This window comes from Tasmannia lanceolata, unplaced genomic scaffold (assembly GCF_043159265.1).
Source record: "Tasmannia lanceolata isolate RefF3 unplaced genomic scaffold, GAP_Taslan_0.1 ptg000037l, whole genome shotgun sequence".
NCBI lineage: Eukaryota > Viridiplantae > Streptophyta > Magnoliopsida > Canellales > Winteraceae > Tasmannia > Tasmannia lanceolata.
The window spans coordinates 7,385,255-7,509,974 of NW_027518714.1; the positions used below are offsets into that span (position 1 = coordinate 7,385,255).

The window sequence follows — 124,720 nt, forward strand, 5'->3', positions numbered from 1 at the left end:
CTGACCTTGCCTAGAGAGAGAAAATCAGCTTCCACGTTTTGCTTTTCTTTTTTGTAAAGGATTTTGAAATCTCAAACTAATATTTCAAATATTGACCGTGAATGGTGAAGATGTTCTACCCAAGTTGGGCTATAAATTAGGATATCATCAAAGAATACTAGAAAATGCCTCCTTAAATAGGGTCGAAACACATTGTTCATCAGACTCTGGAATGTTAAAGGTGCATTTGTCAATCCGTATGGCATCGCCATAAACTCATAATGCTCGTCATGAGTCCGGTCATGAGTCTAGAAAGCTATTTTTCAAATATCAGGTTCATGCACCCTAATTTGGTGATATTCTGAGCGTAGATAAAGCTTGGTGAAGATTACGACCCCATGCAACTCATCCAGAAGTTCGTCTATAACAAGAATAGGATATTTATCCTTGACCGTGGTTTGGTTCAAGGCACGGTAACCAACACATAACCGCCAAGAACCATCTTTTTTCCCGCACCAACAAAACTAGCGAAGCGTATTGACTAATGGTGGCATGGATGATGCCTTCTTCTAACATTGTATAGAGTCGTGACAATATTCTCTATCTCATTTTTTTGGAATGTGAGGGTAGCGGTAAGGTTGAACCTAAACAGGCGAAGCCTCTGCTTTCAACATAATTTTATGGTGCTGTTTTCTTGGCAGTGGCAGACCATTCATTTATTTGAACACGTCAGAGAACTCTACGAGTAATGCCTCAATATCGGTATGTAATCTGTTCAGTTGGTTTGTCTCCATTATTTCATGGCTTGAAGCCGAGCCCCCATAGCACCTTCTTGACTACGTAGATTCTGTTTAACCCTGGACTGTTTCACACGGGGTGGGGAGTCAACTTCACCTGCCAACTCGTGGTTGGATCTTCTCCTACAACATGTGTGCCAGCCCTATAGCCTCATTCAATGCCTTTGGACGGAAGACTTGAACTTCACCTGCCAACTCGTCTTTGAGGCCTCTCAAAAAAGTCCCAACCAAAGCCTTCTCTGTCCATCCCTCAACCACATTGGACACAGCCTCTCAAATTCTTTCTGATAATCCCGAACTGAAGCTGTTTGGCGAAGTTTGCTGAGTGCTGCTGAATCAAAGTCTTTAAATTTTGTAAGGACAAATCTAACGCATAAGGCTAGTTTCAACTCCATATTCTTATGCCACTGGAGGGCTTCTTCTTCCATGTGGAATGAAGATGGAGGGACCTTCATTTCTCCATTAGTTTGATGGAATTGAAAAAATTGCAATGCGTTAAGCCCATCCCGTCCGTTCTTCAGATCCATTGTATTTAGGAAGTCTAACCGAGCAAAATTCTTTTGGACCGATCCGCCCGACTAACCTGATTTGGAACCTTCGTTGCTAGCCAGACTTGAATGTGGAAAATCCCCTTTGCTGCCCGAAGTTTCATCTTCCACAGCTTTCTGACAATGGCTTTCCGTCACCTTTGAAACCATCTCCACCAAGCCTCTCATGTATGCTTTTAATTTTTTTTTTCTTTCTTTCATTTTTGATCTGGTTTGTGTTTTTTTTTGTCATACCAAGATCAAACTTGGCTCTGATAGGCACCTCAAAGGAAAATAAGAGAAGAAAAAGTGATTTGTTTGGGAGAACCAGTCTCTCGTGCGGCTAACATAAATAAGCTAAGAAAACTTATCCCATTTCATGAAAGTTCGTGCTATATACTTTACTACAAGACCTCAACAGCTAGGACTCTGCCATCCAACCTAATAATAACAAGAGATAAGTACGATCAATAATAGCCAGCAACAAATCTGGCTATTTAAGACTCTTTATCTAAAGTAAATTCGAGCAAGAAGGCTGGTTATTCAGGACTTTTACTAGAATAGCAAACCTCCAACAGTAGCCAAACAGCTGGAACTTAACATATTCGGTATCTGATGACACTTGCAGGACCCGGAAGTCATGGTCTTCATGCCATCTCCCTCTTCAAAGGCATCAGTTCACCCGGCGCGGAAGCAAAATCAGAATAAGGTATTGTTCTTGCTGGCTACCGATCGAGCCCTTATGATTATTTGTTTTATTCAATATATGATGACACCCGGATTATTCACCCTTTTATTGATTCCCCCCAGTTCTTGACCAAACCGGTTCATTAATGATCACCACGCACTGCTATTTTTTGTCTCTTGGTATATATTGCATTTCTCGTGGAAGTAGTAGTAAGAAGCACACAGTTTGTTTGACTAGTTTCAAAATTCTAGGCAGGACTCCGTTTGAAAGAATTTGAGAAACTCAGATAGATTTTACTCGACCCAAACTTAATTCGAGTTCAAGTCAAATCTTAAGCTTTCAAACATTGAATTCGATATATAAGAACTGGATCTTCCATTTGTTCTTCCCTACTGTAGGTTTGAATAGTCTCGATGTTATGCACCTTGGAAATTAGTCCATGGCCTCAACCAATGAGCTTTCTGAATTCTTGGTAAGAGCATATCGTAGGGGACATTTGTTTATGATGGGTAGTTGGGGTGCTAATTACTTTTTTGATAGGTTCTTGCCTTTGTTTATATTAGCATTTAGTAAACTGACGTGTGATAGACTGCTTACAAGAGATGGTTTTCTTGGTCTCGGAGGTGATGGGGTGTATGCATCATTGAGAAGAAGGCGTAAATTGAATTCATTCAAATGCATTGATCAATTATCTTTTGTTTCTGCTCCAAGGCAATATTTCAAGTGTGAGTTGCTTAGAGCCCTCTGGAAAATTATTGGACAATCTATCTTAAGATATATAATTGAAGAGGGTTAAAAAACCACTATAGGGTTGATTTTCCTTGCAAGACAGCTTAATTTGGCTTGCCTCTATGACTCATATTCTCACTAGAGATAAGTTTGCAAGGAATAAGGTCCTATTGTCCTCTCTCAGAAGGGTTGATGGGTGATTAGTTGGAGGCTTCCAAGTGTCACATGGCTTCAATTTTTCCTCGGCAAGCTCATGCGGCACCCTAACTTACCATATGCTGCCAGCTTGGCACCCTAACTTACCATATGCTACCAGCTTGCTCCAGTGTAAGACCCTACATGCTTGAGTCTTGACACCTCGTCATTTCGTGCATGCTCATGAATTACAAGCCACTAGAGCCCACCTATGCTACTAACTTGCCCTTGTCATTCATAGCCTTTGAGCCCACATCTTGTGACCCTCTTGCATCGCATGTAATCCAACTGGAGGCAAGGCTAGGCCTAGACACGCTTTGCTCCGCCAACTCTTCTGACTCAGGCGCTCAAGGTAAATTCAATCCCAAATTCACTTAAAAAGGCCAAATTCATTTGATTTTTTATAAGCACACTAATCCTCCACTTAAATCTCCTAAACCCCTTTCTCGTATCGTATTGGCTACCCCTATGACCCACCACTTAAAACCCTTAAAACTCTTAAATGCACCTCCTCTTTTATCCTACTTACCAACACCATGGTCCACCACTCAAAGCCAACCACCTCTGTCTATATAAGCTTCATAAAACCCTCTTAACTATAGAATTGATGTTTGACAATATAGAGCACCCCCAGGTGCGTAAGGTTCATATCCTCCCCCTCTTGCCCTCCACTATTTTGTCTTCTTTCTCCTTCCTCTCTTCCCTCCCCTTTTCTTCTTTCTTTTCCTTCTCTTCTTCTTCCTCCTCTCACCCTCACAGCTAGGGTTATAGCCGCCCAATCTCTCCTCCCGTTCTTCCTTCTCTTCGTTCCTCTCTTCCCTCTCCTCTTCCTCTTTCTTTTCCTAATCTTCTTCTTCTCCTTCCTCATCCTCTCACCCTCATGTCTAATGTTATAGCCACCACATCTCTCCCCTTGATCTTCCTTTCTATTTGTCTCTCTTCTTTCTTTCACCCTCTCGACTGATTTGTAAGCCGCCTCATTTCTCCCTTCCCTTATTTGGATCTTACTTTCTACTCTCTTTCCATCTTTCTTTTCCTTGTCTGAGATCAGCCCTTCTTTCCCTCATTCTAGCTTTCTCTCATTCACCTCTTGGCTATTACTTGCAGCGGACAATCAAGCAATGAAACCGGCATGCCACTCCTACATACAGATCAATTCTATTCATTTTTTGCAGCATACTCCTAAAAAGGGAAAATCACAGAACAATGAATGTTTATAAAAAATACCATTAAAATCTGTTCCCACAACCCAAGATACATGTTAATATACATTCTACATTTAGAATGAAATAAATGAATTTAAATTTATCCTAGTGGGACAACATATGCAATGCACGGGCTGGAAATCCAAAAGTTTGATAAATGCATGGATAACAGAAAAAAGAGATAAATCATAAAGAAATAAAAAATAACAAAACTATAAAAAGAAATTATGCAAAATAATTTGAATGCCCATGAAAAAATGCTAGGGGCGATTAAAAATTGCCTAAAACCAGTGTAAAATAGGTGATAAAGAACAATCGACTGTAAATAATACACACCCGAAATGCCTTAGAAAACCCACTAACCCAGAGACAAACTTATAACAATCCAAAAACCCACATTCCCATTAGGGATTGAGATTTGTTCACCATTCTAAAATACGTGTTAAGAGTATGATTGCCTGATTGGGATTGGCTTGCATTAAAGGCAGTAAGTGCAGGGTAAGAGCCAAGGACAAAGAATGAGGGTAGAAGCCTTTGCTTGAAGAAACAACACCCCCCTTCTCTCCCTCTCCCCCTTGTAAAGAAAAAAAAAGAAAAACGAGAACATGCCCTCACCCAGTTAACGAATGGAATACAGAAAGTTCTAGAGTATGCGTGCAACAAAGAGCTCTGCGTAGTATTGACAAGATCATTGACCATATAGTTCCGAGCTCGGGAATGAGAGTGATTGTGGGTGAACTCGCAATCGTAGGTCAAGAGATAAAGAGGGTGGTAGGGTCTGAAGTGGGGAGGGAGTTGAGCAAGAGAAACACCGGATAAGTATCGAATTTGGAAATAGAATTTGGTTGGTTTAAGGGGGAAATAGGATTAAGCATTTCTTTTGTAGAACTCTTACCCTTAGATTTCTGTGAAAATCAGAGCATCCAAACAGTGTAAAATTAAATTTGAAGAAATCTATTATCTTCACAGAAGTTTTACCTGCATCCAAGGTCCAAACATCCCTAGAGTTTTGAACAATGCCTATTTTTTAGTACATATTAAATTAGAGCATTTTATTTGATATTGCTAAAAATGTTAAGAAAAAAGAAAATGAAAAACCAGTTGACAAATATGGATTACACACAATTTAATGAGCTCTAGTGTTGCAGACCTAATAGGCAATAGTGTGAGCTTTATGCAATATCCTAGATGTTCTTGCAAATTTGTTCCAAAGTTGACTTCACATTCACATTGATGTTTTCAGTTGTTGAGACTCTGATCTATTTGGCCTGCCAACATTGGCTAGTGATTAGTTTTATTCAACATTGGCAAGTGATTTTTCTTGATTTATTCCGAGTTTTTAGCATCCCTTTTCTTTTTCTTTTTCTTATGGCCAGCAACATTTGATTACGATGGCCCCTTCATTTCTTGCATTACCTATCATTAGAACATAACGGATGAATGCTAGTGTCATTGTTGATTTGACATGCATACTTTTAATTTTATTCTTTTCGCTTAATGCAAACTATCTGTTTCTCTCCTGAATTGATCTCCAATCTTTATCGTACTGAGCTATATGTCAGTGTGAATATTTTGATACTTGATGGTAGCATCTTAGAAAGTGCTAGCAACATTCCTGATCATTTATGTCATATTTACCGTACATTTTAGGTTGTTCCCCATGACATAATTGAAATTGATGAAGATGAAGATCCTGCTGACGTTGTGATCATTGGGGAGAAACATGCAAGCGGTAGCAAGAGTAAATCAACTATGGGATATAATAAGAATTGGCAAAAGCAAATAAAGGTATGACCGGCAATGACATGCTTACTGATGATTTTCCTTGCTCACAACTTATTTTCATTTGCAGGGTTTAATTCTATAACTATATTGGTTTTCCTAGGATGCTTTGGCCAAGGATCTTATGGATTCAAAAGCAGCAAAAGCCGATCCTGGGTTAGCAGCTGGTACGTCTCTGAATCTTCTCAAAAGTTTCGGGCCCGGCTCAGAGGATTTAAGCTATTTTGAGAAATACTATGATGATTATTCCGATTTGGCGGGCATGGTTAATAATTATGAGTTTAGTTTGGATGCTCAATTTGCTGCTGTGGACCTGCCTCCATGGGTGGAGGCTCCTATCCCTTGGCTGGAGAAGCCTTCAAATCAGAAGCCAAGTACACGAACTTCAGGTGCAAGCAGTTCAACAGTACCAATGCAGCCAAGTTCAAGCAAGCCATGTTCAAGCAATCAGAAAGAAGAGAATGAAGATGAACATCTAAAAAAATTCCAACAGTTTAAGCGATTTGATACGGTTTGCGATTATTCGGATCATTACTATACCAAAACACATCAGTCCAGCAGCAGAAATAACTTCCAAGGAGGTTCTCTCATAAAAAAGGTGACTTAGTTTTAAAATGAATTTCATGCATTTCCCTTTCTTTATTTTCAGTTAGACTAAGTACTTGTCCTAATATGTCTTTTGTAACAGTCATCAATCGCGTGGAGCTCAGGAGCCGGATCCACACACGTATTCCCAACACCTAACCCGTTCGGCAACAATTTGTACTCTACTCTCCCGTCGTCACTCCTTCCTCCACTCCAACCGCTGTTCTCTCCTCCAGTCCCACCTCCAGTCTCACCTCCAGTCCCACCTCCTGTCTTTCATTCTAAACAATGGACAAAGAAAATTCAGCAAGAGTGGAAGATCCTGGAGAAAGATTTGCCAGGTGATTATCTATCTTGTATTATTTAACTTGCTGCAAAACTTTACGAACTTGGGAATTATTACCTTAATCTTTCCCATTGGTTCCAACATAGACTCTCCAAGTGTATTTTCTAACTTCCAGTAGCAGCCATCTCGACTTTCCAAATGTTCTCTTTGCTTGAAAATTTGTTATTATTCTCACGCTGTTGATATCTGTTAATGAAAGGACATAACTTATAATCAAGCTTGACGAGTCTTTCTATTTCTTTCCACTTTGATAGAGGCGATATTTGTTAGAGTTTATGAAGAAAGGATGGATCTTCTGAGGGCTGTCATTGTTGGAGCAGCTGGAACTCCCTACCATGATGGTCTCTTCTTCTTTGACATTTCCTTTCCTTCCAACTACCCTAGCAAACCACCGGTATGTGATTGATGGTACAGCATAATTTATGTATTACAGAGTTCTCTATCGCATGATAAATGGAACGATTTGAGAATTGCTACTAAAATGTCATGCAGCTGGTATACTACCACTCTGGTGGCCTTCGTTTGAATCCAAACTTGTATGCATGTGGGAAGGTCTGTCTTAGTCTTTTGAATACTTGGCATGGAAGCGTAAATGAGACTTGGACCCCAACGAAATCGACAATGCTACAGGTCCTGGTTTCCATCCAAGCCCTAGTGCTGAATGCAAAACCCTATTTTAATGAGCCAGGATATGCAAGTACAGTGGGCACACTTACGGGGGAGAAGAGATCCCTGGTGTACAATGAGGATACATTTCTGCTATCCTGCAAGACTATGCTATACACACTACAGAGACCACCAAAGGTAAAATTGCAGCCCTATCAATATTTTGTAGCATTTTTTTCTGCGAATATGATGCCTTTTGAGCTTCAACATCGTGTGATGCCCCATGTACCCATGGTTATAAATTTCCACTGAAACCGATACAAAATGATTGAAATGTTTCCGTTTCCATCCCCACCGAAGTCGAGACTGAAATGACCGACATGCATAAATCAAAATGCAAGTGTAATAGCGGTATACTATATTGGTTTTTTTTAAGTGACGGTATACTATATATTACGTAATTTCATTTATATGAATTACATGGAAAATGTAGTGCATGTAATCATGTATTTATATACGTTAGATGTGAAATTTGGTATGTACTAAATTATCAGACTTGTCGTGCATGTCACTAGGTGTTCAATATATATATATATATATATATATATATATATTTTAAAGTAAGGTGTTCAATATTTTTAAACCATTATGGATAATTGTCTTGCTTACGTGATGGTTTCTAAGTGGGTATTTATATTTATTCTAGCATTGTACGAAGTTTTATCTTTAAATTCTATCATTAGCATATGTTTCCAACTGTTTCCTTGGTTTTTCAGGATTTCCACTAAAATTTCCAACTGAAATATAAACGTTTCTATTTCCGTGGGGACCGAAATCTAAAGTGAAACCAAAATTTAAAACCTTACACCTACATGAATTTCTTGATCACACAAGGCATTTGCAATTGAATTTTTTGCAGCATTTTGAGGACTTTGTTAAGGGACATTTCCGGCAACGTGCACAAGCTATTCTAGAGGCTTGTAATGCATATAAAGGTGGTGCTCAGGTTGGCTGTCTTGTCGGTGGTGGAGCTCAGGGTGGCACGAGTTGCTCCCCGAAATTTAAGAAATCGTTGGGCGAGCTCCTCCCAAAGCTCGTTGAGGCGTTTGCCAAAAATGGTGCTGGTTGTGGAAGTTTCTCAAACAGGAAGTGGTAAGCTGATGCCCAAATTTTGTTAAAGCTGGGTGCTCAAAATTTTGAAACATGAAGCTAAGGTGGAGATTTACTTAAGTTTTCTATTTAGGGCATGTTTGGCAACCATGAAAAGTTATTCCATGGAAAATTTGTTGCCCCAATTGTTAAAGAGGAGCTGACGAGGGACGGGGGAGAAACTTAAGAGGGGGCAGGAGCGGATATAGTATGAGAAATCCCTAAAAACAGTAAAAATAAAATAAAATCACACTACAATCTGGGTTTTACCCCTATTTTTCAGGGCTTTTCATGTTCTCCTCACTACCTCACTCCCACACTATCATCTCTCTCCCTCTGTGCCCATCTCTCACAACTAGAGTCTAGCCCCGCTATTTTTCTTTGGAATAATTTTTCATGATTGCCAGGCATGCCCTTAATGCTTGCATTTATCTTTCCCCTAATGTTGATTACATTTGACAAAGTTAAAATATATGGTTATTTACTCATAGCTTTATCATATGTATGTTGTAAATAGGATGTGTACACGGGATGGACATTGCCATGATTTTATAACTGTACATTCTGCTGTAGGTGCTATGCAAGTGTTTATATTGGTTTAAGCAGTTTATTTGAATCACCTCTTATTTTACGAGACATTGACTAATTTGAATTTGTATTAAGGCCCTGTTTGCTTTAGATTATGACAACCGATTGTGGAATCCCCAACCAATTATTGGACCGAAAATTGTGGTTTTTGGCTGCCACGCCCGCAAAATACTCTGGTTACATGTCGAATTTTGAAGTACAAGGTAATTACTTGGCTTGTCTCCTTGTTCGCCCAAGTAGCATACCAGCAAACTAATAGCAAAATTCTTCCCCCTTTGTTATTCACACCCGCTGCCACTACTCTACGAGGTTGACAACCAAACACTAACTACTATTATTTAGATGTTTAGATGATGGAACCTTGGATTGGTGTTGGACAATTTATTGGTGTCTAGATGATGGAAGCTTGGATTGGATACCAGTCCTAAACTGATATGATGTGCAACTGGGAAATTGCTATTTGGATCTCATATTTTCGAGATGTCATTTAAAATGGCTGTGCAGAGTACAAAAATAAACAAGTTCTTAATGCACTTTCTCAGCCTCGAAAGGAATTTTTGGAGGAGTAGAAAAGAAATAAAAATGGATAACTACTACTAAGTACCAATGACTTTGTGCAAGCATCTTGTAAAGGAGAGGAAATGTAAAGAAGAATGTGCCTTAGAATAGTTCTAAGAAACAATTTTACATAAGAGCTTCATTCCATGAGAAAAGTATCCGTCCAAACTTCAACATGGTGGGATAATTCATCCTCTACACACCAAGAGGAAGAGAAATTGTAGTGAGGATTGATGAAAGGGAATGATAAAAAGGATTATCTGTCATTGAACATCCATGAGACTTGTATGAATGTTGAATGAAAGGAAAGCAACATAGAAACTCTTCTCAGATTGAAAAATTATTATAGCTTATGCACTCATATTTCCTATTTTTTAGTGGAGTTTGGCAGTGATTTGCAATGAATTATCTGAAAGGAGTGGAGTCGCTCCAAGTGATTCTCTTCCACTAGTTTTACCTATTCTAACAGATAAATTGAGAAGGATTGAAGAACAAGCCTTAAATCGGTAGGGATCAGGGTCATCCTAGGTTGCTCGTTGGAGTCTCTAAGATCAACGGTTTTGATTGATTACACATGAGGGCTAGGCTGCATAGCCTGTTATGTTCTTGTGTGTTATAAGTAAATAGGCTATTGATATTGGCACTAACTACATGTTTCGATAATTCCCCCAACTCATCTTGTCAGATGTCAAAGATTATTACAGTTCCCAAAAAGCTCTCAGAAGCCATTTAACAAAGAAAAGACAGGCTGAGTTCGTGCAATTATTAAAACATGGTAGTGCCAGTAGTATCGGTAGCCTACAAAATACGTATATTTTTACCCATCTAGGCATTTCCCCATTTTTTTAAACAGTGTTTGGCCGACTCTATATCTGTTCACCTGAGGTTATTTTGATGAGTTTATCGACAAGCTCTCAGAAGCATTGCTGAGTTTACTGAAGAAGAAAAGATAGTATATACCACCCCAAATGTGAAAGCTACTTTACCATTATGGTTTCTTAAAACTCCCCCTTCACTCGACGTGCCAGGGTTTCCTTTAGATGCTCCATCGAAATTAAACTTAGAGAACCTTTGGTTTGTTCCTTGGCTTTGGAAGGATCTTTATATTGCTAAAGGCCCAAGTTTCCCATTTAGAGCAGTCGGATGTAAGAGAGGACTTAGCTAGTGAGTTAACCCAAGTCATGACATCTTTGATGATAATATTAATAGGTCTGCTCAAGCCTTTCATCCGTCTTCTGCACCTCTCTCCATATCTCCCAACATCTGAGGGACGGAATGCTCTTGGTAGCAAGGCCAAACATAGATGTTTTCTTCCTCTTAGCTAATTTGTACCATTGAAGAATCTGGCAGTTATAGGCTGATTTTGCATAAGGGGCTTTCAAAAAGCATAGCAAAGTACACCCCCCCCCCCCCCCCCCATGGTTCTAGCCAGGTCACTTCCAACAAAAAGATGGGAGTTATGACCAAGGTCCGAAATCTGAAATTTCGGATTTCGGTCAAGACCGAAACCGAAACGTCCGAAATTGGCGAAATGCACCAAATTTCGGCTGAAATTTCACCGAAATTTCAGGTAAAATATTAATATTTTAATCCTTTACCAAATTTCAGCCGAAATTACTGAATCTTAGGCCAAAATTTCAGTTTCAGTTTCAGTGAGGACCGGAATTAACCCCGAAACTGAAATTTAAAACCTTAGTTATGACCACTCTAATCGAGCATTTGACCGCGCCGCACTGAGTCTCCTAGGATTTGCTTTGGCCACATTTTGTCCCACGCCTACATTTAGCTGTGGCAATAGGGGTGTGATTTGGTAATACGCAAATTTGGCCACTATTCGTAGATAAAATAATTTCTTTCACCTTTGATATGGAAATTATTTGGGATGGAAGAACCAAATAATTCTCATTGGTGGAACAAAATATCTCTAATTTCCCCCCTCGAATAGATTGTTCTTTTTGATTTCCAAATGAATGTTGTTGTCTTGCCTTGGATGTAAGAGCTTTTGAAAACATAACAATGAATAGGAAACCTAATCCATATTGCGGCTGCTTTCATGTTTCACTACTAGATTGGCATTTTGCGGACAGCTGTTGAATGTTAGAACAGCCACACAGGCTCACTTTTCAGCATATTTTGTCTTATTCATTTAATCCCTCTAAAGCAAGGTTTTAAATTTCGGATTCGGACGAAATCTATCGAAATCAAATTAAGTAATATTTTAGCCCGTAAAGAATTTTGGCGAAATCCCTGAAGTTTCGGGATGTTATTAAATAATGAATAAATACTAGATTTTTTGGAGATATTCCTTAAATTTCAGCTCGAAATTTTGTTCACTGAAATTTTGAAATTTCGGCCGAAATTTTGTAATGTTTCGACTTTATCCAATTTCGGTTTCGGTCTTGAACAACTCAACTCAACTCAACAAAGCCTTTATCCCAAACTAGTTGGGGTCGGCTAAATGAATCATTTAGAAAAAAATTCATGAAGAAGGTCAAAGGAATTTATCCGGCTCTAATTTTCTATAGGATTCATTTCATAGAAGAGTGACAAAGTTTATGGCCGGCTGCCAACCAGACGCCAACCCTCATCCTTTATCCTGGCTTGGGACAGGCTGTAAAAAACACAGGCAGAGTCGGTTGACTGCTCTCACATGCAAGAGTCAGGCGCGGAATGCCTTTGTTCTATGGTCCCTACCAAATCCCTTTTGGGAATTGTAATAACCTTTGACAGTTGGTTAAATCATAAAAGACAAGGTGACTTGGTTTCCCATACAACCAAAATGGATCTGGGGTTAGAGGTTACTGGTTCGGTTCCACTCTTGGGTCCCCAACTCGGTTAGGGGCTGTGCCAATCCATTCAAACCTCATCATAATAACTCTGCAATTTGAGTAAGGGCGAATATAAATTCACACCCCCTATAGGATAATTCGCACCACTTGAAAGAAGGGATTGTGGCAGAGTTTAACGTTTTTTTCACGCTAAAGAGGTGCGAATTTATCATCGCCCTTTGAGAAAGCAGGGTGCGTGCTTTTCATCATCCCAACTCCTCCGCCACAAAACCCTGAGAAAGAATCGCGAGAGATTTGCATACAATTTCTACATTTTTGCCAACGTGGCCGTTTCGATATTTCCTCCACAACGAGGGTTACTTCCATTATAAGGACTCCTCTCGCTCGCTCTCTCTCTCTTAAAATTCCCATAAAAACAGACGAATTCCGTGAAAGGGTCTCTATCCCATGCACGCACAGCAATTCCGAGTACTCTCTCTCTATAAAATTTAGGTGCTTCAATGCTTTTATTCTCTAGGTCATTTTTCTTCATCCTATATCCTTCTATTCTTCTCTGCTATTTCCCTAATTTCGTGTGGAAATTTCCCTGCGAACTGCTTTTCCTTTGTCTTGATGGACCCACCGCCTAAATACGTCACTGGTAACTCCACGTAAGTGTCTTTCTCCCCCCCTCTCTCTCTCTCTCTCTCTGTGTTTTTTTTAGGGTTCGTGTCTGTTGTAACGGTTTGCTGTACGTGCTTCAGAGGGTCTTTGTTGCAGGACCCAGAAATGATGGTCTTCATGCCATCTCCTTCTTTAAACCCATCAATTCATCGTAAAAGGAAGCTTAATCCCACTAAGGTATTGTTCTTGCTAACTACTGAATGACCCCTTATGGTTAAATTTGTTTTAGCAGTTTTTTTTTGGAACTCTACCATATCCAACCTAATAACAAGCGATAAGTAGGATCAATAACAGTCCCTCCCATTTTTTGTCAACCATATACAGTCTCTTTGGTTGATTCCCACTAACACAACAAAGTTAGGTCTCCAACCATCTATTTAGCACCTCTGTTTGACCATCTGTTTGAGAATGGAAGACAATACTCATCTTCAACTTTGTTCCTTGCAACTTCAATTTTTTGTACCATTCAAAAAAGAAAAAAAGAAAAAAAAAACTAGGTCTTTGTCGGACACAAGAGTTTTTGGCATACCATGAAGTTTAGCAACGTTATCTACATAAGTTTGGGAAACTATTGCAGCAATATATGGGTGGGATGGAGGCACAAAGTGAGCATATTTGGATAGCCAATCCACTACCACCCTAATAGTAGTATACCCAAGAGATTTTGGCAAGACATCTATGAAATCCATAGTCACATCAGTCCAGATTTGAGTTGGAATGGCTATGGGCTGCAATAAGCCAGCTGGTGATGTTGTTTCATGCTTATTTCTCTGGCAATTCTCACATTCAACCACCCATTGACGAACATCATTTTTCATTCTCTTCCTATAAAACCCATAGCAAGTCTTCTCATAGTGCAGAATAACTAGCATGCCTATGATATTCCTTGAACAAGGGGTTGGGCCTGTAGCTCAATGGTTGATGCTTTGTATCTCAACCTTGAGGTCTCAGGTTCGATCCCGGCTTACCTGCTGAAAAAAAAAAAATTCCTTGAACAACTTTTCTCTCCACATAGATGTTGGAGTAAGAACCAGCCTCTTCTTGTACCGTAATTGCCTATCAGACCGGGTATAATGAGGAATGTCACCCAGTGTAGCTTGAAGTTCTTTGATAATTTATTGACTTCAGAGTCTTGCTCCCATTCAGCCCTTAGCTCAGCAAGAAGTTATACCACATGGTGAGAAATTATACATAATTGAGTGGCCTCCTCACCTTGCATAGAGAGAGCATCAGTTGACATGTTTTCCTTTCTCTTTTCTAAATGATTTTGAAATCATAACCCATTTTGAAATCTTTTTTTGCTGCTCAGTAGTCGTAGGTTTTTGGTTGAGAAGAAATTGCGAACTTTAGTGATCTGTTTTAATGGTGAATTTCTTTCCAATTAAATAAGGTCTCCACTTTTGAACGGCATGTAGGGCAACTATCATTTCTTTTTCGTAAGTGGATTTTGCCAAATTTCTCCCAGACACCGCCTTACTTGAAAGAGCAATGGGTCTCCTCTCCTGCATCAAAATTCGAAACAGCCCCTATTCCATTGCCGGATGCATCACATTCAATTAAAAGGGCTTCAAAAAATTGGGCGTAATTAATACTAGGGCTGAAGTCATGAAATATTCTAATCGAACAAAGGCTTGTCCGGCATTAGTGTCCCAGATGAACCCATCTTTTTCTAAGTAGCTTAGTCCATGATGCACAAATTTAGTCAATGGCACAAAATGACAGAGACGTTGAAGGCATGGTTTTAAATTTCCATCGAAACCGACACGAAACGACTGAAATGCTTCTGTTTCCATCCACACAGAAACCGAAACGACCGAAATGTATAAACCAAAATCGTAAGTGTAATAGTGGTATATTGTATCAGTATGTATTACACAATTAATTTTAAATAAATTACATGTGAAATGTGGTGCATGTATTATATATAAATATTGATATGAATTACATGTGAAAATTGGTATGCACGAAATTATTAGAGAGGCGCTACAGTGCATATTACTAGGTGTTCGATGTTCTTAAACCATTATGGATGGTTGTCTTGCTTATGTGATGGTTTCTAAGTGTGTATTTGAGCTTATTTTAGTATTTCTTGAAATTTAATCGTTAAATCCTATCATTTTTTTGAATGGTATCGTTAAATTCTATCATTTGCATATGTTTCCATATGTTTCAATGATTTTATAGGATTTCCACTGAAATTTCCAACCAAAACTGAAACATTTCCTTTTCCATGGAGGCCGAAACCGAAATTTAAAACCTTGGTTGAAGTTGCATTTGTTAATCCGAATGGCATCACCATGAACTCATAACACCCATCACCGTCACGAGTCCGGATCGCTGTTTTTGGAATATCAGGTTCGTGCACTCTGATTTGGTGATACCCTGAACGTAGATCAAGCTTGGTGAAGATTACAACCCCATACAACTCATCCAGAGGTGCGTTTATGACGGGAACATGATATTTATCCTTGACCGTAATTTGGTTCAAGGCACGGTAATAAACACGTGACTGCCAAGGACCATCTTTTTTTCGCTCCAACAAAACCGGCAAATCATAAGGACTTTTGGGTCAGATGATGCCTTCTAACATTGTCCTGTCAATATTCTCTATCTCATTTTCTGAATGTGAAGGTAATGTCATACCTGAACAGGCAAAGCCTCTGCTTTAAACACAATTTAATGTTCTTGTTTCTGTGGCGATGACAGACCATGCGGTTCCTTGAACATGTCAGAGAACTCCACAAGTTATGCTTCAATATCGAGATGTAATTTGTTCAGTTGGTTTATCCCCATTACTTCCATGGCTTGAAGCTGAGGCACCATGGCACCTGCCTGACCAGGCAGAAGCTGTTCAACCTTGGAGTGTTTCACAACACGAGCGGTTGTGTCTGGATTCCCATTAATTCATGATATCATCCTTCATGATGGAATTCCATAGACCGTCGTTTGAAATTCCACATAATTGAATCTAGAATCTCACGCCATTTAATTCCGAAAGCTACATCAAAGCCTTGAAACGTGAGCACGTGCAAATGCAACTCTGTTTTATAGGTTTCAATCTGCAGCTTCTTGCACAACCCAGCACTTTCTCCCATTCCACCATTATCAACGGTTACTGTAACTCATGATGCTTCGTTGACTACACACCCCAATCTCCAAGCAAGAATGTACAAAATTATGGGTATTACCGCTATCAACAAGAAAGATAACCACATGCTTACCAATTTGTCCTTTAAACCGCATGGTATGAGGAGTCGAAGTTCCCGTGATAGCTTGGAAGGAAATTTCTGGAGTTTCATGATGCTCTTCTTCGTGAGTTTCTTCTTCTTCCTTCTCACTATCAGAAACTTAAATAAAATGAAATTGGGAAAACTTGCACTTGTGAGCAAAAATAAAGCGTTCGTCACAATTGTAGCACAGTCCCTTAGAACATCTTTCTTTCATCTCACCTATTGTAAGCCTACGAGAATCCTTATCTTCTCCTCCAACATGCGTGCCAGCCCAATAGCCCTATTCAATGTCTTTGGACGGAAGACTTGAACTTCACCCGCCGACTCATCTTTGAGGCCTCCCACAGAAGTCCCGACCAAAGCCTTCTCAGTCCATTACTCAACCATATTGGACAACCTCTCAAATTCTTTCTGATATTACTGAATTGAAGCTGTTTGGCGAAGTTTGCTATGTGCCGAACCAAAGACTTCAAATTCTGTGGGGCCGAATCTAACGCACAAGGCAAGTTTCAACTCGTTCCACGTCATATTCTTATGAGTTTTCTCATACCATTGAAACAACTAGACGGTGTCTCCTTCCATGGGGAATGAAGATAGAAGGATCAGAATAATTGCTCAGCATGGTAAGCCCGTCCCGTTGGTTCCTCTGATCCATCATATTTAGGAAAGTCAAACCGAGTAAATTTCGTTTGAACCAATCTGCCCGACTTCGTTGCATCTGGACCTTCGTTACTATCCGGACCTGAATGTGGAAAAGCCCCTTTGTTTCCCGAAGTTTCATCTTTCACAACTTTCTGACTATGGCTTTCCATCACCTTGGAAACCATCTCCACCAAGTCCCTCATGAATGCTTCTAATTTTTTATTATTTCTTCCATTTTTGTCTGTTTGTATTTTTTTTTTTGTCCAAGATCAAGCTTGGCTCTGATACCAAGTGATAGGTACCCGCAGCATAAAATAAGAGAAGAAAAAGTGGTTCATTTGTGAGAACCAGTCCCTTAGACAGATCATATTAATAGGCTAAACAACTTATCCCATTTAATTAATGTTCAGGCTATATACTTTACTACAAGACCTCAACATCTAGGACTCTATCATCCAACCCAATAACAAGGTATAAGTACGATCAATAACCGTCAGCAACAAATCTGGCTATTCAAGACTCTTAATCTCAAGTAATTGCCAGCAACAAGGCTGATTATTCAGTACTCTTACTAGAATAGCAAACCTCCAATACTAGTTGAACAGCCTGAACTAAAACATATTCAATATCTTTCAGGACCCGGAAGTCATGGTATTCATGCCATCTCCCTCTTTAATGGCATCAATTCACCGGATGCGGAAGCAAAATCCGAATAAGGTATTTTTCTTTCTAGCTACCAAATGAGCCCTTATGATTATTGGTTTTATTCAATATCTGATGACACTCGGATTATTCACCCCTTTATTGATTCTCCCCATTGCTTGACCAAACTTGTTCATTAATGATCACCACCCCACTGCTGTTTTTTGTCTCTTGGTATATATTGTGTTTCTCGTGGAAGGAGTGATAAGAAGCATGTAGTTTGTTTGACTAGTTTCAAAATTCTAGGCACGACTATCTTTTTGATCGCCTCATCATTCACAACATTATCTTTCATCCGAGAAGGCTTCTTCTTTTCCTTCCACGTTTATGCCGAGCTATTACCCTAGGCAATAAATAGGTCTGTTCCCACTATCCAAGGATTTTCTTGGACCATCACAGAGAGAGGATAGGATTTGTGGGCAGTGGGCTACAAGGGAGGAGTGATGAGGGTGGGCTTTTAAACATTGAATTCGATATTAAGAAGATCTTCCATTTGTTCTTTGCTACTCTAGGATTGAATAGTCTCGACGTTATTCACCTTGGAAAATAGTCCATGGCCTTGACCAATGAGATTTATGAATTCTTGGTAAGAGCATATCGTAGGCGATATCTGTTTATGAGGGGTAGTTAGGGTGCTAATTACTTTTTTTGATAGCTTCTTGCCTCTGTTTATGTGCGATAGACTGCTTACAAAGAGATGGTTTTTTTGGTCTTTAAGGTCATGGGGTGTATGCATTATTGAGAAGAAGGCCTATATTGAATTCATTCAAATGCATTGATCGATTACCTTTTGTTTCTGCTCCGAGGCAAGATTTCAAGTGTGAGTTGCTTAGAGCCATGTGCCAAGGCAAGATTTCAAGTGTGAGTGTCTTAGAGCCATCTTGAAAATTACTGGACAATCTATCTTAAGATATATAATTAAAGAGGGCCAGAAAACCACTATAAGGTTGATTTTCCTTGCAAGGGCACTTAATTTGGCTTGCCTCCATGACTCCTATTCTCATTAGAGATAAGTTTGCAAGGTATAAGGTCCTGTCATCCTCCATGCTGCCAAGTGTCACGTGGCTTCAATTTTTCCTCAGCGAACTCATGCGGTGCCCTAACATACCATATGCTACCAGCTTGCCCCAGTGTAAGGCCCTACATGCCTCCTACATGCCTGAAACCTCTTATCATTTTGTGCATGCTTATGAATTACAAGCCACTAGAGCCCACCTATGCTACTAGCTTGCTTTCGTCGTGCATATCCTTTGAGCCTTGCATCACATGTAATCCAACTGGTGGCAAGGCTAGGTCTAGCCACACTTTGCTCCGCCAAGTCTTCTGACTTGCGCTAGGTCTTGGCGTCTAGCCATCACATGTTTATCCAGTTAGATGTAAGATTTCTATGCATTCCTTCATATTTCTAGTGAATATAAATGTTCCTTTTTCCGCATTATGGACACATATCGAGCTTTTAAGTTCTAACCTTGTAACTCCAAGACCTAAAATCAATGGATGGAAACCCTAAAAGGAATCAACCCTACCTCAAAAGTAAGAAATGAAAAGAAAAACACGAAAAGCAAATAAGAAGATGACGACAAAGATGAAGAGGTAAGGACAAAGAATGAGGGTAGAAGCCTTTGCTTGAAGCAGCCCTCATAAAAAACAAGAACATGCCAACACCCATTTAACGATGGGAATACAAAAAGTCCTAGAGTACCGCGGCAACAAAGAGCTTTGCGTAGTAGTGACATGATCAGTGACTATTGAGTCCCGAGATATGGAATGAGAGTGAGTGACAGTGAACTTGCAATCGTAGGTCAAGAGAGAAAGAGAGTGGTTGGGTCTCAAGTGGGGAGTTGAGCAAGAGAAACACCCGATAAGTACCGAATTTGGAAATAGAAATTTGATGATTTAAGAGGGGAAATTGGATTAAACATTTCTTTTGTAGATTTCTTACCATCTGAAATAGATTTATGTGAAAATCAAATCATCCAAACAACGTGAAATGAAATTTGCAGAAATCTATTTCCTCCGCAAAAGTTTTACCGGTATCTAACCACGCCCTAGATTTTTGAACAATGCCTATTTTTTAGTACATATTAAATTAGAGCATTTTATTTGATATTGCTAAATAGTTAAGAAAAAGAAAATGAAAAAACCAGTACACAAATGGGTTAAACACAATCTAATTAGCTCTAGTATCCACTGAGGCATTAGTGTGAATTTTATGCAATATATTAGACATCCGCATTTGTGGATGTTCGTGCAAATTTGTTCCAAAGTTGACTTCACATTCACATTGATGTAATCAGTTGTTGAGACTGATCTATTTGGTCTGCCAACATTGGCAAGTGATCATTATTATTCAACACTGGCAAGTGATTTTTCTTGATTTATCCTGAGTTTTTAGCATCCCTTTTTCTTTTTCTTACAAATGGCAAACTTTTGAAGTGTCTATTATGTGTTGACAGAAAGTGAAAAACATAGCAACATTTGATTACGGTGGCCCCTTCATTTCTGGTGTTGACAGAAAGTGAATAACATAGCAACATTTGATTACGGTGGCCATGACTTATCATTAGAACATAATGGATGAAGGCTAGTGTGATTGTTGATTTGACATGTATACTTTTAATTTTATTCTTTTTGCTTAATGCAAACTATCTGTTTTTCTCCTAAATTGATCTCCAATCTTTATCGTACTAATATATATATATATATATATATATATATATATATATATATATATATAGAGAGAGAGAGAGAGAGAGAGAGAGAGAGAGAGAGAGAGAGAGAGAGAGAGAGAGAGAGAGAGAGAGAGAGAGAGTATAAATATTTTGATATTTTATGGTAGTAACTTTAGCAAGTGCCAGCAAGATTCCTGATCATGCATGTCATGTTTCCCATTAATTGATTCGATCTGTTTAGGTTGTTCCCCATGACATAATTGAAATTGATGGAGATGGAGATCTTGCTAACATTGAGATCGTTGGGGAGAAACATACTAGCGGTAGCAAGAGTAAAGCAACAATGGGTTATAATACGAATTGGCAAAAGGAAATTAAGGTATGACCGGCAATGACATGTTTACTGATGATTTTCCTTGCTAACAACTTATGTGCTCTGCAGAGTTTAATTCTATAACTATATTGCTTTTCCTAGGATGCTTTGGCCAAGGATCTTATGGATTCAAAAGCAGATCCTGGGTTAGCAACTGGTGCATGTCTGAATCCTCTCAAAAGTTTCGGGCCTGGCTCAGAAGATTTCAGCTATTTTGATAAATACTATGATGATTATTCTGATTTATCGGGCATGGCTAATGATTATAAGTCAAGTTTGGATGCTCAATTTGATGCTGTAGACCTGCCTCCATGGGTGGAGGCTCCTTTCCCTTGGCTGGACAAGACTGTAAATCAGAAGCCAAGTACGCGAACTTCAGGTGCGAGCAGTTCAAGCAATCAAAAAGAAGAGAATGGAGACGAAATTCTGAAAAAATTCAGACAGTTTAAGCAATTTGATACGGTTTGTGATTATTCAGATCATTACTATACCAAAACACGTCAGTCCAGAAGTAATACCTTCCAAGGAAGTTCTCTTACAAAGAAGGTGACTGAGTTTTGAAATGAGTTTTATGCATTTCCATTTCTTTATTTTCAGTTAGACAAAGTACTTGTCCTAATATGTCTTTTGTAACAGTTACCAATCGAGTGGAGCTTAGGATCTGGACCCACCCATGCATTCCCAACACCTAACCCGTTTAAAACGAATTTGTACTCCACTCTCCCGTCACCACTCCCACCATTCTCTCCTCTGGCCCCACCATCGCTCCCATCATTCTCTCCTCTGGTCTCACCACCGCTCCCATCATTGCTCTCTCCTCTGGTCCCACCACCGTTCCCACCGTTGTTCTCTTCTCTGGTCCCACCACCGCCCCCATCGTGGCTCTCTCCTCTGGTCCCACCACCGCCCCCACCGTCGCTCTCTCCTCTGGTCCCACCTCCTCTCCCACCTCCTGCCCTGAATTCTAAACAATGTACAAAGAAAATTCAGCAAGAGTGGAAGATCCTGGAGAAAGATTTACCAGGTAATTGTCTGTGTTGTATTATTTTAACTTGTTGCAAAGCTTAACAAACATGGGAATTATTACCTTAATATTTCCAATTGGTTCCAACCTAGACTATTGGGTTGTCAAGCTGATCAGAGTGCATAAACTGGTTTGTAGTTAGTTAAAATAGAAATATTGAGTTAATGAATACCCGTATGGTGGCATAAAATCACGTGCAGATGGCTTCTTCTTCTTGTTTTTTTTGGAGGCCTGGTCCACGAACAAGCAATTTCTGCTCCGATCTATGCTTTATCCTACTTGAGTACTATCTCTAGTACTCATAACGAATATGTTTAGTTTGTGATCATGTCTGTTTGAAGCATGTTGTTAACTGTATTTTCTAACTACCGGAAGCAGCCATGTTGACTTTCCAATTGTTTTCTTTTCTTGGAAACCTGCTTTATTCGTATTTCTGAAGATTTTTTTAAACCTGGAATTTATCTTGGAACACGGGGCGGCACCTCAAATTTTATTAATAGGAAATAACCTTTTTATTGTTCCCATGCTGTTGATATCTGTTGATGAGAAGACATAACTTATAATGAAGCTTGTTCTCAGTCTTTCTATTTCTTTTATCTGTTGGTGAGAGGACATACCTTATAATAAATCTTGTCTCAGTCTTTCTTATTTTTCCACTTTGATAGAGTCGATATTTGTTAGAGTTTATGAAGAAAGGATGGATCTTATGAGGACTGTCATTGTTGGAGCGGCTGGAACTCCCTACCATGATGGCCTCTTCTTCTTTGACATTTCCTTTCCTTCAAACTATCCTCACCAACCGCCGGTATGTGTATAATTTATGTATTATTTGGTTCTCTATCTCATAATAAATGGGACAGTTTGAGAATTGCTACTAAAATGTCATGCAGCTGGTTAACTACCACTCTGGTGGCCTTCGTCTGAATCCAAACTTGTATGCAAATGGATATGTCTGCCTTAGTCTTTTGAATACCTGGTCTGGAAGAAAAGGCGAGAAGTGGGCCCCAACGAAATCGACAATGCTACAGGTCCTGGTTTCCATCCAAGCCCTAGTGCTGAATGCAAAGCCCTATTTTAATGAGCCAGGATATGCACGTACAGCGGGAACACCTACTGGGGAGAAGAAATCCCTGGCGTACAATGAGGAGACATTTCTGTTATCTTGCAAGACTATGCTATACACTCTACAGAGGCCACCAAAGGTAAAATTGCAGCCCCATCAACATTTTGTAGTATTTTTTCCTGTGCTTCTTGAACCTCATATGATGCCTTTTGAGCTTCAACAATTATTTGGAAACTTCATGATTCCCCCCGTTAGTATGAGGCCTTATCTACATGAATTTCTTGATCACCAATTGATATTCTTTGCAGCATTTCGAGGACTTTGTTGCGGGACATTTCCTCCAACGTGCACAAGCTATTCTAGAGGCTTGTAAGGCATACATGGATGGTGCTCAGGTTGGCTGTCTTGTTGGTGGTGGAGTTCAGGATGTAGACGAGGGTGACAAGAGTTGCTCCCCAAATTTTAAGAAGTCATTGGGCCAGCTCCTCCCAAAGCTCATTGAGGCATTTGCCAAAAATGGAGCTGATTGTCAGCAGTTTCTCAAACAGAAAGTGTTAAGCTGATGCGCAAATTGTGTTAAAGCTGGGTGTTCAAAATTTTGAACCATGGTAAGTTTTCTTTTTAGGGCAACCATGAAAATTATTCAATGGAATCTTCATTCGCCCAATTGTTAAAGAGGAGCTGAAAAGGAGGGAGGTGGAGAAACTTGAGAGAGCAGGAGTGGAGACAATGAGAAATTCTCTCACTAAAACAATAAAATAAAAAAGACTGAGAAATCCCTAAAAACAGAAAAAAATACCCTACTTCAACTTGGGTTTATTTCTCCTGTTTTTTCAGTGGCTTTTCATGCTCCCACCTGCTCATGACTCTCCCTCTGTACCCAGCTCTCACAACTAGCCCCACTAATATTACATGGAATAATTTTTCATGATTGCCCAACATGCCCTTAATGCTTTCATTTATCTTTCCCTTTTTGTTGATTGCATTGGACAAAGTATAAAGATATGGTTATTTACTCTTTACTTATCATATGCATATTGTAAATAGGTCGTGTGCATGGGATGGGCATTGCCATGATTTTTTTTAACTCTACAGGCTGTTGTAGGTACTTTGCCAACTGTTTATATTGGTTTAAGAGTATGTGAAGCCCCCTTTTATTTTATGAGATATTGACTGATCTGAATGTGTATATTAAAGCGTAGTAGAAGTCTCCTCTCCAACTAATGTTATATAGTAGAGTACATGCATGAATGCAATGCAATGTGTTCTCAACAGGTCTCTGTTTGTAGGGTGCAACTCAGGTCGTTTTTGGGAATTTGGCGTGAGCTTTTACCATAAAATCGAAATCGGGTCAGGTTCGGGTTGATTCTAATTCATTTTTTTTAGCAAAAGCTCAACCCGACCCGAACCAAGTTACACCCCTTGTGTGGCTTGCTTGCCATCATTACTCGTTAGACACTGAAACCTATTCAAATGAATATAGACAAAAGAGTGTTTCATCAATATATATTCTTTTTTCGGCAATTGGATCTCTTTAATGCTATTCTCGTATATGTTAGTAGATCCCTCTTCAATTATCTCAAATGCATTATTGTTGGGCATGGCATCTGTAAGTTATATTCCCCCATGCCTCTTAACAATCAGCCAAAGGATTCCTCCTTGAAAGACTCATCAGGCAGGAGAAGAATTCATCTTTTTAACTTGTGGGAGCTCGCCACAGTAGGTATAGATTTAGCACTCACTTGATAGATGTTTATATGATGGAACCTAGGATTAGATTACCTGTCCTAAACTGATATAATGTGTAACTGCGAAAGTGCTATTTGGATCCCACATTTGCCGGACATTATTTAAAAGGGATTTGCTAGCGTCCATCCCAGAAGGCATTTCACGGATGGTCTGTTGCATGTGAGAGCAGCCACCTCGTGAATGAAGACAAAATCTGCTGAAAAGTGAGCCTGTGTGGCTGCTCTCACATGCAACAGTCCATCCACCAAATGCCTTCTGTGATGTGATGGACGCTAGCAAATCCCTATTTAAAATGCTAATCTAGAGTACAAAAATAAAGTCCTTAATGCACTTTGTCAATCTCAAAAGGAATTTTTGGAGTAGAAAAAAAATTAAAAATGTAGTACAACTAAGTAACTATGGGACTTTGTGCAAGCATCTTATGACGGAGGAGAAGTGTAAAGAAAAATGTGCCATCGAACTCTAAGAAGACTTAAAATTGGAGCTTCATTTTCATGAGAAACGAAGACCCAAGGCTCAAATAGAGAAAAATGACTAGGAAGAACAAAATTTAACATGGAGGAGGGATAATTTATCCTCTACACCAAGAGGAAGAGAAAAGGTACTAAGGATTGATGAAAGGGCATGATAAAGAGATTATCTGTCATTGAACATCCATGAGATTTATGTGAATGTTATGACTGGAAATCAACATAGAAACACTTCTGTTATGTTAAAAAAAAGAAATTCCTCAGTGGGAAAGCTTCTTGTGTGTTATAAATAAATAAAAAAGGCTACTGATACAGGCACTACCATGTTTTGATAATTGCACAAACTGATCTTGACAGATGTCAAAGATTATTACAGTTTCCAAAATTGCTCTCAGAAGCCATTTAACAAAGAAAAGACAAGCTGAGTTTGTGCAATTTTTAATGCGTGGTAGTGCAAGTATTAGTAGCCTAAAAAATGCATATATTTTTGCCCATCTTCTGGGCATTTTCCCTTCTGAGTTTGTGCAATTATCAAAACATGGTACTTCTAGTATCAGTAGCCAAAAAAACATACATATATTTTTACCCGAGAAATTATAGAGTGGCCGACCATGAAGTCCGATCAAGGTGGCACGTCAAACGTACCACCCTTGATATTTAATCCAAGGATGGTACCGTTTTGAGGTTACTTGACGGTCGGACACCATGTAAAAACTCATTTTTACCCGACTTCTAGGCATTTCCCCATTCCTTTGAACATTGTTTTGCCTATTCGTATAATCTTTTTCACCTGAGGTCATTTCGTTATTTCGTAGAAGCGTCCCTCCTCTTATCTCCCAACAATAAATAAAGAAAGAAATAAATAGAAGAAGACAAAATTCTGGGCCTACGGAGTAAACGAAGACTTGTTAGTCTTGTTATCTTTGTATTATTTGGAGAATTTCCAAAGCTATTGACCTTGCTCCGTTTGGATGCCAGAATTATTTTGGTTCTTAGGACTTTTGTGGAACAAAAAACTTTCTGGGAGATTGGTGGAAAAAAAAACTCCCTGGAAGTATCTCGGTAAAATAAAAATCCCATGTTTGGTAGACCGGACTATGGTGGGAAAAAAAATTCCGGTAAAATAAAAATCCCATGCTTTGTTTGGTTGCTTGAACTGTTGGGAAGAAAAAAGTTCTTCTTTTGGTTCCTCGGATTTCGTGCAGGATTATTTTGGTTGCTGGGATTTTTTTTTCCAGCTTTGGGTTTCGTGCGGGGTTATTTTGGTTTGTGGGATTCTTTTTTGCCCAATATATAACTAGCAACCAAATGTGGGTTTCCTGCGGAAATTCTACAAAAGTCCCAAGAACCAAAATAATTCTGGGTAAAGGTAGGAGACAAAGGAGGGAACAAGCATTAATTAAAGAACGATATTATGATGAGTAGAGAGAGAGGGTAGAGAGAGAAAGAGAGACCACCATTTTCAAGACAAGATTTTGCTGTCACCAAGAAAAAGATGATGTGACCACTAAATATTCTCCCACATAAATAACGGAGCTACGATCAGAGAAAGAAAGACTCATGACTTCTCTTTAATATACCAAAATACCCCTACATCTCCTGTTAATATAAAATAAACCAAGCGAATGTCTACTAAGAGTCATCCATAGCAAGATTTCGTTATTGGTATGGTAGACTATCAAGAGGCTAGGATCATTCGATGAAACTGTGCAAACAAATCCAGACCATCCATTTAATGACTCACCTCTTGGATGATATGTTCTAAATCTACCATTCTAAGCAATCGATTATTCTTTCTTTCCTTTTCTTTCGTGAGGAGTAGGTGAGCTTTAAGTATTAATTCAAGTATAATTTTTAAGCCCATTTGAAGTGCTTTGTTCGTTTTTGTTTAATCCATCCCTTGGTTGAGTTTTTATTTTTATAATATTAGGGTACTTTATTTGATTACGGCAAGGCCAGCCGCACTCCTCTATTATTTTGTACCTTTTAGTTAGCTATGCAAGACTGTTTTAATAAAGTGAAGAGTGTGTAGATTGGGTTGCAACATTACATGATAAACCCAATAACAACCATTGTACCAGTATTACACACACACAGTAAATCTTATGAGACGATACATTCGCTCCTTTGTTTTGATTAGGGGTGCAACTTGGATCGGGCTCAACCCGAACCCGATAGGTTCAACCCGATTTTGGCTCGGGTTGGGTTGGCATTTTCCTGGGTTGGGTTGGAAAAAGCCAACCCGATTTAATTTCAGGTTGTGTTAGGGTTGAGGCCTTAGCAACCCGACCCGATCCGAACCCGACCTCAGTCCTCTAATTTTATCATGATTTTCTTAGGATTATGTTTTTTTTTTTTTGTATTTTTTTGTTTGTTCCTAGATGAACCTGAAACCGACCCGAACCGAACCCAACTCAACCTGACCCGATTTGGAGGCAGGTTGGGTTAGGGTTGACCATTCTCAACCCGAGGCTCGGGTTGGGTTGGGTTGGGTCGGGTTAGGGTTGAGGGAATGCTATCTCGGGTTGGGTTAGAATTGGCCTCAACCCAACCCTAGTTGCACCCCTAGTTTTGACATTAGCATTCTTCTCTTCTGTGACCTCACGCTAATACAATGAGGCACACCACTACGGTAAGTGGGTCCCACCTTAGGTTGATCAGAACCGTCCATTTCAAAGGCCTTTGTTTTGCATCAGCGCACAAAAAACCACAATCATACAGTAATAACGCCCAATATTGTGATAGTCCAAAACCATACAAGGCCATGTCTGGATACCTCATGATTTTGTATTTGGATTTGGATTTGAGTTTTGGATACAAAATACATCGATCATCCTCATGCTCATTTTATACAAGGGAGGGAGGGAGGGAGGAGGGATGTCTGGCTGCTGTTGCTAAAAGGTCGAGGAGCTGTGAGAGTGAAGGTATTTGCCACAAATATGGATTTTCAAAATGTCTTGCAGGACATACTAATAAAACAATTGAAAGTAGTGTTTAATAAAACAATCACCGGGTGGAATGAAGAGTGGCATTTATGTAATAAAACAATCACCATTGCTCTCTCTGCTGGTCCCACGACCGCCCCCATCCTCTCCCACCTCCTGCCCTGAATTCTAAACAATGTACAAAGATAATTCAGCAAGAGTGGAAGATCCTGGAGAAAGATTTACCAGGTGATTGTCTGTGTTATATTATTTTAACTTGTTGCAAAACTTCACGAACATGGGAATTATTACCTTAATATTTCCAATTGGTTCCAACCTAGACTATTGGGTTGTCAAGCTGCTCAGAGTGCATAAACTGGTTTGTAGTTAGTTAAAATAGAAATATTGAGTTAATGAATACATATGGCGGAATAAAATCACGTGGAGATGGCTTCTTCTTCTTGTTTTTTTTGGAGGCTTGGTGCACAGTTTTCCTAGATTTCTTTTCCTCATGCCACGTCAGATTTCCGGAAAACCTTTTCTTTTCCTTGCCCTGGAAAAACAAGTGAACAGAGCCAAAACAGAATTTTTGTAGTAGAAAAAGTTAAAAATGTAGTATAACTAAGTAACTATGGGACTTTGTGCAAGCTTCTTATGACGGATGAGAAATGTATAGAAAAATGTGCCACGGACTTGAAATAGGACATTTTCATGAGAAGAGAAGACCCGAGGCTCAAATAGAGAAAAATGACTAGGAAGAACAAAATTTAACATGGAGAGGGGATAATTTATCCTCTGCACCAAGAGGAAGAGAAAAGGTACTAAGGATTGATGAAAGGGCCTGATAAAGAGATTTATGTGAAAGTTGCGTGACTGGAAATCAACATAGAAACACTTCTGTTACGTTCGAAAAAAGAAATTCCTCAATGGGAAAGCTTCTTGTGTGTTATAAATAAAAAAAAAAAAAGGCTACTGATACTGGGCAGTACCATGTTTTGATAATTGCACAAACTGATCTTGACAGATGTCAAAGATTATTACAGTTTTCAAAATTGCTCTAAGAAGCCATTTAACAAAGAAAAGACAAGCTGAGTTTGTGCAGTTTTTAATGCGTGATAGTGCAAGTATTAGTAGCCTTAAAAATGCATATATTTTTACCCATCTTCTGGGCATTTCCCCTTCTGAGTTTGTGCAATTATCAAAACATGTATCTGTAGCCAAAAAATTATACATGTATTTTTACCCAACTTCTAGGCATTTCCCCATTCCTTTGAACATTGTTTTGCCTATTATCTTTTTCACCTGAGGTTATTTCGTTATTTCGTGGAAGCATCGCTCCTGTCTATCATCTCCAAACAATAAATACAGAAAAAAATAAATAGATGAAGACAAGGGGAAGGACGGTGTAAACGAAGACTTATAAGTCTTGTTATCTTTCTATTATTTGCCTTAAGTTTCAAAGTCAACACTCGTGTTTGCTAGCGTGGAGGATAATTTCCAAAGCTATTGACGTCTAAGAAAAAAAAGATAAGAGAAAGAAAGACTCTTGACTTCTCTTTAATATACCAAAATACCCCTACATTTCCTGTTAATATAAAATAAACCAACCGAATGTCTATTAATAGTCATCCATAGCAAGATTTCGTTAATGGCATTGTAGACTATGACAAAAGGCTAGGATCATTCGATGAAATTGTGCATACAAATCCAGACCATCCGTTCGTGAGGAGTGGGTGACCTTTGAGTGGTAATTCAAGTATAATTTGTGAACCCATTTGATGTGCTTTGTTGCCGTCCCTTGGTTGAGTTTTTATTTTTATAATATTAAGCTTCAACCTTATTTGATTACGGAAAAGATATCCACACTCCCTTGTTTTAATAACGGCACTCTTCTACTATTTTGTACTTCTTAGTTAGCTATGCAAGACTGTTTTAATAAAATGAAGAGTGGTTTGGATTGGCTCGCAAATAACATGATAAACCCAATCACGCCCATTGTACTAATAATACACACACACACACATTAAATCTTATGAGATGATGCATTCCCTCCCTTGTTTTGATATTTGCATTCTTCTCTTCCGTGACCTCACCCAAATACAATGAGGCACACCACTATGGTAACTGGGTGCCACCTTAGGTTGATCAAAACCATCCATTTCAAAGGCCTTGTTTTGCATCAGCGCACAAAAAACCATGATCATACAGTACTAATGCCCAATATTGTGACAGTCCAAAACTATATAAGGGCATGTTTGGACACCTCATGTTTTTGTATTTGGATTTGGATTTGAATTTTGGATACAAAATACATCAATCACCCTCATACTCATTTTGTAGAAGAGTGAAGGGAGGGAATAACATTTGGCTGCAGCAAGGTCGAGGAGCAACGAGGGTAAAGGTATTTGTCACAAATATGGATTTTCAAATAATTAATGTCTTGCAGAACGGATTTGAAAATCGGAATTTTTTTTTTTCATTGTTGCAGCCGATTTAGATTTGGATTTCTCACATTTGTATTTGAAAACCATCTCTCTTAATAAAACATCACCGGGCGGAAATGGTCTGAAGAGTGGCATTTTTGTAATAAAACAATCACGGGTGGAAAGGGTATGAAGAGTGGCATTTATGTAATAAAACAATCACCGGGCGGCATATTTACATTTGCTTCATTTAAAACTCACACATCCATATCCTCTCAAATTAAGCAATCGGTAAGCTCTGCTCTGTTCTTCACTACACAACCGAAATGGCCTCTGCAACTCCTCCTTCCCTTCCCTTCAAAAAATCTAGGGTTAGGGTTTCTTCCAAGTCCTTACTGAAACATCCACAGACTCTCCTCCTCTTTATCATTCTTCTCTCCACCATAACCTCCTCATCCTCTTCTCTCCATTACAGGGACCACTGTAATTCCATCGTTCCCGAACCCACCTCAAACGGACTAGAACCCATCCCGTTACAATTTCTAAACTTTCACGACGGATATTTCACCGGAGGCGAAAAAATTATGCCACAAGATCCTGAGTACTCATCCTATTTCCCAAAATCTACCATTTTCCGCACCAGAACTCTCCATAAAACTGAAACAAAAGGCGTTCTCAAAGTAGAAGCCAGATTAATCTTCAGCGTCGGACGAATATCAGGTAATTGGACGACCGTCCATCGCCGAGAGGCGAGGATTTATAAAAGAGGGAGAATAAATTTCGAATTGCGTGGATTCTGGTCAGAATCTACGGAGAATCTCTGTATGGTCGGATCGGGTTATAGTTTTTCTAAAGAAGGTAATCTCGTTGATCTTTCTGTTATTTTGAAGCTTAATTATCCGAATATTTCCAATATTTCGACTAGTTTGGTTACTGGCAAGTTAGAGAGTGTTGACGCGGTTGATAAACCGGGTTACTTTGATCCGATTCCGATTATAGCATTTTCTCAGAAAACATATAATTATACGCTTGTATCTCAACCTGAAAAGATGTGTTCTGGTATAAGTAGTCAGGAGAAATCTCTTGGTTTGGAACCTGGAATGAATAACATCTGTTCAATGCTTTATGGTGGTGGAAATAGTCAGTTTCAGTTGGAGTACAAGAGTAATTGTAGTGATACAGATTGTAGCCCCTTTAATAGGAGTAGTGGGTTTTTGCCTAGATTCATGTCTGTGGGTGGAATTCAGTGTTCTGATAAGGGAAAGTTGCGTCTGTATTTAGGGTTTTCTAATTCTAGCGCTTATAACAACATTCCTTTGATTCCTGAGACATCATTGGTTGGGGAGGGAATTTGGGATGAGGGGAAGAATCGGCTCTGTATGATCGCGTGTTCGTTGAGGAAACTTAACAATGATTTTGCAAACACTTCTGTTCGTGATTGCACTGTTGGGTTGAGCTTGAGATTCCCTAAGACCTTGTCGATCAGGGAGAGGAGTATTGCTGTTGGACGCATGTGGAGTAACCGAAAAACGAATGAATCAAATTATTTTGAGGAATTTGTTTTTCGGACTTCATATGAACGAACAACGGCTGTTTGGGGTCTGAATTATGAGTATACTCAAGTGGATCGCGTGAGGAAATTATGTGGAAAGAAGGATGTTGGAAAACCAGGGAGGAGATATCCTGATGGATTTTCTTATGGGGACATGGCGTTCGACTTGTCTGTGAAAAATAGTCCCGGAAATTTTGCTGGGGGTTATTTTAGCCCACTATCTTATGGCGATAAGATTTACGATAATGGTTTTGCCTCGATGGGGGGGGAGGTTTTAGAAATAGGATTCGAAAATTCTGTCTCGGTGTCTTCAATGCCGCCTTCTGTTGAAGTGCGGGATTCGAACCATAGCCTGTTGAATGTTAGCTATGCAATAAACTTTTGGTTTCCTGCTCATTTCAAATGGGGTGGGCTTCCTTCAAGCAAAATGTCCTATCCCCAAATACACATTTCAGCAGAAGGTGTCTATGATGCTGGAACTGGAATGCTGTGCATGGTAGGTTGTCGTCGTTTGGACTCTATCAGTAAAAAATCAAATGAAAATCTGGATTCTATGGACTGTGAAATTCTCATCAGTGTTCAGTTCCCTCCCTTGAATCGTAAGGATGGAGAGCGTCTCAAAGGCACCGTTAATAGTACAAGGAAACCATCAGATTTTCTTTACTTCGAGCCATTAGAGTTGTCTTCAAATGTTGCATACGGCTCTGAAATTAAGGAATCAATCTGGAGAATGGATTTGGAGATCACCATGGTTCTGATCTCTCTCACACTTGCATGCGTTTTCATTGGGGTACAGATCTTTTATGTGAAAAAGAACCAGGATGTTCTTCCCTCTATATCACTTGTCATGCTTGTTGTTCTTACACTAGGCCACATGATCCCTTTAGTTCTGAATTTTGAAGCCTTCTTCACGAACCGTAACAGGCAGAATCTTCTACTCTGGAGTGGTGGGTGGCTTGAGGCGAATGAAGTTGTAGTGAGAATCATTACAATGGTGGCTTTTCTAATGCAATTCCGTCTTCTCCAATTGACATGGTCTGCAAAAATAGCTGAGGGAAGCAAAAAGGGCTTGTGGGTTGCTGAGAAAAAGGCTCTCTATTTGTGTCTGCCATTGTATATTTTCGGGGGATTGATTGCTTGGTTTTTGCGGTGGAAGATGTTTGATGTTGTGCTAAGCAAGGCACGCTTCTTCGTTGGTTCACGGCATTCCATTTGGGACTATCTTAAATCTTATGCTGGCTTGATTCTTGATGGTTTTCTACTCCCCCAAATTCTGCTGAACTTGTTTTTGAACTCCAAAGACAAGGCTCTTTCCCCTACCTTCTATGTTGGAACCACCGTTGTTCGGTTGCTACCACATGCATATGATGCTTATAGAGCTCCAAACCATGTACCACAGTTCAATTCTTCCTACATCTATGCTAATCCAGATGGGGATTTTTACTCCACTGCCTGGGATGTAATTATTCCCTGTGGAGGAGTGCTATTTGCTGTCCTAATTTACTTGCAGCAGAGGTTTGGAGGTGCTTGCGTCCTTCCACAAAGATTTAGACAGCTTGCAGAGTATGAGAAAGTTCCTGTAGTCAGTGCCTAGTTGCAGCAGAGAAGTGAAGAAATGTGGTAATGTTTGAGCAGGTATGAAATGCTTTTGAATTTATGAACCATAGCTGTATATTTACAATAAGATCTTCTATATATCCTTGTAGGAAGTAGTATCAAAGATAGTGGTTGCTGAAATAGTTCTGAATTTCTGTGTGTTTTGGAGATAAAAGTGAGTCATGAAATATATGATTTCTGTGTCTACTCTTTTTTCAGGCAATATTTATTCTGCTTTTGATGTTCTTAGTTAGAATGCATTTAGCAGTCTGTGTCATGCTAGCTGTTGAAAATCTCAGCCAGGAATTTTTGTAAAACCCATCGGTTGGAAATCTAGGCCCTTCATTTGAAGGGTCAACCATAGATTGCATCTCTATAAAAAAAGCTTAGCCATCTAACCTGTTGAATGTGGATACTTGCCCTTTTTTTCTTGCAATTTCCCATTTATAGGGTACCAATCAACCGGTTTTTGGGATTCCCAAATCCGTAGTTGGCCCACCAGATGCATTGTATATGGTTTATAATAATATCTAACTACTTTCCTTGACTTGACTTGACTTGAGCTGTTTATCTCTTGACTTTTCCCCTTCCTTGACTTGGTCCATTTATCTCTTGCCTTTACAAGTTAGAAAAGTGAGAGTGATATATTCGCTGCCATTCCTTCCCCGGGCCACCTACTGCTATTGTATTTAATTATTTATGACTTCCTTTTTTACACTACTATACTAGGTGGTGGCCCAGGGAAGAAAAGGGGGTGAATTTATTGAGTGACTCCGAGTCTGGACTACCAAAAACTTCCGTCATACCTTTTATCCTGCTACGAGAAGGAACAGGCATGGTCTTTCCGTTACATGCTGGTACTTGAACATTGTAAAAAAAAAACACATGAAATCTTGGATAATAATGTGCCTAATGCAAAATGATCCCTTTAAATACTAAGGTTATGTTTGGTAGTCATTTAGGGCCCGTTTGGATACCTCCCATTTTGTATTTGGATTTGGAATTGAGTTTTGAATACAAATTGAATAGATCCGGCAACTCATGTAGAGGGAGACAGAGAGGGAAGGGGGTACTTCCTAGTGGAGGGGAGAGGTTGAGGAGCTAAGAGGGTGAAGGAAACTCCCGGATCTGTGGATTTCCAATCTTATTTCCACAACAAACTTAGAAATCTGATTTTTTTTCCCTGTCAACTGTTGAATTAGAAATCCAAGAATTTGATCCGATCCAAATTACAGTACAGAAAGGGCTGCAAATGTGAGAAATCCAAATCAAAATCCTCTCGACATACAAACGGGCGCTTAAGTTTCCCCCCCAAGGAATAATGGCTTATCAAGTGGTAGGAAAGGGACAAGTAGGGTGGGAGAGGAAGAGAATTAAGAGGACATGAGTGAGGAGAGGGCGCGAACTCAGCTCAACTAAGCCTTTGTCCCAAACTAGTTAGGGTCGGCTGATGAATCCTTTAGAAAATTTTCATAAAGAAGGTGAAAGAGTCTACCTGCTTGAAATTGACTAGTGACTTAGTGAGGAGAGGGCAAGAAGTGGCTGAAAATTAGGGAAAAGGAAAACTCTATTCAAATTAGAGTTTTTATTTTCCTCATTTTTCAGCTACTTGGCATCATCTCCTCACTCATCCCCTCTCCCTCTCGAGACTTGATAAGCTAATATTCCATGAAAAACTTTTCACGGTTGCCCAAAATGGCCTAATCAGGAAACATATAACTAGATTGTCACACGGGTTCATCAAATAGCTATATTGAACCCCAATGACCCACTGCCATGTGTACAATGATTGGGCCAATGATTGTTGCCCGCCATTACAGGTTTGGTCTATTTCCCTTGATCCGGCTCCCATCCGATGATAGGCCTAAACCTCGAATTTCCATGGATTTTTTCCAACAAATTTTTCCTTGGATCCAAATGGCCCCTAAATGCATGTTTGGCAATCATGAAAAATTATGCCATGGAATATTGGTGGGTCCAACTCCTAAAGAGGAGTTGAAAAGAAGGGTGGGGGAGAACTGGAGAAGACTTGACTGGGCTCGAGTTGGTTGTTTTTACCCCTTCACTAGACCTGGCAAACGGGTGGGTTGGGCTGGGTCAACCCGCTGGTGATGTGGGTGCGGGTCACACGGGTCGGGTCAGGAAATGACCCACATTTTTTGCGGGTCAGAATTTAGGTGACCCGCGCGGCTCGCGGGTGGGCCGGGTCAACCCGCGGGTCACCCGCAAATTCAAACAGTTGTTTATTTTGGGCAATGTTATCACTGGATTTTGATGAGGGCGGTATAGCCGGCACCGTGGGATGATCCAAACCGTCCATTAGATGGTCCACAGGCTAGATAGGTGTTGCCCCAAAAATCATTTCAATAGGTTGATCCTAACCCTCCGATCTATAAAGGGTTAAGATCAAGTGATCAACCCTCTAACATTCAAATCGGAGGGTTGGGATCAACCTATGGTGCTAGCCATAACCTACTCAGGCATCAAACCCTTAAAAAATAGATTAGCATGACAAAATCACCATCCTTTGCATTAGAAACAAAAGCCATCTAACTTGATTAGCATAACAAAATCACCACCCTTAAAAAAGCCAAGTGACCCGCGGGTTGACCCGACCCGACACGTGTTTTTGCGGGTTGGGTCACCCGCGGGTTAGTTTTGACGGGTCACTAAAACTCAGACCCATGCCCGGAAATTTGCGGGTGAGTGGGATCGACCCGCGGGCACGGGTCGCGTTTGCCAGGTCTACCCTTCACGTTGGTTTTTTTTTCTTAATTGGTGGGTCCAATTGCTAAAGAGGAGTTGAAAAGAAGGAAGGGAGAGAGACGGCTCCTTCGCGTGGGGCTCTTTTTTTTTGTTCTTTGTTTTCATGCTCCCTCACTCCCACGGCAACGCTCTAAGTACATCATGATTGCCAAACATGCCCTTACAGTGAACATGCAACTTGGAATCGATGCCCCTTCCGCTTAGGAAATGCATTTCTAAAATATAGAGTTCGCGTTTAAGGGAAATTATTTCAGCGCTACCATGTTTTGATAAAGATGCACGACACATTTTGTCGTTTAGTATTTAAAGGCTTGTAAGAGCTTTTTGATAACTGTAATATTCTTCTGTAATATTCTTCTGACAGCACTTTAAATACTAAATGTTGAGATGCTTCCGCATCATTATCAAAACATGGTACCGCCGAAATCATTTCCCGCGTTTAGTTATCGTTTTTTCTTTTTAATAGGGGAGATGGATTTTTCACCCCCCTCTAGGATTATGCGCCCCCCTTTTAACATGATTTGACATAAAAAAAAGGTTAAAGTCTGTCACAGTTCACTTTACACAGGGTGGATAATCCTACAGGGGGTGAAAAAATCGTCCCCCTTTAGTAAACGGTTTCCAATATGGAAATGAGTTTTGTACCCTTTCTGAGTACCCAATTTTGGAAGTGCGTGCGATGGTCCATACGGAGTTTTCCCTAATTATGGTTTAAATTAGGATTTGGCCAAAAGGATTTACCTTTTTAAAAAGGGTTTTGCTAACGGCACTTGTTAAGGTGATATTTTCCAATCATTTTACACACTGTTTGATAAAAATACTCATTTTCTGTGAATTTATTATCAAAAGATGTGTAAAATATCATTTCCTATGTACCTTAACAAGTTAGCAATACCCTTTTAAAAAATATTTTCTATAAGGCCCAAATGCTACTAATGCTAATATAAATTAGTCATTATTTTTTGAGCAAAATACCTTTTTAAGTAACTCAAAAAACATGACTGCAATGCTTTAGTTCTTATTTCCCCATGAAACTGCAACTGCTTATATTATGGGAAATCATTGTGGCCAATCCCTTTTGGGCAAACATCATAATTCTAGAGGTGATTGAAAGGCATTTTTTGTCCTTTACCAAAAAAGAAGGGCATTTTTGTCAAAAAATAATTTGGTGTAGCATTTAGTAGGGACCTTCTGAAAATATTTTCCCAAAAAAACTTTTGAGCCATTTCATTATATTCAATGACTTGGGAAATTAGTTTTCAGATTAGGCATTTACAAGAAAAAATTCCCAGAAAAAAAATAACAAAAGAAGAACCGAGGAAGGCCATCTTAGCTTGAACGTGGTCAGCATTCCTCCAAACTCACATTCTTGCTTAATCTAATCTTCTACATCACTAATTTTGGGTCCAATAATCAGCTTTGGACTCAAAATCAATTATCAAAATCCAAAGCAAACAAGTTCTAAACGTCTTTACACAAGGATGGTATCTTAGACAGGCATTTAACATACCCTTTCCACACACACACACAACACAAGCATATCTAAAAGCAAATACCAAACACATAATAAAACATACTTCCTAATACCAGTCAGTTGTTTGCTCGTTGGATAATTACTTTAACACTCTGATTTACCGGCAAAGTTGGAAATTCTCGAAGAACTTGAGAAATCCGAGCGCAGCATCCTTGGCTTTCTCCGGTGGAGGTGTGGCCGGAGATAGCGGTTCGAATTCAGCCATCCATTCGCCGATGCACTTCTCCTTCTCTCCTCCGGGCACTGGATAAAACGAGAACGTCACCCTGTAAGGATCATAGAGGTTCCTCAGCTCACCCTCGATCACTTGATATGTTACCGATCGCCCGTCTTCCACCTTCTCTATCTTCTCTGTCGACTCTTTCACGTAATCACAAACAGCTACATTCACCCTTTCATTGATCAATATCATTTAAAGTTTGTCTTAAATCACAAGAACTGCAAGTAAATAGGCTTCAGTCCATGGCCTCTTTAAGTGTGCATGGTGTGTTGGATTCTTACAATTTTACGCATCCATGCAAGATACCAAAACATTATATTGGAAGCCTGGATGCTCTGTAGGTAGACAGTTTCTTATTTAATTTATCTTATTTTATTAAGATCTTGGATGTCGAACAAACTGGACATGCAAAAGAAATATTGAGAGATAGGGTGCAAGTCTCCCTGTTGAAACTCAATTGTTCTATTGGTGGGGGTCGACTTTTAGAAGATAGCTTGTTGCTCATACACAACACCCTGGAGAGATGTTTTTCTTCTAAGCTATCACCTATCTTTTAGTTCTTTTATTCTCCTATTAAGGAGCATGATCGTGGCTCTTTGTCTCAAACAAATACAACACTCACCTAAGATACACTCTCATACCCGATGTGATATTTGTCAAACCACCTAATGAGTCGCCCCACAGCAAGCTAATTCATGATGTAGTAGCCTTATCATCTCCTAAAGTCCATACTAATGCACATGCCGTGGAATTGATAAAGACACCCATTTTGGAAAATTAATTTTTATAAAAAAAAAAAATTATAAATAGGGATTTGCTAGCGTCCATCGCAGAAGGCATTTCGCGGATGGTCGTTTGCATCTGACAGCAGGCACTCCGTGAATGAAGACCATCTGTGAAATGCCTTCTGCGATGGATGCTAGCAAATCCCTAATAGGGATTATTTGAAAATCAATGCATGTGACTGTGAGTGAGTACAATATGATGATTATCACCATCACGGACCTCCGATTTATGGACTCACAATACAGTATTTTATAATCTCAGCAGACTTGTTCAAAAAAAGAAGAAATGAAATTGGTATTTAGCATATCCATTTGAACAAAAAACAGAGAGAGGGGAGTCACAAACAACAAGAAGCAACAACAAAGAGGAAGAAATCTAAAATTACCAGGACCTAGCCTGAAGAGCCTCAAGCTCCCAGGGCTACCATCTCCTTCAAGGTATTCGGCACCAGCAAGCATATCTGGATTAATTTTGCTTATAATATCATTATCTCTATACATTTCCCATGCTTTCTCTGCAGGAATGTTAAGAGCGACTTCTCCTTTGATGGTCCTCATCCTCTCCTCCTTCCTCAGTTTACTAGAATATGATCAGAGCTTTGTGGGGGTGGAGGATGGGAAGGTGAGTCTTAAATATAATAGGTGAAAGGACAGGTTCCTGTTGCAAATTTGGATTATAATACACTTGGAATACATGCAGTGCTTTAAGTTTGGACTAGAATCCAAAATAGTTTAGTCCTTCAAAAGAAGATTCATTAGTTCCACTGTCACGTGGGACGAGGATTTTACTCAGCTTTAGCTTAAAATTAGAAAAGAACAAGAGAAGCAGATTTCACCATATCCGCTTAAAGTAGATTAACAATTCATGTAAATATTCTTCACAGTATTCTAGTGAGTAACCCACGGCAGCTTAGCCTCCGCATCTTACGCACCCCCTCACAAAGGTTTAAAATAGCATTATCCCATTGGGTCTGCCGTTCAGAAATAATAAAAAACATGTTGGGAAGAAGGAGGTTGTAAAAATATAGGGCAAAAGGGCAGTCGTTAAGGTGCATTCGAAATGATATTTTACAATCACTTAGCACATGTCTTGACAAAAATACACATCTTCCAAGCATCTTTTCTCAAAACATGTGTGAATTATCATTTTCAATGCACCTTAACGAGTGCCCTAATAGAGTCATTTTCAGAAAAAAAGATAAAACAAATAGGGGTGGAAATGTCATTTCCCAAGAAACATGGTTCGCATTGTGATCCATCAATAAAATTACATGGAGCTCATATCTGATCGTGGGAAGTGAAGAGAAGGTGACATAAGACGAGAGGACAAAATAGTATAACGACGCAATTACAATTACAGTCATAGCTTGTTCCCACTAAATCCCTACCACCTAATGACAGTTGGATAGAGGGCCTATTTGCAATTTACAATCCAGTGGGTGGATATTAGATGCCATCTAAGGAATTTGAAGCAGGCAGTAATTCTGAATTATGATAATAAAGATGAAGGTGTGAAGCTAGTTACTGGTATGAAGAAGTATGCTCATCATTGACTTTCATTTAGCTCCGCACTCAGGATGTGATGAAGAAGAATGTCAACTCTCTGACTCCTTGTCTTTGAGCTGCATGATTATAGATGAAAATAGAAAATCATTCTAGTAATTGCCAATTTTCATTCTGTCCTAAGTAATTGCCCCATGGATCCTATATCTATCTACACGAAGAAGAAATCATATAAGGAAGGGGATTCTTATTTGTACATATGGTACTTCGAACTTGGAACGAGAAAGAATCATGCCGAATCAGATACATACCCAACATATCGTCGCCGGTTGGTCCTTCCTTGTGCATCCTGGAACAATCAAATTTATACTTTAAACTCAAATTTAGACCAAAATATATCACAAAGATGAAAAATAAAAATATTGCAACACAGACTTCAATCTGATCCGATCCGGTTCACATGTATTGCTAGAAGTAGAATAATAACTAGTATGCCTTCAATATGATCCGGTTCACATTTATCGCTAGACGTAGAATAATAACTAGTGTTATAGTATAAAAGATAAATAACGCCTTTCTCCAACAGCTTAAGCTTTTGAAGAAGTTGGTAAGTGAAATACAAGTGTGACAACCCGAGGGGGGGGGGGGGGTGAATTGGTAAATTAGAAATTTTAGGCTTAATTAATCCATAGATTGAAAATTAATCCATTTAATTAAGCACTAACTAGTCTAACCTTTGTTCAAATAGGTATATCAATAAAAGCTAAGGTATAGACATTCTAATCATGCACATTTGCTAACCCTTGTTTAAATATACATTATAATGCAATTAGGGTTTAAACATTCTAATCAAGTGCATTTACTAACCCTTGTTTAATTAAAAGCACAAATACAAGTTAGGGTTAGAGTTTACCAATCACCACACGTGCAAGAGAAGGAGAGGAAGAGAGAATAAGACAATGAACACAAGATTTATAGTGGTTCGGTCTATCACAAGACCTACTCCACTCTTCACGTCTACGCGCGAGTTCCACTATCACGATTCTCCTTCAAGGCCGGATCAATGAGCCATTTACAATGACCAAGCTTTTCCTTTCTCAAGGGCCAAAGCGCAAGCCCATCTGCACGAAGCCTTCGGCGAGGGGACACACCCTCATATGCTTGATTCACTATTCTTAACGGGCCGAATCAGACCCTCATCTTCACAATTATTAGCGGGCCGAAGAGAAGACCCTCAATGAAGAACAAAGAAATTGAAAAACACTCAATGCCTCTTAATAGGCGGATTACAACATTATAAGCTCACAATCACTCCAAGAAAATACAAATATAAAGCCCTATGGAGTGCCTCTTGATAAGATGTAGAAATACATGCTCAAAGAGGTTTTGCTGTTGATTTGAAAAGATGAAGCTCAAAGAGAAATGGGATTTGATCTTTCTCAAATGTACAAAAGCTTGTTTATATAGGTTTTAATTATGTATATATAGTGTATTTGAAAATATGACCGTTTGGGGGTAAAACTGCAAAAAACTGGGTTGAAAAAGCCAACCTGCGAAAGCCCCAACGGCTAGTTTGCCCGACCGTCCCGGTTGACCAAACCACAGCGAGCGCCCTTTCTTATTTTCAAATTTCTTACCGTCACGGTCGACAGACCCCATGGCGGTCGCCCGACGAGGGTTACCTGTTTGCTCAAAACTTCGGCTAAAAAATCTATCTCGGTCGACCGACCCACGGCGGTTGCCGGCCCAAACCCATGACAGAATGATTCTGTTGAAACAGAACCCATCCCGCGGTCGCCCTGCCTAACCCGGTCGACCGGCTCGATAAAATTCAGCAAGTGCTGGATTTCCAGCTACCTTGTCGCAGTCGCCCTCTGTAAAATTCCATTTTTAATTTTAAAATTCAGGGGCTTTGGGCCATGGTCTTTGGGCTTAAGTCCTAGATTTTCAAACACATTTTTGGGTGTGTTGAAGGTTTTCAAAGATGTAAAATGTTAAGTATAAAAACAATTTGAAAACCTTTTGAAAGTGCATTTAAGCATAAAATCAAGAGGACTCCAAATACATTCTAATAATGAATACCATGAGTCTTCTTGGAATGTATCGGCTCCTTTGCACTTTCTAGGACTTCTTCAGCTTGAGTGAACATCTTGACCTTGTCTTGGCTCTTGCGACTTGTCCTCCAATCTTCAATGCATGTTGAGGTACATGAGGTGTCAACATGGCATGTTCAACTCCAAGCTCCTTCTTGACACTTGTTGGGAACTTGTGGAATCTTCATGATGAGCTTCTTTACTTCAACATCTTCAAATAAGGATGTCTTCACTGTAGATGCAAGCTCTTGGTTCCTTTGCTCCTTGATCCACAAGCCATGTGTTGAATTGAGTTGTGTAATGGGATTATGACATGAAATTCCTGTATACAACACAACACCTCAAAGCAACACATTAGTCCATAAATGCTAATCAATTTGGTTTGCAAGCATCAAAACAAGAGGTAAGGTGAATGATTAGACTCTTGGGCTATTAGTAAGTTAACATGGTATCAGAGCCAAAGGTCTCGAGTTCAAACCTCCCGGATAGCAAAAATCCAGACGCGATGGTCGGCCCAAAGTGGGACCACATGTGCCACGTGTTTGCCAAGTGGGCCACACGTGAGGGGGTGTTAAAGTATAAAAGATAAATAACGCCTTTCTCCAACAGCTTAAGCTTTTGGAGAAGTTGGTAAGTTAACAACTAGTATGGTAATATTACCCAATTTCATACAACATCATGAAATATATCTACCTTTGGGGGTGACCAATTTATATGGTCAAATAACCAGCCAAATCTGATTCCTTATAAGTGGACAGGTCTCTCATCCCCAAGGAATGGGAGAGCACTTCTCTGAGGTTTTCGAGAAACCATAAAGGAACACTACATCCAAGTTTATGTTACATGAGACATTCTAGATTATTTTTATGGATATTTTATTATCCTAGATGTGGGGCTGTCCACATCACCTAGGGCCCACACATCACTACCACCAAGTGGCAAGAAGAAAATATGGGATCTTTTTAGCAAGTATGCACTTATTAACTTTAATAAATTCGAACATACTATTTTTAGCAAGTACAGATGTACTATTTTTAGTAAATCTGAACCTTGGAAAAAGAAAAGAAAAACTCTCAGCCCCATATGAAATCCCTTGCTCCGTTTGGTTGCCGAAATTTTTTTTGGTTCTTGGGACTTTTGTGGAATTTCCGTAGGAAAACCCAAATTTGGTTGTTGGGCCCAAAATAATCCCAGGAACCAAAATAACCCCGCATGAAACCCTAGGAAGGAAAAAAAATACTCCCAGGAACCAAAATAATCCCAGGAACCAAAAATAAGCTTGCAGAAGAATTTTTTTCTTCCCAACAATTCAAGCAACCAAACAAAGCATTTTTTTTTCCCACAATAGTCCGGTCAACCAAACATGGGATTTCTTTTTTACCAGGATACTTCTAGGGAGTTTTTTTCCCACCAATCTTCCAGGAAGTTTTTTGTTCCACAAAAATCCCAAGAACCCAAAAAATTCCGGCAACCAAACGGAGCACGAAGAAACCCCAAGGAAGATTATTGACATGAGATTCCCTCCCGTGAGCAGCCTCTCCCTTCTCTTCCCATGATTACCTCTTTCTCCTTCCTCCACCTTCCCCTCTCCTCTACTTCCACCTCCTTCCCTCTCCACTTCTCTTCTTTCCCCTTCCATCTTCTTCCCTTTTCTCCCTTCTCCTCCACTTGGTTGTCGGCATATCCTTCATGCATCTTGTGCCTCCGACAACCCTTCTTTGCCATCCATCTCCTTTTTCTTTACCCTCGCTACCAAGAACCAACCACTTTACTTGCATCTCTTGTGCCGCCACCAGCCTCACTTTATTGGCTGATCTGCTGCCCTGTTTTTACCTCTGCAGTTTCTGAACAGCAAACTGCAGTTCAGCAGGTTTGCTATCTCGGTACTGGTTTGAGCTTCTTGGACGGATCTGTCAATTTTGGATCCAATTCGGGATTTTTCTTGGGAAGTATCGAGAAGGAATTGGAATGTAATAATATTGATTCATACAGAAAAAAAGGTTCTCTATTGATTCAAACGCTATACCTATGGGATAGGGATCGGGATAGGGATAGGGACAGAGGAAGAGGGAAAAAAATGAAGATTTCACCTAGTACTATTGATCGAAAAATCAATTAGATTGATTTCGTAGCCTTCGCTCGATGAGAAAATGGGTCGGATTCTACAAGATCAACCCCATGGGGCTTAAGGAATGATGGAAGGGAATAAAAAGAAAAGAGAGGGAAAGAAAATCAAAATACAGAATCAAAGAAAATAAATAATAAATAAGTAGAAGAACCCAGATTCCAAATGAAGAAATAAAAATTCGAAAAGGATTTTTCTGATTCTCAAAGAATGAGGGGCAAAGGGATTGATCGAGAAAGATCTCTTGTTCTTATTATAAGATTGTGAATTGATCCACATATTTTGGTAAAAAGAATAATCTTCTCCTTTGATCATAATAAAAGATGAAAAGTGTTCAACTGGAATAGGAAAACGTGACTGAATTGGTCATGTAGACAGTCAAGTGAAATCTAATCTACGAAATAATTTGTCTATGGACATCGTCATTGTGGTAAAGGTCGTAATGCCAGAGGAATCATTACCGCAGGGCACAGAGGGGGAGGTCATAAGCATCTATACCTTAAAATCGATTTTCGACGGAATGAAAAAGACATATATGGTAGAATCGTAACCATAGAATACAAATTTATTTTTGAAGAAAATAAGTCTCTTGAAATTTTGAACCTCAAATTGTATCCCCATGGAAGAAATGTTTAAAAAGTCACCTAATCGTTCGAATCTTTGTTGCAAAGTCTATAAATTATACGTCCCTTGGTTGAATCATAACAACTTACTTCGATTTGACTCTCTCTCCTGGTAGTATCCGTATAAAACTACGTCGGATCCTCCCCGAAACATAACCTAGAATCAGATCTTCATTATCTCAACGAATCCGGAACATACCATTTGGAAGTGATTCAGTAATTAAACCTTCATGAATCCATTTTTGTTCTTTCATTTCAGGTAACCCCCTTGAAGCATCAACTAATGGAGGAGTGATATTAGACAACATGCCTTTCCTCTCTTTTTCACAAATACAAAGTTATGGATCAAATTCGGATATCAGAAGGATCATCATATATAACATAAAATTTATCCTCCAATTCCTTTTAGTCGAGCTTCTTGATCTATCATTATACCTCAAGAAGTAGAAAGAATTACAATACATATTCCACCTAAAATCCTAAGAATTCGTTTATAGTTGGAATAGATTCGTAGACCGGGTCGGCTGATACACTTTAAAATATTTCTATATGTTCCTTTCCGATTCCTTCTATGTCGTGCAGGGTTAAAACCAAGAAATATTTGTTGTTTTCTCGATGTTTCCTAACATTTTCAATAAAACATTCTCATAGAAGGATTTTAATAATGTTTTCGGTAATATTAGTAGATGCTATTCGAACTGTTCCTTTTTTATCCATGTCAACATTTCTTATATAAGTTATTATATCGGCAATAGTGTCCTTACTCATGAAGAACTATAATTATTAGTGCTTCCCCATTTTGATATAATCAACATGTTCTGTTTTTTTTTTCTTGATTTTCATTTTCACTTTAAATTCTTTTATGAATTATTAAAGGTATATGCATGAGACACAATCTACTAATGGATTTGATCTACTTCAGATACCCTACTATATAATATAATGGTCTCATCTGCTAGTCTTTATAATACCTCAGGAGCTAATGAGACAATTTTAGTGAAATTCAACTGTCTCAATTCCCGAGCGATCGCATCAAAAACTCAAGTTCCTTTTGGATTTCCTTCTTGATCAATGACAATCGATGCATTGTCATCATATCGTATTATCATACCGTTGTCACGTTTGAGTTCTTTACATGTACGTACAATTATAGCTCTGATCACTTCTGATCTTTGGACAGGCACATTGGGTACTACTTCTTTGATTACATCAACAATAACATCACCGATATGAGCATATCGGCGATTACTAGCTTCGATGATTCGAATACACATCAATTCTTGAATTTTGTTTTGTTTGAAAAAAAAGAAGCCATTAGATTCAAGATAAAGATTTCACTTTTCATTACTTATAGTATTCTAGAATGGTATTCTATTAGATTTTTATAATTTGCGAGATGGGGATTGTAACTTCCCCCATCGCTTCGCTTTCACAGTAACAAAAATCTCATTTTTATGGCGGATCCATGAAATGAGATAAATGAGAAATGAATCATAAAAAAAATGAGATAGAAAAAAGGACAAGTTTTAGTTGTATACCTCGACTGGCTATCCCTCCTCAATCGCTTGGCACTCCTCCACAGTATATAAGGATCGTGTGGGGGTTGACGGGATTATATGTTCAGATTTAGAGGTGTCAACTTGGGGGCATGGCAGTTTGTGGGTTCTGGTCGTGATGAATTTTATTATGGGCTTAGATTTACATTCAAATGGAGGAATGGCAATAGGTTTTGGGAGGATGTTTGGTTAGACAAGTTCTCTTTATGCCATGCTTTCCTAGGATTTTCTAAGCTAGTAATTATCAAAGAGGTAAGGACTTATGACTGTTAATGCTGTGTGTGTGTGTGTGTGTGCATGGAATGGGGTAGTAGGAATAACTTGGGTGGCGTGTGATTAGGCTAATGAAAATGTGTGAGCCACAAATCAAGCCTGGGTTCATGTCGATAGGTGATCATTATTTTGGAAGTGAGGAACTTATGCCATGAGTTAGATATATTCTTAAAGCAATACCAAGGAGTGCGAATGAGTATAGAGAACTCGCAAGGAATGGTAATATGGTGTGGATAGGGAGTCTTTAATAGCGTACCTAACTCTACCGCTATAACCAGAAATTTTTGTAATGAGAGTGTAATTCGCATTATTTTTTTGCTTTGTTTTTCCTTGTTGTATGCTGAGATCATCTCTTCCCCTGCTATATTTTGATTTACAACCTTTTTTTCAGTGGAAAAATGAGCTTAGGCAGCGTGCCTTGCATCCTTTCTTTTTAATACATTTCATCATTACTGTTCCAAAAGAACAGAAAAAAGTCCCCCAATGAGAAGTCAAATAACAATAAAAAAAGCTATTGATTTAACAATAGCAGAGCAGTTAGTGTTCCCGTATACTTGCAGATTTACATGTGATTTATAATGAATTCGTCATAATGAAGAAATAAGACAACAAACAATAAGTTAGCAAGGAGATGATTGACTCTGTAAGACTACAATGACGGTAGGCAAGAAATCAGTGGAGACTTGTATAAATGAGAATTTCAGTAATTAAATGTTAATTTCCTGTTTGTGACATGAGTGATTTGTGGACCATCTACTCTGTAAGAACGATAAATCAGGACTACAGTGTACTATCTCGAGCAATTCAAAATGCTACCATGATGAGGACGCACAAATATATGTCCTCTAGCCTTTTTATTTCCTGAAATGGTGAGAGATAAGTTTGGTAGGATACTAACCTTGCCGTCTTCAGCTCCATTGGTTTTTTCAAGTTCCATTTCAGCAAAAAATGCCTCCAAGATGAATGCTACAACCTGAAAAGAAGTTTACATGCAAATGGTCTTGGTACTGGTCTAATAACAATTGTCTAAATTCAAAATTCAAAATATAGAAATTGAAGCCTTTGCACATATTATGCAAATGATAGAGAACATTTGAGGAAGACATAGTTATCCATATAAACTGGGATCAATCAGTGTGATATTCCCTCAAATCTCCATCCAGAAGATCCATAGATTTTCATGCATACAAATCATGAATTATGTAGTTATTGAAAGACCAGCCTGGACTTGAATTAGCAAAAGTTTAAATTATTTGAAAATGGAAATGAAAGGAATTTATTGGAAGGAGAGCTTTACAGAAATAATCTAAATCGCCGGTAGCCAAATTGTATTTTTTCTTTCCACAACACAACACACCACAGAATTATGACAAGAAGCAATTCACATGTTCCTTTATTTTTCATGTTCACCATTAAGCGAATGTGGAGGTAGATACATTGGGCAGTGATAAGTTGGGAAGGGGAAGCTAGCGGTAGGCGCTCATTTTCCCATGCTTTTATTGTTTTGATTCCTTGTTCTCTTAACCATCTTGGTCAATCTCTCGTACTCTTATTCTTTATTTGATAAATTGCTTATCGTTACCATTAAATAAAACTCAACACTTGAGAAAAGACCAGGGTTGAATAAATTGAGGGTTCCTGAAATTTTGACTAATCTGCAAATTGTAGAACTTCACCAATATCATTCCACAAATGGTGGATATGTTTGGTACCTTGTTTAATGAATGAACAATTCTTGCACAAAAGCACCGTAAATTATCTACATCATGGTTTGTTCTGCTCCAACTAACATAAACATAGAACTTGAGAGAAGACCAGGGTTGAATACATTGACCCCCTGTTTGGATACGTGGATTTCAGAATCCAGGTTTTAGTTTGAAAGCGGTGTAAAATTCTGGACTTAACAATGGAAGTAGGTTGCAGATATGAGGGAAGTAGGTTGCAGGAGAAGGGTTTAAGTAAGAAATCCAGGTTTTAGAAATCTCTCCCCCATCCTGAGATTTCTAAAACCTGGAAACAGGGGCGATCTACTCTCTACCTCAGGAAAAAAGGTGAGAAATCAGAAAACGACGACGGTCACCTCTCGTCTTCCATCCATGATTTTGAGGAAATCCAACATTCTAAAATCCGCGTATCCAAATGGCCCCTGAGGGTTCTTGAAATTTTGACTAATCTACAAGTTGTGGAACTTTAACAAAACCATTCCACAGACAGTGTATAGGTTTGACCCCTAGTTTATTGAATGAACACTTCTTGCATAAAAACAACATAAATTAACTACATCAGGGTTTGTTCCACTTCAAATAACAAAAAAATAAAAAATAAAATAAAATAAAACAGCAAATGCTTTACATCTCGAATTTAATCTATCATGTGTGACCACTCACATCAAATATTACAAACATCAGGACCTCAAATAGAAATTTACCAGATTTAACAGTAGCAAGACCGTTATGAGATAGAAGCTGACAAAATACATAAGGCTCCAGGATGTTCCTGTCAAATCTCTGTAGCTCTGTAAAAGTAAATTATATGTAATTAGAAATTTCTAGCATAAATAGTTAACCCAAAAAATTTTAAGATCTAGCTGCTCATGCTAGGTTCTGCATCATATTTATAACTAAACAAGAAACTTCTACAGACACTCAACCTGATCATTTTTCAGATAATCTATGGCTCAACCAGACGTGGCACAAGGTATGGGCATAAGGCTGTCGATATGATGGTCACCACAAGAAAATATGGGGCTCGTGCTACCACAACGAAAGAATAATCCTAACTTATTGATCATGGTCTGCAAATGCCAATGGTCAACATTTTTTATAACATAGGAAGCCCCTTTCTGATCTAGAGATTAGGATTATCAATTCTGCACAGCCCTGTGTGTCCCCTACAATCTGGAAGTGGACCACCAAATGATGTATGTTGGGGGCCATGACCCATCAAGAGGTTTAACTGATCGAAGGACTCTCTTTCATTTGAGTTTTGGAAGCTTTGTGAGGAAATTCAAGATTCTAAAATCTGTGTATCCAAACGCCCCCTAAGAGTGAGAGATTTACTTTTAACACTAATACTTTAGTGTGGAAATGAACAGGGGAAAGGAAGAGGGGGTTATGAATTTTATGTGGGGTTTTTTATTATTTTGACAAGAAACTTCGTTCTATCATGGGTTTTTGACTTGGATCCGTACCTTTATATGCTAGAATTTAGTACTTCTCTAGTAAGAACTTTTTACTCTCTCCTTTCTAGTATTTAGGTGTTGTTTTTATGTGTTATGGAATTATTCTGGCTTGGATAAAGGTATAAAACAAGAATAGTCAGAAATCAATATGCTGAAATAAGGAACAACTGCCAATAAGATAGAAATAATGAATCATAAATAGAGTTCAGGTTCAAATTCCATAACCATATGCCACATATGGTGGAACTGACAGTGTCCGAAAATGAGGTTTGAGCCTTCTTGGCACTTCACACTAACATAGATATTGTAATAATAAAATATGATGGAAATGCAAAGAAAGATTAAAGGAATTTCAGATATTGAATGCTGGTCTATGAGGATTAGTACATCTTAAACAAGAGAGTACAACATAGGTAAAGCGATTTCCGTGTACTATAAGATAATATAAAACGGTGAAACAAGTTGTGCATATGAGAGGCAGTCTGGTTGGTTACATGGTCTAACAACACTATGAAACAAGTTGCGCATATGAGAGATGATATTTTCATGCCCTTTTCCAGCATTTCCACTCCCTTTTCTTTGTCTTTTAAAAAATGACAGTACTATTTCCACCTCATTTTCTTTGTCTTTTCTTGAAAATGAAGTCATTTTCAGTAAAAAAAAAAAAAACCAAAAATATACAGGGAAAAAGGAATGGAAACTGAGAAAAAGGCCAGTGGTTGAAATCTGACGGTTCAAGATCCTTTATCTTGAGATCTGTTAGACTTTGGAGGGACCCTTTCCTACACACATGAATGGGGAATATGATCTTTATTTCTAGGACAGAGATACTCCTGTCAAGTTATTTTTAATAGACAAATTGTTAGATGGAGTAGGTTTTTTTTCGCCTTGAAAATACCCAAAAGATACTTTATCAAACAGAATTTTGCACGCTGGAGGCAATTCTAGTCAAAATTGGGACCAGTGAATGTCATTTGATTTTTCTTCAGAAAAAAAGAAAGAAAGTGGTTTGATCAGAAGATGAACTTTTCAGGGGAAATACATTATTTACTACATACTGTGGTGGAAAGTACTTGAATGATTATTTATCTATTGATTTTAGTAAAGGTGCCATGGTTTTCGTCGAGCAAGATTTACAAAAAGTTTTGAAAAAAAACATTCGTTGAGCAAGATTTACAAAAAGTTTTGAAAAGAAACATGGAAGGACAAGAATGGTGTACTTCGGTATTGAGAAGAAGTGACTTGTGCCAAGTTAGAGTAAAAAGAGGTAGGGGCAAACCGAAAACAAGTTGGGTAGAAACAGTGAGGAAAGACTTGATGGCTAGGAACATAACAGAGAACATGACCTTGGATAGGAGAGAATGGAAGAAAATGATCCATGTAGAAGAACCCAACTAGTGTCAGGATTAGACTCAGTCAATTTGAGCCGGGTAGATTCTTTCACCTTCTTCATAAAAATTTTCTAAAGATTCATTAGCCAACCCCAACTAGTTTGGGACAAAAGCTTAGTTGAGTTGAGTGGAATTGAATTGAGTTGAGTACACTTTGATATGATTCTGTGTGTGACAAATGGAGAACTTTTTAGACACCCTATATACTATAGGAGTATAGGGGTATTTCTTACATAGTTATATGTATCATTATCATGTCTTATGTAGTACATAGGTGTAATACAATGGGCACGAAGGAAACATCAAAGCATTTAGAACGGCTTTTAATGTTGGAAACATGAAAGTAAAAATCCCAACTGAGCAAAAATAGGCTAATCAATAACCACAAGAGTACAACAAACAACAAAAGGTACGCATTAGTAATTTCCTCAACCGTATTTTACTTGGCAAGTGCACACACCATTACAACAGAATATGTAGAAATAGTTCATATCTTCATCTGCAATAATAGAAATTCAAAAATAAAGGATACTTTTGTTTCTGCAATCTAATTGGATTTTGGGTGCAACTTTCATGTAGATTTGCAATGAAAACCATGCATGAAATATCATAGTATTTTTTATACCTGCATCCATTCTTGCCAGTTTCCCATAACAAGCAAATTGAAAAGTGTCACCATCCCATTTGGGTAGTCATTAAAATTGAAAAGCAGATAGCTGACTTGTTAAGTAGATTGGTACAAAGGACTGAAAATTTATTTTATTCATAATTAAATATCACAATTTGAGTAATGGACAGGGAATGAAACAAATCTAGCATGCAATCTATTCAGTAAAGTAATGGATTGTTCATCAACATGCTATAAAATGGACGTATACACGTTGACCCTAATACAAACCAAAGATAAAATGGCATAATATGATAAATTACTTCAAAATTGATCTGCCCTTAGGAAATAAAGAATAATTTCAAATGTTTGCATGTACTGTATGAAGCATAAATACAAAGGATACTCGCTGTCATAAAGATCGGTTTCATCCAACTTTGGGTTTCCAGAGTTGACAATTCCCCCAAATAGCTACAAATTGAAAGCAGGATATAAGAAAATGATGCTCCGTTATGAAATGGTTGGGCAGCAAAAAATCAAACTTAAATTGCAAAGAGGACATGCAACCTATGGCTCTACCACAAATATTTAAATTCAATCCCTAAATAATCATTAAGAAATACAAAATTTTAGTAATTAGTAACAACTGAAGAGCAAAGCCAACAGGGAAACCATCTCATAGCATTCCACATGATTGGAGCTTCCATTATAAAATATGAACTGGTTCATGGGAATCTGCACTTATTTGGAATCACCTTTCATTTGTCCATGTAAACATGAACGAGACATTGGCCTGCATTTGTAAGTTGCCATGTATCCTGCTGCACTTACTGCTTGTGTTCTATTTGCTCACTACAGTGATTGAATCAATGTCTTTCTGATACTCTTTTAAATTTTGTGTGTGTGTGTGTGTGTTTTGAATTTTATATAATTAAATATTTTTCTGCAATATTTATAAATATCATTTCTGCAAAAACACCAAAATATTGAAATTATCCTTGTAAATATCGGAGCTGAAAAATTCCCAAGAACAATATTTGTCATTATGGCCACAACCATGTATCCTGCTTCAACAATTTATTTTTATGAATCAATTAGCTATAGACAAATGATATTCCTATTCATTTAATACTCCTTAGTATCAATTTACAAAAGAGTATAAGAAAGCTTTAGGCCAGCACAAAAGCATGTTTATAATTGTAAATAATTGGTTGTGATATACTTGAACTAGTCAAGAAAAAAAAACATAATGCATTTACAAGTCTGAGCAACTGACATTATTCATATACAATTGAAAGCTTGGCAGATTTGGTATGGGGTTGATAGTGAGGAATTGAATTGATATTATATTTCCTCTAATTATGCACATTGTATCATTACCACCATAACAATTGTCATAATACGCTTTATATTGGCACATGTCTTAAAAGAACCCTGGTGCCTAAACCAAACATCTTAGCACATATGTGGGAGATTGGGAGAATGTTCTTCATAAAATTTCACCAAATGCTAATGATCTTTGGGCAAGGTTTACCAAATGACTTTCCCCTTGGATCTTTAATCCATAGTATAAAAATCCATAGATGCTATCGGGAAGTAAACGAATTGAGAAGAAGACCACCTACCTGTAAACCAAGAGAGCAATAAATGCAGAGTACACAAAAGATGGTTCCGAGATATGGCATCAGGCTAGGAATAAGGGTTAAAAACGTTGCCATAAAAGCCCTATAGCGTCGAACGTTCATCAAAATCCTTATTAATCGCAACATCCTTGCGATAAGAAGGTAGCGTATCCTGTTCCAAGAAAGAAAAATCATTAACACACACACACACACACACACACACATATATATATATATATATATATATATAGAGAGAGAGAGAGAGAGAGAGAGAGAGAGAGATTTCGTAAGTGCTATACTGCCATAGGCCCATATGCATTTAAATGATGCATACCCTGTTATATTTGTGTGAATAAAGGTAATTAGAAAGATTTCTATCATACATACCCTGTTACCTGATAATGTAAATAAACTTCTTAACAGTTCACAAAGAAATTGACAGTCTGACCATTCAATAGTTACATATCTAGCAGTAACTCCTCAATTATCAACACATCACCAACATTTTAACCTGGACATGAAATGCGCAAAAGGATTCCATGGCAAAGGATACACTCTAGCTGATAAATTACCCAATTTTTTTTTCTACTTTGACTTTTCTCCTTTAGTTTATGTTAGGGCCCTTGATGAGGGCTTTGTTATTTCGTTTATGTCTTCATTTTGTTTTTAATATAATTTTATTTGCATGAAAACAAATAAGGATGTCAATTTTCAATTGAACAGTGTACCATGAAAATAGTAATGCAGTAGATGTTACCAAAACTAATGTAGCATGGACAAACACATTACGTTTGTTTATCATTTTGTTTAAAAAAATGTAATTGACACGAAGGTGAACTTGAATGCACGAGAGGAGAAGATCATGTGGCCAACATCTTGACCAAAAGAGTGAGCAGGTACTGCAAGAAGCTTCTCACTAGCAAGCCCTGGATGTTTACAGACATATCACGTGATGATTACTTCAAATGCGATCTATATTGTTTGGGTATGGGTATTAGGGCAGGGTCTGGGAATCACACCTGGGTAAATGGCCAAACTTGTCAAACCATAAAAATAGGATCTTTTGGATTCAAAAGTAAAATTTAACCAATTTCAGAAATAAAATATTTTCATGTAATAATAGGGCCATAATGGCATTGAATGTGGTGCTTTATTTCCATATATTAAGCTTACTATTAGGATGGAAAAAAAAAGCTGTGGCAAATGTGATTTTATGTGAGTGAAATTCAGAAAAATAGGAGAAAGAAGTTTGGAAGTGCCATGCCTGAATCCATGGAATGTCGAAATTCGATATGGGTTCTTTGCCCCTGGAAGAATCCATGCAGAATAGATTACAACGTTCAAGCATATTTATACCGTATTCTTTTTACTATTAATGATTATTTCTGGGTACCTCCGAGTGTCGCTCCCATTGGATGCTTGTCATCTTATATCAATGAATACTTAGTTTGGACAATTTTACACTAGATGTCAGATAGAATTTTAAATCCATGGGACTTAGAATCGTGCTTCAAGGAGAGAGTGGCGTCAAAGCCTTAAGGTGTAGCTTCTATCAGAGACATAAACCTCATAATAGAATCCTTTTTTTCCTCAGAAGTCTCCATCTCCAACACAGTAGAAACCTTACGATTTAGTGTGGGGATGGTTATTACGTATTAAAACATTACTCAATGCATTTACGACTCTATTTGAAATGACATAACCTTCATTTCTTGTGTTTCACCTGTTTCACTTGTTTATATCCAAGAAACCAACTACAGTAATAAAAAAATTGCAGCTTGTGTATTGCTTGAGTATGAATATTTGGATGCAATAAAATATTTTTGAGAAAAAATCATCACAACATAATTGGGGGTAAAAAGCAGCCACTTCTTAAATTTTGATATGATGGGCGAATGAGCCTTTAACGGAGCTTTATTTTCTATTCTTACCACTGCTCAAAAAATCCTCCACCCAATCATTTACACACCCAGGTTGACTCGGGTTAGCTTAGGCAAGTTCTTTTTTTTGAATGGCAAGGCAAGTTCTTTTCCATGTATGGGTTTTTAGACATTGGTTCTTGCACTTCAATTATTTTGTTGTGTTCATAGTTTCTTCCGGCTTTTTTATTACTATATACACTACTGCACCATTTTGAAGCTTGTGATTGTATATAATATTAATGCATCCGGAACAGACTGATTGATTAGTTCCCATTGCTTTCATCCTGCCTAAAGACAGCCAGGTTTCATTTAGCTACATTGGCCTATGATCGTAGATCCACTTTAGCTAATGCAACTCGGGAAGAAGCTGCTAAGATTCCGAGGTTGGTAGCTACAAGAATGCCTGGCCATCTCACAAGCTACGCACCTCCTTGTTCCGTAACGGTGGCTAGAAAGCTTTGGAACAGCAGCATCACATGATACCCGAAACTAACGATTGTTGGTAGAACAGTAGTGCATAGAAGCAAACAACAACAATCGGTCCAACAACGCGAGCTAATCTTGGGGTCGTTAGAGGAAATCGTTAGATTGACTCGAAAAGGGCTATTGAGTAGGGCAGCGAACAGGGTTGTCAGTCCAATGAGGAGTGGGCCTAAGCGAAGCGTGGCTTGCTTGCTAAAAAGACATACACTACTGCACCATTTTGAAGTTTGTGATTGTATATAATATTAATGTATATTGATGATTCATGCATGAAAATGTAAGTGCAGTTTTTTTTAATATTAATAAAGAAGTCGGAAAATTCCTAGAGCATATGCTTCAGGTAAAAGGAAGTTGAATGCCTTCAATTTGCCTCTCACCTGTTTAAATATGGCACCAGATACGTAAACTCCACGGCTCAGTGCATAGGCGCAACACAGACCGAAAGTATACTAAACATACCATACATCCAACTCGGCATCTCAGTCACAAAATACCTATGATTTGGTCGACAATTCGAATTTATTGCCGACTCAAGTGTCCTGCCGTGTCTGACACGACACGCGTGTCCACACGTGTCGACACTCTTTTGGACACTTTTACTTATATTACTGAAAGTGTTAGACTTAATGTGGGTGTGTGGACATGTTTTTGTACCGTATCAAGTGTGATATTCTGTTTTTTTACTGAATATTGTGTTTACCTCATTTAGACAACTCGTATCCATGTCAAAACTGACATGGATACACGAATCCATATCCACAAATCATGATTACATATACTTTCTATTTTAACCGTGTCCCCGTTTCTAGAGTTTGGGGGTTTGCCGTGTCCGACACTCCGTGTCCGTGTCGGCACTCGACACTCGTGTCTGTGTCCACAAATCATAGCAAAATACCAAGAACCAGAAACCCAATAGAACACCAGTAGTATTTCTCATAAAATACACCCCATAATTGGGAATCTAATCCGCTCATGAGTAGAAGTATTGAGGCAGCAATCAATCCAAGAAAAGTTTCCTCAACTCTTGTTGATAGATCAGGATAGAAACTGGAAAATGGTGTCTCCCTGTTAAATAAAGGAAATCGCTAAACAGGACGGTGTTTGTTAAAGTGCTAACATAGTAAGGAAATTTATAATGGATATTTCAAAAATTCATAATCAAACATCCAATCCTCAAGAAAAAAAAAATGTACCAAGTCTGTGATAGGCAGGAAATGAAACTTGTAATCAAAATTGTTGCAGAAAACCTAAATGTCGAGAGAACAGGCACATCACGTGAACATTGCTCACATGATATCGATGATCAGATTCAGTTCATCGCCACATGATCACTTCAATATTTTTTTTCCCAGAAAATCAAAGAGTATCAAAGAAAAACTATCAGGGAGATCGACAAAGCTATAGTCATCTTTCTAGAAGACACACACACAGACATACACACATACGTTTTTTCATCAAAGAAAAAGAAACGATATCTAAACAAACAAGATGAACCTAGCTGCCAATCAATATATGGCTTTGATACTATGTCAAATGGAAAATGAGATTAGGGTACCTACACAGCACAATAGATAACATGAAAGCTGCGCAACACACTGATTTCCGAGCCAAATGATCCTACTCAACTAATGTAGTTAGTGTGAAATACGTATATGAGACCACATCAAGACATTATCACCAATCTGAATGAAAGAATCTTCTCCCTCCAAAAACTCCACGCATGAAATCAAATGATAGCCAGAGAAGAATTATGACCATTATGCTATATAAGTGATAAACCAGAACAAGGAGGTTCCATAGATAGCCAAGAAATTCAGATGCTTACCATTCTCCATTCGAAAGAAAAGGAAGTTCATCAGGAACAAAGAAAGTCGTAGTCTCTCCAATAACTGCAAATATATAATTCATTGCAAAAACTCACCCATCACATCTATAAATTCAAAATCTGTATTTAATTCTTGGCAGACAATATTTTGGGGTGTGATCCTTGTTTAAGAAAAAAATAACACGTGAAAATAATTACTACTGAGATGGCAGCATATCATGTAGAGGTACCAAAATTTTCAGAAAATTTTAAAAGTAGTGCAGATTGCATGAGTAGTTGTATAACATATAAGCTTATCTCCAATTAAGTATATGACAGTGTTTAGATTTATATCACCGATTGGTTAGCTACAAGTGATGCGGATTTTAGGCCCAATAAGAGGCATAATTGCTCAACAGGACCCGTAGGGATATTTTTATTTTTCGTAGGGATATTTTGGAAATTATATGACGTTATTAGGGTTATTTTGGTCTTTTATTGCTTATTAGGGTTATTTTAGTCTTTTGTTGATTGTTGGGTGCCTATTTATAGGTCAAATTACAGATTTTTTATATTTCTTTTTGAGATAAGATTGATTGGGAATTTCTCCCCCAAATTTCTTCTTCCTCCCCGTTCTTTCCCTCTTGCTCCTCTATTCTTCTCCTACTCTTATTCTCTTCTCCTCTTCTCCTCTTCCATGGCCTGTATCAAGATGTGGTCACGAAGATCAAGAGAATGATATCACCAAGCGAGTCTGCGTGGAGGTCAATCGGGGTCCCAGACCTCAACCGCCCAACATCAATCAACCTTGGCCTAATGTTCAGTGGGCGACACCACTTGCGCCAACCACAAAGACTTCTACTAGAACAGCCTTTAAAAGGCCAAGACCTAATGAGGGTTGTTTTCAATGCAGCAACAAAGGTCATTACTACATCGATTGCCCTGACAAGACTGTGCACCTCACCATCGAGGAAGAAGATGAAGAAACTCTTGAGGAGATTCCTACTAAGGAGGGAGGCAAGTTCTCTGATGAGGAGTCACCTTTAGAGGAGGCAGATACTTTACTAGCTTGTATCGTTCAACGTATTCTAACCACCCCTAAAGATTAGTTAAAGAAGGATTGGCTACAGATTGCCATCTTCCACACCCTTGTCAAAAACAGAGATTAGTATTACAAGCTTATCATCGACTGAGGTAGTTGCATGAATGTCATATCACAAGCCACCATCGATCGACTGCAGCTTACGAACCAGCCACATCCTAGGCCATACAAGATTGCATGGGTAGATAACACCACCATCCCGGTAAGTAAGCATGCCTTAGTCACTATTACATGTGGTCTTTACAACGATTCTATTTGGTGTGATATTGTGTCCATGAACGTGACTCATTACTCTTGGGACGTCCTTGGATGTACGACCAAGACGTATAGCACAATGGGCGAGGTAACACCTACAGTTTCAAGCATAAGGGAAAGCAAATCCTTTTGACTCCTATGTCCCGTGAGACTCTTAAGAGCCATGCTAAGGTAAAGCCCAAGACTCATGGCAAGGAAGCCAAGATTGAAGTGAGGCAATCTGCTTGTCTACGAAACCATACAACATGGTGAATGTACCCGGCTAGGCAAGCACATAACAGGAAATTATCTTTGGTTGTTCAGATCCAAGCTTGTCCAAGAATACAAAAGGCTTGGCATATGTATGTTGCCAAGAGAGCATACAAGAGACTATTTTCATCAGCTGTTATTATCCAAACCTGCAAGCGAGGATTGCTAGTGCGACGAATGAGAGCTGCACTGGTGATCCAGCGACAATTCCTCAAGTACCTGGCTCGTTCAAACTACTTACAGATAAAGAAAGCATCTCTCATTCTTCAAATTTGGTTTCAACAAAAGTTTCGTGAACATTATATGAGGATAAAGAAAGCAACAACCATCATACAACAGGCTTGGAAAGGAAAAGTTGCTCGAAGTAGTAAGTGGGAGTTTCAGATCATGCCGACAAAGTCGTTGATCGTAATGTTCGGATTGTTGCCGATTTTTTACTACTTACTCAAAGACATATAAGCAGAATTTTACGGACATAAATGAAGCAGATGAAACAAATTTCTTCCTGCATAAACTGACGAGACACAAGAATTACCTCGAGAGCACACTTTCTGTCTGAGCACATCACTTCCAACTAATGACATGAGTGTCTGAAGTTACTTGTGTCTTGGAAGGATCCAGTCCGCTGGAAAGGACAACTATATGTGACGCGTGCGAAGATCAAGGTTGACGAACTTCTACCAATGAAGTTGACGATTATACTCGACAGGGTCGAGTCTTTTCAAGTGGGGGAGAATGATGGGAACCATCCTAAGGCTTATATTTTAAATTTAAAGGTCTATTATAGAAGGGGTGTCAATATCTTTTACGGGGAGAGCATTAGAGTACCTTTAGGGTGTCAAGGAAAAGAAGCAAGGAGAAATCACTCTGGAGATCCGGGGATTGGAGTTGCTCATCCTGTAACTATCTCAACTTCAGATGGAGGAACAAATGCCGGAGGTACCATTTGGTCAGATTGGAGGGTACTTTTTTTTTTGAAAGGTAATCAGAGCAAATATATTAAAACGGAAAGACCAAGGAGGTCACCCTAGGGAGAAACAAGAGAAAGAGAGAGAAAAAGAAAAAGAGAAAATACAAGGGCCTCAAGGAGGGAAGAACTCAAAAAACTCCAATACATCCTTATTAACACCCTCCCGAGCAAAAGCATCTGCCTCGCCATTCGCAGATCTTCGCATATGATTGAAAGCTATGGAAGAGCCACGAACAATATCGTGAATCTCATCGAGTATTGACCAAAATCTCCATGGAGGCGACGCAGATCCCCGAAACCATCTGATGACATTGAGAGAGTCTCCTTCCACAATAAACGAGTTCAAAGAACCCCTATCGATGTGTTTGAACCCTTCAAACGCCGCAAGAACCTCAGCTTCACTAGAATCACAGACCCCCAAGGGACCAGAATAAGACCAAATGGGCTCACCACTAGAAGAACGGCATAATCCCCCCACCTCAGCCGGTCCCGGATTACCAATGCTAGAACCATCAAAATTAATTTTCAGATAGCCAGGAGGGGGTGGACTCCACTTTTGAGTCACCTTGGGGCAATGGGACCCTTCCATACAAATCAAGCTCCACCCTTCCCATAAATCAAATGCAGAGACGAAACAGAAAGAAGGAAGACATTGAGCCCTTTCTATCACAGAAGCAATGATATTGATGAAAACCCTCTGAGCAGATTTATGCACACCCTCAAAAATTCTCGCATTCCTCTCCTTCCAGATTTGCCAAAATGAATAAAAGAAGCACATCTTCCAAAGCATTCTCCCTTTTTTCTTCCAAGGCACTCCCTCCCAGCACTTCAACGAATCCAAAATAGAACTAGGGAACACTCAGCAAAGACCAAATCTCGACAAGATTAAACCCCAAACAACTGACGCAAAGCTGCAATGGATAAAGAGGTGATTGGCCGACTCACCGGCCTTAAAGCAAAGAGGGCAATAATCAACTAGAATCATTCCCCTCTTCCTGAGAAAATTAATGGTCTGAATTCTATCCATGCAAACTGCCCACCCGAAAAAACACACCCGAGGAAAGCATGAATAATTCCACACCTTAGCCAAAACAGGATGAGGCGAGCCAGGGATAAGATGAGAATAGAAAGACCTAACAGAGAAGAATCCAGATTTATCCCAAATCCATACTCTCTTATCAGCCCCGGACATCTTAATATAGCAAGATTCTAACAGCTGAAAGAGACTCGCCAAAACATCCAACTCTCTCTCAAAGAAATTCCTGAAAAGCTGGCATCCACAACTCTCTCACTTTCCCGAACGAAGCAATCTTTAAACAACACTGCATTATCAGGAGCTATTTGAAATAACGCAGGGAACAAAACACTCAAAGGCTCGGAAGCACACCAGGCATCCAACCAGAATCTGATACGATCACTTGAATAGACTTTAAACCTGGTTCCCAAAGCAATTTTTGATCTGACTTTCAAAATATCTCTCCAAACAGTAATCCCTTTAGGCGAGAATAAGTCATCTGACTCCCACTTTCCTAACTTAGACCCATATTTACTAACCACCACTTTCGCCCACATCTGGTCTTGCTCACTACCAAACCTCCACAGCCATTTCCCTAACAACGCAATATTAAATTCCCTAATTCTCCTAATCCCCAAACCCTCAGAATTAAACGGAGTATAAACCTCCTTCCATTCACCAAAGGAACCCCAGAAGAATCCCCTGAACCTCCCCATAAAAATCTCCGTTAAATTTGTTCGATCCTCAGCGAAACACTAACCGGGCATTTAAAAAGAGAGGAAATATGTAGGGATGCTGGCTAGGACCGCCTTTACCAACACCAATCTGCCACCTTTGGATATGAGATTTCGTTTCCACATGTCAAGCCTCCTATCAATTCTCTCAACCACTGGGTCCCAAAGATGTTTCTTTGGTCTACCCACCCCAAGAGGTAGCCCCAAGTAGCTGGAAGGGAGAAAGTCCAGTTTGCAACCCAACTTCGAAGCAAGGTCAGAAGCTAATTCCGAAGGCAGATTAACAGCAAACATACATGATTTGTGGAAGTTTACTTTCTGTCCAGAAAACAGCTCATAACATCTGATAGTCCCCTTAAGATTTGCAATAGAAGGCGCATCAGAACAGCAAAAAAGCAGCGTATCATCAGCAAACTGTAAATGCGACACCTCCGCTTTATCTCTCCCCACTTCAAAACCTCGGAACAAACCAAGGCCGCACCCAGAACCAATGAGCCTACTTAACGTCTCAGCCACAATCACAAAAAGGAAACGGGAAAGCGGATCCCCTTGTCTCAACCCCCTAGAGGACTTAAAGAAACCTTTCGGAGATCCATTAATAAGAACCGAAATGTAAGCAGACTCCACACATCTTCGCATCCACCCCCTCCACCTTTCCTCGAACCCCATACGACCCATAACATAATCCAGAACCCCCCCAATCCACCCTATCATATGCTTTCTCCATATCCAGCTTACAGATGATCCCTCTAGAACCCGACTTTAACTGCAAATCGATAGCTTCATTAGCGATAAGGGCGCAATCCAATATCTGTCTATTGGACACAAAGGCACTCTGAGAACCGGAAATAATGGAAGGCATTACCACCTTAATTCGGTCTGCTAACACTTTTGCAACTACTTTGTAAAGACAACCCACCAAACTAATAGGCCTAAAATCCGATACTTCGACAGTGCCAGTAACTTTAGGGATAAGAGAAATAAAAGTAGCCCCTGAACTGCGATCCAAGCTCAAACCATTAAAAAAATCTTGGAAGAACCTTATAATATCCTGTTTTACGAAATCCCAACAAGATTGAAAAAACGCCAAGCAAAAACCATCTGGGCCAAGAGCTTTATCTCTGCTCATGGAAAAGACAGTTTTTGAACTTCCTCTTCATCAAAGGGAACCTCCAACAGCGACCTCTCAGCTATCGTTAGCCGATTGTACACCACACCCTTTGGAGTGGGACGAACAATATCTTCCGCAGAATGAGGGTACTATCTATGGTAAGAAAAAGAAAAACTCGGAAAACTCGTTGGATAATGCTGATAAAGAAGTTGATTGATGGCCTGATTCGGGGGTGATCTCCTCTCTGGTTGAGGGGGGTACCTCATCCTTAATCATCTTGGGCAAGGAGGTGGAAAATGAGACTGGATACTCTTAAAAGCTGCCTCATCGGGAGGAAGCAAAATACGTCTGGGTCCCTCGATGACCTTTGGCAGTGGGCTAAGAGATCCTGAAATATGCCCTCTTTCCTGTCCTTGTGATTTATCAAGGAATGAAGTTTTGTTTATGTTCGACTAGGAGGAGGAAGCCGCCATGATCCTGGCCAAAGGATCGGAGGCGTGGGACAATAAATTGAATTCTCTCTCCACCTGGAGCACAAAGTATGCTCAAGGTATGGAGGCGCTATGGGTTAACTTCTGTGGATCTCCCTTCATGTTTGGGCCCTATCCACAATTGAAGCATTAGGTAATTTATTTGGTCGAGTCTTGGAAGTGAAAATGGAAGGGGACCATAATAATTGTATGGCACTCATATCTGCTAAAATTCTTATTCCGTGGTGGAAGTTACCTCTGCCCTTTATTCAGGTTCGAGTCTTGGGCCAGTATTACACTGTCGGAGTTGTAATTCAGAATAATAGCCGTCAGTTGGGAGCTGAGATTGAAAATCATAATTTGCCCCCCCCCCCCCCAAAAAAAAAAATCTGGAAAGTCTTTTCCCCTCCCGGAGATTGACCCCTCGAAGAACGGTCCTCAGAGTTCGGAATAGCTACCGGCGGTGCAGGGGACGATGCTTTCTCTCTCCTTGGAAATCCAGGGTAGGGAGACTGTGGTCCTATGGGGCCCACGAATTCAAATTTGAATCTTCATCATCTCACAGATGCGCCAGGTCATCTGCAGGGTATGTTGTCTCCCTCCTTTCTGTCCCTTCCTCTGAATTGCGTCAAGGCCTTGAAATTCTCAACCCTCCCTAGTTTAGTTTCCCCCCTCCCCACGTTATCGGATCCTACTGAGAGAGGGTCCAGCATGAAGGGGCAACATCATAAAAAAACCTCCTAGGTATGTCAGATCCATGAGCCAAAAGATATGGAAGAGTAGGCTTGTAAAGCCAAGGAAAGATCTGGAAACCTTCAAGCCAGTGATTTCTAGATTATCCATCCATGGAGCCCGCCCGGAACCTCGAAAGCTGAAAAATGTTCGCCCAAGGAAACAAGGCTGCATAATGGAAATATCTGATCCTGCTGGAGGGCCATTTTGTGGCAGATCATTCATGGACAAAACGAGCACCCCCCTAAACTCACATCAAAAGGGGTTGAAATTTTAAAGGTAAACAAAACGAGCTTTGTTGGAACCCCCACGCTACCCAAAGTATGTGCCCCTTGTGGATGAAGGGGTTTCCCAAGTCTTGGCTTGGGTATGGGGGATAATGATTGGAAAAGGTAATATCTTTTATCTGATACGGGTACTACAGTGACGACGACAATTGGAGGAATACCTTCATTTAATGAGAGGGTTGATCGAAATACTTGCTTTGGACGAAACCCCCGATGAAATCTTTGACATATGATTAAAGCATTCATTTTCGGGACCTTAATATATTGTGGGAAGCCGTAAGGGTTACTTGCATTGGGAGGATTGGCAATGGCTACTACGGCGCAATTAATACTCATTTATGATAGCAGGAGATCTTTGCATGCCACATTAAATACGAGTTTGGATACCTGGCTTACAATCAGTAACCCTTCCGAGGCGGTTTATCATAAAAATAGCCTCCCTTCTTGCCTCTTCGCTTTCCTTCTAATATATCTGAGTGAAGGAACTTTCAACACTAGATGGAAAACCAGAACGCTTCGTCATCATCTTGCCCTGCTTCTTCGAGCCCCCTGGTTCTAGGCCGGAAGAGAAAACGGACGGTGGACTTATCGGAGATGGAGAACTCTTTAAAAAAGATTAAAGCGATGGTATATGATGAGGAATTAGCCTCTAAACAATCACCCACACCTAGAGAAGTTATTAGGGACTTTCTGAAACGACAATGGAAGTTATTTAAAGAGGCTGCTAACAAAAGGCCGTAAGTACTAGTATGACTGGATCACGTATCGTGAAAGAAACTCACTCCCCCATGCACAAGCATCTTTTCTTTATCAAGGTGATGAAGGAGGAAAAGACCTCAAGACTTCTTCGGTGAGAGGAAGATAAGGAGGTAGGGATCCAAAAGTTAGACGCTATAATTACCAGGAAGAGAGCAACAGGAGAGAAAGAACCATCTGAAGAGGAACTCTCGGCCATCAGTCTTCACGAGGAGGTATTCGCCTCTGAGATTGTTGGGCTCCTATTGGATTTACATAAGTGCTCATCTTAAGGGGAGTCTCTTTATGAAGTTCTTATATTTTGATTATCTCAAAGTTCTGGTGCATAGTGCTTTTAGAGATAATTTGTTTTGAGTTTTGGAATGGTGTTCTCTGATGGAGCAGTGATGGTTTGGTTCTTTTTAGGTTTTTTTTGGCATCCTTGACGATTGTAAATATGCAGGGGACCGCTGGTTCCTATCTTCTGTAATTTTCGGTTCCATTTATAATATATATAAATCCGTCACTTTTCAAAAAAAAAAATCATATTCAGTAAAAAATAATAAGTTTGATTTTACTGAAAATAGTAAATATGAGACAAAAAATAATAAATTTTAATTAGGAGTTCTAATTGGTGTTGAGTTGTTAATTGAGTCATAATACGATTAGGTGTTAAGCCTCTATAGAATTAGGAGTCTTACTTTATTTGAGTCATAATAGGATTAGGTATTATGCCTCAATAGAATTAGGAGCTTTACCTTTTTTTCTACAAATGTAAGGCCATTGGCCTATTCTCAAAAGGAAATAAAAGATTGAAGAATCTGCTCCCAATCTTGGATGAATCCTTGCTTAAGAGAAAATCCTAAGGGGTAATGTCTCTCTTCCTCTTTCTTTATTTCGTTTCCCTAAGCTTCCGCTATAATTTCTTGCTTCAATTGAAATTCTTGAGTTTTTGTTGTGAGGTCATCCTTTATAAACTATAGACCAATATCGCAAAGAATTAATACTCAGGGCATTTTCAAGACAGATAAACAACAGAAAGAATATCACATAGTTGGGTTCTTCTATGTGGATCATTTTCTTCCATTCTATCCTATCCAAGGTCATGTTCGTTGTTATGTTCCTAGCTATCAAGTCTTTCCGCACTGTTTCTACCCAAAGTTGTTTTCGGTCTGCCCCTACCTCTTTTTACCCCATCAATTTGGCAAGAGTCGCCTCTTCTCACCGGAGCATCCAAAGGCCTACGTTGGATATGTCCAAACCATCTATAGTAATGGATTTAATAATTCTAATTAATTCAACAAGAATAAAAATTCAAATCTGACCAACTAGTGCAATGCTATGATACTCAGATACTTGTGGAGGCCCCATGTACTGTCTGACACAATAATATACCGACACTCATCAGGGATACTTCATGGATACATCTATTAGCCAAAATAACTATAATGTTCAAACATATGGCACTATCTTCACCTAGACTATAATGGATTTTTCTTTCTAATGTCACATATTTATAACTATGATTATGAGTATGTGGGCTTCATAGATCCCAATTTAAATTTATTAGAAATTCCCACCTCTTAATTTAAATCTAGTGAATTTCTATGGTATTTAATTTATACATGTCTCGTGTCATATCTCATGGTACGGGATACTCGTATTGTATCTAAGCTCTAGATTTTGGAAAGGGTTGTGCAGAGGGAACCAGTTTTAAGACCGAAAATAGAACCGAGCAAATCATAGTTCCCCACTTTATATAGGAAACCCCTTTAGTTGTGCAATTTGATAAATTGCAATGAGCAACAGAGAATACAAGAAACGGTATTCAGTTTCTTTCTAATCCACATGGCAAAATGTCATTGTCAGGTTTGTACTTGATTCACCTATCATTTTCCTTCTTGAAAATGTCAAGGCATATTCCCATTCTCGTGCTCGTGTTCATATTTATTTGAAGGTCTGTTAATGGGTACCATAGGTGGGATGGTGATTTATATAATGAACAATGATCATATATTGATAATTTGTTAGAATTAAAGCATGAAAAATCATAGTTGGTCAACAAGTTCCATTGCAGTTACCTATTATCCATGTGACCACAAAATCAAACTGATTTTGGCCTTCCATCCAATAATGGTCAAATCCAAATGAAAATACTTTTAAAGCCACTTCCAGGACATAAATCCAGCCTGCAAGAAAAAATGCACTTCATAAACAACTCATTTGTGAAGTGTCATATAGCAAAGTCAAATGTAAAGGAAAATCATATTGACCAAATTGAAATCACATTTTCCAAATTTTAGCATACAAGGCTAAATGAAGGGGGTTTTCCAAATTCCCATGTCGTACAATTCAACAAGTTAAAAGTTGATATGCGGTTTTGCTGACAATTTTTTGTTTAAAATGATGATGACCTTTTATGCAGCTATAGTAAGCCAAGAAGATAGGCTTTGATAGGTACTGAATAAGAGAATTTGGGGAAAGATTGACATCTGACATGTCCATAATGTAAGAACTTCGAAAATCAACTACACTACGAGCTAAGATTCAATGCATGTCTCTTGGGATGTTATTAATAATAATATTCTTCACTCCCTTATCATTTCAACACACATTAATGGGAGAGAATGATCATTTATCATAAAATGATAGCAAGTCTTTACATTGTGACATTTAAAACCAACAACTATGATTTTCTATATCCATTGGAACCTTAGATTCTAATATGACAAAAGAACAAAGGAATTTACAACAACTTGATGAAACATTCATTTCATTCAAAGAATGATATTGCAAACAATTTGACTGAGAATTCTTTATTAATCCTCTGATGAGAAGATTAGCCAATTCCATACCCATTGAAATGCATACTGAAACCAAAATTGTAAGTGTATTAGTGGTAGACTATATTATGTATTCGTGCTTATTCTAGCAATTCCGAAAGTCTATCATTTGCATATGTTTCTACATGTTGCCATGATTTTATAGGTTTTCCACAGAAATTTCCAACTGAAACCAAAAAGTTTATGTTTTTGTGTGACCAAAACCAAAACCGAAATTTAAAACTTTAGCAAGAACTAGTTAAATGAGATACTATTTTTTTTTAAAAAAAAAAACCTAGTTATGAGATAATTCAACAAAGCAAGGCATTCGAGAATCATTTTCCTATAAATGTTCCCTTTAAGCATCATTTTTTGCTTTCTAGGTCACCAATGCTAGCTCAGCTTCCTTATGAATATAGATTTTAAAGAAAAGGAAATACAACAAGTCAAGGAGGAAGGTAATCAAACCACTAAACCTGTTCTAAGAACACCTCCCCTAGCTAGAGAATCTGCTTCAGTATTGGCAGATCTCCTTACATGTTCAAACACAATAGAAGACCCCCGAACCAGGTCCTCAATCTCCTCGAAAAAGGCAAAAATCTCCAAGGAGGGATCGCCACACCCGAAAGCCTGCGAATTACATTTAAGGAATCCCCTTCCACAATGATTTTTTCAAAAACCGAACTATCCAAATACTTGAACCCACTATGAACAGCTCTTACCTCTGCTTCATTTGAGTCTGCTACTCCAATAGGCCCCGAGTAAGCCCAAAGAACTTCCCCCTTGTTATTTCTACATAAAACCCCAATTCCTGCTTCTCCAGGATTACCAAGAGACGAACCATCGAAGTTAAGCTTCATTAGCCCATCTGAAGGAGGATGCCAAGATTGGATGATTTTCTCTTTGCTGACCCCTTCCTTGCAAATGGTCGCCCATCCTTCCCAAAGGTCAAAAGCTGAAACAAAACGAAACAAAGGGAGGCTCCTAGCCCAGGATATTACAGTAGCTATCAGCTTTACATAAATCCAATAAGGTGACCTAGCCTCTCCTTCAAAAACTCGCGCATTCCTCTCTTTCCACAAGAACCACCAGGTAGCCACAAGGCACATCTTCCAGAGAGTCCTGCCTTTCTTTCTCCGAGGATTCCACTCCCAACTCCTAATGAAGTCAGCCATAGTTTTGGATGGGACCCAACAGACCCCAAAACGAGCGAAAATGAGACCCCAAATGTCTCTTGCTACCTTGCAATGGATGAAAAGGTGATCAATTGTTTCCTCATCAGATAAGCAGAGAGGACAGTGATCCACCAGCCACATTCCACGCTTCCTCAAAAAATCCATTGTCTGAATATGTCCACTGCAAACAGACCACCCGAAGAAAGCAACTCTCGGCGGACAAAAGAACTTTCATATTGAGGAAGAAAGAGGCTCCGCTTCACTAAAAATCATGTGATGGTAAAAGGTTTTAACTGAAAAGAAGCCATAAGGGCACCAAGTCCATACTCGGCTATCTGCTCCCGATTTCTTGATATAGCAAGCTTCTATCAAAGACAAGAATCCTTGAAGATAATTTAATTCTCTATCAAAAAAGGCTCTTCTAAACTTGGGAGTCCAAACCACTTTCGCGTTCACTCTTTCGAAGCAGTCCTTGACCCATGCCCCTTTCTGAGAAGACACCAAAAATAACTCTGGAAAAAGCTCCTTGAGAGGCACAGCCGAGCACCAAGGATCCAGCCAAAAACGAATCCTATCCCCTACATAGACCTTGAAACGAATGCCTTTCGTAAAAAGAACCTCCACCTTCAAAATATCCCTCCACACCGATACACTTTTGAATTTATAATGGTCAGCAGAGCACCGGTTTCCTTTCGTAAACCCATACTTACTTCCAATAACTCTAACCCACAAAGAAGACTATTCTTTGCCAAACTCCATACCCACTTTCCCAACAGAGCATTGTTAAAACCTTTTACCCTCCTAAGACCCAATCCTCCATTTTTTTATAGGGAGACACACCGCACTCCATTTAACCAAAGGAATCCCTTTTGAAGAACTCGATCCTCCCCACAAAAATCTTCTCTGGATTTGCTCAATTCTCTAAGCTACACTCACAGGACATTTAAAAAGAGAAAGAAAATATATCGAAATATTTGATAAAGCTGCCTTTATGAGAACCAGCCTACCGCCTTTGGATACCAAATTGCGCTTCCAGGTGTCCAATTCCGCTCAATTCTGTGAATAATGGGATCCATAAATTTTTGTTCGGTCTTCTCACTCCTAGCGGAAGGCCTGGATAAGAGGCAGGTAGAAAATCTTAGGCACAACCTAGGATACCTGTAAAGGAGGAAGCTTCACACTCGGGAACGTTGATCGCATACAGCCTGGATTTCGCAAAATTAGATCTTTAGCCCGAGACCATCTCATAACACCTTAAGATTGCTTTAAGATTTAAAATATGGGAAACAACCGGAGAGCAAAACAGGAGAGTATCGTCCGCAAATAAAAGTATCGATACTTCTACCCTATTGTTGCCTATTAGAAACCCTTCAAAGAGACCCAACTCACTTCCTTTCTTCATCAATCTGCAAAGGGATTCTGCTACAATCACAAAAAGAAAAGGAGACAATGGGTCCCCCTGCCTCAAACCTCTAGTCGATTTGAAAAATCCTTTAGCAAAGCCGTTGATCAGAACAGAGAACCAAGCGGACGCCAAACAATTTCTGATCCACCATCTCCATCGATCACCAAAGCCCATTCGACCCATCAGATAATCTAAAGCTCCAGTCCACCCTGTCATAGGCCTTCTCCATATCGAGCTTGCAAAGAATCCCTCCTTCCCCATTCCTTCTGTAATAATCGATAGCTTCATTAGCAATCAATGAGCAATTGAGAATTTGTCTGTTACTTATAAAAGCGCTTTGACAGTCCGAAATAATGTGGTTGAGGCGATCCGCCAAAACCTTAGCAAGAACTCTGTACAGGCTACCCACCAAACTAATCGGACGAAAATCCAAAATTTTTTACGCCCCTTCTATCTTTGGAATTGGGGAAACAAAAGTGGCGCCTGTGCCTTTGTCGAGAACTACTCCCTCAAAAAATTCATGGAAAAATTTTAGTAAGTCGGTTTTAACAGCTTCCCAACATAGTTGAAAAAAGGCCAGACAGAACCCATCTGGTCCAGGAGCTTTGTCTTTCGCTAAAGAGAACAATGCTTTCATAATTTCCTCCTCAGAGAAAGGAATTTCCAGCCTAGCAGACTCCTCCAAGCTTAAACTGTCAAACGGAATCTCTTGAGGAATTGGATGAAGCAACCCATCAGTTGAGTACAAAGACTTGAAAAAATCAAGAATTTCCACAATAATCTTCTCCTTGTCCGTCACACAGACCCCCTCCACCACTAAAGATTCAATTATATTTCTTCTCCTTCGGGCGCTAGCCATGGCATGGAAGTAGGCTGTGTTTTTGTCGCCCTTTGACAACCACTTGACTCTAGATTTTTTACGCCAAGAAATTTCTTCATGCAGCAGCAGCCCTTTATGTTCTTGGCTTAACCTTCCTCGTTCCTCATAGTCTTCTTCCGAAGACAATCCACACTCTTTTAAGGCATTTAGCTCCAGCATTCTATCCTCCAGGATCCGCTTCCTGCCATGGTCAAGCTCTTTCTTCTCCTTAGCCCACGCTTTTAATTTTGACTTAAGGAATCTTAATTTTTTGCCAATGATTACATCAGCTGGTCCTTCAAAGTCACATTCAGACCACCACCGTACTAATCTTTCCTCTATAAGGGTATCTTCCAACCATGCTAACTCAAATCTAAAAGGAGCCGGACCCCACGACTCCATTTTAGGATCTAAGAGAATAGGGCAATGATCAGAAACTGAATGAGCTAGAGCTTTCTGATAGACCTCCGGAATTATTGCCAACCAGTCTCCCGAAAGTAAGAATCTGTCGAGCCTGCTCCTGTCCGATCCTCTGGTCCAAGTGAAAGATGCACCGCCCAACGGCAGATCCACCAACTCATTGATCGCAATGAAGTCAGAAAAATCCCTCATACATGGATTGACTCGCTGGCACCCCAACCTATCCCCTATTTCTAAAATTTCATTGAAATCTCCCTCGATGCACCATGGGTAAGAGCAGAGAGCTCTCATCTTTGCCAATTCCTCACAAAAAAGACTCTTGTCAGCTGATAATGTAGGACTGTAGACTCCAGAGAATAACCAATCGGAATTATCATTCTTCTTTCGGAGAGCTATGGAGAGAGAAAAAGCTCCACACCAACATCCTTAATGACCCATTTAACCTTATCCCAAGCCACCAGAATGCCCCCCGAAGCTCCTTTAGAAGCTAAGAAAGCAAAATCCCACTCATTTTTTAACCCCATGCTTCTCATGTCTATTCTGCTAATGTGCACCAACTTGGTTTCCCGAAGGCACACAACTTCAGGCCTCCAAATTTTAAGCAATTCTTTAATTTTGGATTCTTTTCTCCTGGGAGCCCAAACCATTAATATTCCAAGATAAGATCTTCATTAAAAACCTTAAACAGAGGTAATCTTCCCGGCCCTAACACCGAAGGCTCTCCCTTTTTTCTTTGTGCTAGGGCCCTTACCGAGCGACCCTGAATCATAATTGATATTAGATTTTAATCTTAACAGCTCTCTTTCCTTCCTTTTCAAATTTGCTTCAGAATGGGTATTTGAACTTGTAACACCCCCAGCCTCCCTGAGCTCAGCCTCCTTGATGCTAGATCTGTACTCCTCTTCACGTCCCGAAAAAACTAAGCCCAGTTTATTACTAATTTGCAAGGTGTGATCAACCATCAGATCAACAACATCCTTATGAGAGCCCGACCCAAAAACGCTCTCAGAAAAAACAGGAGAAAGCTCTGAAACGAAAGGCAGTAAAAAGGACACCGCCTTGCTACACAACCTCATGGAGGAGAGATGAGAGAATCTTCCAAGCGAAATCCTTACTAGAAATCGAAGAGGATGCTCCCTATCGCAGCCAGAGAAACAATTCACCAGCCCGCCAAGACCACTGTAATCAATCAACACCTTGTTGTAACCCAAAAAGCAAAGAAGGAATGAACTTCCAACAGGAAGAATAAAATTTGAAATTCTGATCTCGCATCTTTTCTCCACCAGACTACTCCCCCTCGCTCCTTCCCCCTCAAGCGCCTCTTCTATCTCAAAGTTCAATCTGGTTCGAAAAACACCCGCTAGAATTATGTCATGAAAACACCATTGAGCCATGGATCCCTTCAAGGAAGAAGGAGTACCATATGAGAAATCCTCCCCACATACTGCAAGCTGCAAATAATCTGCTGGAGATCCATAGGTTCGATCCCGGATTCTATAATGAATAAAAGACTGGGAAGGGCTCGAACCTTTTTCTAAGGCAAAAGGAGAGAGAATATCAGGCCCACTTGCACACTCCGGATGAGACCAAAGCCCATCGAAAGCGACCGGAGAAAAAGAGGCCCTAGGCTCCTCTGGGCTTCTAGGGCCCACAGATGAAATATCTAGAGGGCCTACTGATGAAATATCTACGCTTCCAGAAATATCGAGAGGGCCCACTAATGACACCTCATATCCCGTGCCTCGAGATGCATCCCGACTAGTCGTTGGGGATAAGGCAAAGATAATATCGTAAAAGCTGTTTACCAGAAGAGTGGGCCCCTCCCCTGAAGAGACGTCACTGACAGGACCACACACACTCCGCCATCTGTAGACTTCTGGGGAACCGGATTTTTGAATTTCAAAACTTCCGCCAGCTGTAGCACCACTATCCTGCACCCCATGCAGCGCACGATAGTCTTGATTCCAAATGTCCGCCGGTTCCACCTCCCCTACCTCCCTTTCGGTGATCTCCAGCTCAACCGTCGAGGGAGTTGCTTCTTGAATGGCATTGAATACTTCCATATCCCCATTAAATGGATTTTCACCTGCTTCATCTGCATAAACCCCTTCAATATCAGATAGAAAGGAGACCCACCTCTCTTCATTCCGACCCAATTTTTCAGCCCCAGAAAATTCAAAGTCTTTTATAGCGATCTTTTCTTCTTCATCTCTTTCTCTTGAAGCTAGAATCCACCTGAGAGCCCCATCAATAGAACTTTGAATAGAGAGCTCTTTACCAGGAATACCATCGGACAAAATCAGCATTCTCCCCGCCTTATAACCATTCCCTGCGAAGCAAGACGAGTCTACCTCCATCACCTTACCAATTTTTCCCCCTATTCGACGAAAGTTGTCTGGGCACCAAGCTTCGGGCGGAACTCCTTCTATCTTCCACCAGTATGGATTCCCTTCCTTAGGAAATTTTGCATCCCACAACAAAAGTTCTTCAAGAGGAGACTTAACAGCAAGGTTCCAATCCCTATTTAATTGAAATCTGTTAATGCCCGAGGGAATGGAGATTTGAATTTCCAACTTTGCAATTTTATAAACCACTACCTCTACCCCAAAACTACTAATTCGAGAAAGTCAGGCCTCCATCGCCTCCAAATCTCCGGCCCATCCCTCCCTCATCTTCCCCCATAAGCCTAGATCTGCATTGCTAATAGACTTCAAAGGGACCACTTCGATATTGAATGCTATATTTTCCGAAGTAGCAGGAAGGATTTTCTCCACTCTAGATCTCCCTACATCAACCTCTATTGGAATAGAACCAGGCACCATTCTCTCCATCACTTCTGTTTGTACTGGGAAATTGAAATCCAAACTCGACCAAAACTTGTTGCATTTCCAGCATCAGACCCTCTTTCTGAAGTTTCTAAAAGCAAATTTACAACACCTCCAGTCTCCCAGAGCCCCTTCCTTTCTTCTTCTGGAAACACTTTCAACTCTTCTTCCAAATTTGCTTTTCACTGGAAACCAATCCGCCCCAGCATCTCTTTGGGTCCTATTTCCCATCCCAACATCAGATACAGGGCCAAGCGGTATCATATTGGCTCCTGTAGCAACAGAGTTTCCTCCTTCTGCAAGACTCCTCCAATCCCCTAGAGGAGTCAAGTTCGCCCCACCAGCCCACCGAGGTCGAACACCCACTGCTCCTCTTACACCAACTGAAGCCCACAGAGGGACTCTATTGGCTCCACTCATAGAGAACAAGCCACACAAAATACTCCTCGTATCAGAAAAATGTGCAGGTCACTAGACAGGATTAATCCACTAGACTCTGATTCCGATACCCACGATGACACAGAGACGGAAAATGACACCGAAGAAGAAACGGAAGATACAGAAGTAGAAGAAGCAGAAGAAACATAAGAGGAATACGATGAGCCCTACGTGTACAAGGTAGAAACCTCTACATCAGAAACTTTAGTAACAGGGTCGGAGAGGGAAGAGTTCGAGGCTGAAATAGATAGAACTAGGGAAGGTGACCAAGCTACAACGGCTAGCCTAAGAAGGACTCCCACTCCAATTCCACCCAACTCTGAAACTCTCCGAAGCTCTTACCAGCCACCCATCAATCGCCAGAGAAGAAGATCACCGCGGCCGCCAAATCCCAGGGCATTCATAGATTTATCTATAGATTCTTCCTCAGATTAATCTTAACACGAAGCCACAACTTGATTTCGCCAGAGAAGGAACTCACCGGAGAAGAAGGAACTCAAAAAGGACAAATATGTTCTTTCAGCAACCAAACGTGGGTTTCCTACGGAAATTCCACAAAAGTCCCAAGAACCAAAAAAATTCCGGCAACCAAACGAAGCATCAAAGATCTTCCTATTCCTCTCCTTACATGCCAGCCACAATGTTGCAACCAAGGCCAAATGCCAAAGACTCCTTATGAATATAGATTGAAGAGCTATTAATCATATGACTAGCAATCCTTACTGTTTCTTGTCTGGGACATAGAAGCTTGAAGATAAAGTTGAATACGGATGGTGCTTCTAAAGGCAATCCTGGTATCTCTGAGTGACGATATCTTTAGAGATCATAAGGCTAAGCTCATCTTTGCTTTCTCCCATTTTTCTGAGGATGATATTAACTTGCAGGATGAAATGAGAGGCATTTTAGAAGGCCTTAGATATTGTAAGGTCTTAGGGTTCACAGAGGCTTTAGTGGAAGGTGATAGTAAGGTTTCGATAGATATGGTTAGCTCGAATAAGAGCCACCTTGGTTTATTAGCTACTATTGACAGGATCTTTTGGACCTAATCTTTGACATTAAACCTCGGTTCTCTCACCAGTACAGAGGAGGCAATTAAATAACAGATGCTCTTGGCAACCATGTTTGCGTTTTGAGAAGAAATAATACTTTTTGGAGATGGAAGGATCTCCCTGGATGTGCTAGGAGGGCTATAAGATGCTATTTATTGGGCATTCCTTATTTATTGGGCATTCCTAGTATTCGATTTAGTTGATTCTTTAATTTTTCTTTGGGCGTTGAGGCAAGGCGACATGTCCTCCTCTTGTATTTTCTCTCTAATATTAATAAAATTTAAGTTGTTGGCCTGTGTTTCTAGATAAATTTTGGGTTCAAGAAATCATGACTAGAAAGAATAATAATTTGTTTGTTGAGAGCTGATTTTATTGGTTCTCGTTGGTTAGATTGGCCAATGGTTTGATAGCTTCCATTACAATAATAGAGGAATTTCAAGTCATATCCGCTCTTTCTTTCATTAGTTCTTCGTATACCCTGCTTTCCGTCAAACCTCTCATTCATCAATAATTTGACCAAGAAGCACAATGCCAACGCAACCTTTCTTGCCAGGATACCGTGTTGTTCATGACTTGAAGTATAGGAAGATGATGGAGGCCGTCTTACATATTAAGGATTCTATGTTCTTAAAATAGAAGAAAATGTTGCCAAAGCTTTCTAGTCTAGAGCTAGTCCAAATAAAGAAGATGTCACCGCTCTTCCATATTCACACTGGACTCAGTTATGTGTAGCTTGTTTCCTTCATTTCCCAGTCTGTCTGGACGTCAAGAAATTGTGTTATTCAAAACGTACTCTTGTAGAAATACATTCTGACTTATTGGGAGCTGCTCCAATTGTTTCTCTCTTTGGATATCATTATCAAGCTACTTCTATCTACGGTGATCAAGTCTGAGGGAGATGTGCCTTAATTTTTGAGATCGTCTATAAAAAAACTGAGAATGAATTTAGTGACAATATCAAAATCATGAGGCCGACAATAAGAGAAAACGTCTCTCCAAAATCTAAAGAATAAATATAAAGCGGTTTCCACACAATAGGACAATGAAACATTAGGTAGCAACTGGAAAAACAAAATTAATGGATGATAAAAATTAAATAAAGTCCTAAACTAGAACCAAGGGAAAACAATCCAGAGTAGCACAAAGAAATGCTAGGCGAGAGTAGGGATCCATCTAATCCTTACCAAAGAAAAACTCAACCTTTTGCCAAATCGTCTGAGCAGAACTATTCTCTATATCAAGCTGTAAACCCAAAAACAACATCCAAAGCATATTCATGTGGGAAAATTGAAGCATGATAAGGTAGAAATGGATAAACAGTATTAATTGGGCCACCAAATTATTGGAAGATATAATGCTTGGATGAACATTACAAACCCGAAGGGCAAAAGAAAGATCACAGTAATTTGATAGCGTTAATAACCCAAAAGATAATGTTTCAAGAAATAGTATGTGAATGAGCCAGCCAAAAATAGAATTCGTGAAATGTTAGACATTCAACATTTCTATTCCATATGAAAGCAGTATATTTTCAATCTCAAATGTATTAAATTTAAAAGTCATAAATAAGTTCCAAACAGAGACAATCAAATCATGTAAGATAAGCTGTTTGTTGAGTCAACTGAGTGCCCTTAAAGACAAAATGGTAGAGGAAAAACATCTTCAATAAATGTAAGAGCTCAAACGGCCATTAGGTTAAGAACTCCAGCGAAAAAAAAAAAAAGATAAGAAGAGAAGTGGTTAAATCAGTCGATATATAAACATTATAGGCATAAAATGATGCATGTACAGTATTACAAACTTTTCCTTCAAGTTATCGGTTTTTTCGCCCAAGACCAGTTAGTGGCACAGACATCCATTCTTTGTAATGTTTTTTATTCAGCAGACACAGTCCAGGATCCAGGGAGTAAAAATCGTCCATTGGTATTTAGTAATGGCATGTCGATAACACTATATTAGTAATACCTATTTCCATAGAGACATTAGTTGAGGATTCTACATTGAATAATGTTCAGCCTAATAGTAAGCAGGTGAAGAACCAAGGCTGTATCTACATTATCCCTTGCAATCATACCGTCGTTTCAATAATAACAGCAACTAGATTGAGCAAGAGTACAAAAGTTATGATGTATCCAAATGTGGAGCTCCGCACAAAGGCTTTCAACTTTTCAATTGGAGATGAATGATAAAATGATGGGCATTTCTCGAACCATGACGGCTGCGAAAAAATGTGCAGTATCAGAGACCTGTAATATGTAAATCTTCATCATTTGTAATGGACAGATCTTCATCACAAAAAAAAGGAAATATATTTTCAAGATGCGATACAGAGACAGCCTAAAGCTAGATGCAGTCATGCATTTAATGGCACAGAAACTTGTCATACGGATGGCTCCTTTTGGAATCTGAGAGCAATAGCATTGCAAAGGTCGGCAAATTCATCCAAATTAATCTGTAATTGAAACAAATGACTCTCAGAAGTTTGATCACAGTAAAAGAATCATCAGTATAATTTAAAAAATTACCACAAAGTCTAGCAAATATCACTGATTAGGAAATCTAGAACTTTAAAGCATTAAAGGATGCAAGAGTTACAGGAATGCATCATGGTAAAAACCCTTCATCAGTCAACTCCTTCGTACAAGTAGCCCACTACACATAGTAAAAATCTTCAGGAAAATAGCATAAGAAGGTCTAGAATTTCCTTTATAAAGTCAACTATTCTCCTCCTTCCTCACAAGCAAAAGAGAAGTTGAAAGAGCCACTCTCCAAAGTGTCCTGTCCCTCTAGCATGCACCCAACTCTCAATAAAGTCACTAATATGATTGGGGAAATCCCCAACTCACCTTAAAAAGGTCAAGACCATACTTCCATATCCCTGTGACAAATCTACGATGGATAAATAAATGGCCAACTATATCCTCCACCCCACATATGTAGCAAAGGATAATGATGAACCTATGATGCTGTTGCATATGACAGATAGTAAGAATTGTATCCCGGCTAGTTGTCCCACAAAAAAGGAACTAATCAAGGTAGAGACCCATCTTCCACAACCTCCTAGCTGACACCGAATGCCCAAGACTTCCAAATAGCAGCCAAAAAAGATATAACCAAGAAGAACCCATTTGAACAACTCATCCATGTTGTGTGATATGGGGTCCTCTGTCAAACATAAACAACCTCCAAAATGCCACAATTGCATCCACATCCCTATCAAAGAATTGATGAAAGAATGCAATGACCCACTTAATCTTAACATCAACCCATCTAACTACCTCCCACACGCATTTTGTGGATGCCACATCAAAAAATAGAAGAAGCTCTATCTTCAACCACCTAACAATGCATCAAATAAACTCAACTCAACTCAACTAAGCCTGTGTCCCAAACTAGTTGGGGTCGGCTAATGAATCCTTTAGAAAATTCTCATGAAGAAGGTGAGCTAACAATGCATCAAATGTCATGCATTATTTAATCCGACCCCCAAAACCTTCGCGAAATCTACATCTAGGCTAAAAACCATCCAAATCCCACGTAACGCCTCTCCGCACTGCCTTCCCAGTGCAGCGAAAAAAATCACCAAAATACCAGCCACCCCATACTTCCCTACAATCACCTCCTCCAAAGACAAGATATTTCCTCACCCAAGCGCCATCACCTCCTCCAAAGACAAGACATCTCCTCACCCAAGCACCATATGCACTTAATTAACAATGTCGAGATCATAACTCTCAGGCTACAAATAAATGTAGATGTTTATATGTTTCATAAATGTAGACGTTCAAAACTCCCAGGATACAAATATAAACCTCCCTTCTTTCTATACGTTCATAACTCCTAGGCTACAAATACTAACAAACCTCTCTTCTATTTATATCTGTTAAATGCATGTGATGTGTACACTCTAGTAGTCACTATCAGCAAAGTGCAAACACATGTAGAGGTTTTTACACATGCATGTGTATTTTTTGCATTTGTATTTGTAATCAGGGACAATGAATTATAAATCATTTAGAAGCTAGTCAAAATAATCTAGGTTAAAAAATGAATTTACAGAAAAAAAATCAAGAGGGTATATATTATATTGTATATAAAATGATAGTAGCATTTTATGGTAGGTAAAGTGCTAGAGTGCTTAGCTAAACAAAATGGATAAATGAATCATTGGTAGATGTGTCGTTGACAAAATGGAATATTCACTCAAAAAATTCGAACCACAGAAGCTCTAAAATGGAATTTACCTTGAAATCACCACTATCATCAAGCTCATCAAATATAACATCAAAATCATCCCTTGAAATTTTTGGCAAAGACCTGAGAAAGATACAGTACTCTGTCAAATGTATACTAGTAAAGAGAAGAGTGTCACTAGAACCATAACAGGTCAAACACAATTAAGAATATGAAAGGACAGTAGTACGTGCTAGAACATGAAGTTCAAAATTTATGTATATGTGGAGCTTCTATTAATCCATCCACAGGCACTTGATAAGGGAAAAGAGAGAAAGAACAGAATCAGAGGACACAATTTGTGGGAGGTTATAGAAAGCCTAACTCCAACCCCACGAACACTTATATAGATGTAAAGTTCTACTAATTACATAAAATGCTCATCCTACTAATGTAAATAAACATAAAGTTAAGTAACAGAGTTACACCAAAACAAAATTACAGATCAACCTAAACTCTTAACACTCCCTCTCATGTTGGAGCATAGTTGCCATCAAGGCCAACTTTAAACACGTATTACCAAACTGAACTCGATCAAGAGTCTCTGTAAACACATCTACTAGCTGATCTTCTGAAAAACACTAACAGATAGATATTAGCTCACTTGTGACCTCATGAACACACTGATAATCCACTTCAATGTGCTTGCCAACAATAAAGCGCACATCTTCCATTAGACTCTTCAGCAACATCAACTTGCACAGTGTTCGATCCATAACATGGTATTCTACACGTCTACTACCTAGTGTTTAAAAATGCAGATGCATGTCAAAATGTGGCCAAAGCAAAACCTAGTCAAATCAGCATGACGCGGCCAAGTACTCGGTTAATGCAGTCGAGTACTCAGAAGAGTCAAAGGAGTTTTGATTGACTTTGTAGGGCAAAATACGGACTCAAACAAAAACGTGGCCAAGGTAAAAAGGAGTCAACTAGGGCGAGTCAAAGATGATGTGAGTTTTGAAATTATGCTTCTACCATTGCCACAGCCTTCCCCTGACTCTCAGCAACACCCACCATTAGAATCACCTATGCTCATGAGCACAATGATATTCTTCAACCCTTGATCAATAAATAGAAACACAATGGCAAGGAATCCACACAAACTACCACCTCGATTCATACAAGCTTGCTCAGCATTTCACACCAAGTATGCACTCCACATGAAAACTGCACAACAGTTCAAGACAGTCCACTCAGAACACCATTTGACAAGGAGCAACAGTCCACACCAAGTATGCAGTCCACATGAAAACTGCACCCTAGTTGAAGACAGTCCCCTGGAACAACAATTCACACAGAGCAACAGTCAGAGGCAACAATTAACACGAAGACTACACCACTTCACACACGAAGTTGCTATCCAGCTACAAAGCAAGCGTGTTCATAGAAATCCACACAAGAGCTGCACCACAGTCTACACAAAAGGATACAAAATAGCGCACAATCGCCCTAATGAAGGCTGTACAATAATCCAAAGTAACCCATACAAAGTAGCTCCGCACAATAATCCAAAGCAACCCACAAAAAGTAGCTCCACACATGGTTTAAAATTCCACCAAAACTGATACGAAACGACCAAAATGTTTCTATTTCCATCCCCACCGAAATTCATCGCGAAACCAAAATGTATATCAAAACCAAATTTGTAAGTGTATTAGTGATATCATATATCAGTATGCATTAATTAGATAATAATATTTACATGAATTGCATGTGATAAGAAGTATTTACAAAATTATTGAATTCCCCTCCACTTGCGTGGAAATATGACGCCAATTTCTTGAGGTTTGTCACATTTGACACGGTACCCACATCAGATACCAACACTCATATCCACACCAATGCAACATAGAAAACCACAGGTGATTGACATTTATGCTCCAACTTGAGGGAAAGTTTGAGAAAGTAAGCTAGTGAAAATATATTTTACTTATTGAGTATAGGAGTGAATGGTCATTGAATCATGTTTTAGGGAAATTTTGGTCATTTCTATTCACCAAAGAGATAGGTTAATAGAATATTGTGCCATGACTGCACAGACTACTCACATGTGATTTATTTCATTATCTTGACATTTTCTTCTATTTTTTTAACTATTTAATCAAATGGCGAAGAGATGTTTGGTTAAACCAAGGAAGCAGGAATCTCTACTCAGAATAGGGAATCTCGATTCCCCAAAAATCGATTCGGAAACGGGAATCTTCTCGACTCCCCGATTTTTGGGAATCCCGTTTCGGAAAGGTGGGAAATACGATTCCCACTCTATGGGAAATGCGTATCCCACTCTATGGGAAGCGTGTTTCCTATCTACCCTCCTTGTCTCTTGCTAGTCCTCTTCACTTCCTCTTCTTAGTATTTACATATAAAGTCATTTTAAGTACTTAAGATTCATGTAAAGTCATTTTAAGATTTACATGTAAATAAGGGAATAACCCCCATTTGAATCTATTAAAAATAGTTTCAAGACCCAAATCTAAAATGATAAAAAGTCAACTTTCCAGTTCTAGTACAAAATTCGAAAAAAAAATGGTCGGGTCAAAATCTTAACTTCCAAACAATGGGGTATTTTTCCAAATTTAAAAATTCATAAATTCTATCATGTCGAAACATTATTAAATCTCAAAAGCCTAGTAAAATAAATCTCATAATTTGATTTCTAAAAAATTTTCTTCTTGTCAGGCACTGGTCAACACAGGCATTTCAGCTGAGAGTGATTTTCCTTTAAGTAAAGGTTGGATCTTTTAATAAAAGGTAATTTTTTAAATATTTGGTTCATATAATTATTTCTTATATTTTTTTAGTACTTTTTTATTTTTTTTAATTTTTAAATATTTAACTTTTAAAAAATATTCTCGAACCCTTCACGCTTCCTGCTTCCCACCTTCCTGAGAGTCTTCGCTTCTCGCTTCCCACTTCCCGCTCTGGCAACCTTGAGTTAAACAGTAGAAGACCTGGATAACTAGCAGGAAAGATTATATCCCTTCCACATCCAGCCATTCATTCCTATTCACATCATTTGCAAATATTTGCAAAAGGCGTCATCATATTTTATTCCCCGATTGCCTACAATATCATTAGTCTATTCATCTCTTGTGAAGTTTTCTCTTCTTATCTTCATCTTTAACCTGCAAAATAATACCTCTAGCTTTACCTAAAGATGTGAGACACTCACAAACAAAATATTAGAAACGCAATCAATACTTTGGACCAAACAGAACACAGCCCTCAAAAGGATAAATTAGATGATGGCTGTATATATATTTCTGGATTACATGATTAGATTAGTTTTATGCATGATGACTGTTTATATAGATGAACAACTTAAGTTTGTTGGTTGCTCCATCAAGTCTAATGAATAAAACCTTTACTTTGAATATGATGGATAAAAAGAGTCCTTAAAATTGATGGGAATAAAGAGTCACAAGCAATATTGCTTCGACTTAAGGAATGACATATATATGCATTTAGATGGACCGGCAAATCATATGATGGGAAACCAAAAAAACAAAAGAATTGAAGCTATTGAGATTGCCATAGATATTTTCAGTTTGGAAATGATAGAAATAAGGTTGTCGTTACCTGTACTTATTCAACTCCTCAAAAAGACGAATACATTGTTCTTTGTCAAGATACCCACGCTTCTGTTCACACACAAAACACAAGTTTATTTCATTACATTCAATATATATATATATATATATATATATAGAGAGAGAGAGAGAGAGAGGAATGATAGATACAAGGGAGCCCTTGCATAAAGAGCCAAAAAAGGGTTCCCTTATATCTATCATTGCTCGTATATATATATATATATATATATATATATATATATATATAGAGAGAGAGAGAGAGAGAGAGAGAGGAATGATAGATACAAGGGAGCCCTTGCATAAAGAGCCAAAAAAGGGCTCCCTTGTATCTATCATTGCTCGTATATATATATATATATATATGAGAAAACGGTTCCTACACATATGTGTAGAGAGTTCTCTACACACTAGCTTAAAATACAGTGGGGGCCCACATTGTTTGGGTGATCCAAGCCATCCATTTTAAAGGCCCTCACATAGATAGGGTGTCTACAAAAAATCAGATCCATAGGATCATCCCAACCCTACGATTTGTGGAGGTAAAATGGATGTCTTTAAACCTTTACAAATTAGTCCATTTTTTACCTCCATAGTTCGAATGGTTAGGATGATCCTACGGATCTGATTTTTTGTGGACACCCTATCTATGTGAGGGCCTTAAAAATGAATGGTTTGGATCACCCAAATAATGTGGCCCCCACTGTATTTTAAGCTAGTGTGTAGATAACTTATCTACACATATGTGTAGGAACCGTTTTCTCTCTCTCTCTCTCTCTCTCTCTCTCTCTCTCTCTCTCTCTCTCTCTATATATATATATATATATATATATATATATATATAGTGTAGTATGACCCCACATTAAGACTGCAATCAATATGGAAATGGAAAACCATCCATTCAATATATAGTGTAGATTAACCCCACACAAACATAAGACTGCAATTAATATGGAAACGGAAAAACACCTATATATAGAAGAATGAAATGTAGAGGGTTCTAATGGATGAAGAGTGGTAGATATTTATTCCAGAAGAATATGATTTCTAGCCCCAAGTCAAGAGACCAAGAAAGTTATTAAACTCTAAAAACTAGCATCACAACTTGGTTAACCATTAGTTACAAAAATACCAAGACTAGAGATATGTTTGGTGTCAAATTGAGGAAGTTAGGACAAACTCAAGACCAACTTAATATTAATATTTAAGTTCAGAAAATTATTACAACTTGGTTAAAATTTGGTATCATCACATCTTTTTCCCTGAAGTAAATGGCAATTATCAGATTTAAGCAATAGTAAGGGATTAAGTTGGTCCCACAATTTATATATTGGAAATTATGCACCGGATTGGAATATGAGGTTGGAAGCAAGCGTTATATTACATGACTAATACAAGTAACTGTAGTACTAACTAGTAGGCTCTATTATTCCCCAAATGCTGATATTGGAATTTCGTACATCAAAAGCCTGTGGGACAGTCAAGTCTTATAACTTTGAAAACACCTTTAGTTGGCATATTTTTAATTTGTTTCTTGGATAAAGCAAGAAACAATTTCATTTTTTCCACTAGAAAGCCTTTCCTCGAATGACATGATGGTTGATCCCTTTAAGATTCCACTCCACCACGATAAAGAACAACAGCTACCCTGTGAAGTAGGATCCATTGCTCTATGACGAGAAAAATAATTATAAAAGAATCCACATCAGAAAAGCATCATGTCATATAAAATCCACAATAGCTACCTCGAAGTGACGAATAGAATTCACAGAGCTTGCGTGCATGTCCAACATATCATCTCCAAGTGCATGTCCAACATATCCTCCAAGTGTACTCAGGTTGAATACAGATCTGGTGATAACATATCTGATCTGGTGATAACATATCTGTAGGTTGATTTTGAAGAATACCACAGAGCTTGCGTGTATGTCCAACAAATCCTCCAATTGAGTAATAGGGAACTTATATTTGATGATGAACTTGTTTATCACACGACTGTCCACACAGCCTCCATGAGCCATCCTTCTTGGGCGTGAGTGAAGTCAATACTTTACAACACACGGGCTTTTACTCTCAAGCAATGAGCCCCTACGTAAAAGGTCCACCTATCTTCTAATCTCCAACCATGCATGGGAGGCCTACAGTATGCTTCTTGGTTTGGTAACGAAGCTCCCAGCACCAAATCAATAGCATGATGAATGGACCTTATGGGTGGAAATTCGTTGGCCAGTTCTACAGTAACTCCATATAAATTTTAAGCAGCTCAACAATTTCATGCGGGCGCTCCTTGCTGTTTTCTTCACGCTCTCTAGTGGCACTACTGCCAGCGCAAAATAACACCCATCTCCTTTCATCCCCAAATTGGCATGTCAAAAGTAAGTGTGCCTGCTTTAGCAGCAATTAGATTTCTTCCTTTATTGGATACAACGTTAACTACTGTTGTTTCCACTAGAAGAAGCAGGTGTTAGATGTAGTTTGGTGGGTCATATCAAGATCCTACCATGGTTTTAAATTTCGACAAAAATCCGAAATTTCGAAATTTCAGGTTTCGGTCGAGAACGAAACCAAAATCGCATATACACGAAATGGTCGTTTATTTCGGCCGAAATTTTGAAATTTTGTTTAACCCGAAATTTCATCCAAAATTTAAGGGATTTCACCCAAAAACCTAGATTTTATATAATCATTTAATATTTCCCCGAAATTTCAGCCGAAATTGCCTTGGATTTCAGTCGAAATTGCGAAATTTCGGCACAAATTTTGGTTTCGATGAGGACCGAAACGCATTCCAAAACCGAAATTTGAAACCATGGATCCTACAACCATTGTCTGCAAAGTAGAATACGGAAAGCATCCATGGGTCCCACATCCCACTAAACTTTATCATCATATTCTTTCCCCACAGAAAAGTTAACTAACACCTTGAAGTGATAAGAACTTCATTACCTTTTCGGAACCATGCGAGTGTGGGTGCAGATGCTTTCCCATAGACAAGCTGAAATTTCCCCACCGGCTTCTTTCGCACCATGTTCTCGCTGCTCCATCTAAACTGGCGTTGCGAGACTTTCTAGGAAGGGTAGCAAATCAACCTCCCAGTTAGATATAGTTGGATATATGTAATAAGCCTGAGGGCATAGATGTAATTATGCTTCTCCATTATTAATAAATATATTAGTGAGGGGGAGATCATCTCTCTAACTCACTTTCTCTTCTCTAATTCTTTCTCTCAATATGGTATCAGAGCCCTAGGGTGTTTATCCCTAAGGAAACCCCTTAGCCTCCATCTTCTCCATTCCTCAACCCTAACCCTAACCCCTTTCCTCATCCTCATCCTCATCTTTATCTCTCCTTAACCCCTTCCTCATTCTCATCTTCATCTCTCCCACGCCCTAAACCTAACCCTAACCTTCCCCATATCCAAAACAGATTTCATCTTTTTGCCCCCCCTAAAACCCACTCGCCCCCCTGAAAACCCAAGCAGTCCAGCTTTTTGCCTCCCCCCCCCCCCTCAAACCCACTCACGCCCCCCTGAAAACCCAAGCAGTGTTTGGATTTCTTTGTTAAAAGCCTTGTTTCTTACCCTCTTTCTTTAATGTGTTAGATTTCTCTCTTCTTAGTTCTTACTACGTCTTCGGCATCTTCCTAGTCTCTATATGGGTCTCTCTATGCACTTGGTCCTTTCTTGTGCGCTTTTTCTATGAGCTTCCTCAGGGGCGGAGGCACATATAGCATGAGAGGGGCCATGGCCCCCCCCATGACTTGCAAAACTCCTTTTATGTTGCATGGATGTGCATGCATGCTTTAGGTAGTTTAGTGGTCATGGCCCCCCCAATGACCAATGCAGCCAAGTGTAAATTAGTCCGGCCCCCCCAAGTGTAAATTCCTGGCTCCGCCACTGAGCTTCCTGATGGATTAGTTAGTTCTTATTCATCTTCTCTACGTCTCCTCGTTGGAGCCCTTGGTTGTGGTTTCTTTGTTTCTTGATTTTTGTTGTCTTGATGGAACCTCCTGTCATCGTTGATCCATCTCTTGGCATGACCACTGAGACTCATGCTTCTACCACACCGTCGGTTCCTTCTTCATCGTCTCACCCTACCTTGGCACCTGTGGAGGGTTCATACCCACAGTTGAATATTGCCAAGTTTGATGGAACTACTACCTTCCCTGGAAAGTTGCAATTGAGACCTATCTCCTTGGGAGAGGTAAGGTCAATTTTCTTCGTCAGGACCCCCCTCCACGTACGGACCCGTCCTTCACCCATTGGGAAATGGAAGATGCCTTGATTCGCAGTCTTCTATGGCAGAGCATGAAGCCTGTCATTCATCCACGATGATTCTCCTTCCCACTACGAAGGAGATTTGGGATCATACCGCTGACACTTACTCTGGGGTTGAGAATCTCCGATGTATTTGCTCTACTTACTCTGAGTGGATGCGTCTTCGCCGTGGTGATCTGTCCCTGGAGACTCATTATGGCCAGTTTTTGTCCTTATGTCAGCAGCTTGACATCTACTTACTCCTCACGTCTGATATCAATGTTCTTCACCGCCAGCGAGAGCAGATCCAGGTTGTTCACTATCTTGAGAGCTTAGGCCCTGAGTTTGCTTCCTTCTGTCAGCAGGTCCTTGGCTCGGGCACTATTCCCTCATTACGGGAGACTTATTTACGAGCACAGCAGTGTCTTGATGATCCATCTCCCAGCCTTCCGTCTGAGAGTGCAGCTCTAGTTTCTTCTGACAGTTCCGATGGGTCTCGACCACCTAGAGTAGGTGGCTACTCTACTCGGGCTCGTGGTCGTGGCCTTGGAGGTGGCAGGGTTGGTGCTGGCAGTGGTCCTCCTTATTGTACTCATTGTCATAGGGATGGCCACCAGATTGAGACATGCTACACACTACATCCAGAGCTTCGCACAGGCCGGTCAGCTCATCTCATTGTGACTGGTCCGTCTGACAGTGCGACTTCTTTGCCTGTCTCTATTTCTGCTGATGAACCTTTCACATTCACGAGATTAGATTATGAGGAGCTGCAGCGGTTCAGGCAGAATGCCTCCCATCATACTGCTGGGTTTGCTCAGCCAGGTATCTCACCCACGACCTTACTTCTAGCTCCGCGTCCTGGATTATTGACTCGGGAGCCTCCAATCACATTACTGGTAACTATTCTCAGCTTGCTTCTTTTCATTTCATTCCGACAGGAACTCAGATCATTACTCTTGCTGATAGGTCCAGTTCCCCCATCACTGGTATTGGCACAATTTGTCCTTCACCTAATATTTCTTTATCATCTGTTTTATGTGTTCCAAACTCTCCTTTTAGCTTATTGTCTGTTAGCCAATTAACGAAAAATCTTCAGTGCTCCATCTCATTTTATCCATCGTATTGTGTTTTTCAGGATCTTTCGACTAGGAAGACGATTGGATCGGGTAGTGAGGTGCATGGTTTTAAATTTCGGCCGAAACGTTTCGTTTCGGTAGAAATATTTCGGTTTCGGTGGAAAACGAAACGAAATTCACAGTGAGTCGGAAAAGTACCAAACTTCGCCGAAACGTTTCGGAAATTTCGGCCGAAACGTTTTGTTTCGGTAAAATTTCGGTGAAAGTTCGGAAATTTCGGTGAAACGTTTCGGAAATTTCGGTGAAATTTTTACAAGATTTCGTACCGAAACCAAGATTTAAAACCTTGGTGAGGTGGATGGTCTCTACCGCCTTTACTGCAGTCGTTCTCCTACAGTCCTGCATACATCCGTCGATGCATTTCAGTGGCACTGCCATCTTGGTCATCCGTTCCTTCAGCACCTTCAGCAGACGTCTTATGTTCCATCTTCTATTTCTACATTCCAGTGCGAGTCGTGTGAACTTGAGAAGCATCACCGGGTGTCCTTTCCTTCCCGAGTCCTCAGTCGTGTCGATAGTCCTTTTAGTTTAGTTCATTCTGATGTATGGGGGCCCTCTAGGGTCGCATCCAATAATGGTTTTATGTATTTCGTTGTTTTTATTGATGATTATTCAAGTATGACATGGATCTATTTGTTGAAAGACCGCTCCCAGGTCTTCAGTGCTTTTCAGAAATTTCATGTTGAAATAAATAACCAGTTTAATTGCAATATCAAATGTCTCCGTACTGATAATGCTGGCGAATATTTCTCTTCTACACATGGTTTTGAGGATTATCTTACAGGTCATGGAATTATTCATCAATCTTCGTGTGCCTACACGTCGCAGAAAGAAAATTGAGATACCTACTTGAAGTTACTCACACGCTCTTGTTTCAAATGCGAGTCCCTAAATCTTTTTAGGGAGAGGCCGAGTTGACGTCATGTTTTCTTGCAAATCGTCTCTCATCTTCTGTCCTCTGTGGTTCCTCTCCTTTTCGTCTGTTGTATCCTCAACAGGAGCCGTTTCCTCTCCTCCCTCGCATCTTTGGGTGTGTCTATTTCGTTCACCTTCTTGGACCTAGTAGGGACAAACTCGATCCTCGTTCAGAGCGTTGTCTTTCTAAGTTATTCTAGGACTCAGAAAGGTTATCGCTGCTATAGTCCTCATTTACGACAATGGTTTGTCTCCGGCGACGTAACATTCTTTGAATCGAAACCTTTTTTTGGGCCTTCGACTCCTCATGCTCCTAGTTCCATCCCGGATGAGGTACCCTTGTTTCTTCCTTCGCTTGCTAACCCTGTACAGGTATCACTCCAGCCTGTTCCACACTCAGAACCGGCACCCTTTTCTTCAGCTCCAGTGGTTCGCCCACCCGTTACAAAAGAATATCAGCGACAAGTGCAGAAGACGAGGCCTCCACCTCCTTCTCATCATCCATCGTCTGCTACAGTCGAGGTCCCACTCATGCCTACTAAGGTATCTTCTTTACCATCATCTGCCATTACTTATAATTCTCCCATTGCTTCTCGTACTAGGTCTCATTCTACAGCCCATCATATTTCTCAGTTTGTTTCTTATGATAGACTACCGCCTTCTTTTCAAGCCTTTGTTTCTTCCTTGTCCTCTGTAGAGTTACCAAAATCATTACAGGAGGTCTTGAACATCCTGGCTGGCGAGCTGCTATGGATCTGGAAATGGGGGCACTTCGATCCAACCAAACATGGGGACTTGTTTCTCTTCCAGCTGGGACTCGACCAGTTGGTTGTCGTTGGGTCTTCTCCATTAAGTATTTACCTGATGGAAAGGTTGAACGGTTGAAAGCTCGTCTGGTTGCTAAGGGGTACACTCAGACCTTTGGGGTTGACTATTATGAGACTTTCTCCCCTGTAGCCAAGATTCCTTCAGTTCGTGTCATCTTATCCATGGCAGCTAATCATGGTTGGCCTCTGCATCAACTTGATGTGAAGAATGCCTTTCTACATGGCGATCTACAGGAGGAAGTTTACATGGAGCAGCCTCCAGGGTATGCTGCTCAGGGGGAGATGTCCTCCTCTGTTTGTCGCCTTAAGAAATCCTAATATGGCTTGAAACAGTCTCCAAGAGCATGGTTTGGTCGATTTAGTGAGGCCGTTATTCGCTTTGGTCTTAGACAGTGTGCAGTAGACCATTCAGTATTCAGTCATAAATCCTCTGCAGGGTGCATCCTTCTGATTGTGTGTGTTGATGACATCATTATTACAGGAAACAACTCAAGAGGAATTCAAAGGTTGAAGAGTTTCTTACAGACATAGTTTGCTACAAAGGATTTGGGCCGACTTAGATACTTTCTAGGGATAGAGGTGGCCTATTCTTCTCAAGGAATATCTCTATCACAGAGAAAGTATGTGTTAGACCTACTGGAAGAAACAGAAAATCTTGGAGTAAAGCCTATATCTGTGCCTATGGATCCTAGTGTGAAGCTTATTCCAGAGGAAGGAGATCTGTTGGAAGACCCTGGCAGATATAGACGACTAGTTGGCAAGCTCATATATCTTACAGTTACTCGCCCAGATATCTCCTATGCGGTTGGAGTAGTCAGTCAGTTCATGAGTGCTCCTCGTACTTCTCACTGGGCGGCAGTAGTTCAGATTCTCCGTTATTTGAAAGGAGCACCAAGGAAAGGACTACTATTCAAGAAAAATTGACATGTCAGAATAGAAGGTTATTGTGATGCAGATTGGACAGGATCTCCAGCAGATAGGAGATCAACCACTGGCTATTGTACATTTGTTGGGGGCAATCTGGTGTCTTGGAAAAGTAAAAAGCCAGAAGTTGTTTCGAAGTCAAGTGCTGAGGCAGAATATCGAGCTATGTCCTATACTAGTGGGGAGCTCCTTTGGTTACGTTCCCTCATGGCGGAGATTGGTTTTCCTTGTTCTTCTTCAGCTCAGCTTTATTGTGATAATAAAGCTGCAATTCACATAGCCACCAATCATATTTTCCATGAGAGAACCAAGCATATAGAGGTGGATTGCCACTTTATTCGTCAAAAAATTCATAAATGAGAGATACAGGTTTCTTTTACTCGATCTGTAGACCAATTAGCTAACATATTTACAAAACCCTTGCCTAAGTCAAAGTTGAATGATATTTGTAGCAAGCTAGGAATGTACAATATCTTGAGGGGGAGTGTTGGATATAGTTGGATATATGTAATAAGCCTGAGGGCATAGATGTAATTATGCTTTTCCATTATTAATAAATATATTAGTGAGGGGGAGATCATCTCTCTAACTCACTCTCTTCTCTAATTCTTTCTCTCAACACTCCCTTTATCAGCCTGTTGCCAATATGAGTTGCTCTAGGGACAATCCAAATGACAATTGAGCTGTTTCGATCAGTCCTAAATGCTGTTTGGTCATTCCAGAGACCCCGAAGCACCAAACAACACATATTTCCTATTGCCTCAGTGTGATTAGATGGATTTCTCCTACTCATAAAATGTGCTAATACATTCCTCTACCAAAGCAGATGGTAATAAGCATCTTCAAGTTTAAAAATCGTAATAATCCCCATATAATCCGTAATCACCATCTTTGGCCATGAAAATATAAAATATTGTCAACTGTCCATCCGTTTCATTCAAACCAAAGGGATAGAATATTGAATTCAACCATGTACTCTTGTATGCTCATCTCTCGTTGCTGCAACCCACAAAATTTATCATGCAATGACATCATATAATCAACCAACAGAAATTGTCTACATAATTTCTGCTTCATATGTTTCCACGTGTTGATCTTCAACTCCCCTTGCCTGGATTGTCACTCCTCTAACCGTTTCCACCATTGGAGAGCAACCCCATATAGCTTAAACTTCCTGAAGAGCAGTTTCCTCTCTTCCACCATTGATTTCCATTCAAAATAACTTTCTAAATTTGTATGCCATCTTCCATTAAAATCCGGCACCTCAATTTGCACTCCAGCATAATTTAATTCCAATGCTTGAGCCAACTTTTCTTCAAGGACTCCGCATTCAGTTGTGCACGATGCGTGGGCTCATGAAAAGGGTATTCCATCATTTCCCCGCTATCTTCCCTGTTGCGTCATAGAATATCAACGTTATCTTCTCATTGCATTTGCCTTCAGATACCTCCATTCAGGCTTTCGATCGCTCCGCTGCAAGTTTTGCAGCTCACGCATCAATCACGCTACTATTCTCCATAATTCTTGCATCTCTTCTTGCTGTGCCTGATTCACGCGAGCAACACGACCTCTACCATGCCATAAATCGATTTGGCTCTTATATCAATTTGACATCCACAAAAGTACAAATCTGGACAGATCTGATGCATGGAGAAATAAACAAGCAGAATATAGAGCAAAAGTGGGGGAGAAAATCACCAATAATGTTGTTTCTGCAGTTCAAGCAATTTCTTGGGAAGAAAACACTCCACACAAATTCCAAAGTCTATCTGTTGTCTTACGTTCACGGAAAAAGTAAAAAAAACCCTTTAAAGCATATTAACAACTAAAAACAATTATGGCCCTTAATCTCATTCTAGTATCAGCCCTACATAATTGTCTAAATGACAAAAATAAATAAACTCAGTTAAATGATAGGCCCAACCAACTCATAACTTAAGTTTAGTTAAATTATAAGGCGTAAAGTGAGTGGTCCCCAGCACTTAAAAAACCATGACCTAAAAGAAAGGCCCACAATTGAAAATAAAACCCATGAACACAATAAAACCCAATCTCCTCTTAGGAAAATAAAAAGTCATTTTTCTTCTATGTGGAACTGATGCCTGCCCCTGCATCACATTGTTTTAAAAGTTGGACTCAGACAAGAACACTGTTGAACTCGAAATTTTATAATAAAAGGATAAAAGTAAAATCCCTTGGTAAAATAAGAAGAAAGAAAAAAGAGGTGGTTACACGTCACGTTATTCCCAAAAGTAAAAGGTATAAATATGAAGTTAAAACACTTTAATATAAAAAGCAAAAAGAGAGAGAGCCGAACGAGTAAAGGAAAAGAGATTCCTAAATTTATGGAAAAGAAGTCTCACGAATGAATAAAGAGTCATCCAAAAAAAAGCAAGAAGAGAGAGAGTTGAACGAGTAAAGTAAAAGAGATTCATAAATTTATGGAAAAGAAGAAGTCTAGCGAATGAATAAAGAGCCACCCACTTTCAAAACGAGGTTATGTAACTTCCGATAAAAGAGGGAAGTCGAAATCATGGAACTAAAAGATATGGATGAGGTGGCATTCACAACGGCTCCAAAAAGAGAAAGTGGAGATCGTGAAATTAAAGATAAGGGATGAGTTGGCAGTAACCAACTAGTCTGAGGAATTTCTATAAATAGAAGAAAGATCCTTTTGAGAAGGGATCCTGATCCAATCCTGGCGAGAAAAATCTAGACAAAGGGGAACGGATCTTTTGGGCAGAGAAAAGCTACGCGAAAGGAGAAAGAGAAAAAAGAGAAGAGAGAAAGGTGAGAAAAGATTTGGCTAACAGTTTCTTTCTCTCTTTTTTCTTTCTTTCTTTTGCAGATTTTCTTCGGGGAAGAAGACCTTTCTCTTTCATGAGAAGGATATCCTTTTAGAATCTCTTCCAGAGACTTTCTAAAGGTCCCTTTAGGATCTCTTCCCAGAGACACCCTAAAGGGAGAAGATCTTTCTCTTTTGGGAGAATGATGATAAAGACCGTGGATTCCCCCCAAAAGATAAAGACAGTGGTTTCCTCAAAAGAAAGAAGAAAATCCCATTAGAATCTGTTTCCAGAGACTCTCTAAAGGTTCTTTTATGATCTCTTCTCGGAGACTCCCTAAAGGGAGGAGGCCTTTCTCCTCCAGGAGAAAGATGATAAAGATGAAGTTTCCCCAAAAGAAAGAAAACCTTTCTCCTACGGGAGAAAGAAGAAAATCCCTTTAGAATCTCTTTCGAGAGACTCTCTAAAGGTCCCTTTAGGATCTCTTCTCAGAGATTCCCTTCTAGATGTGGCCCATTACCCACTTTTCTTGGTGGTAACCATTCTAGCAATATAGCAACTATATTAATTGTAGTTTCTCTTAAGTTCGATAAGATCAAATACTCAATAATTCATTTTACAAACAAAGGGAGAGTCCACAATGACTCATTTGTCCACATGAAAGAAAATCATCACTTTGGTAGAATCTTCATTTCCAAAGACGAATGATCAACTTCCTTTCTCCCATATTCTTCTTTCACTTTTCATTTTTTTATGCTACCAGTGAAACTATCGGTTGCAAAAAAAAAGTACAAAGACGCAAAATGTCAAAATGAGAGAAATTTTTCTTTCATGCAAGACAAAATTTGCACCTAAAACATAGAACATTCTTTGTCACAATTCATCCTATTGACCAGCTAGGAACATGTAAGCTCATTTGTAGTAGTTCCCAGCTCTGACAATCACAATATTTCTTTAGTAGATGGTTCTAAATATATTGAACGTGTCTTCAAGCAGCGTGCATGCTAAGTAATATGCGTAAGTTTCTTTCGCCACCTCTCCATGTAATAATGTGTTCTCACGTCTAATTCTTCATTCAATTTTTTTTAGAATAATCAATTTAATGGGGAAAAAACAGGGGACGGGGGACAAAGTGACCAGTGCGAAGATGAACCTATGCCAGCGACAACAACAAAATCAGCACATTAAGGGGGAACCATCAGACACAATCAGAGAACAATCTGTTCCCGTTGTTCATTCAAGTTGTTATTCTCAGTTGAGCTACTCAATGGCATGTTTTTCACTTTATTGTTGTTGAACTACTCTTTTACTAGTTAAAATTCTATATACTATTATGAAATATATTTAAGCAAAATTTTAAAAAAAATATATTTACTCTTTTACTAGTTAAAACTTTAAACAACTACTTGACAATCCCTTGAATTGAGTGCGATTGAATCCTTAATCAAATCTGAGAAAACAACCAATTGCTCCAAAAGCTTAAGCCGTTGAAGAAGGCATCATTTTATCTTTTAAACTTTACCACTCCCCCTCATGCGTGGCCCCTCTTTTTAGGGATGGCCTACACGTGGTGCATGTGGCCCCTCTTTTTGGTTGGTCATTACGTGTGGATTTTCAATCAATGAGTTTTGAACCTGGGCAATTGCTCTGATACTATGTGAAAACAACCAATTGCTCCAAAAGCTTAAGCCGTTGGACAAAACGTCATTTAATCTTTCATACTTTGCCAAGATCGAAATCAGGGCTTAAGTTTCTAAATCTTGAAATATAACCAAATTAACAAGAAATGAATTCATAACAACATTTCTCAAAATAAATTCTTTAGAGATAGATCTATGATATTCAAACTTATGTATTTAGCATGTACATTATAATCTATACTTGATAGTAATATTCATATCATATAATGCAAAAAAGGTGGGTTGTCACGCACACGTCCCCACTAAAATATGTATAAATATAAACATAATCAAAATACAAAATACATCATATCACAAGCATTTTAACAAATGAAATCTATACATTATTATATGAGAAAATATGGTTTTAATAGATGCAGACCATTTCAAAAAAATAGATGCAAAACTTTACAAAATCACCAGAAAGGGAAGAAACTCTAGCTACATAGAAGATATAAAAAAAAGCAGCTGATTATCATGGGGTCAAGAACACAAACTTTTGCCCCTTTCCATCTCTTACTCTACTTTGACTGCTTTATTCCAATGGCTTTTTTTTTGTAACCCGGAATTTATCTAGGAACCCCGGGGGCGGTGCCTTAAAAATGAAGAAGAGTTACAAGAGGGGGACATGCAACCTTGCCTCTAAACCCAAAACAAAAGCGCACTACTTACAAAGAACACTTGGAATGCCCAAAGCATCACCTATTGTAGCACCCCTAGCACTCTAGATCTCGATCAAACAAACATCACATATAACAAACATCTTTACCAAGGATATCTATATAATATTATTAATTATAACATGATCTACGTATGTGGAAGTGAAAGAAATGTATAGATGAAAAAAAAACCTCCTAAAGGAAAGAAATTCTAGCTTACTTGGGAAGAAACAATATAAAACATAATTATCATATTGTCGAGAACCAGTGTTTAAAAATGCGGAAGTGGCGCAGAATGTGGCCGAAGAAAATCCTTGTCGACTCGGCGCAATGCGTACTCGGTTGACACGGTCATAATTCGGAGTTGTCAAAGGAGTTTTTACTAACTCTTTAGGGTAAAATGCAGAACGGGGCAGCAGAACGCGAAACGCAGCCACCAGTGTAAAAGGGAGTCGACTCGGGGGAGTCCACGATGACGCAAGGGAGTTATAAAACTATGTGGAGAACCCAGGATCTTTAGCCTCTTTCCGTCTTTCCCACACCTTGCAACCTTCCTTCCAATCAAAATTTTCCTAATTTTCCCACTCTCGCTCTTTAACACTCATGAAAATAAAATTAAAAAAATTAAAAGAACCAAGGTACGACGAGTGATTTTTGCATATTCCCTCCCTCTCTCTCAATTCATACCCGACAGTTTTGCCTATTTCTCTCCTCATATCACTTTCCAGCATCATTAACAAAAACCAGAAATGGAGTTTTTCTCATCTTCCATACTTTTCCATTTTTCTGAAATAAGAAGCACCTATTTTTAAATTTGAGAAAATGATGACAAAATTGAAGAACTTAATTTATAAAACCAATCTTGCAAGGCCTATATGAACAAAACAATAAACCTACACACAAGCACATTTTCCAAATAAGCGGTACTTTATTTAACCAAAATAATGGGATATTTGAATTTTCATTTTGTTTCGGTTTGTGTAATTTTCATAATAGAATTTTCTATTATCATGATATTTGTTGTGTGGCATCTATTGAATGGATTTTGTTTTTCATGTATTCGTAGGTACAATTTAAAAAAAAAAATGTTTCTTTTCTTCCCTTTCCTATGATCTTTGACACCCACAATATTAGCAGTACTGAACATTCATATTAGCATTTTGTTTTAATCATTTAGTCACATTTACCATTCAAAAAAAAAAAAACATTTAATCACATAGAATTTGACAATTGCTAAACTAAACAATGGTTCCCATCATACATATGGCCGCATATGCAAGGGAGGATGAAAGGCCACCATTTGACATGATCAGACGAACATCTTTCCATCGGGGTTCAAATCATCAGTTTACTGTAGAACCTGCAACCTCATATCTAGTTAGGTGCTAGCCACCATATAAGCAGCCCCACTCAGTGAGTTTCCATTAGAAGCATGTGTGCGGTTGTTTAATTAGCATCAACCTCATGAGTCTCTACAGCATAAGAAAAAAAAAACAGAATCCTTCAATACCTTTACATTCCCCCCTTTATCTCTCACATGAACCACACTACATTTTACTTTCACATACAGTGGAACATGTACCTAAATTATCAAAACTATGTTTATGTTCAAATGTGTGGGGTAAAATAAAGGAAATGTGTTTCTTATTAGGCAAAAGCATATCCTTCCATGGAAACAGGTTTTCCAAACATAGTGGTTCAATTTAGAGATGAGAGTGCAAAACTATGATTTGTGGACACGGACACGAGTGTCGCGGGTCGACACGGACACAGAGTGTCGGACACGGCAAACCCCCAAACTTTAGAAACTGGAACACGGCTAAAATAGAAAGTATATGTAATCATGATTTGTGGATATGGATTCGTGTTCAGTTTCGACATGGATACGAGTTGTCTAAATGAGGTAAACATAATATTCAATAAAAAACAGAATGTCACACTTGACACGGTACAAAAACATGTCCACACACCCACATTAAGTCTAACACTTCCAGCAATACAAGTAAAAGTGTCTGAAGGAGTGTCGACACGTGTGGACACACGTGTCGTGTCGGACACGGCAAGACACATGAGTCGGCAATAAAATCGAAGTGTAGGCCAAATCATAGGTGCAAAACCTGGAACAAGCCCACTTGTGGCGATTTTTGAACATTAGTTCTTATTTGAACAATTACAATAAAACATAAAGGAATAGGAGTGGGGCTGAAGGGCATAAGCAGTGAAACACCCATTTCAGAAACACATAATCTTGCATGTCACACTTACATGTTGATCAATGAGACTAAAAGCTTTTGCCAAGATACGTTTCCTCATGGAATCCATTTCAATAACTTGCTTCGCAAGCTGCAAAGAGAAGTTAGCATAAGCACATGGCGAAGTAATACTTTAGTGTATTATTCGTGCTCGGACTTCAAAATTGAGAAATGAATTTGCTACACCTTATAGTGAATGTGAAGCGAAAAAGGTCGCTGCAATGACATGAATAACGTACAAGAAATAGTAAATTTTTCACATTCAATTTACACATACAAGAGGGTTAAGTCTACAAAAGAATAAGTACCTGAGCTTTGAAGCTATCATATACAACAGCGAGAATCAAGTTTGTGAGAAAGTACACTCCCAATAGGACATAGAGGATGAAAAACAAGCAAGACCAACGAGAACTCCTGTTAATAAGCATACAAAATAACAACACCATGTAAAAGAAGTTACTAAATAAAGTAGAGAAAAGAAGTAGAATGTGGATTTTCAAATGTTTAAAGCATAAGTAGAAAGAAATAATCAACGATAATTCGTGAGGCCCAAGAAAAATAAAATACCGAGATCACGAAGAATGGTATGAAATAGAACCAGGTGTAAATTTGTGAGGATAAATGGAATTGTTCATTTACCTTGTGGTACTATAGAGATGTCCTAAAAGACTACCGAAAAAACAACATATATCCATGTATCATGTGAGATATAGAAATGCCCTTAGAAAGTGAAGTGGGCAATGAGTTATATTCTACCTGAAGGACATGGGCAGGTAGGACACTTGTCTTGCTTATGTGGATGACATAATTATAATCGGTAGGAGACAATAATGAAATTCCAAGGCTTAAAAGCAGCTCGAAACAAAAAATTTTACCCGGAATAAATCTAGGAACCCGGCATGGCACCTTTGATTTTATTGATGCATGAAAAGAATTACAAGAGGAAGAAATTCCACCTTGCCACAAAACCCAAAAGGAAACACTACCTACTTACAAATGATGATTGGAATACCCAAAGCATAACATTTAATAGCACCCCTAACACTAGTAGGAAGATCCTTCCATTGACTAAATGCACTATTGCCTTTCCTATGGGGCAATCAAAGGTGTTGTAGAAGTTCCCATAACCCCAGAGAAGGTAAATCCATGGGAAACAAAATAACGAACATAACGAATCCAACAATCAAAAAACTGAAATGGGAAACAACCATATCAGAAATATTTGGAAGCAGAACACCAAACGGAAGCTTGGGGGGTATCAAACTCTAAGAACTATATTACCAATACAACCCAAATGGCATGAAATTAGATTCAAATGAATTTATAGTATTGGTCAACACTTTTATGTCTATAAAACATATCAAAAACATTTTAAATTTCTACATCAAACTGAATACATTTAGTTGGTTTCTTTTAAACTTTTTGAAGAAAATCTCACCAAACCACTATTAGATGAGCTCAAAAGATCAACGAAAAATTGCCAAAAATCCTAATACGAAAAAACTATTTCGAGGTACCTTTCCCGCGGTTAAAGAGGACACCATTCATACAGACAACTCATTAGTTATTTAATTGTGTGCTGAAGAAAATGCCATTTATGACAATCAAACACCTATTTTCTTCGCAAAAAAATCACTCTCTTTCTCTTTCTCAAAATATTAATATGGTATCAAGCATTGTCAAAATGTTTTATCACATATTGAACTAGTTTCATAGTTTACAATGAATAATGTGCCCCGTAAATAATCTATAACAATAAAAACAAAAATTGCTCAGTTTACATCACAAAACAAGAACAATAGTATCAGAAATATAGTGAAGTCAGATAAATTTCAAAGTGAAGACTTAACAAAACAAAATTCTAGGAAATAGAGGTTTCTCCATTTCAACAAATAATTGATGGAACAAACTTCTACAAATGAAAAGGGAAAGAAACTAAATATCCAAAAACACTTGTGCAAATTCCCACTTACTTGTACGCAGGAATCCACACATCGGGGTTGTTGGACGTGGTGAAAAGGACAAACATTTGATACAATGTAGCACCATAAGAGGTAAATATTGTCTTTCCCTGTTGGGTATCTTCAAATGTGACATACGCTAACCAGCTAGAGAATAAAATGAATAAGAACCCAAGAGCCTACAACCCATGAAAAGCAAACAGCACCAAGCAAATTAAAACAAAGCTATTGAGAGGGGAAAAAATCATTGCATAACAAAGTAACAATAAATGAATTAGTTACCAAGACATTAAGGTACATTCCCACCATACCACCCAATGTGATGATACATGCTCGTAGCTCCCTGATGCCAAAGATAAAATATATCAACCCTATGAAAACATTTTCATATTACAATAAAGCTCTCGTTGTTACAAAATTCCAGATCTTGTGGGGTGGAAGTTTTCCAACTCATATTCAACTAATTTGAATGTGTCAAAATCAACCAAAACCAAAATACTAAACAACACAATATGAACAAGAATTTTATGACCCAGTGAATTCTATTTGTGTTAACCAAAGTTTGGGATAGAAAAAGCATGCATTCAAGCCGTAAAGTTCATGGCAAAACATGCTTTTGTGCTAAGAGTTCAGCATATAGAAAGCAAATATTATTTATGTTAAAGTATAAAAGATTAAATAAAGCCATCTCCAAGGCTTAAGCTGTTGGAGTAATTGGTTGTTTCACATGGTATCAGAGCAAAGGTCATGGGTTCAAAACTCTTTGATATTAAAAATCCACATGTAATGGCCAACTCAAAAAGAGGGCCCATGTGCCACGTGTAGGTCAATCCTAAAAAAAGGGGCCACACGTGAGGGGGAGTGTTAAAGTATAAAAGATTAAATTACACCAACTCCAACGGCTTAAGCTTCTGGAGTAATTGCCCGTTTAACATGTTATAAGAGCAAAGGCCCTGGGCTTAAGCTTCTGGAGTAATTTGTCGTTTAACATGGTATCAGAGCAAAGGTCCTGGGTTCAAAACTCCTTGATATTAAAAATCCACATGTAATGGCCAACCCAAAAGAGGGGTCACATGTGCCACGAGTAGGCCAGCCCTAAAAAGAGGGGCCACACATGAGGGGGAGTGTTAAAAGTATAAAAGATTAAATAACGTTATTTCCAACGGCTTAAGCTTTTGGAGTAATTGGTTGTTTCACAATTTAAACAAGATAGCATGACATATTTACACAACATACAGAGGCAAGGAATGATACAGAAAGAATTGAGGTACCAAACGATTTAAAACTGCACAAGAAAGCAAGTCCAGAAAAATAGGTCTTGGTTCTGTCCTCCATCGAGTGCCCTTAGGGCACTTGTTAAGCATCATTTAATGGTCCTCAGAAACATGAATTTACACATACTTCGATGAAAAAAATCTCAACAAAAGATTACATTGGGAAAATAAATCCTGATTGAGCCTCCTTTAACACTTCTTCAAACAATTACTCCTCTACAATTATTATGAATTTAAGTTATCCATTCTGTTCCGTTCCGGCCGGAACAGACCGGATTCTGGAACGGAAGGGGTGTATTTTCCGTTCCGGTCCGGATTCTGGTCATATCTGCCAGTTCCAGTCGGAATTCCGGGCGGGAAGCCCTATTCCGGGCGGAATGGTCTAGAAAGGCAGAAAATTTCAAAAAGATTACCAAAATGCCATTAAGGCCATTAGAGAGTGTATTTTACATATTTGCCCTCGTTTTATGACCGTTTTATAGTTGTTGGGAGGGCATTTTTCATCTTTTTCAAAAAAAATTTTAAAAAACTACAGAAATTCATTTATGGCTGTTGGGGAGTGTATTTTACACATTTGCCCTCATTTTGTGACCATTTTATAGTTGTTAGGAGGGCATTTTCAATTTTTTGCAAAAAAATTGAAAAAAAAAAAGAAATCCCAAAAATTACAGAAATGCCATTATAGCTGTTGGGGACTATTTTTTACACTTCTACCCTCATTTTATGACCGTTTTATAGCTGTTGGAAGGGCATTTTGCATCATTTTTCACCCCAAAAGCAATAAATAGCCCTCTAACCATTGTTTTTTCACAACTCATTTCCTCTTCAAATCTTCTCCGACAACTACAATTCTTTTATCTCCTACACTACATACAACTACATCTACTTCTCCTACAACTACAAAGATCATCTCAAAGGCTTTTATTATTCCAATTCCTCTACAAGCTCAAGAAGATCAAAGGCTTTTTTTATCTCCTACAACAACAAGCTCTACTATACTAAAGACAATGGGCTTCTCTTCTACAACCTAAGGCTTCTTCAACTTATTCTCCTGAAGGCTTCTACTATCTCTCCTCCAAAAGGTGTAAGGAAAGTAAAAGCTTTATTTGATTTAATTTTCTTTCATTCCTTATTCTCTTTCTCTTCATTTCAACTTCAAATATGAGTTCTTCTGGAGCCTCATCTATTGGTTCCGCACCCGCTAGATCGTACGACCCGGCATGGGCTTATGGCCTAGTGATTCCGGGTCAACGAAACTGTGTTAAATGCACCTTTTGTGAAAAAGTCATAAAGGGTGGAGGTATAACCCGGTTTAAAGAACATCTAGCAGGTGTTCCTGGCGATGTAGCGGCATGTAAAAAAGTCAATGCCGATGTAAAATGGAGAATTGGGCAAATGTTAGGCGAAATGAGAAAAGAAAACGCTAGGAAAAGTGTAACAAGGGCAGAGGTGGGTAGTTTTAATGCCACACCAGAATAAGAAGATGTGGAGGATTAGGGGGAGGGGGATGAGGACGAACCGATGGGACTACCTCAGCCTAGGAATAAGGGGAAAGCAGTTGTTGTAGAATCGAGTGGGGCAAAGAGGAAAAAGAAGGGTCTTGTAGGGGGGTTGAGAGATTTCTTCGCACCACGAACAACCCCTGGATCCCAGCCAAGCATTAAGAGTGTTTTGGCAGCAAAAAAAACACTTGATCAGGCAAATATGGCAGTTGGCATGCTTTGCTATGATGCCAACCCGCCTTTCAATGTTGCTAATTCACCATATTGGCAGCCAATGTTTGATGTCATAAATGCCGTAGGCTCAGGTTATAAGGCGCCTTCTTTTCACGATTTACGGGGGAGAATTGAAGAAAACTGTAGAAGAAGTAAACAATTACCTAGGGGAAGTTAAGAATTCAAGGAAAACTAGTGGCTGTAGCATTATGGCCGATGGATGGACAGACACCAAACAACGTGTCTTAATTAACTTTTTGGTGTACTGTCCTAAAGGAGTAGTTTTCCTTAAATCTATTAATGCATCTGGCGTAGTGAAGAATGCTGAGGCATTGTTTGCAATTTTTGATGAGATTGTTTTGTAGGTAGATCCGAAAAATGTGGTGCAGTTTATAACTAATGGTGAGCCAAGTTATAAAGCTGCTGGGAAGAAGTTAGAAATCAAATATGCCACATTCTTCTAGCCTCCGTGTGCAGCCCATTGTTTAGACTTGATTTTAGAGCACTTGGGCAAACCGGATGTGTTTCCTCTCATAGGAAGCACAATTGACAGGGCTCGAAAGGTTACGAGGTTTATCTACAACCACGCAACTCTATTGAACTTGATGAGACAGAAATTCACGGGTGGGAGGGACTTGTGTCTTCCTGCGTGGACCAGATTTGCTACCAATTTCATTAGTATACAAAGTCTGGTGCTTCATAGGAAAGCCCTACAACAGATGTTCATGTCTGATGAGTATGCTGCTATTAGGTATATTCGACATGAATTGAGTGAAGAGATAGTGATTACAGTGTTGGATAAACAATTTTGGGACAACTGCAAGCATATTCTAAACATCAGCGAGCCATTGGTGAGGGTGCTGCGTTTGGTAGACCGGCAAGACAAACTGGCAATGGGTTACATATATGAGGCCATGAATAGGGCCAAAGAAAACATCAAGGCTAGGCTAAAGAACAAGAAGTCAGATTATGCTCCCATCTGGAGGATTATTGACCAAAGATGGGACAAACAGCTTCACAGTCCCCTCCATGCAGCGGGATACTTTCTTAACCCTGCTCTCTTTTTCAGTCCTACTTTCTCCAAGCATCATGAAGTCACCCGAAGTTTGATTGAATGTATTAATCGCCTAGTACCTGATGAAGTTACGAAGGACACCATCACTAGCCAGAATGAGAGCTATCGAGAGTCTACCGATATGTTTGCAATGACGATGGCAATCCGCAACCGAAGCAGATTGGGACCAGGTATATTGGTTTGTTCATTTAATTAAGTATATTTTATTTAAAATTTTCACAAGTAAATGCTTAACTATTGTTTACTTTACGGTTGCATGGTGGAACCAGTTTGGAAATGACGTCCCGGACTTACAGAGTTTCGCCGTCAGAATTCTCAACCAAACCTGTAGTGCTACTAGATGTTAAAGGAACTGGAGCACTTTCGAGCACATCCACTCGGCAAGAAGAAACAGGTTAGAGCACCAAAGGTTGAATGACTTGGTATTTATCCATTACAACCTCAAGTTTCGAGAAAGATATGCTACTTAATTGAATTGGAATTAATCTTCTTATATTTCACCTCTTAAGTTTAAATTTTAAGTATTACTTAATCATTTGTGTTGGACATTCTTTTCAGGGACTTAAACAGGAGATCTTCTACCACTAGCGACCCACTGAGTATAGATCACCTAGATGTTATGATGGATTGGGTTGCGGAAGATGAAGATGTTATTCTGACGCCAGACGACATTGGATGGGAAAATATTGAAGCGCCTTCTAGAGTTGATGCGGCCGACGACGACGACGCAAACCTTAAGGACACTCCTCCAAGAGGTGGTGGTGACGGCGATGATGAGGGCTACCAGTCGGTTGAATATGATGATCCTCTACCAAATTCACCACCATCTTGATTTAGATTTAGAGATTATATGAGATGTGGTTGGCACTATGTATTTGGCTTTTTTTTTCTTCTATGTTCTTCTACTGCTTTATGTCTTAGTTGTATTAAACTTTGGTTTTTAAGTAATAAAGATGTCTTTTAGTTCATTTAAGTGTTTCTTATATTTTTCTAACAATTTCTAATTTTTTTGAATTTTTTCATATTTTTTACTATTTTTTTCGACCGGAACGGAAAGTTTTGACCAGAACACCGAAACGTTCCGTTCAGGTAGCCAAAACGGAACGGCAACCGGAACGGAATTTATAACTTAGTTATCAATACAAAAGAAAGAACAAGGAGGGCCATAGAAAGTGATGAACTGGGCAATGAAGTATCTGCTAGATCTGAAAGAATTTCTATCCACTGTTTTTAAGTGAAACTTCTAGGTAATAGGAATGGAGAATGGCAATGTGACCAAGATAAAGGAAATATATGTCAGGTGCAACATGAAGCATCATCTATTGCATTGCCCTCTATGGAGAGATAACATAAAACAAGCTCAAATTTTGCAAAAGAAGCAAGCCATCTCAAAAGCATTGCAAAGAGGTCAAGAGTTATTTCCGCAGCAGCTAATAACTTAAATTTTATGGGTAATCTTGACGCCATTGCACTTACCAACATCCAAGCTTCACGGGCAAAAGAACATGATACATAGTAACATCTATTTCTGATGTGATCAATAAAAAATTATCTATCAATTCTAGAATATATTACATGTCGTAAGGTCAAAACAGACTAATAGAGGCATTTAATTAACTACTACATCAGGATTCAGGACCTTTACTGGTATTGCTAATACAACGCAGCCTAAGACAAAGGTCTTGAAAGATAGCCTTAAGCTGGCGTCCACCTCGAGTTGTCAAAGGTGACTGCGTCAACAACAGCCAGTGATGTCAAAGTTACCCAATCTTATGCTTAATTAGAGTTCGGCCAAGATGTTTGAATTAATATCTGTTAACCCTTTTTGGAAAAAAAAACTCAACATCCATAGGGGTTCCAATCATCTCGTAAATAGATTCATGGATGTTTGGACAAATCTACAATCTTTTTAGCACTAGCGCAATCTTCCTCCAGAACGTCCTCATGCATTTTCTCACCTTTTTTTCTTGGAGGGTGCACTAGGTTTCATTAAATATATTTCTCAGCTGATAAAGGAAAATTAAAACTTGATGAACAGATAAACTTGGAAGAGTGCAACTTATTCGGAAATCTAACAACGTGCAACTGTTGAACCACCAAATAACTTAACCAACAACATAGAGCGAATTTCAATTTGTTGGAGCACATACTGATTAAAGAAACATTTACGCAAATGAATCCTGCATATAGTTGAAATTCCACTACAATGAGGTTGTAAAGTCAAGAATTGTACCAATGATTTAACAGAAGTAAGCTGGATACCATACCTGATGTTTATAACAAAAAAGGCGACACGAATATATGGAGCAATTCTGAAAGGAAGAGAATAAATGGACACAGGAGACAAATAGAGAACATAAACTAATAAATCGCAGCCCAAAAGTAACAGAAATGCAACCTGCAAAAGCAAAAAAAAATAGAGTGTTTACAGTGGTGACTTTCTATTTAATCAACTATTCCACATTGAGATGTGTATGGTAAAAAACAACATAATCATATTATGTGATCAGAAGATTGACTCAGAAACCAAGTGTCCTGAAAATCTTCCCTTTATAATGAACAGGACATGTAAATTTGCTTTCCATATGTGATCTTTGTAAACTGATTCATTGTACTTATCAGCCACCACCATACATAGCATGTCATAAATATTATTGTCTGGTCTCAACACTATTTCAATGGGCATAGATTGCATAATCCTTCATTAATTGTAAGAGAAGAAGAAAGAGTCATCCAAGGTCAAAAGATTAAATTTGATTAATTCATCAAAGAGTATTGTCTGAAGAAACAGTTCAAAAAGAAGAATACTGTTTAAGAAATACATGTTTGTTGTGTTACATGTTCTGTACAAATACAAAGGCAATGCACCAAAAGTGAGCTGTTTAGCATCTATAACTGGGACAGAAGGATTTGATAATTATTAGGACGGCTTTTACACATCTGTCCCTAGAATGCATAAGATGATCATACTTCATGTGAACTTACCAATTGATTTCATTTTTATACAAATTATGCACTGTATTTTCAGTAAACCTAGAAAGATTTCAAATGAAACTATTAAGATATTAAGTGGACGTAGAAGTGACTGCCCAGAAGAGATGGACGGATCAGTATTAGAAGAACCTACAATTAGAATGTGGGGATTTAGAGTGCTCAAGGGTTATAGTGATCACACTACAACCAGAGTGTTGGTTTTTGTTCTTGTGGAGAAGGGTTACAGATCCAAGGAGAAGTGAAGGTTCTTTCCTGATAAAAGCATTAAAGTACGAGGAAGTTTCCCTAAGTCTCTGCCCCCTATGTTGTAAGTGGTAAGAAAAGGATTCCCTAACGCGTGATACAATGATTGATTCATGAATCTCCTAATGGGGGATCCGAAAATCTGCAGTGAAAATTGAGACTAGTTCTAAAGAAGAAAAATAATACGAAATTTAATTTGCATATTTGTAAAGGAAGGCTCATAGAAAACCAAGTACATTAAGATGCTGACAGCGATTCATGAATCTGTAGAGACAATCCATAGAGATCAACTCTCACATAGATGAAGTTTCCAAACTTACAGTGGGGATCAAGAATGTTGCCAAGACTCAAGAATCTAGATCCTGGGAATAATCTCTAAAACCAGTTACCAATAGATGCAACAGACGAGAACATAGCCTGCTTCAAAATGCATGATTACATATAGTGATTAGAGATTTCTTCTTAGCCTAAAGGAGTTTGGGTCGGAGTCTTCAAATAAATGTATCATGAACTACTCAAGGGTAAGTAAATTTTAATTATGTTTCTTTGGCGCAAGGTTAGCAGCCCAACATGAATAGTTTCAGATCACGTGTTCTTGTATATTAGGGTGTAATTATTCTGAAAATCACAGTATCACAGGTGACCAACAGATATCTCTCTGTAAGTGACCCACAGCCCCTAACTTCTGCCAATATCTTGTAAGTTGTGTAAGTTTCAGCATACTTAGTAGTTAGTACATCTATTGCTGTGGTTAATTATGTCTTTCTTGGCTAGACGGTCGTCAGCGACATTGTATAGATTATTACATATCACTCTGTTCACATATGTAAAGAATCCAACCCATTCTGCAATTAGATCTCTCCACAAGTGACCACAGCCCCCAACTTCTGTGAATATCTAGTAACTTGTGTTAGTGTCATTAATCAAATTCTTACTTCATCTATTGCTCTGCTTTAGAAGATCATCCAAATCCAGCATAGGTTTACTTACATAACCTATCGAACCAAGTATGATAATTATGAGTCAAACTGAACTTGCCACAAGAAAACAACTTCAAAGATAGCACAAATCTTCTATAGGTAACATACACTTGAATAACTCATGCAGAATGCTGGGGCATTCCATCATTAGAGATTATATACTAAATCTGAATCTTTCTTTTGTCATTTGTTTTTTCTCATGGAAATTTTTTATTGGAAAACATTTCCCATGGAGCATTTTTATTGGAAATTTGCTCCAGATAAACTGTTTTTCAAAATTAAAAATGTTTCATGTTTTCAAGGAATACTGTAAACCTACTCGACCTTGGATTTTTTTTCATGCAATATTATTTTCCATGGAGTTTTTATACCTCATGCATAGCATGGGTGGGGCCCACCATTTTACACCTCATGTTTTGAGGCTTTGGGGCCCACCATTTTACACCTCATTTTTATAGTGGGGCCCAACATTTTGCAACTAATGTCTTGATCGGGTGGGGCCCATCATTTTACGCCCATGCATAGAATGAGCCAAGAATGCTAGTTGACATTTATAATATTCAATGAATCCCTCACTGTTGTGTTTGTAGTAAGGGTACACGGACATTGTCTAATGTCTTGTTTTCAATTCCCACGGGATTGGTGTCAAACATTTATATTATTCAAGAAGTGCTTCTTAATGGTAAATGTTAATTTACGAACTTCTCCAAAAGCTTAAGCTGTTGGAGAAAGGCGTAATTTATCTTTTATACTTTAACACCCCCACACGTGTGGCCTACTTGGCAAACACGTGGCACATGTGGTCCCACTTTGGGCCAATCATCGCATGTGGATTTTTGCTATCAGGGAGGTTTGAACTCGAGACCTTTGGCTTTGATACCATGTTAACTTACTAACTTCTCCAAAAGCTTAAGCTGTTGGAGAAAGGCATTATTTATCTTTTATACTTTAACAGTAAATATGTATGTGGTTACAAGACATGAATAAGAAAGAAGCTTCAAGGCAAAGATCAGGAATAATCTACCTTTAATATGTTCAAAGGGTTCTTCCAATAGAGACGGAAGCCTTCATATGCTACTGGAAAGAATGTACATACGACGAGTATGGACAAAGTTACTCCCTGCAGAAATTTAATGAAGCCATGAGTAAAGTTAATGAAAAATTGAGATAAAGCACACCAATAGTCAGCGCCTAAAGTTTGGGAGTTTGGAAGAACTACTCTAAATATGCATCTACTGCTAGCATGGCAGTGGTGACTCCACATCTTTTCATAATTTAAAATTTGTAATAAATATGGACCATAAGACTAGATGAGGGAGGGTAACGAGAATCTTGATTAGAGGAAGGAAATGGAGGCCATCACTAGTTATTTATAATCTCTTATCACAACACATTTCATCCCTTGTCCTATGGGTTCTCATCTTTAATATATAGATAATACTATTGTCATGGTTGACGTTTCGAAAGACCAAGCTGGAGCCATAAACCTCCGTTCATTTCTCCATCCCTGACAAAATGGTATTGTGTGAGTGCGATGGTGGTGTTGGCGGCGGCTCTAGGGGTATTTCTCTTCTCCAGTGGCCTCAGGAATGTAGATCCTTTTCCTTTTAAATCTGGTTGTTGATTCTATAAAGCACAATTTAGAAAAGCCAATTAATTAGAACTATTATCGAATTTAGAGGTTTCTCCAAGTGCTCCTATGGCTTCTCATCAGCAGTTTCTAGATGATATTATTGTCATGGTTGAGTCTTCTAAAGACCAAGCTAGATCCGCAAACCTCCTTTTGGCCTTTGTGGAGGACACAGTGGCCAGAGAATTGTCAGGATTAAGTCTATCCGATGCGGGACTAACATTTGTAATGCTCCAATCTAATTGACGGTTACCATCTTGGGAGTAGAGACTTCCTCTCTTCCTGTGAATTACTCGTGTCTTCTCTAAAGGAGTGAGTTCTCAACGTGAGACACAGATTTGATCCAAATTTCAAAAGAAGAAGAAGAAGAAACTCTAAAGCATATTTTTTATCTATTGTAATTGGCCTACTCAAATATGGGTTTATCTCTCTGGTTTTATTAACCAATCCAACAGATAGAGAGTTTGATGACGAGTGGATCCTTGAGAAAGAAGACCCTCTTCTTCTTCTTGTTCCTAGTTGGATGGATGACAGTGCCACACTGTTTGAAGTCATTGCTATTCATTTCAGTCCATTCCCGTTGGTTCAACTCATGTGCCACTTTGACCACCGTCACAATTGGTTGGGACTTGGGAGTAATCTCAACCTAAGAGGAGAAAGAGGGCTCCAGAAAGTGAGTTTACTTTCTTGTTTCATAGAATATACTCTAGTTCTACTTTTAATTCATAATAAGTAACTATTGTGTGCATCGATGCAAGAAAAGCAAAAGGTAAAGTTGTAGTGCATCCTCGTCATGTGAGCATAAAGTAGGAAGAGTATGATGATGAGGATGGGTATGATGAGGACATTCACTAGGCAGATGAAGTGGATATAGACGATGAGATTGAGGACAAGGACATAGATTGTTGACTGAGTTTTTTTTTTTTTTTTTGAATGGCTAGATTGTTGATGAGTGTGATTCTTATTTTATATACATTTTCATTTGTGTCTTCGAATTTGTGAGTTGTGACTTACTGGCTTGTCACTTTGTGTATTTGGGTTTTTGATATGGGGATGTAACGTAAACTCCTTGTCAATCTCTCCACTTTGTAGTTTGTATTATTTGGCTGGTAACTTCATGATGATAGTTGGATTGGATGATGGGGTTGATACTTTATTTTGTCAATGCGTAGATGGGGTTGCCTGATGATATTTGATTAGAAATGCAGAAAATGATTTCACTAGATTTTGTAGCAACTTTCTTCTTTTTTGCTTAATTTTTTAATTTATTATTAAAAAATCAGAAAATTCATTAGGCTTATGCATCCGCATCTGAGAACACATGGAGCATACAGCCTATGGAGCAGAAACCATACAAACGACATTTTTTCTGAGTGACGTCAATTTTATTAAAGAAAAGCATATAACAAGCTGATCAAGGTCATCAGGTACAACAGAGACAGCCAAAAAAGAACAGAGAGCCTTTAGGCACGAAGCTAAAGCCTGAAGAAAAACAAAAAACTGAAACAAAACTCATAAGAGCCAGTTAAGCAGAATAGGTGTCTCCCTCGAGGCCCCTGCTAGAGCGAGTTGTCTCCCTTAAGGCCCATGCACAGATATTTTAACCATACAAAAGACATTCCAATTCTGTAAATTTTTACTAGACCTCAAAACTCCTATCCAAGCTTGACTAACAAATTTAAACTAGTTTCCCAACCTAAAAAATTAATAAAAGAATAACCTGTTATATATCATACATTCCAACTTAAGCAAAGTAATATGTCCAAAAAAAAACTATATCACAACCTGTCAAGATTCATATCTAGAAACCCCTACAACATATTGAAAGATTTCCATAATTCAAGACAATGTATAAGCCAAAAAGGTTAAAGGAATTAGACCATCATGGGCCCTCTAATGACTTCACCATTGAAAATTCATCATAATTTTCATCACTGTACTTTGACCCACATTTTGAGCCTGATACTACAAAATATTGTGTAGTTACATAACTGCTTGGCATAGATCCATTCAAAAAATTGGTCCTCATAGATCCTGAAAAGATATCCAAGAAAGGTAGAGCTTGCCCAAAACGGATATGAAGATGAACAGTATGCCTCTGGAAGGATTGTCAATCAATTTGAAGGGAACCTGTAGTCTGATTGCACCACAAACAGAATGGCAGGTCTGCACTAAAAGTAGATACAAAATCTACAGTCTAAGGAGTTCTTAAGAATACTTGATACCTTTGCAATGCTTATGTCAGCAGTTCAATTGTGCTTAACTCGACAAAGCCAAATTGGATTGCATACCCAATCCAACAAAATCAAATTTTGATTTCTAAGAAGAAATTACCTAAAAATAGTTAATAAAAAAAGATAGAAGCATTGAATTCCTCTCTGGAGGCCAACCATGGCACAGCAGTGCATTATGTCACAGAATAACTCCATATCAATAGTAATTTTACAAATAAAGAGAACGAGTACGAAATTCATATCCTATGTGACTGTTACTGATCACTACTCAGTTCCACACAAATTCCTCAGCAAATGAATAACTTTAAAAAATAGTAAAGGCTGAATTTGATAAATCATAAACATTATTTAAACGAATTTTGTCATTCCTATGAGTCTGGTAATTTTTATCAGCAACTACACTAACCTCATATACAAGGGACTGACCACTGGTTAAGTAAGGCAATTGCCCAAGGAAAAAATACTCTCTGTTCTGGCAAGAATATGGAGTGTACCTCGCACACCACAAAGGCTTCTGCAAAGTAAAAAGAAACTGATTTAGTCATATTGAGCTAGTTAGAAAAACTAAAACATCACAAGCAGACGGAATTGACGATGCAAGAAACAGAAAATAAATAATGAGACGGATATAAGAACTCAAATGCATGTATGAGACGTTCCAATAGTAAAGATGGTAGACAATTCCCGTGAATTTTTTTCGCTTTGACCTAAACCAGCTCACAGATGACAAAGACAACAATACCAATGAATGAAAACCTCAACTTACCTCAATAAAATTCAATATTACTAAGGCGAAAAGATTAAGTGACCACAGCAAATCAAATTGAATATAGATAAAATAGAACTTTGCTGCCCTTTCAAAATTTGATTCATCAAGGACTTGCTCGGGTAACCCAATACCATCTTCCGCCTGAAAAAGACATTCTCAGCGAGATTAGTCAATATTCTCTCATTAGTCATATGAACTAAGGCAGCAAGTTTCAACACATGTTACTTTAGGAGTACCGATGGATACTGCTGTCTCACTTCTTCACTATATTGTCAGTTGAATCAATAGAATGAGTTAAATGGAACATGAGAACACTGGAGATGCGATTCAAAACTAACCAAGAACTATAACATTGCAAACATACTTTTTGACCAAGCATGTATAACTATCAATCAACCAAACACCAAACCATTTTTAATATTATTATGAGAATTTCTTCACAGAATAAAAAAAAAAATATTATTATTATTATTATTATATATATATAATGAGGAAAGTGTTTCTAGTCCGGCCGACTAGAGATCATTCTCTAGTCCGCCACCCAAAAACACATGGGTCCCACATATTTGGGTGATCTAAAGCATTCATTTGATAGGCCTCATCATAGATAGGATGTCCACAAAAATTCAGCTTCATAGGATCTTCTTAACCCTTCGATTTGTGGAGTTAAAAAATGGACAGATTTGGGTGATGCAAAGCCGTCCATTTTAAGCTCCACAAATCATAGGGTTGGGATGATCCTATGAAGCTAATTTCTTGTGGACACCGTCTCTATGTCAGGGCCCATCAAATGAATGCTTTGCATCACCCAAATATGTGGGACCCATGTGTTTTTGGGTGGCGGACTAGAGAATGATCTCTAGTCGGCCGGACTAGAAACACTTTTCTTATATATATATATATATATATATAACACCAAAACAATTCATCCACACGCAAGCTTTTTTTTTTCTAATAAGCAACAAAGATTTTACTAAAAATATAGAGCAAACTATAAAAGGGCGAATTTACGATTCAAAATATACTCAACTCAACTAAGCCTTTGTCCGAAACTAGTTGGGGTAGGCTAATGAATCCTTGAATCCTGTAGAAAATTTTCATTAAGAAGGTGTGTGGGCATCAAAAAAATATTTGTCCAAATCAAATTACAAAATCACCCCCATTTTCTTAAGTAGGTCCGAAATTTGCTGTCGACAAGGTGAAAGGATCTACCCGGCTAAAATTGATTAAGTCTACTCCTGACACTAGTTGGGTTCGTCTACATGGATCATTTTCTTCCATTCTATCCTATCCAAGGGCATGTTCTCTGTTATGTTCCTAGCCCTCAAGTCTTTCCTCACTCAACTCAACAAAGCCTTTGTCCCAAACTGGTTGGGGTCGACTAAATGAATCATTTAGAAAAACTTCATGAAGAAGGTAAAAGGAATCTACCCGGGTCTAATCCTGGTTCTAGTTGGGTTCTTCTACGTGTATCATTTTCTTCCGTTCTATCCTATCCAAGGTCATATTCTCTATTATGTTCCTAGCTATCAAGTCTTTCCTCACTGTTTCTACCCAAGTTGTTTTCGGTCTGCCCCTACCTCTTTTTACTCCATCAATTTGGCACCAGTCGCCTCTTCTCACCGGAGCATCCAAAGGCCTGCGTTCGATATGTCCAAATCATCTTAAGCGGTGCTCTCTCATCTTCTCCTCAATTGGTGCCACCCCCACCTTTTTACGAATGTCTTCATTTTTAATTCTATCTAACCTTGTGTGGCCACACATCCATCTAAGCATTCGCATCTCCGCTACACTAATCTTATGCACATGCTGCTTCTTGGTGGCCCAACATTCTGAGCCGTACAACATGGCTGGCCTCACAGTTGTCTTATAAAAAAATTCCTTCAACTTGGTAGGGATTTTAAGGTCGCACGGAACTCCTGAGGCAAGCTTCCACTTCAACCAACATGCTCTTATTCTATGGTTAAGATCCTCTTCAATCACTCCTTCCTTAGCAAGTCTTTCCTCATTGTTTCTACAAAATGTATAGAGAGCAAATTACAAAATGAGGCAGAGTTGTCCGATACTTGAAAGTTGAAACTAATCTAGATAACCTTCTCTCACTAAAGTATCCACCGTTTCATTTGTTTCCCCTCAATAAATGTGAATAGGATGTGCCACTACCACAATCTCAAATCTAACAATTCATCAACAATGTGAGCCATCCTCCATGAACCTAGACTTTGACAACTAAGCAATAACATTTGACGCGCACCCACCGCCCAAAACCTACCTGTTAGCTAATTTTACTGTATCATGCAATAATGTGGCCTCCCTAAATTATATGGAAAAGTTATAGAATTTTTGTTCTTGTTGTCCGGCCCTTCATTTGGGCCTTGCAAATGACCTGGAAAAAAAAATCGCTAAATAGTAACTGCCAAACATCATCATTACCCACGTAGTGTGACTTGAGGCCCACCAGATGGACAATAAAGATGATGCAGAATCTCATGTTGTTTTCTATCTGATGCTAGCTTTCCATCTGTTGGAACCATCTGGTGGTGTCAGAAAGTCATTGTGAATAGATCATTTGACCCTCTGACTAACAAAGAGTACCCTCTGACTAACAAAGAGTCTGGAAATTCCAATGCAATCAGTCCGGGGTGTCAGGGAGGCCAGTTAAAACTGTTTAATTACTTTAATATACCGTGCAATATGCTCAAAGATAGCAAATAGAAGCCAAAATCACAGAACACACTCATGCTGAAAAATGCGATACTTTAGAAACTTCACAGTTTCTATTGAACAATTCTACATCTCTACCCCGGTGTTTATTTTCTATCAAATCCAAAGTCAAGATTCCTAAGCCCAAAACCTCAACCCGGATGTGTCTAAAGCATTGAAGTTGAATGATTACAACTAATCATGCATCTCCAAATCCTAACATTTCTCAGCTAAACAATATAAAGCCTTCTCAAGTGTGAATCATATAGTCGAAGATAAGACTTCAAAAACTAACATATCTTGCCGAAATCAAATTACTTATAGTAGACATCATCCGATCTTATTAAAGCCACTACCGAATTCGCAAAAATCATTGCTAAGATAAAATAAATATGTTTAAAGAAATTAATCTGCCTCTAGGTAGCATCAATATATTCTCGATTTTAATAGGCAATTCAATACAAATTGCAGACAAAAGGTTATAGAAGAAGCTAAAAATTTCGACCTAAAACGGATTGAAATCTCAAAGGAAACTTACCAGATCGACTAGCGCTGCAGCCTTCTGATAAGGACCTCCATAAGAAATGGCGTCGGACCTTTTCTGAAACTTCTTCTGCCTATCATGCCTGGTGCGGCAATTGCTGCTTTCTTCCAAAATCAATGGAGTTTCCATTTTTCTCTGTTTCCCTCTCCTTTCCAAAAACTAGGGTTTATCTATCTCTCCCTCCCCCCAACTATGAGGAATCAAAAATGTTTTTCAAAGCGTTACGAGGAAGTCACATGCCAGGAAGAGAATTGTAGAAGAAGGAAACTAAGACGCGTCGGATGAGTGGTTTTGAAATGCCCTTGATTTTATTAAAATATACGATAATGCCATTTAGATTGAGAGAGAGAGAGAGAGAGAGGGATGGGATGTCAAATCGATGAATAAAGAAGGCAAAACAAATGAGTATGACAATATCTGTATGGATAGGAGGTTGAGTCAAGTGAATTTAATTAAATCGGTTAGTACAATTACAAATTTGCCCTCATGTCATCTTTGTTAAAGGTTCTTGTCCGCGATAAAACTTGGGTATTAGTCAAATAAAAACATAGCCTAACAATAAACTTCCTAAGTTGGGATAAGTGACTAATCAATGACACGGACGTGGCCTACCCCGAACCAAATATAAAGTGAATTTTTATACGATGTGTGGCCCTATAGTACAGTTTTTTCAAAAAGTAATGTACGCACCACATCGTAGGATGATGATCCGAACCGTTCCTTTGTTGGGCCGCAGCGTAAATAGGTTGTGCCCCATAAATCATTTCCATGGGATGATCTTAACCCTCCAATCTATAGAGGTTTCGATAAAATGTAGTCACTAATGATCGAAGGGTTTGGATCATCCTATGATAGCCCAACAAATGAACAGTTTGGATCATCCTGTGATGTGGGCTGTACTTTACTACTAAAAAAATATTGGACTTTACAATGCCACACCATGTTAAAACGTGATGCTTTACTACGATAAATTATATGGTGTGTCATGTGTGTGAGCGAAGTCCAGTATTTTCCAGAAAGTACTCTGGGACTCACTTCATTGGATGATCTAAACTGTTAGTTTGTTGGCCCACGGTATAAGAAGGTTGTACCCTACATATAAGTTGCATAGGATGATCTTAACCATCCTATCTATAGATTCTTCGGGTATAACCTATGAATGGCCCGGATCATGCTACGAAGTGGCCCGCTATACTTTTAGAAAATTACTAGAACTCAAGCACACATCATATAAAAACTCACATTACTATTCCCACTCGGTTTCTCTTATCTTATTTAATTACTCGGATGCTTGTTCATAATGGTCACTCTTTGGGTACACATGTGCCATCCACTGATCTGAATAGCACCCAAGAATCTAGCCCAGTGTGGCTTAGAACACCTTGATCAGGTGACCCCAAGCCTTTCAGACGTAAAACCTGGTCTAAGATTACACCAAGAAAAGCTAGAAAAGCTAGACTGTTGATCATTTGCTAGCGTCCATCACATAAGGCATTTCACTGATGGTCTGTTGCGTGTGAGAGCAATCACACAGGCTCACTTTTCAGGAGATTTTGTCTTCATTCACAAGGTGGCTGCTCTCACATGCAACAGACCATCTGCGAAATGCCTTCTGCGATGGACGCTAGCAAATCCTATATAATAATCTAATATCAAAGTCAGAATACATAAATATATTGAAATAATCCAACTGATTTTTTTTCCCGGAATTTCGCACTGAGATCCCACGGCAATAATCCCACTGATTTGCCGCATCTCAAGTGGATGAATCTCAATGAACCAACAAGCATGCAATGATCGAAATGATTATAGTGAAAGTAAATAACTAGACCACTTATATAATTGAGGCACCGGTCAAAATTTGTTATCGTTAAGACAAGATCTGAGACAAGAACAAGGCTTTTACGTTCTAGGAAACAGGTGTCTTGTTTCCTACTCAAATAGGAGACCCCCTTTGATTAGGGTTTCCTAGAATCGGGAGGTGGGGGGGGGGGTGGGGGGGGGGGGGGGGGGGGGGGGGGGAGGGATGGGGTTTCCTGATTAAACTAGACTCAGTCTTAACCAAGTGTGTGGCGAGGAGAGAAAAGAAAAAAGACAACATGGAAAAAAGAAAAGGTATTTTCTTCTTGGTTTCTCTCCTGTGGTGAAAAACGAAGAGGTTGTTTTTCTACTCCGCCTGGTTATTCCTAAGATCAGGCCTCCTTGATTGTAACCACCGCTCAATCCGCAATACGTGGGGAAAATTAAGGGAATGATTGACGCCGTGGGCATTATGGGACTTCTCCCCTATAAAAAGGTATCCACACACTCAAACTAGACATCCAATATATTTACTCTCCATCTCGCTAGTAATTTGTCCTGGCTCTTATCCCTTCCCATCGTCCTTTTCGTCTATGTTGTCCATGTCTGACTTGAGTGTCGAAGTAGCCGTCTGGAGCCACAACTCTGGACTTATTGACGCTTTCTTTGTGAGCGTAGAATCATAAGCTTCGCCAAGCTAGTTCAAGCAGTCGGATTTTGGGCACCATCACGTGCATTATATGATTTGTTTCTTTCTACTATTTCGTATATGAATGGATTGATTTTTGTCCATCAGATTTCTCAACAACCAATATTTTTCATTTTTTCAAGTTTCTTTTCATTCTCTTACCTTATAAAAGAGCAAAAGCAAGGATGGTTAATTGGTTAACTGGTCCAAAAGAGAGTGCAAAATTGCGGTATAATGGTACTATCGTAGTTTAATCAAGAAAGAAGGCGTTTAAGAAGAATAACAATGACAGGGTGTAAGTAAGCTCGAGGAAGCACCACGTGTCCCTTAAGTTCAGCAATAGGCGTTATTCTAACGTTGAAAGGAAAGCGTAATACGCTCGGCTAGAGATATTTATCAACTTGACATGGAATGTTGTCGGCAGTCAGCCCAAGATTGCAAGATCACTTTTAGACTAAAGCATAAGATTTTAAATAAGGGATCTCCAAGAGATTTTATAAATCGTGCGCGCATAAAGTTCCTATGGTGATAATTTAAGGGGTACAACGTGTTCACGTTGCGGCTAAGACTTTACTTTCTGAAAAGTACTGTACTTCATTCGCATTTAGCATGGAAAATGAGTTCTTATATAGTGTAAGCCCTTGTAGTCCTGTATTTTTTTTAAAAAGTACTGTACGGACCATACTATAGGATGATCCAAACTGTCCATGTGATGGGCCACAACGCAAATAGGTTGTGCCTGAAAATTCATTTCTCTGGGATGATCCCAACCCTCTGATCTATAGAAGAACTGCATATTATGGAAACCTTATAGATCGGAGGGCTATGGTCATCCAATGGAAATAATTTTGTGGGGAACAACCTATTTAAGTTGTTTTCCATCACATGGACGGTTTGAATCATCCTATAGTGGGGTACTTAAGGTACCTTTTGAAAAATACCGGAATATAAGGGTTTACATCATATAAAATCTCTGAAAAAAGTATAGTCCCATATGTTTAAATGGTGTATGCCGCGTGAACTATTTAAATGCTGTGTGAGCGTCTTGTGAAAAAGTACAGTAGGGCACATTTAGTAGGATGATCCAAACAGTTCATTTGTTGGGCAACAAAATATAAAATCTCTAGTCCGATAATTAGACTTTTGGAGACTAAACCTCCCAAGTTCCACTTTCTTATTAGTGGACTAATTTTGGGAACCCCAAACGTCTCATCAATTAATCTTACACCGTTAGATATGGACCAATCGGATGACTAGGACAAGATTGTGCTGCAATTTTGAGTTATGGTCCATCAGCAATGTTGGCCACCTAGAGTCTGGTCACCTTGGGCATTGCAAGCAAAATTTCTACTTCCCTCTCAGAGATGCCATTACCCATTTAGAGCTGAGGACCATTTGCAAAAAGTAACATCATCAAACTACAAGCATACAACTAAACATGTTAAACACGAGAAAATCGGACATAAATTCCTCCTTCCATGGCATGACTTTTGATCCATTAGTAGAAAGACAATGCTTGATCCTTGGATGATACCAATCATTTGGCGAAAGTGACGAACGATCCAAGGTTGTCTTCTAAGGTTGTCGTCTACTCTCTCCATAAAGCCTCTTTTTTTTTCTTTTTTTTTAAATGGTTCTCCATAAAACCTAATGTTGATTACAACAGGGAGAAATAACAACTCTTATCAATGTGCGAGGAGGGATCAACCCCATATATATAATCTCAACTCAATTCAACAAAGCCTTTGTCCCAAACTAGTTGGAGTCGGCTAAATGAATCCTTTAAAAAAATTTCATGAAGAAGGTGAAAGGAATCTATCCGGCTCTCATCCTAGCTCTAATTGGGTTCTTCTAGGTGGAAACCCCATATATATAATCATTAAAAGAAATCCAATAGTCCACCCATTATGGACTCTTGTTCCTCAAATAAGCCCACCAGCCTTATTGGACTTATACTGGGCCTACAACCTATTGTCATACCCATTTCAACGTGAACACACATGACTAATGTGTTCTCATCTTAAAATTGTGGTCGTCAAAAAAGGGGGTTTCACATAGAAAGGATCTCACTTGGACCCAAATGGAAGGCCTATTAAGAGGCAGCTCAAAGGCCACCAATTCTGGTACAACCTACCACTACCAAACTTAAAAAATAGTAGTGGGATCCACAACCACTTACAACACTATGCAAAGTGGTTGGGGGTAGTTATTGCATGAGGAAGGAGTATATACAGGCATTTTCCTCTCTTTTCTATGGGTAGAGAAAAAGGAAAAAAAGCTGAAGAGTAGAAACACAAGAAGGATCCATAGGGAAAGCTACTTTAAGAGAAGAAAAGCCCTCCATTAAAAAAAGCAATAAGTACTAGAAGAAATCTTCGACGAAGATCAAACCAACACAGAAGGCCCTTCATTGGAGGAAAGTTACACATCTTCACAACCGATAAAGTGCGAAGCCCGGATTGAAGCTCACACAATTTCCAACACGAGGAATGAGAAACACGTTGCAGAAGCCCTCGTCTTCATCACATTGATCGTTAATAAGAGGATTCCACAAAGTTGTACCACTTTTATTAATTACAAGTTCTTTGTAATTTATCTCTGAATTTTGTGATCTTGATTTCGTGGAATTTGTGTCGACCAAAACCTAATTGATTACTAACTCTATATGATCCAATCCGGAATACTCTTTACAATAATCTAACATTCTTTACAATTCAGTTTTTATAAAAGCCAAAACATGTGTCATGCAAGTCCATTAAAATTCTTACACCATTTGGAAAGGAAGGACAAATGCTTTGGAGTTTGGTGCCATTCGCTTTGATTTGACATGCTTGAAAAGAAATACACATGCATAAATTTGAGGAAAAAAAAGTTGGAACATGGTAAGAATACTTCTAGACATCAAAAAAGGTCTCATTCCACGGGGAATACGTGCCAAGGATTGAACCTTACTATTGTTCTTTGGTCTGATTGGTATATGTGATACAAATGAGACTGAAGCTAAGGCCCTACTTAGGGTGTTGCAGAGATGGGTCGATCAAACGTCAAAGATTCCTCTAATGATTGAGGGAGATTCATAAAATGTAATCGGATGGGCATCAAATAATAGCAGATGTGATAGCAGAAATCAGGGATCTATGCAACAAAATAGATCATCAGTTTTAGCACATGTTGAGGTGAGCAAATGGACCCAAGGACAAACTAGCAAACGAAGGAGTCGAGAAGGAAGATGTGGTGGTTGTGACAGTTTGGGTTTAGATAAAAAGAGGGTTGAACGGTAGGATTTCGGAAATTTCAGTGAAATCTAGCCACTTTCCACACAGAGCTTGACTCCACTTCACGGGTTCTTAGTAAACCTTGCTCGTGCAAAGCATCATCGGACTCACAGATATAGTCATCAGAGACTTCGAGGATACTTGGCAGTGTCGAGAGATGTTGAAGATGGATTGCCAATCGATCGTTCTTCTTATCTTCGAAATATAGATGGATTTCACTGGCCGATTTCCAGAGTCAACTTGGAAATGTGGAATAGAAACCAGAAGGATTCCTTAATTGGATAAATGGAAAGATGAGTGGGTAGAGAATAATGTCACTAGAAAATTGACACGGAAGTAATATCCATCAAATTATGAGAAAGGTTCTATTCATTTCTATCACAATCCAGGACCCCTTTATTCTCAGTCCATAGCATAAAATTCCTATGTAGTAGCAAATCAAGGACCCATCAGCTATGAACAGATTAAGGTTGAAGTGTTGTACCAAGAATCTGTCTTCAAGAAAAGGAATTTCTTCTAAACATTAATGTAAACATGCCCAGGGCTACGAATAGCAGCCTGGAGTAAGTGAAACACTATGAATTCAAAACTATGCTTGTTTGACTGAAAAATGTTGTGAAAAACCCCAAATAGCAATATGTGATTTCAATGGCAAAGTAAAACAAAAGAATAAACACAAGCAATCACACAAAGACACAAAGATTTACATGGTCCGGCAAAAGCCTACTCCGCGGCAGAGGCGACGAGAAAATCTACTATAAGATTCAGAGATTACAAGAGAAGATCGATCTCTCTCTCACCAAACCCTCTAGAAACCCTAGCACACCCTTTTCCC

The 124,720-nt window shown here is 38.9% G+C and overlaps 5 protein-coding genes across 8 annotated transcripts in view; 3 read left to right on the forward strand and 2 right to left on the reverse strand.

The window, feature by feature from the left end:
• LOC143862509 (uncharacterized) overlaps nucleotides 1–9,219 on the forward strand; it is an 11,114-nt gene extending 1,895 nt beyond the window's left edge. The window contains exons 3-9 of the mRNA XM_077373571.1: nucleotides 1,932–2,012; nucleotides 5,771–5,908; nucleotides 6,006–6,500; nucleotides 6,591–6,828; nucleotides 7,088–7,227; nucleotides 7,326–7,637; nucleotides 8,359–9,219. Coding sequence (XP_077229686.1) covers nucleotides 1,932–2,012; nucleotides 5,771–5,908; nucleotides 6,006–6,500; nucleotides 6,591–6,828; nucleotides 7,088–7,227; nucleotides 7,326–7,637; nucleotides 8,359–8,595 — 1,641 coding nt within the window. The 3' untranslated portion in view covers nucleotides 8,596–9,219. The remainder of the gene's footprint in view (nucleotides 1–1,931; nucleotides 2,013–5,770; nucleotides 5,909–6,005; nucleotides 6,501–6,590; nucleotides 6,829–7,087; nucleotides 7,228–7,325; nucleotides 7,638–8,358) is intronic.
• Nucleotides 9,220–12,739: 3,520 nt separating this feature from the next.
• Nucleotides 12,740–24,069, forward strand: LOC143862507 (uncharacterized). 3 transcript variants are annotated; one of them, XM_077373568.1, is made up of 10 exons: nucleotides 12,740–13,173; nucleotides 13,267–13,363; nucleotides 17,695–17,775; nucleotides 20,674–20,811; nucleotides 20,908–21,351; nucleotides 21,442–21,829; nucleotides 22,495–22,634; nucleotides 22,720–23,031; nucleotides 23,201–23,500; nucleotides 23,940–24,069. In XM_077373568.1, the coding sequence occupies exons 1-9, from the start codon at nucleotides 13,136–13,138 to the stop codon at nucleotides 23,453–23,455; spliced, it is 1,893 nt and encodes a 630-aa protein (XP_077229683.1). In that variant the 5' UTR covers nucleotides 12,740–13,135; the 3' UTR covers nucleotides 23,456–23,500; nucleotides 23,940–24,069. The 3 variants fall into 3 exon arrangements, with proteins under 3 accessions (XP_077229683.1, XP_077229682.1, XP_077229684.1); XM_077373567.1 differs by having other exon boundaries at nucleotides 12,741–13,173; nucleotides 23,201–24,069; XM_077373569.1 differs by lacking the exon at nucleotides 17,695–17,775 and having other exon boundaries at nucleotides 12,742–13,173; nucleotides 23,201–24,069.
• Nucleotides 24,070–30,720: 6,651 nt separating this feature from the next.
• On the forward strand, nucleotides 30,721–33,813 carry LOC143862506 (uncharacterized). Its single transcript, XM_077373566.1, has one exon. The coding sequence runs from the start codon at nucleotides 30,785–30,787 to the stop codon at nucleotides 33,602–33,604; it is 2,820 nt and encodes a 939-aa protein (XP_077229681.1). The 5' UTR covers nucleotides 30,721–30,784; the 3' UTR covers nucleotides 33,605–33,813.
• A 3,859-nt stretch (nucleotides 33,814–37,672) lies between these two features.
• On the reverse strand, nucleotides 37,673–39,524 carry LOC143862578 (MLP-like protein 423). Its single transcript, XM_077373642.1, has 2 exons — nucleotides 39,298–39,524; nucleotides 37,673–38,287 (listed from the first exon to the last, which is right to left on the reverse strand). Exons 1-2 carry the CDS (start codon nucleotides 39,467–39,469, stop codon nucleotides 38,004–38,006), a joined length of 456 nt encoding a protein of 151 aa, XP_077229757.1. The 5' UTR covers nucleotides 39,470–39,524; the 3' UTR covers nucleotides 37,673–38,003.
• A 586-nt stretch (nucleotides 39,525–40,110) lies between these two features.
• On the reverse strand, nucleotides 40,111–118,393 carry TPC1 (two-pore channel 1). 2 transcript variants are annotated; one of them, XM_077373639.1, is made up of 23 exons: nucleotides 118,117–118,390; nucleotides 114,873–115,016; nucleotides 114,513–114,620; nucleotides 111,267–111,362; nucleotides 108,293–108,423; nucleotides 102,244–102,304; nucleotides 101,974–102,140; nucleotides 100,309–100,414; nucleotides 100,014–100,091; nucleotides 84,560–84,621; nucleotides 80,992–81,064; nucleotides 79,134–79,199; nucleotides 78,822–78,965; nucleotides 77,932–77,989; nucleotides 67,836–67,943; nucleotides 58,116–58,179; nucleotides 53,889–54,057; nucleotides 52,670–52,734; nucleotides 52,282–52,372; nucleotides 49,513–49,599; nucleotides 47,983–48,057; nucleotides 40,726–40,763; nucleotides 40,111–40,533 (listed from the first exon to the last, which is right to left on the reverse strand). In XM_077373639.1, the coding sequence occupies exons 1-23, from the start codon at nucleotides 118,249–118,251 to the stop codon at nucleotides 40,458–40,460; spliced, it is 2,202 nt and encodes a 733-aa protein (XP_077229754.1). In that variant the 5' UTR covers nucleotides 118,252–118,390; the 3' UTR covers nucleotides 40,111–40,457. The 2 variants fall into 2 exon arrangements, with proteins under 2 accessions (XP_077229754.1, XP_077229756.1); XM_077373641.1 differs by lacking the exon at nucleotides 79,134–79,199 and having other exon boundaries at nucleotides 118,117–118,393.
• Nucleotides 118,394–124,720: the final 6,327 nt, after the last annotated feature.

Bases quoted from the DNA above. Each gene is read 5' to 3' on its own strand.
- LOC143862507 (XM_077373568.1), top strand. From the start codon at position 13,136: ATGGACCCACCGCCTAAATACGTCACTGGTAACTCCAC. The intron at 13,174-13,266 runs GTAAGTGTCTTT...TACGTGCTTCAG, and splicing joins TACGTCACTGGTAACTCCAC to AGGGTCTTTGTTGCAGGACC. The intron at 22,635-22,719 runs GTATGTGTATAA...AATGTCATGCAG, and splicing joins ACTATCCTCACCAACCGCCG to CTGGTTAACTACCACTCTGG.
- LOC143862506 (XM_077373566.1), top strand. From the start codon at position 30,785: ATGGCCTCTGCAACTCCTCCTTCCCTTCCCTTCAAAAAATCTAGGGTT.
- LOC143862578 (XM_077373642.1), bottom strand. From the start codon at position 39,469: ATGAGGACCATCAAAGGAGAAGTCGCTCTTAACATTCCTGCAGAGAAA. The intron at 38,288-39,297 runs GTAATTTTAGAT...GGGTGAATGTAG, and splicing joins GCTCTTCAGGCTAGGTCCTG to CTGTTTGTGATTACGTGAAA.
- TPC1 (XM_077373639.1), bottom strand. From the start codon at position 118,251: ATGGAAACTCCATTGATTTTGGAAGAAAGCAGCAATTGCCGCACCAGG. The intron at 114,621-114,872 runs GTAAGTTGAGGT...TTTACTTTGCAG, and splicing joins TAATATTGAATTTTATTGAG to AAGCCTTTGTGGTGTGCGAG. The intron at 78,966-79,133 runs GTATGACAAGTT...ATTTTTTCGCAG, and splicing joins GATTCCAAAAGGAGCCATCC to CCGTCATGGTTCGAGAAATG.